This window comes from Rhinopithecus bieti, unplaced genomic scaffold, assembly GCF_001698545.2.
Source record: "Rhinopithecus bieti isolate Rb0 unplaced genomic scaffold, ASM169854v2 scaffold_25901, whole genome shotgun sequence".
NCBI lineage: Eukaryota > Metazoa > Chordata > Mammalia > Primates > Cercopithecidae > Rhinopithecus > Rhinopithecus bieti.
The window spans coordinates 620,342-764,520 of NW_016811809.1; the positions used below are offsets into that span (position 1 = coordinate 620,342).

At 37.9% G+C, this 144,179-nt stretch overlaps 2 protein-coding genes across 2 annotated transcripts; one reads left to right on the plus strand and one right to left on the minus strand.

The window, feature by feature from the left end:
* Window positions 1–21,201: 21,201 nt before the first annotated feature.
* Window positions 21,202–103,918, plus strand: GOLIM4 (golgi integral membrane protein 4). Its single transcript, XM_017895106.1, is given in 17 exon segments — window positions 21,202–22,071; window positions 70,231–70,254; window positions 70,257–70,304; window positions 71,601–71,650; window positions 73,479–73,532; window positions 74,826–74,976; window positions 77,168–77,250; window positions 77,768–77,851; window positions 81,629–81,787; window positions 85,417–85,749; window positions 88,161–88,438; window positions 88,899–88,978; window positions 90,363–90,472; window positions 93,118–93,285; window positions 93,619–93,687; window positions 101,779–101,859; window positions 102,184–103,918. Coding segments are annotated over 17 exon segments (2,106 nt in total). The 5' UTR covers window positions 21,202–21,884; the 3' UTR covers window positions 102,331–103,918.
* Window positions 103,919–128,484: 24,566 nt separating this feature from the next.
* LOC108544145 (syncytin-1-like) lies at window positions 128,485–136,012 on the minus strand. The gene is made up of 2 exons (XM_017895107.1): window positions 135,822–136,012; window positions 128,485–130,458 (listed from the first exon to the last, which is right to left on the minus strand). The coding sequence occupies exon 2, from the start codon at window positions 130,456–130,458 to the stop codon at window positions 128,743–128,745; it is 1,716 nt and encodes a 571-aa protein (XP_017750596.1). The 5' UTR covers window positions 135,822–136,012; the 3' UTR covers window positions 128,485–128,742.
* Between the last annotated feature and the right edge of the window lie 8,167 nt (window positions 136,013–144,179).

Below are 144,179 nucleotides of genomic sequence, written 5' to 3' on the forward strand. Positions count from 1 at the left end.
TTTTTTCCCTAGCCTCAGTGTAATCCTAAGTGAACTAAAATCTTAAGTCACAACAGAAGATTAGAATAAGATGTACATAATATATGTTATTTACTGAACTCACATCAGATATAATTGCTTTATGGAGATTCTCAAATTTGAAACATGTTCAGCTTTTCAGGCTTGCATTACAAATTCAATATAAAATTCCTGTTTGGTGATTTTATTCAGTCAGTCTTTAAGGAGAGAAGATTAGCAGCAGCTGTTTTTTTGGTTTGTTTGTTTGTTTGTTTGTTTTTCTTTCTCAGATACCTGACAGTTACCCTTTCCACACAAAACTTTTCTTTAATTTTAACATTCTTTAAGTGGAAGTCTTTCTAAAGTGCATATAATAAGTTTCCATGACTCTATCAGGAGGGAAAACAAAATGTAATTTAATTCTTCACTCTTCTCAGGATTATTAAAGCAGGTCCTGGTTCTCTATATGAAGACATTTCTTTGTCACAGAGCAGCATGGCTGTTGATAAGTGAATTGGGGCCAGACAAGCAGCTGCTAGGTAGAAGAGATCTTTCTGATTCTCTGAGTCACTGGTCATCAAATACTTGGCATCAGGATGGACAAGTGGAGCCCCGATACGGCTATTCTCAGAAGTTTTGGGAAGGAGCCCTATTTAACTCCTCCAGAGCAAAGGCTTGGCGTGTGACCATGGCTGCACCCAGAATTACAGATGGGGCTGTCTCATGATTTTGTGGTAAGTTTGCTTCTTTACTTGGCTGCTGCTGCACAGTATGTCATTTACTAACCACAATGCAGTGAAAGAGGACTTCTCCTGGCTCCTTTCTAAGTGTGTGCATATAATGCAAAACCAAGTCTTCTGAGTGCCAAGTATGACTGGATAAAGGACAATGAAATAAGATAATCTATTTTCCAAAAATACCTGAATAATACAACCCAAAGAATGTGCTCTGCCTTCAAGCCTATGGAAATTCCAAGTAAATGTAATAAACCCCACCCTTGAGTTAAATGGGTAAAGTTACAAACATATTTTAAAGTACTAAAAAATGATCCAAACTTAGTCATAGCACTGATTGCTTTATGGTTTGGGGCAAAGGATTAATCTTTGAAGAATACAGATACTATAAATAATTAAAATCTTTACAAGGCAGATACTAATTTAAATTTCTTCATATTTGTGGGTATAATTCTCTAGAAATATATTTTGTTACAGACGTTGATACTGATATCAATATCAGTAAGACAATATTTATAAGAAAACATAAACAAAGGAGATTTGTTCATAGCATTTACAAATGTTACAATTCACACTATCAGATCTTCCTTTCCCAAGTTCTGGAATTACATACTAGTTTCAATTTTATTTTTTCAATATTATGTGCATTTTATAATATTTTTTACCATTTTCCTATCTTGGCTCCTTTTTCCCTAATGAATGAACCTCATATGCCTTATCTTAGTGTTGTTAACCTTATCCATTCTTTGGCCCTAACTTATGTTTCTAACTTAATATCTAATCCTCACTTTACAAAACCAAAATTCCCATATTATCAGACCTTTCATTATTTGTTGAGAAAGCTTTGTACTGTCCTTGCACCATTTCTAATGTCACCTTCTATATGGAGCCTCCGTGACCCCTCCAGGCAAAAGGGATTGGTCCTTTATCCAAATTTCCGTAACCCTTTGTACTTCCCATGTGGCACCCATCGTGTGTTGTGCTATGTTATTATCTGCACACATCCTATTGCATTAGATTGTAAGTAACTTGAGGGCAGAATATGGGCTATTTGCCCACATGGATGTTACCTAGCATAGTGCCTTCTACATACAAAATGCAAGATAATAGGATGATACTATATATGTATGAGTCAGATCCCTTTTAGTTGCAAAATAACAGAAATACAGTCCAAGCTAGCTTAGTCTCTAAAAGGGGAATTTACTGGATCATATAAATGCATAGTTTAGGGATGCAGTTGATCTCAAGTATAAAAAGATTGAGGAGCTCAAAGAATGTCCTTACAGTTCCCTCTCTCTTCATCTCTCTACTTTTCTATATCCATTTCACTTCATTTTCAAGGAGGTATTTTCACATGGTGGTCAAGAAAGGCAAAAGCAGCCTCGTCTCTCATATTCCAAGAAAGACAATCATTGGCTCTGCTTGGATTTCATATAGTCATACCAGATAAAGAATGAGAGCCTAGTTTCCCATGAAATACAAATACAAATGATAATAGCTTATAGTTTTTGTAGTAAAAAACTAAAATTACACTATATATTACAGATTATATTAACTTTTTAAGGACCTTCACAGATTAACGTAAGAGTTACCTTTACAATTTTTTAAATCTCAGTGAAAATATCAAATCAACGAACATGTATCGTATGGCTTTGTATTATGTTCAAGGGATACAACCGATAGAAAGATTTCAACCACTGAGGACTCACGGTCTAGTTGGTGGTTGACAAAATGTAAGGCATAACGAATGAATGAATATAAGAAATGATATTGTCCAAGTGTTAAATATTTCAGCACAGATTATAACCTTAATAATAACTCAAGAAAGAAAGAATGATTGTGGAATAATAATCATTGAAGATTTTGTGGAGACAGTGAAAGCTGTTTTGATTAAAGAAGGATGAATTGTTTTTGAATTGTTGGAAAATGGTGGGAAGAAAACATGATTGAAGGAAGGAAAGAGAATGAAGTCATCTAGAGGTAAGCACTCTATCTGCAAAGACTTGATTGTAGGCTCACTTATAATGGATAATTTATGTTGAGAATAGGGTTAGATGGTTGCAGTAGGTAAGCTTAAAGAAGGCTTTGAATCCTGGGTTGATAAGTTTAAATTTGATATCATTATTACAACTTTATTATATGCAGGTTTAAAAAAATGGAAATGGCAATTCAGCTGCAGGTCATGATGTCAAAGGAGGACAGAAGCTATAATATTTCTGCTGTGAAATAGGGGACACTACTTACATTTCTACAGGTTGTGCAGTGCACAACCCTACTGGGCAGCAATCACATTGCAGTCTAATGGTTTCTCCTAATATTGTGTAGTGCCCGACTTTTTAAACAATATATGGCCCATCCATATGACTTTCAAGAAAAAGAACACACCAATTTGACCAATGTGGAAGATAGGTAGATGCTATGTAGAAGTTGGAGAGAAGATTGAAGAGAAAAATGAAGACTAGATTATAGAATACCTTGAATGTTAGGCTGAGAAATAGGAATTTTATCTTTTGTTTAATGCAGGGCAGAGTTTGGGAAAGTCACTAGGAAATTCTAAATAGAATAGTGAAGTTACAATTAGTGTTTCAAGAAAACTAAATTTAGGCTACAGTATTCAAGATAGATTCTAGGGACAGAAATTGGCAAAGTAGAGAACTGTTAAAAGATTGTTAGAGTAGTGCAGAAAAAGGTGGGCCATAGGACAGAAAGCACAAGAGTGATTTGAAGGGTATTTTGAAGAAATAGAAGGAGAAAGAAAGGCAAAAAGAGTGAATGTCTTACAAAAGAAACACATAACCTAGGACCTATTATCACTATTTAGGTAGAGAGTAAAGGACAAAATTACATATTTTTTCAAATCATTCTCAGTGACTATACTGCTGGAAGTTATACAACTCTTTACATTTTACAGCATTTTCAAATATATTATCCCATTTGGAAATAGATAATTTTTGAAATCATGAAGTAAAGCAATTTCCTAAGCTTATATAAAAGGGTCACATATCTAAAAAATAGAAATTGTTATCACCTACAATAGAATATTGTAATGACAAACTTACCTATGTTTATCTGGACAAGAAAAAAAACATGAATGGGTAGTGATCCCAGCATGTCTAAAACCCATCTTTTTATAAGCCCCGGATTTGATTCCTTATAACACTCCAGGGAGCTGTTCCTTGTCATTCCTCTTCCCATCACTGATCTTCCCCTCAACACTTTCTAAAAGCTTTCTTTGACTCTATTTCCATCCTGTGTCATCTCTTTACTTCCCATCAATCTAAGCTGCTGACAGAGTAGTGTATGTTTCATGTCTCTATCTCCTTTACACTAAGTCACTTCTCAGCCCTTTCCACCTCTGCAATTGCTCTCCCTGAATATAGCATGAATCTTCTCTTTGCTATGTCTGTTGAACACTTTTGAATATTTACCATGTATAACCTCTCTGCAGTGAATGATACACTTTTCCTTTGTCTCATTTTTGAAACTCCTACCTTGACTTCCTGGTCTCATTCTGTCTTATTTTGCCTCTGTGCCATTAACTTTCTTGTCTTTTCATGTTAACAATTTTCCATAGCTCCATTCTTCACCATCTACTCTTCTTATTGTGCATACTTTTTCTGATAAATTTTATCCATTCCCTCTAAAGCTTATATACTAAGAGCTCTCAATTCTGTATCTTTAATCCAGATCTAAAGCCATAGATGTATAATTGGATACCCTGTACAGGCTTCATAAAACATGCCTAGCACCTGACTTCTTAGATGTGCCTCAAATCTGTTCTTCCTTCCACATTCTTTTTAGAATGTATGGAGCCACCATTCATACAAGGATCTAAAGTAGAAAACAGAAAGCTGTCTTTGATGCTTTCTTTCATTTTTATCCTCCATGTGATGGTCAATTTTATGTGTCAATTTGATTGAGCCACAGGGTGTCCAGATATTTGATTAAACATTTCTCTGGGTGTGTTTCTGCCTGACTCTCTTCAAACCGGAATATCAGTGTTCACATAAGATATCACTCTTCTGCCTTCAGACTTAGACTTAGACAGGAACTTGTACTATTAGCCCTCCTGATTCTCAAGCCTTTGAGCTCAGACTGGAACTATACCATCAGCTCTCTTGGGTATCTGACTTGCAGACTGCAGATCTTGGGCATTTCTGGCTCCACAGTCCCATGAGTCAATTCTTTCTAGTAAATGTATTTCTATAAGGAAAAACATATATCCTATTTCTTCTGTTTCTTCGGAAAACCCAGACTAACACAGATTTTGGTATCAAGAGTGATTGTAGAGGCACTGAATTTTAAGAATGAGTTTTCTGAATTGGCTCTGGGTTTTCTGGAGTTGGCTCTTGCTGTGGCCTGAATGTATCACCCCAAATGTTGAAACTTAATCCTCAGTGTAATAGTATCAAGAGGTAGGGACTTGAAAAAAGTGATTAAGTCATGAGGGCTCCACTCCCATCAATAGGATTAGTGCCCTCACGATACAAACTGAAAGGCACATGTTTTCTCCTACGTTATGTTAAGATGTAGCAAGAAGATGCCATCTTTAAAGGAGAGAGAAAGCCCTCACAAGAAACTGAATCTGTTAGTGCTTTGGTTTAGAACTTCCCAGTCTACAGAACTGTGAGCAATAAATTTCTGTTGTTTATAAATTACTCAGTCTAAGGTATTTTGTTATAGTAGCCTGAATGAACTAAAACAACTCTAATATTATTAGATTTAAATATTTTAATGACCATGTCCAGTAGTAAAGTAATCGATAATAGTTCACATGATCTGGCAACAGATACATGCAACATGCCTCCATTGGATACTCCTAGTCAACTACTCATAAGAAGCAAGGAGCTAGGTGACTGGGTCTATGATGCTTACAAACATTTTGGAAATCTAACAGATATAATAAGACTAACTGATTTTTTCCTAACGCAGCTGGACAAAGTGGTGAAAGAAAATGATGAGCTCAGGGATTCCAATGCTCAGCTCAGGTGCATTTATATGATCCGAAAAGCTTCTATGTGTGCCCTAAGGAGACTCTTATCTCAGTTTCAGGGCTGAGATTGCTGAAAATCAAATGCAGAATTTCATCCTGTGATTGGCTAAATTACAACACAAGTTGAACTCCCAGTCTTGAAGGGTGTCAACTGTTAAAATGAGGGCATTGATTAGGAAAAACAGGGGTTCTATCAGTTGGAATGTGCATATGTGGAAAGAAGATCCTAATGAAGCCGGGGACATTGAGACCCTAAATTCTGATGAATCTTCTCTTCAGAAGACTGTGGAAACAGCTTCTCTAGTAGAAGCGGCTTCCCCATCCTCAGCGGGTAGTGACTCCCACCCCTCGTGTTTTTGGTCTTTCCACCTGAATCTGAAGGGATCAATCCTGCATTGCCTGAAGAAACTGAAGTGGCCTCCGCTGCAGCAGCTACCATGAAAGATAATACTGACTCTCCTCAGGACCCCATCAACACCTCACTTTGTTTCTAGACTAGATTCAAGTCCTAGTAAGTCCCTAATAGGAAAATACCAGTTGTATCTCATGAGGAAGCATGCTACACTCCAAAAGAACTATTTTATATTTACACAACAAAAATCTGGGGAACATGTGTAGGAATGAATATTGAGGAAGTGGGATAATGATAATAGAAACATAAAGTTGGATCAGTATGAATTTATTTTGGTCTCACTAAGCAGAGATTCTCCATTTAATATTGCAGCCCATGGAGTGAGGAAAGGCTCTACCACCAGTGTGGCCCGTTGGTGGTTTAAAACATGGACCAAAACGGGGCCCATCTTGAGTGAAATAGAAATGCCAGACCTGCCTTAGTTTAATGTATTAGAAGGAATTCAAATGCTTAGGGAGATTGAAACGGTAGAGTGAATTTGCCATTTAATACCTACTCACCCACCTGGAAGGGTCCAGAAGACAAACCTTTCACCACTACTCTGAGAAATGATTTCATAAAAGGAGCCCTGACATCCTGGAATAGCTCTGTAATCATTCTTCTCTGTAGGCTGAACACTATAGTGGGGACTGTGGTCACTAAATTGAAAAATCTAAATGCAACGGGAATAATTGAATCCCAGGGTGGCAGGAGCAAAGTGACAGCTCTCAACCACCAAAGGCAAAGTGGATATAGTTACTGTAATGAACAGCAGAGTCAAAGCAGCAATCAGAATAGTCTGACTTGCACAGACTATGACATTGGATAGTTAATCATGATGTTCCTAAAAATAAAATAGGAAACATACTAAATTATTATTTGATCTGTATAAGCCAAAAAGTTTTAGGTTAGGTGGACAAGAATCTAACCTAACTAATAAAAGGAAAACTGCCAAAAATTTATACCGTTAATCTTCTCCCAGCCTTCACCAAAGGGATCTATGTCTTTTATTAGGGTAACTATTCATTGAGGAGAAGGAAATAATCAGACCTTTGGGGACTACTGGACACTGGCTCTGAACTGACACTAATTCTAGAAGACTCAAACATCACTGTGGTCCACCAGTCACATTACAGGCCAATAGATGTCAGGTAATCAATAAACTTTTAGCTCAGGTTCATCTGAGTCTTCTCCTCTGTCAACTGATCATAGGGAACTCTCTAGGATGTCACAGATACAGAGTAGGAGAGAGCAGGTAATGTGTCAGTTTGATTACACTGGCCTGCTTTCATTATGGAATGGGCAGCATTTTGTTCTTAGTGGAATAAAAACTTATTCTGGGTACATGTTTCTTCTTGCTTGCATGCAATGCTTCTGCCAAAACAGCAATTCATGAACTTAAAGAAAGCCTTATCCATCATAATGGTCTTCCACACAGCATTTCTTATAATCAAGAAACTCAGTTCACAGGAAATGAACTGTGGTAATGACCCATGTTCATGAAATTCACTGGTCTTATCATGTTTCCCACCACTCTGAAGCAGTTTGTTTGATAGAATAGTGGAATGGCCTTTTGAATAATTAGTAATAGTGCTAGTTAGGTGGCAATAACTTGCAGGGATGCAGCGAGATTTTCCAGAACGTTGTATATGATCTGAATCAGCTTCTCCCATAGCCAGGATTCCAAAGTCTGGGAATCAAGTCGTGGACAGGAAGTGGCATCACTCACCACTATCACTATTGGACTATTGGCAAAATTTTTGCTTCCTGTTCCCACCCTTATGCTCTGCTGGCCTACAGGTCTTGGTTCCAAAGGGAGAAAATTTTCCACCAGGACACAAAACAATGATTCCATTGAACTGGAAGTTAGGACTGCTATCTGGCCAGTTTAAACTCCTCATGCATCTGAACCAACAGTATAAGAAGGGAGTTTTTAGGCTGGCTGGGGTGATTGATCGTGACTACCAAAGGGAATTAGACTACTTCACAATTGAATTAAAAGTAAGAGAATGTCTGGAATACTGTAGATCCCTTGGGGTGTCTCTTAGAATTACTATGACTTGTGATTAAGGTTAATGGAAAACTACAATAACCCAGTCCAGGAAAGACTTCTAATGAATCAGACCTTTCAGAAATGAAGGTTTGGACCACTCTACCAGGTAAAGGACCATGATCAGCCTTGATGTTTGCTGAAAGCAAATAAAAAATACAGAATAGATAATGGAAATAGTCATAAATATAAGCAATGACCGCATGACCAGTTACAGAAATGAGGACTGAAATTGTCCTTATGAGTGTTTCTACTTCTTTTGTTATGAATATGTTTGTGTGTATGAATATGCATATATACATAAACATGACATATATACACACACAAAAATATATACTAAACATCTTTATTTTCTTCTGTCTCTTATTCTTTTATCATGTAACATAGGTTGAATTGACTTTATGTCATAGTATTTAAGTATTTTTAATTTTATATTAATGTATTTAAGTTATGCAATACCAGGAGAAGAATAAACATCACTCAAGGACTTTACCCCCTCTTCTGAGGAAGAGGTTAGTGCGCTTTTGGTTGTTTACATGATAGTTGTATCATGTAAATGGAATTATAACCTTGTTATTATCTATATTTGGAGACTAACTATGTTTAAGGAGATCCCTGTGGGTGCCACATTGACAAGGTGTGAACTTGTGATGATTTATTTTTTGTGTCAACTTGGCTAGGTCACAGGCTTCCCAGATATTTGGTTAAACATATTTCTGGGTGTGTCAGGGAAGGTGCTTCCAGATGAGATTAACATTAGAATTGGCAAATTGGCAAACATTAGAATTGGCAAAAGCAGACTGCCCTCCCCAACGTTTGTGGGCCTCATCCAAGTTGTAGAAGAACTGAATAGAAATAAAGACCCAGTGAGAAAGAATTCTTTCTCACTGCCTGACTTCTTCAAACAGACATCAATCTTCAGACAGACATGGGTCTTCTCTAGCATTTGGACTTGGACTCAGACTGGATTTTACACCGTCATCTATCCTAGTTTTCAGTCCTGTAGGTTTGAACTGGAAGTAAAATATCACCTCTATTGTGTCTCCGAACTTCCAACTGCAGATCTTGGATTTCTCATCTTCCATAATTGCATGAGCCAATTCCTTACATTTTTTTCTGTTTCTCTGGAAAACACAGACTAATACATTCCACATAATGAATCATCAATTCAATTCTACCTGGAGTTTTTCTGGAATCTATACACACAGTTCATCTCAATTCTCACTGCCAACATCCTTATTAGTCATTGACAGTATAAATTTAATGACGTTCTAATACCCTCCCCGCTCCCCGGTTTTGCCACTCTCAGATCTGGTGTTCACACCACTCTCAAGGGAAAGATTCTAAATTAAAGACATTGTGTCCCTCCCTGTTTAATATTTGTCAATAACTTCCCAATGCTTTAAAGAAAAAATATAAACTTTTTAGGATAACTTCCATAAACTATATGTTCTTTATTATCTGGCTTACTTTACTTGCCATAATTGTTTTGAGATACATTCATGTTATTTTGTGTATGAATATGTTCATCCCTTTTTATTGCTAAGTAATATTCCACTGTGTAGCTATACCAAACTTTGTTTATTGATTCACCCGATGAAGGACTTTTGGGTTATTTTAAGTTTTTGGCTATTACAAATAAAGTTGCTATAAATATTTGCATACAGTCTTTTCACAGGCATAAATCTTTGCTTTTTGTGTAAATACCTAGAAGAGAAATGGCTATGGCACATGGTAGATATACTTCTTAAGAAACTTGGCTGAGTGCAGTGGCTTATGCCTATAATCCTAGCACTTTGGGAAGCCGAGGCGGGTGGATCATTTGAGGATGGCAGTTCAAGACCAGCCTGGCCAACATGGCAAAACCCTGCCTCTACTAAAAATACAAAAATTAGTCAGGCATGGTGGCACACGCCTGTAATCCCAGCTGCTTGGGAGGCTGAAGCAGGAGAATTGCTTGAGACTGAGAGACGGAAGTTGCAGTGAGCCAAGATTGTGTCACTGCACTCTAGCCTGGGCAACAGAGCGAGACTGTCTCAAACAAAGGAAAGAACAGAAACTGCTATTTTCCAAATTTGTTGCCATCGTGTTACATACCCACCAACAGTGTATGAGAATTCCAGTTGCTCCACATCTTCACTAGCACTTGGTATGGTTTGAATATATTGGGACTCATTTAATGGCCTATAATATGGTCCATCTTGGTAAAGGATCCATGTGCATTTTAAAAGAATGTGCATTCTGCTGTTGAGAAGAATGTTCTACAAATCTGAATTAGGTCATGTTAAGTGATAGTGTTGTCCAGTCTTTTATATCCTTACTGATTTTCTGGCTATGTGTTTTACTACATAGAGAGAAGAACGTTATAAACTTCAACAATAACTGTGGATTCAACTATAAGCTTCAACTCTTAGTTCTATTGGTTTTTCCATCATTTATTCAGGAGTCCTGCTATAGATTTATATACTTTTAGTATTATTATGTCCTTTTGATAAATTGATCCATTTATTGTTATGAAATGACCTTCTTTATTCCTGATAATATTATTTTCTCTACAATCTATCTTGATAATAATATAGCCACTCCATGTTTCTTTGAATTTGTGTTATCATGTGCCATTTGTTTCCTTTTCTTTGGGAAACTTTAAAATCTTAAAATTTTAAAGTAATGTTAAACTTCCAGAAAATTGCAGAAATAGTAGAGTTTCTGCATACCCTTCCTCCAGCTTCCCCTAATGCAAAATGCCTCCTTGTTCTCCCAGGTTATATCCTCTATTAGAGAGATTGCCATGCTCCACCTGGATTCCCCCATCTAAATGCTGCATCCTCCTCTCCAGGAAGTAGGTAGAAAACAAATATAAGCTCTGCTGCTTTTGTTTCCTGTCTCTCTAGGATTACTTTTGCTTTTTATCTAATGTTTGAAATCATTGTTTCATATGTTTGGTACAGTTTTTTAGTTGTTCCAAGCTGTAGTGTAAATCTGGTCCCCCTATATAGTATTTTGAACCTACTTTTTTCTCAGCATTCAACATATTATTTAGTATTCATTGAAAGCATTGGTTTGGTGGATAATGTAAGCACTCCATGCATATTCACTTGAACACTTTTACCATTTTCCTGCACACAGGCTTTCAGTGTGCTTTCACTCTCAACAGCCAGTAACAGCCTTTTTTGGAGGACTACCCTCAGTCTGTTTCCACATAAGCGGCAGGGAAGTTTCTGGGAATTTACTCCGTTTGCCCTATCCCTTAATCAATGACTTCAAGGAACAAGAATATAGATACTGCAGCTTCCTTGCTCCTAATGGGACCAACTCTGAGGTATGATGTATACTTTCTCTATAGCTCTAGCTCTTCTGAGAGATTGAGCAAATGTTACTTTCTAAGGGATTTTGCTTGTTTGCCATCCCTCCCACCACCTTACTGTTTTTTAAAATAGGAATTCCTCTTAATAATCCTCTTTCACATTAATCCTTTCTTTTGTCCATTTCTGAGGATCCCACACTAGAATAACCAGTTGAAATTGCCAGTTAATATTCTACTCTTTATAACATAACTTTTCTTCACTAGTTCAACCTTTAGGTTGTTTCTACTTATTTTTCCTACAATAACAAGATTTGTAATGATAATCTTTGCATGAAAAATGTTTCTCTGAGATCCAGATTACCTTCTATGTATAGATTCCTAGAAGGGAAATTACTAAATAAGAGACTGAATGAATATTTTATGGTTCTTGATCGTATTGCCAATTTGCTTTCCAGAAAATGTGTATCAATCTATAGTTCTCTTTTCTGCATTTCTTTTAAAATTTTTTACCATATTGAGTTAATTTTAATATAAACTTTTAAACATTTTGCTAATTTTATTAGTGATAAAAGATTAGTAGTGTTTCCATTTCTTTAATTGCTAATGAGACTGAAAACTTTCTTACATAGTTTTCAGTTGTTTCTACTTTATGAATTATCTGTTTATGAACTTTGTAATTCTTTAATTATCTTAGTGTTTTCAACAATGTACATAAATTTATTTAATTTAAAGTTGTAATTTATGCAATCTATTTAATGTGTATAAATATTTCCCTATGTGTTCACTTTTAAATTTTTTAGTATTGCTTGAAATTCGACAGTTTAATTTTCAAGTAGTCTAATCTGTTTTCTGTTGCCATTTTTTCTAATGCTTCTCTACTTAGAAAGTTGCACTACATTTTAAATCAGATAAATATTATCCTATATTATCCTCTAGATCTTTTTTTCTTATCTCACTTTCTAACATTTATCTTACGAATTCCTCTGCTATTTATTTTGACATATGGCAGGAGTGGAAAAGATTCCATCTTGTGTGCCAAGTTGATTCACTTACTCAGTAAAAATTTATTCAGTGTTTACTATGTACCGGGCACAGTGCTAGACATGATTAGTAAAATAAATGTTGAGATGCCTATTTTTTAAAGTGTTTTAAAGAGATTTATTAGATGTTGTTTGTGAAGCTTTTTAAATTTCTCAAACAAAAAGAAATACAAATACAGCACATCATGCTAGTCACATCTGAGATCAACTAGAAAGTGCACTTAATTGATTACTGAAGATGGAGGAGAAAGAGGATGGGAGAAATGTGTGCAACGGCAGTTCTAGAGCTGGGAATCTTGCCCTCCTTTGATATGGTGTGATATCAACTCACTCCTCTTAGAAAACAGATCTTATGATCATAGATATGCTCAACAATGTTAAAGACTGCAAATGAGTAAAAAGCATCATTATCCTGAAGAGAATAAATTGATTATCATGGGTTATTAAAAATACCTTTTTTACTCTCTTCATCTAATTACCTAAAAGTAGTAAGATATAATAAGTTTTCTATAAATATTTTAACATTTTGTAGTTGTATTGTTTATACCACTTTACATTCTATATCCATTTAACATTATGAAATATTTGCATATGTCATAAACTACTTAGTAAGCATCATATCTAACAATTAGCATAAAAAGAATTTTAATGGACCAATTACTCTTTTCAAAGAAGGAATAGTTTCTCTTCTTAAATATTATGTGTAGGTGTTGTCTTGCAGATTCTCTATTGGGGATATTATTATAAACTCATGCCCATTTTTTGAATGTACCCCATTTTAATCAAAGTAAATTAATACAAACACAGAAGACCTTAGGCCCTCAAACAAATTTCTTGCTCACTTATCTAGGTAATCTGTTCAAATTCCTTCTTTTTAGTAACTCTTCAGATCATCTGTTCAATAATTTATTGAGCCTTTAATATGGAAAATGAACTACTGTATGATAGGATATTGCCATAAGAAATAATGGTCCATACATTCTAATGACTGAGGCAGACCCTTCTTTGCTCCTAGAATCTATTCTTAAATGTAGCACTTCACATCTTTAACCTATCCCTCCCCACCAGTTCCTTTCCAAACACTGTTAAGTATATGCTATCCAAACAAGCCAAAAACCAAAAATCAAATGAAGCCAAGACTCAAAACCAAAAAGCAAACTTTATTTTAACCTGGTTTCCTCTACTGAAGCTACACCCAATTTTATCTCCCTTCTCAGCCAAACATATTAACACCAAAGTTCACCCTTACCACACCTCTTTTCATATTTACTTTTACCCATTATCTGCCATATTCTTGCAATTTTCTACCTCATCCCTACTCTGTTATGGCCTATTTGGCTTGATTTTACTCACCCTCTCAGTAGTCCTATCAGTAACATTCCCCTCTCTTGAAGAACTCTCTTCTGGATTCCATTGGTTTCCTGGTCACTTTTCTCACATAACCGTTCTTCACCAACAATTCCTCCTTTTACCTTTCTAGTGATTTGAATGTATAGTAGAAGCAATTAATGTTACTTATGCAACTCACTGGATTAGAAGAGGCTCTCCTCTTCTCTGTCAATCAGATCATCAGAAGCCTCCCTGTCCTTCCCCTCCAGATTTCAGGGCTGAAGGCTCCTGGCACATAAGCTAATCTCGAATAGGTATGTACATGTCAACTGAGCTGTGTGCCTAGCAGAGCCAAGTGGTTTATTCTAAGACTGTTCATGCAATTGTTCTTGCTGTTTTAATTATGCAGTTTAATCAAATATTATGCAAACTAAGAAATATCAGGCTAAAATATGAGTTATTTCCATGAAAATTAAGCTGAATGATTTGGAAAAGTTCCATGATGACTGATAGCTTAAAGAAAAATTGTAGTCAAATTAGGTGAACATCAAGACCAAGAAAAAAAAATTCTTTACATTTAGATGTATTTTACATTGAGATTACTTTACCATCCACCACTTAATGAAGCTGAAACTGGAAACTGTGAGTGGTGTTCTATGGCTAAAAGACAAACCTAAGCTCTAACTAACAACAGGTCCACACATAAAGCGGAAGCCCTGGTCCCACATTAAAAGAGAATTCAGTGAAAGTACATTAATATGTTTCTTATGTTATTCTTTATTTTTTTTTTCATATTTATTTATTTTGAGACAGGGTCTCGCTCTGTCACCCAGGCTGAAGGACAGTGGCACCATCATGGCTTACTGCAGCCTGGACCTCCCTGGTTCAAGTGATCCTCCTGTCTCATTGTTCTGAGTAGCTGGGGTTACAGGCATGAACCACAATGCCTGGCTAAGTTTTGTAGTTTTTTGTAGATACAGGGTTTTGTGATGTTGCTTAGGCTGGTCTCCAACTCCTGAGCTCAAGCAATCTGCCCGCTTTGGCCTCGCAAAGTGCTGGGATTACAGGCATGAGCCACTGCATATGGTCCATTTATATGTTTTAAGGTGTCTTCGTATCACTTTTATATTTTTTGGCTTTAACTGACTTCACTGATTAACCAACCACTTGTCTTAATTGCCTCAAGAGGCCATCTTCTCTAGGAATATCTTGACTGCATCCTTAGGCCTATTCTTTTCCTGTTCTGCACTTTCCCTGAGCAATTAAATTTCCAACCAGAGCTTCAATATAGTCTTTAAACAAATAAATACAAAATCTGCAAGCTCTTTGAAATGAGGATCCCTCATTTATTCATCACTACATCACCCATCTTGCACTCTGTCCTTGCACTGTGCCTTGCACACAGTAACTATTTTAAAATATGTTGAGATTTAAAGTGTATTTAAAAATTAGTTATCAATTATAACCCAAGAATTAGAAGTCAGTCTTGAATGAATGTGTTACAAGAAACTTTCTGTTTTGCAATCATAATTTATCCCTTCTCAGCAACTAAAGAAGCTCACTTGACAAGTATAATTGGAAAATTATCATTTTAAACTGGGTAGCTGAAGCTTAATTTTAAAAAGTAAATGGTAGTTTTTCTGAAAGGTTTGAAACTTTCTGAAGGTAAGCAAATGGTCCAATTCATTTTAGGTGGACAATGACAAGCACCACTACGGCACTGAGTTTTACGTAAAGTGTGAAGTTTTGCTTCTCAAGTGTTGTGGGTTAATTTGTTAAGCAATTTTCTCTGAATTTTGCAGGAGAACTATGGTTATCCTTTCCATTTTACAAATGCAAGAATTAATGGTCCTAACAGTTACTTACTCTTGACCTTCCAGATCGTTTGTAACTTCAGTGGGATTTGTGCCTTGACGCTACACATCTTGTGTCATCTAAATTCTTCTAAGGTTGGTTAGAATTGGGCAGGAGAATCAGGGACAAACTAGCAGAAAGTCAAGCCACAATTGTCACTCATCTGCTCTGGAGGCAGTCTAGAATTATGCCATTGGAGTTCAGTCTTTTCATTTAATAGTTTCTCTCAAAATTGTTGGGTAGAATACTAAGTTAGTAATTCAGTTTTAATATCTTCCTATTAGTTAACATATCAGGTTTTCTTTCCTCTGATTAAGCAGCTAGCTGAAGGAAAGGAAGAGTCATTTTAGATTAGGCTACTTTGTCTTGAAGAAGGCAAGCCCAAGTGTGTGTATGTGAGTGGGTGAGGAATGGGAGGTTGGGAGAGAAGGGCATAGTCATAGTCTAAGATTCTGGAAAACCAAGGGGGATAACTAAAATATTGAATGCCAGGAGTTCAAGAGTTGAACTAGAGAGCAGAATGAAAAAGAACAAGAGTGATTCAAGACTAATGTTTCTATTTCACAATTTTAATTTGGGCAGAATTCAATGCTGTGATAACTCAATTCTTCTTATATTTCGTTTCAAAATTTGTTCCACTTTATTTCTACCTAAAACTATTGGTAGTCATTTTGTTTTGACTCAAAATATTCCTGAAAAGTATAGTTTAAATAATGTTATGAAGCAGATTATTATTTCCTTTAGGAATAATTCTAAAATTAAATGCTGAATGTCTGACCCAGGACTTGGCATTGGATACTTTATAAATATGACCAGCCACCCTCATCGCAATTAAAAAATTACTATATGGTATATCATATTAAAATTGTAATGCCAATTTTATAAAATGGTCATGAGTAAACCAAGTATAGCTTTCATAAAAATAAATCCAATAAACTATAATATTTTGGGAGAGGGGACATTAAAAATGTCATGTTTTCCTGGCCACTGATCTTTTCTGTGGTCTCTCTGCTTATCTGAAGTCTTTGACTATTAAAGGCAGTGAGTTGGTGAGAAGCTGGATGAGCACTTGGAAGATTTAGGAAGTTCACTTCTGAGGCTCACATATGCTCCTTTTCTATTCTTTCTAACATCCTATGAAATTAAACTGAAAAAAAAAAATAATGTGGTAGTTAGCTTATTGTATGCTAGCTGTAACAAACATTAAGCAACACATTCATAATGATTTCATGTACTGCCTTAGAATTTGGAAAAATTTAGGGTTGGCTAGATATCCTGCTTTAGAATGTTGTTAGAGGTTTGAAATGATAGTTCCTCTTCCTTTAGACTAGCTACACATCCTGTGGCAAATAGGGACTTCTACATCACGTCCATTATTAGTAGTCTGTGTTCAAAAGGTATTTATTTATTTTTATTTTATTTTACTTATTTATTTTTTTGAGACAGAGTCTCGCTCTGTGGCGAGGCTGGAGTGCAGTGGCGCAATCTGGACTCACTGCAACCTCCGCCTCCCGGGTTCAAGTGATTCTCCTGCCTCAGCCTCCTGAGCAGCTTGGGACTACAGGCACACGCCACCACACCCAGCTAATTTTTGTATTTTTAGTAGAGATGGGGTTTCACCATGTTGGCCAGGATGGTCTCAATCTCTTGACCTTGTGATCTGCCCACCTCAGCCTCCCAAAGTGCTGGGATTACAGGCGTGAGCCACCGCACCGGGCCTCCCAAGGTATTTCTTAGTGATATTGATGGTAAGGTTTCTTTCACTGAAAAGCTAATCATCTACTTTCTCCTCTGCCCTCCTCTTCGGACATAGTTGAAAATTACAAAGGTGGCAACTTAGCGACAGACGAAAGCGAGGCACAAAGATACATTGAGTGGGGTTCAGTTACTCAGTTATGCATTTAGCCACAGACCTACTTTTTTTTTTTTTTTTTTTTTTTNCGTGATCCGCCCACCTCAGCCTCCCAAAGTGCTGGGATTACAGGCCTGACCCACCGCACCTGGCCAGACCTATTTTTTAGTTTGTTAATCTTCTAACAATTGCCACTAGGGCATTATCAAAATCCTATGAAAAAGGAGTCTCAAAACATTTCTCACAAAATGTTCAAAAAGACATAATACCTTGAATGTAGCTTTCTTTACCTCTCAAAACAGGTCAGGTAAAGGTGGCAAGCAGCAAGGCAAATGTATTCATTAGGGGACAGCAAACTGATGAACTGGTAAAAAGGTGAAGACATAATAGAGTGAAGATTGTTTTACAGGATAAATAACTTCTGTAACTGTCAGATGAAAAGGTTAAAATTAGTTTATTAATACTGAAAAGCTATTTTAAATTTTGTTTAATATTCATCACCTTTTCTTAGGTGATGATTTCTCCTACAAATTACAAAATATTGAGTTTCATTTGTAGTAAAGAAATTTAAATAAAAGATTTAGGCAATATAAATTATTTACTCTAGGATCCTAAATATTATTAATTTAAAATGTTACCTTTAGAAATTATACATCAGCTGTCTCTCTCAACTTTATATTTTTTCCTTTTCTTATTTTGAAAATGAACAAATTTGATTAAAATGACAAATTCACTTAAGTTAGAGAGAATTAATGTTCTCAAATGTTATCTTTGCCCTTCTCAAATGTAAGACTTGGAGTATCTCTCAGTTAATTTCTTCCTGCCTTAGAAATAAAATACTAAATCAGCAAAATTCTTCAGGGTTTATAATTTAAAATTAAATATATTGTTAAATATATGGAAGATAGAAATATAATTATATATACTTTTTTAAAATAACAAAGAAGCAAAAATAGAATAAACAACACACCTTCCAAGACCAGTATAAACAGCTCATATGTTACAATTGCTACCCAAAGGCAATGTTATGTAAATTCAATTTATAGGCCTTGGATAGCTTCCTCATGTTGGCTGTTCAAAAGTTCTATACTGATATTTTCAGGAAACTAGCAATATACTTTACCTTGGAAATGTAATATTATAAAAATACCACCATTAGTGATTTTATGTACTTCTACATACCCTTCTTGAATTTGAAATAATGGATAAGTTCAGGTAATAATTTTTGCTCTTTCAAATTTTATGACTAAAATATTGAGTTGTGTTTTATGGCCTGCATTTATTATATTCTGTAGAGTCAGCCAGGAGCTGACTCTACAGGCAAAGAATAGGCAAAGAATATCATTGGCAAAGAATATCGTTGGAGTCTGGAATCAGATGCAAAGGAATCAGAAGTTTAAGATGAATCATACATTCAGGAAACATAAGAATTTTCCAAAGATTCTAAAATACATATTGTGTAATATATGAGCAATAATTTTCCAACAACTTCTTTTTCTTTTGTGGCTAGGATAATTTTCTTTTCAAATATGGGGCAAGATTGTTGCCATAAACTTTATTTATTTATATATTTATTTATTTTGAGACAGAGTCTCACCTCTGTCGCCCCGGCTGGAGTGCAGTGGTGTGATCTTGGCTCACTGCAACCTGTACCTCCCAGGCTCAAGGGATATTCCCAACTCAGTTTCTCAAGTAGCTGGGACTATAGGTGCACTTCACCACACCCAGCTAAATTTTTATGTATTTTTGTTTTTTGTAGAGGCGGGGTTTTGCTGTGTTGCCCAGGCTGGTCTCGAACTCTCAAACTTAAGCCATCTGTTCTCCTTAACCTCCCAAAAGTGCTGGAATTATGAGTGAGCCACCATGCCCGGTCTAAATTTGGATAGTGTTTTTGGAGGAAGAGTTTGTTTAACAAAGTACTCTGACAACAGTAAAGAATGTTTAGTTATGAGGAATTTTAAAGGGATTCCAGTAATTATCCAATCTTAATTTCTGAGAGTCAAACTAGAAAAGAGGAATTTAAAGTCATAGATTTAATAACAAGGAAGATTATGTAGTAGTTACACAACAAAACTCCCAAACTCCTTTAGATTGTTTTCTTTTACAATCAGATTGTCATGTTAATGGAGATACAGTTTCTTACTGTAACTTGTTTAAATAGAATGAGAACATTGTTTCTATTGAAGAAAAAGACAGAGAGCAGGATTTGGATCTGGATTCTAATCTTGCTGAGTAACTAACTTTATGCAAGACCTAAAAGGTCCTAGAGCTATCATAGTCACTTTGATAAACTTTGGCTTGTTTACCAACATGAAAGTCTGACACCCTGGCGGTGATCAGTGAGTCAGTGTATCTGTACACGAAAGTATTTTGAATAATATAATGCAAGTTATTATTTATTAAGGAAAAGCACATGCAAGACACACTTTATTTTTACAGTGGTATAAATGCCACAGACTAGCATCGTTATAAATTGAGTTTATTTTATGGCTTTAGCAACCTATAATTTCAGAGTCCACCTAAAAAAACCTTTGCACCAGGAACTGTCTTTCTGTTGAATTTAGCTAAAGAGATTTACCCCCATTTTGAGCACTCACGCCCATTAGCAATGGTAACGACTGAAGTCCAGTTAGAATATAAAAATTATGCAGTGTATCATAAATTACACCACACTATTGAGACAGATAAAATTTACTTTTCTTAGAATTCAGACCAACAGCAGAAACAAACATTATCATTTCTGCATAACCTTAATTTTTCTCCTCAGGTACACAGAAAAAATAAATGCAGTATACATTTCTTCGAAGGTTTGTGGTTATTACCTTTCCTGTGCTGTACTAGTTTTTACATAGGGAACCTTTGTTGCCCTTTAAAATGTAATTTAGAAATGTAACTGATGTGTTTTGCCACCAATAAAACAAATATACATGACAAAATGAATGGATACTCATTTCAGTCTGTACGATTTGTTTTTAAATTATTCTATTTGCAGCTAGAGGAGAAATGTGAGATCATTTCTTTCCTCTCTGCCAATGGCAAGCTGATTTCCCCAGACCACGTGGACAATTGAACATTAAGTCTAGCGTGCTTCAAGTCTCCCGACTCCTGCCGGGCCATCTGTGGGCACACACACATCTAGGCTAGTACACTGGACGGGGTAAGGCAGTCGACACAGCATTTCTGGTTTGACTACCGGGATTGTGCTATATAGCTATCCCATGTGTCTGCCGCATGTTTATTGGACAGGGAAAGAAACTGTACTCAGCAGAGTGCACACAGTTACTGCCATCCATTCTTTCGTTCATACATACATTTTACTACGCTCTCCACGTGCGTTCCGAGAACTGGATCACAAACACACATACTCAAATACACACACACACACGTGTTCACCCAGCCTCACCCAGACTCAGGCCCGGACAAGTCCCCCGCCCACCCAAAGCTCCCCGCCCTTCCGCCTGCCTCTTCCCACCCTCTCCTACTCCACGTGGGCGCACCCCGGCGCCAGGCGGCAGCGCTGCCCAAAGAGCCCTTCTCCTGCCCCAGCCCTGGGAGGGAAGGCGCGGCCCTGGGGTCGGACGGACAAAGCGGGCGTCCAATCGAGCCCGGCACTGCCTTCCCGAAGGGAGGGAGCGGCAGCTCGGACGGGCCCAATGAGCAAGGAGCCCGAGTGGGACTTCCTCCCGGAATCCCGTTGGCCAGAATAGCGGGGCCGTGGGTGACACGTAAGTTGGGCGGGAGGTGGCGGCGAGGCAGAGGCTCCAGCCGACCCGTCAGTGACACGGCTCTGCCGTCCCCAAAACCAGCCGAGGCAGCTGGCCCCCACCCTTCCACCCATTGGGCAGGCCGCGCCGGGGCGCGGCCCGGAGTCCTGGTCCCTTTGTTGGGCGCGCACCCCCTCCCTTAGGTGGCAACAAAGTCGTGCAGTGGAAGCCGCAGCGAGGGGGCGGGGAGCGGCCAGGGCGGGACTCCAAGAGCTGCCCGGGGCAGCGGGGCCAAAAGTGGGAAGGAGGAAAAAAGGCAGGAGGCATTTGGGGACAGGCGCGAAGGCAGCCGGCTGTGAAGTATGCGGAGGGCCCCCTCCCGGCCCAGGGCATTCGCGGAGAACGAGCGTCGCAGAAGTTTGGCTGCAGCTGCCGGGGCAGCGTTGATGGCTGCGCGCCCCGCGACGCGCGGGGACTGAGCGGGCGCCACTTCCCCTCCGCGCCGGCTTTTGTGTCTGGCATCTCCTCCTCATGCTGCGTCTGGCCACCTCCTGCGGCGGCCGCTGCTGAGACGCTCGCTCAGACCAAGGGGAGGAGACGGCGGGGGCGGCCGCGGCGTTGGGTCCAGGCGGGACTATGGGAAACGGGATGTGCTCCCGAAAGCAGAAGCGGATTTTCCAGACGCTGCTGCTGCTGACCGTGGTGTTCGGCTTTCTCTACGGCGCGATGCTCTACTACGAGCTGCAGACGCAGCTGCGGAAAGCCGAGGCGGTGGCGCTCAAGTACCAGCAGCACCAGGAGTCCCTCTCCGCCCAGTTACAAGGTACGGCTAACCGGACGCGCGCACTCGGTGGCCAACTTTGCCCCGCGCCTCCACCCGGGCAGGAAAAGTGGCTTTGGGGAGCTCCTGGCACTGTGGTTGCCACCTCTGACCTTCACGGACGTCAGAGATGAGCTTTTCAGGACTGCCGGCCGCAGAGTGTCAGGGGAGATGACATTCTCACCCTCCCGCTTCTTCCTCCCAGCGGTTAGGTTTGAACTTGGTAGCACCAGCCCATCGTCCCGCTGGGCGTTTGGTGGGCGGGTGCAGGGAGTCCTTTACCCCAGGGCTTGTCAAAGGCCCAGCGAAACTAGGAGCCCTCCGCCGCTTCTGCCAGCCCTGCTCTAAGGAGCATTGTTCCGTCGATTCTAGGTATTTGCTTTCTTGTTGACTTTGTCAGTTGCTTAAAACATGGAGAGTTTGGCAGAGATTTCTCAAACTGTTTTGTTTTTCAAGGGAAAATTAAGCCATGATCCAGCAGCTTAATTAAAGTCATGGCCCAGTCGAATGGAACCTAGATCTGGACCCGCTAGTTTCTTATTTCTTATTCTTTTAATTTAATAGGATGTTTTTAGAGATGCTGGATGTGTGGGAAAAGTCCACACTACATACCATTCACCATCCTGCAGTAGTTTCTTTCGAAAAAGGTTTGCTTGTCTTCCTCAGTAACTTTTACTTTATCACAGAGCTGCATGTATGTATTTTACAGTTAGCTCGGGAAGCCAGAGGAGAAACACAGGTTTTCACTTTGCCATGCACAGCAAACCCAACTTGAGCAAGACCTGTAGAAGAACTTAAAGTTTGTATCCTTCTATTTTAGAATCTGATTTAATGTAATTTTCACAAACATAATTTACTTTTAATGTCAATTCGGAAACATTACCTCAAAGTCAGCACCATGTCGTCTTGTTAAGGACGTATCCTATATGTATTTTTTTTTTTTTTTGCAAGCTTTTACTTGTGGTTAGTTTTCAATACTTATGCAACTTTCTCCCCAACCAAAAAATAATAATAAATAGCTGTAAGTAGTGAAATGTTGGCAGCCTTTGCTGATGATGCAAATATAGCTTATTTAATATTGCTAGGTAGATAGATGCAAGCTAGAGGGATGTTTCTGTGTATGTGTGTGCAGATATAAAACAGATGCTTCTTCCTTGCTTCAGTTATTCTGAGTGTTTTCTAGTAAAAAATTTAAGATGAGAGAAAATGATACGCATCTGATTGCTTGGACTTACTTGCTCTTCCCAGCTTAGAAGAAGAAAAGTATTTTTAGCTTACTGATGCTGCATAGCCACAGGCAATGAAAATACATGGCTGGGCTTGGTTCAAAAGTAAAACCCGTTTTGATACACTCTTAGGTTCAAAAAATTTTCTTTAAACTCATTGAAATTTACCTATGAGTTATTGTTGGTAAGAGAATATGGATATTTGTTTACTTATTTATTTAGAAGATATCAGTAGCTTCCCTGTGAAGTTCCGTGATGTTAGACCAAGGAAAAATTTACTGTCTAATAGTACAACAGTACTGGATTTTCATAAACATGGCTGGAAGGGGCATGTATGGTGGATTATATGAGGTTGTGTGTGCCTTGGTCTCTTATGAGTCCCAAGAGGGCAAAGGCTGTCATTTTCACCATTACCTCCTCAGCACCACACTGTGCCTGACACTCATTAGGGTAATCAATGCATGTTTATTCAAACAACAAACAAAAATTATTCGGAACTGTGGTGAGTAAGTTCATCCCAGGCACTTTTGTCTTTCTGAGACTTTGCTTCTGTGTCTTTGCTTTTTTAAAGCCAAATAAAACAACAAGAAAATATTTGGTTCAAGTAGCTCCTTTGCCTCAATGGCCTATGATGGACATTGTTGACTGAGGCCCTGATTTCTGAATAATGGCCTTTATTTGCAGTATTTCATTTTGAAATTTTAGAAATTTCTGTTCTAATTTGCCCTTTCTTTTTTTGGTGGTGGTGGTGGTGGTAGTGGGGAAAAGAGGTGGTAAATGGTAATACAGGATGATTAAAACGTACACCTTTTGTTTTGCAGCAGATGGAAATGTTCTACCTAATTTGAATAAGTGGCTTCAAAGTCCATTTCTTAATTTATTCTTTTGTCATTTCCTCTTTAATTATGGTGCGACAAAACTTGCAGTATGATTATGCATTAAGAATTTTTTTGCAAGCAGGCTACAGTTTTTTTGTTTGTTTGTTTTTGTTTTTTGTGGATTCACTTTTGACTTCTGTAGGATTTATTTTGGATTTCCCATGTGTAGGCCATTCAATGAACATTTTCTGATGGTATGCAACTTTTGCTTCCCTTTTCCAAGACAAATGACATTTTACTCAACAGCACCGTGTGCCACCTGCATAGATGGGCTTTTAGGACATCAGGCTCTCCAGTCTTAATACTTGTTTAGTTAGGTGGGATTGCATGACCTGCCTTGGATTCAGATCAGAATTAATTACTTTACAAAGAGTGGTCTTTTTAGAAATGACTCTTGGAAAAAATTTCAGTAGTTTGGTCCTGTAACCTGATGATGTGCATTTGTTAAGTGAGCATATTTAGGTCACCTTCAATTTAAGAATAGATTATACTTCATAGATTCCTTTGAAAGTGGGTTACTTGTAACCCCAAGTTACAAGTTTTATTATAGAAGAGCCCCATAACCAGAAGATGGCGGGGATGGCATGCAGAAAGGTCAAAGACTAGGCAAACCCCTTCCACTATAAAATATCTATGTCTGCCTGTTCGTCTCTCCCTCTTAGCAATCAGTCATCTATTTATCTCCCATACGGGTACCTTAATTATACTAAGGAGGGGGGCAGAGGTCACATACTGGTGGCAAAGGTAATAACAATCTTTGGACAGCACAGTGTTTATATAACCTTTAATTTTTTTAAACTACTTTCAAGTGAGCCATGCTCCATTGTCTGTATCTATAGGCAGTGTTTCTCAGTCTAGACTGCCCATTAGTGTCACCTGGTGGCTCCCAGACCAATTAAATAACAGTCTGTGGGGGGTGGAACCCAGGCTTCAATAGTCTTTAAAGCTCCCCTGGTGATTCCTGTGTGCAGCCAAGGTTGAGAGCCACACCTCTATAATCTTAAAACTGAGCCACTCCGTGCATTTACTTTACTTGTTTGACCCCAGAGACACTTGAATTTTTTATCTGAGCATGTGATTAAAAGCAGATTGGTTTCTAGACTGTAATTCAAATTCTACTTCTAAAACCTTTTGTGTGAACCTCCACGTTTTCTTATTTATAAAATGGAGATTAGAATAACCTACTTTACAGAGGTATTGTGAGGATTAATGAAGGTGATAGACTGTAGAGCTCTTAGAACATACTTGGCATATAGTAGGTACTGCTCATTAAAAGTTAACTGCTATCAGAATCCCTCTTTGAGGTAAGCTGTTTTATCCCTTTTCTCTTGCCAGGTTTGTCAAGAGTAAAATTTTGAAATTGGCAGAATTTGTTTATGTAGCTAACCACCTTCTTTTATTGTACCTTAAATGAACATCAAGGAATATGCAAACATCCAGTGTACCTTACTCAGAAGAAAGGACCTTCCTTGACAGTTTAAACTTGGACTGCGGTTACTGATTAACTTCGTTCTGGATCTTATCAGATTAGGAGAGGGTGTGACTGCTAAGGTAATAATTATGTGCTGTAAGATCTGAGAGAGAGATATAACTATTTAAATTTTACAAAAGGCTTTTAGCATAGAGGCAAAGAGCCCGACATTCCTAAAACACAGTATTGCAATGCTTTTGGACTTACAGGGATAAGGAGAAACCATCAAGAAAAGTTTTGTAAGGTTTATATGTTCCTATTCCAGATGAATATGTTACAACTATTTAAAATTTAAAAAAAGGTCACAAATGTGGACCCGTAGAAGTGCAGTTACAAGTGTGGATTTCTTACATGCATATATTGAGTTGTGGTGAAGTCTGGGCTTTCAGTGCACCCAAAGAATGAACATGTTTACCCCACAGGAAAATTTCCAACTCTCACCCCCCTACTAGCCTCCCACCTTTTGTAGTCTCCAGTTCCACTCTCTATGTCCATGTGTGCCCATTGTATAGCTCCTACTTGTAAATGAAAACATGCTGTCTTCGACTTTTCTTTTCTGAGTTATTTCCCTTAGGATAATGGTCTCCAGGTCCATCCATGTTGCTGCAAAAGACATGACTTCATTCCTTGTTACGGCTGAGTAGTATTCCATGGTGTATATATACCACATTTTCTTTACCAGTTCTCTGTTGATGGACGCTTAGGTTGATGCCATATCTTTGCTATTGTGAATAGTGCTGCAATAAACATACAGGTGCAGGTATCTTTTTTGTATAATTATTTATATCCCTTTGGGTATATACCTAGTATTGGGATTGCTGGACTGAATGGTGGCTCTATTTTAGTTCTTTGAGAAATCCTGATACTGTTTTCCAGAAAGGTTGTACGAATTTACATTCCCACCAACAGTGTATAAGCATTCCTGTTTCTTTGCATCTTTACCAACATTTGTTGTTTTTTGACTTTTAATAAAAGCCATTCTGACTAGTATAAGATGGTATCTCATTGTAATTTGCATTTCTCTCATACTTAGTGATGAGCATTTTTTTCTGTTTGTTGTCTTCTTGTCTAGCTTCCTATTAAAATGTCTTTTCATGTCCTCTGCCCACTTTTAATTTTTTTTTTCTTGTCAAGCTGCTTGAGTTCCTTGTAGATTCTCGATATTAGCCCTTTGTCAGATGGATACTTTGCAGATATTTTTTCCTATTTTGTAGGCTGTCTGTTTACTCTGTTGTTTCTTTTGGTGTGCAAACATTTGTTTTATTTAAGTTAGTGTTTTTTGTTTTTTGCTCCTCTAACACTTAGGATGGCCCACTGGCCTAAGCATGAATACATCTTGTCATTGGTTACTTCTTTGCTTTCAACCTTCCCTAAATCTACCTTTAAAAGGAAATGTTAGCCAGGCACCCTGGCTCTTGCCTGTAATCCCAGCACTTTGGGAGGCTAAGGCGGGCGGATCACTTGAGGTCAGGAGTTTGAGGCCAGCCTGACCAACATGGCTAAACCTCATCTCTACTAAAATACAAAATTAGCCAGGTGTGGTGGCACCTGCTTATAATCCCAGCTACTCAGGAGGCTGAGGCATGAGAATTGCTTGAACCTGGGAGACAGAAGTTGCAGTGAGCCCAGTCACGCCACTGCACTCCAGCTTGAGCAATAGAGCGAGACTCTCTCTAAAAAAAAANTATACTTCATAGATTCCTTTGAAAGTGGGTTACTTGTAACCCCAAGTTACAAGTTTTATTGTAGAAGAGCCCCATAACCAGAAGATGGCGGGGATGGCATGCAGAAAGGTCAAAGACTAGGCAAACCCCTTCCACTATAAAAATATCTATGTCTGCCTGTTCGTCTCTCCCTCTTAGCAATCAGTCATCTATTTATCTCCCATACGGGTACCTTAATTATACTAAGGAGGGGGGCAGAGGTCACATACTGGTGGCAAAGGTAATAACAATCTTTGGACAGCACAGTGTTTATATAACCTTTAATTTTTTTAAACTACTTTCAAGTGAGCCATGCTCCATTGTCTGTATCTATAGGCAGTGTTTCTCAGTCTAGACTGCCCATTAGTGTCACCTGGTGGCTCCCAGACCAATTAAATAACAGTCTGTGGGGGGTGGAACCCAGGCTTCAATAGTCTTTAAAGCTCCCCTGGTGATTCCTGTGTGCAGCCAAGGTTGAGAGCCACACCTCTATAATCTTAAAACTGAGCCACTCCGTGCATTTACTTTACTTGTTTGACCCCAGAGACACTTGAATTTTTTATCTGAGCATGTGATTAAAAGCAGATTGGTTTCTAGACTGTAATTCAAATTCTACTTCTAAAACCTTTTGTGTGAACCTCCACGTTTTTCTTATTTATAAAATGGAGATTAGAATAACCTACTTTACAGAGGTATTGTGAGGATTAATGAAGGTGATAGACTGTAGAGCTCTTAGAACATACTTGGCATATAGTAGGTACTGCTCATTAAAAGTTAACTGCTATCAGAATCCCTCTTTGAGGTAAGCTGTTTTATCCCTTTTTCTCTTGCCAGGTTTGTCAAGAGTAAAAATTTTGAAATTGGCAGAATTTGTTTATGTAGCTAACCACCTTCTTTTATTGTACCTTAAATGAACATCAAGGAATATGCAAACATCCAGTGTACCTTACTCAGAAGAAAGGACCTTCCTTGACAGTTTAAACTTGGACTGCGGTTACTGATTAACTTCGTTCTGGATCTTATCAGATTAGGAGAGGGTGTGACTGCTAAGGTAATAATTATGTGCTGTAAGATCTGAGAGAGAGATATAACTATTTAAATTTTACAAAAGGCTTTTAGCATAGAGGCAAAGAGCCCGACATTCCTAAAACACAGTATTGCAATGCTTTTGGACTTACAGGGATAAGGAGAAACCATCAAGAAAAAGTTTTTGTAAGGTTTATATGTTCCTATTCCAGATGAATATGTTACAACTATTTAAAATTTAAAAAAAGGTCACAAATGTGGACCCGTAGAAGTGCAGTTACAAGTGTGGATTTCTTACATGCATATATTGAGTTGTGGTGAAGTCTGGGCTTTCAGTGCACCCAAAGAATGAACATGTTTACCCCACAGGAAAATTTCCAACTCTCACCCCCCTACTAGCCTCCCACCTTTTGTAGTCTCCAGTTCCACTCTCTATGTCCATGTGTGCCCATTGTATAGCTCCTACTTGTAAATGAAAACATGCTGTCTTCGACTTTTCTTTTTCTGAGTTATTTCCCTTAGGATAATGGTCTCCAGGTCCATCCATGTTGCTGCAAAAGACATGACTTCATTCCTTGTTACGGCTGAGTAGTATTCCATGGTGTATATATACCACATTTTCTTTACCAGTTCTCTGTTGATGGACGCTTAGGTTGATGCCATATCTTTGCTATTGTGAATAGTGCTGCAATAAACATACAGGTGCAGGTATCTTTTTTGTATAATTATTTATATCCCTTTGGGTATATACCTAGTATTGGGATTGCTGGACTGAATGGTGGCTCTATTTTTAGTTCTTTGAGAAATCCTGATACTGTTTTCCAGAAAGGTTGTACGAATTTACATTCCCACCAACAGTGTATAAGCATTCCTGTTTCTTTGCATCTTTACCAACATTTGTTGTTTTTTGACTTTTTAATAAAAGCCATTCTGACTAGTATAAGATGGTATCTCATTGTAATTTGCATTTCTCTCATACTTAGTGATGAGCATTTTTTTCTGTTTGTTGTCTTCTTGTCTAGCTTCCTATTAAAAATGTCTTTTCATGTCCTCTGCCCACTTTTTAATTTTTTTTTTCTTGTCAAGCTGCTTGAGTTCCTTGTAGATTCTCGATATTAGCCCTTTGTCAGATGGATACTTTGCAGATATTTTTTCCTATTTTGTAGGCTGTCTGTTTACTCTGTTGTTTCTTTTGGTGTGCAAACATTTGTTTTATTTAAGTTAGTGTTTTTTGTTTTTTGCTCCTCTAACACTTAGGATGGCCCACTGGCCTAAGCATGAATACATCTTGTCATTGGTTACTTCTTTGCTTTCAACCTTCCCTAAATCTACCTTTAAAAAGGAAATGTTAGCCAGGCACCCTGGCTCTTGCCTGTAATCCCAGCACTTTGGGAGGCTAAGGCGGGCGGATCACTTGAGGTCAGGAGTTTGAGGCCAGCCTGACCAACATGGCTAAACCTCATCTCTACTAAAAATACAAAAATTAGCCAGGTGTGGTGGCACCTGCTTATAATCCCAGCTACTCAGGAGGCTGAGGCATGAGAATTGCTTGAACCTGGGAGACAGAAGTTGCAGTGAGCCCAGTCACGCCACTGCACTCCAGCTTGAGCAATAGAGCGAGACTCTCTCTCAAAAAAAAAAAAAAAAAAAAAGAGAGAGAGAGAAACATATCCTTCAGCACAGAACCAGGCTTTTTTTATTCCTTCATCTCCAGCGTCTGGTGCCTGGCGTATAGTAGATGCTCAATAAATAGTTTATACCTATGTAGTACTTATTCTTGGCCTATTAATGTGCGCATATATGGTGGTATTGTGGGCAGTGAGATGTAATGGATACAGGCTGAGGCGTCAGAGCACTTGAATTTGATTTCCTGCTGTCTTATTTTACTAGTTGTGTGGTCATGGGCAAGTTATTTTACCTTTCGGTGACTCAGTCTCTTCATACGTAATAATCAGGATAATAGTGCTTACAAAAGGTTATCATGAGGATCAATAGTGTTAGCTGATGTGCAATGCTTAGAAGGGTGTAGCTTGCATTTTGGATGTTTGAGGAAGCATATATACAATAGAGTGGTTCATTGACCTCAGCAATTTAGACCACAAGTGTGGGCAATATGTGGTAGGTGTACTAATTTTCAAGTGCAACGTTAGAACTTATGAACTAGACATTGTCTATTAAATGGACATCTTCACTGAAGTGCAACTTAGAGTTAAATGAAGAGACTATCATTTTTGCTTGATTCTGTAGAATATGGAACAAAAATACTCTAAAGTTCAGTAGTTTTTATTTGTATGTAAATTCATTCCCTGAATAAAAAAGATAAAAGCTTCCAAATACCTTTTGAAACTTTGATTCAGTGAAGCATTCTTTTGAATATATATGATTTGCACAGAATCTATAATCGATTTCACACATTGTGCCCACCTTAGTCATCCCTGTAATATGTAACATGCCAACTCTAATGAGAGTACTGGTGTCCAGGTAAATAATTGGTTGCTGTGTAAGAGAATTGCTTGTTATCTCGGAGGCTTTAGTTTAAGTTCCAAGTAGATTGGAAGCCTTGCCTTGATTTATTTTTATTCTTTCTTATCTTAGGAAGGACAGTTTCCAAAAGGACTGGAGTACAAGACCACATTACGGTGGCTGAAAGAATAAGTGAATTGGAGTTGGGGAAATGAATACTGACTAAAAATGGCGTGAATCAAAAAGCAAAGGATTGGAGAGAAACCAGAAGAAGGCAGGGAGAGAAAAGGGGACACATATCACCTGGTGACTTTTCAAAGTACTGAGGAAGAGTTTTGTTCATACCTTTATGCCCTAAAAGAAAAGCAGCAGGAAATCGTGATGGGAGAGCTGGTTGGGGCATTAGATGTGGTTTCAGTGCAAGTCAGGCGTTTACCAGCAGGGTGACCTTGAGCGGGCAAGTAACCTCTCTGAACTTCAGCCTCTTTGTATTTGAATTTGGGATAACAATGTCTAACTTGCAAACTTGTATGGATTAGAAATAGTGCACCTAAAGTGACTAGTGTGAGTCCTGGAGAATATTACTACTACCATTTATTAGGTGACCAGAACTACTGTTGCTGAATTAACGTTGGGCTTCTTTTTATTTTGCCCAGCCTTTACTACATCCAGTAGGTAAGAGTGTTATTAGTTCTGGCCTAAAAGTGGCTCTTTTCACTGTGTACCCTACTTGGCTTTAACTTTTTGATTTAAGATATTCTCACTCTGTCTTTTGCACCCTTTTGAGCCGTTTTTGGGGCCAAAAAACCCTGAAAATGCTTTACATGATAGCAACTAAGAGTTGTTGTTTTTCATTTTGACAGCCAGGGGTTCTTCTTTTATCATTAAGGACAAAATGGTTTTGCTACTTTTGCCAGTAGATGGTTTATGGGTTTTATAGCTTTGTTTTGAAGTGAAAGTTATATATCATATAGCTTTATTATAAAAGAAAATGATAAACTACATTTTCTTTTAGCCACTGTCCTTTGGAGTGAATTAATTTTGGTAGAATTTTGAAAATTTACTTGAAGAAATTAAGTTATTTTTAATCCATAGTATTTATTGAGTACCTAGGGTTCTCAATATTCAATGCTAAGCTTATTACATGCATTATGTCATTTAACTGTGACACTAGCACTTTAATCTGAATGAGCAATCTGAGGCTTAGAGAGGCTAATTAACTTCCCAGTGTCAAGATCTAGCCTAATGAAACTAAGCTTAGAACTCTAATGTAACTTTTTCCATAGTGCATCATTGCCCTCAAAATTATTTTAGTGTCTCTCATGACAGTATTAATGGTTTTAAGAAAGTAGGTTAGGTGGGTCATATGGGGATTCCTGATAAAATTTAGAATCAAAAATAACAGGTGTACTATTTGATGCAGCATTTCCAGGGTACAAGAAATTTGCTGCTGGTATGAAAGATTATTTTTGTTGATACTGGAGTTGATTTTATGTGGCATGTAGATGTTGCCTGAAATAACAGTGAATCACATAATGAAAAACTTATTTCCTTTCAATGCTTTCTTAACAAGTAATAGAGAAATTCTCAGTTTGATGCTAAAATCTCTCTCCTAGAGAGTTACTTCTCTGTTTTTCCAAAGAGAATAGACATTAGGCAGCCAAAGACTTAGCTAGAATTTAATAATTGTTAAAATCTATTAACAATCATTAATGCTATGTAAATCAGATTTTTCATTTATAAAGTAGTGGTGTAAAAGTTTCCTGTTTAAAGTTTATTTTAAGGAAAAATAAACTTATTTAAATGAATATTTGGTAAAATCAAAAAAACTGTACAGGTTTTGCATGAGTGTGGTAAGAACTTGCCTGAGGGGTGCCTGCATGTCTGAAGTTTAGGAATGCATTGACTGATCAAATTGGATACAGACACTGAATTTTATAGTTAGTTAACTGAATTCTGAGGTGGATAAGTCACTTACCAGGTGGCTTAAGCTAAACTGAGAGCCCACATATTCTGACTCCCAGTACAGGATATCCCTTCACTGCCCTGTGCTGTCACTGTAGACTAGGACCCTCTTCTCTGTGAGAATAAATGGGCATTGCTATTTTTAAACAATGCTGTGTATTTCTGAATGGTATATTTGTGTTCTTTGTTTTTACTGGCCCATGAGTGCATATGCAGAAGACATGTCAGTCATTGTCCTTCACCGATAAGCTTTACTATATAGGCTCATAGCCTGGAGGGACATGGGCATGAAATAAATTGCTCTCTATAGCCATATGACATTTTAAAAAGTACTACTTTAACTATTTTTCATATATAAAATGTCACAATATGATAGTGAATAGAAAATTAAGATGTGCTGTCTTCTGAAGGATAGGCATTATAGAACATTGAAATGATATTTTTGCTTTTCTTTGAGAGTGCATGAAGTTAAAAAAATTATCATTTTAGGAGAGTCAAACATTTCATTTTCCAGTTCACATCTCATTTAAAATGGCTTCTTTAATTGGAATCTTTGTTACAAACAGAAAACAAAATCTGCAAATCAAGATATTTAGGACAGCTTTGACGTTGCTTATGTGTTCTCTTGATAATAGCTATGATGCTCTAAAATAAATATTATAACATAGATTAAAATTTGGCAGTTGATAATTAATTTGGTTTAGAGAAGTTTATCAAGTTTTATGTTAGTGAGATTTATTATTTAATAAAATAATATTAATATTATAAATCTATGATCCTTGCCCTTCTGCATCAATAGCTCAATCTTTTAACAGAAAATGTTTTAAAGTATTTTATATTTTATTTAGAGGTTTGGATGGTATAAAACACGTTAAATTGTATTGATGTCAAACATCACTTTTATTAAAATATGAAAAATAATTTTTTTTAGTGTATAGATGGTCATCAGCTGAAAATCTAGATGCCATCCAAATTTGATCCAGGTGTGGGTGCGGCCCCTTAGGTATCCATACAATCTTTAACTATAATTCTTCACGTATGCTTCCTCTTTATCTGTAGATCCTTGAAACCAGAGTCAAATTACCTGCCCTCAACACAGCCAACATATAGTGGTCGGACAGGCATAGAATACCTAGATATTCCTGTTAAAAAAAGGCAGAAATGTGAGAAAAATAGGAGTCACCTGTCCATAGGAATTTTGAAATCTGTTGAGGCAAGTGCTCCTGTAGTAGGTCTCAAAGCCTGGGAATAGTTCTCCATTGTTCTTGACTGTACCGTTTGGTTCTTGGTTCCACTCTGAGTCATCTTTCCTTTTTCGTGAGAGGTAGCATATGTTTGCAGCTGAGTGGTTTTTCCAGCCTGCTTCCTACCAGTAGAATTTTAAGGACCCATGGCCTTTTTAAATTTAGTAGTGCTTCTAACCCTTTTGGTCCAAATAGGCAGTGGTCCTGCTGATATAATCTTCTCAAAAAGTTTGTGGGTCTCCTGTGAAACTTCTTTGAATTTTCTCCATTAGACAAAAGCCGCATTCATATATCTCCTGGAGATAAGTCTTCTCTACTTTAGGCTTGTGTCAAGATCAGGGAGAGACAATGCATGCCCTTAAATTTCCCAAAAGCTTATTATGAGGATCTGAGGAACCCTTAGGAGGTCCTGTGATCTGATTAAATAGTACTCTGAGATACCACTTTTGATCTTTCCAAGATTTTAACAAACCAATTTTATAGGACATCCTCAGCTTTTGTCTTTAGACCATGTTTTTCTGGTCGTGTCCTGGAATTGATCTTTTCTTAATAGCTCTTTCTTAATTTCAGCATTATTTGCTGTCTAGAGAAGCTAAGAATTTTTGTAACTAATCAAGTCCTGCCTTCTTTTTGTTTAGCGGTCCTTCCCCCAATGTATCTATTTCTTCTCATAGTTTCCTATGAAGACAGTAAGAAGAAACCAGGTGACGTCTTCAGCACTTTGCTGGTAAATGGCCTTAACTGGATAACTCAGTTCATCTGGCACATTTTATTTTTTTAATTCCCATATAACTGTAAGTGACTGCTGGTCACGTAGCTACATCTAAGTGTGGGTATTGCTACACCTTAGCCACTATGTAATTTTTAGTTTCCACAAACATTTTCTCACTTTCATTTAAGCCCTTCCATCAACCTTCTTGAATTCCAGAATTCTGTGTATGGTGTGTTCGAGGCACATTCTCACTAATACTTTTCTTAAGGTCCACTGCACAGTTCCAAAGTCACTCGCGGCTTTAGATTTTTATGACAGAACCCCACTTCAAAATCTGTGTTAGTTATCATGTTGCATAGCAAATTATCTCAAAACTTAACTGTCTTAGAACAATGAACATTATCTCATAACTTCTGTGGGAAAGGAATAGGCTTAACTGGGCAACTCTGCCATGGTCACTCACAAGGTTGCTGTCAAGCTGCTGATCAGTGTTTAGTCATTTTAAAACTTGATTGGGATTGAAGGATCTGTTTCAAAATTCACTCAGGTGGTTGTTGATAGGCCTTAGAAAATCCATTTCCAATCACACTCATCTGGGGCCTACCACAGGAATGTGTCACAATATCATAACTGGTTACCCCCAGGGCAAGTGTATTAGTGTCTTCTCACATTGCTAGAAAGAACTACCTGAGACTGGGGAGTTTATAAAGAAAAGAGGCTTGATTGGCTCACAATTCCACAGGCTGTATAGGAAGCATGGCTGGGAGGCTTCAGGAAACCTACAATCATGGCGGAGGGCAAAGGGGAAGCAAGCATGTCTTACTCTGGTGGAGCAGGAGAGAGAGGGTGAAGGGGGAGGTGCCATACACCTTTAGACCATCAGTTCTTGTGAGAACTCACTATCAGGAGAACAGCAAGGGGGAAATCCACCCCGATGATCCAATCACCTCCCACCAGGCCCCTCCCCCAACGCTGGAAATTACAACTCAGAGCCAAACCATATCAGCAAGAGATCCAAGAGATTGAGAAACAGTGTAAGCACTGAAGATAAAAGTGAAGGTGTTTTAATAACCTAATCTTGGAAGTAGTATCCCATCACTTCTACCATATTATCTTCATTAGATTTGAATCTCTACATTCAGCACATGCCGAATCAGCACAAGGGAAGGCCTTAGTGAGGTTGTGAATTACAGACAGTGGAGATCATTGGGATGCCTTAGTAGTGGCCTACCATAATATTCAGTATAGTTATCTGAATATTATTATTGTCATCGTTGGGAACATCATTATTCTCAAAGTTGTTATAAGCTAACATTCATTGAGCACTTGCTGGGTACCAACCACTGTTCTAAATCACTTTCTTGGATTATCTGACAATACTTTTGTAAAAATGTTTTACTACATTCTAAAATGTGACTTACCATTAAATTGGAAATATATTAGCAAGAAGTGGCATTTAAAATTATAGCTTCACAGGGAAATTACCTGGTGTTTAAACCGTCTGACCTGGGAACATTAAAAATCCACGTGACTCTCTGAAGTATAAACCCAGTTGGTAGCTCATTAAGGAAAATACCCAGGTGGAAGACATCATGTCTTTGGGGAGTTTCAAAACCCATTGATAATATGCAGACCGTTTCTTTGGCAAGTAGATAGGAATGCACTGCAGCGTGTTCCTTTTGACTTTATAGACTGCAGTCCTTGGTGAAGTTTTCTTTTATTTGACAGGAGATTTTTTTTTTTTTGACACTTTTACTGGTCTTAGCAAGATATTTTTGATTTAAAGGAAGCATTAATTGTAACTGGTAATTTCAGTTTGTTCATTCACTCCTACTTTGAAAGTCATTTAAAAAATTGCAATGTATGAGTATTCTTTTGTACTATTAATAAAGTCAAAAGTAGAACATAAGAACATGTTGTGAAAGGTCATTAAATGTGTTCTGAAGTTATAATTCCACGTTCATAGTATGTCTTCATTCACCTAAACATAGTTTAGTTATTACAAATACGTGAGAAAAATATTCTTACTTGACTTCCATTGTACTTTCCAAAACATATTTCTATGAGAGATTGGATTGGGAAGTGGGTAGATTATATTTTGTCAAAATATGTTTGAGGCTGTATTTCATTCAAGAATTAAAGATTGTTCTGCTCTTGTCAGTGAGAAGTTGTTGTTGAATTTCTGTAGAACCAGTGTTTCTCTTCCTACCCCATTGCTCTGTGTATGGGTGCCAGGTTTCTGCCATGATATTCACTGGCATTCTAAGTTGCTACGAATTCCTGCTCTTGGTGGTATTCATATTGACACCGTCACCCTCTCCCTAACATGTATTCTCTTCTCTATTCTCTTTGCCAAAACAAAATGAGGAAAATTCCCTGCGTGTACTGTAATGTATTGATAATGTGCCGTGTCGTTCTTAGAGAGACATATTGTTCTTTCTCTCATATCTTTTGCTCTGAGTTCGAGTAGGGTCCATGTGAACTGAGCCTAGAGTATACTCCCTTGTGTTGAAACTGTCCAGGGAAGCAGAAGCTACTAGTTACCTATAATGGTAGTATTTGAGAGTACATTTGTGGCCTTTTGTAAAGAGACTCTAAGACATCTTCTCTGAGAGTCTCACAGTAACAATATTTTGAGTAGGGGCTGAACTTGAAAGAAAGTCAGCTTTGTCTTTACTGTTGGCTTCCAGTTCTTCTCAGAACTGTCTCCTATCCAGCACCAGCTCATTGCCTAAGAACACACTGAATATTTTTCCTGTGATCCTGTCTTCCCTAAGGGTGGCATTTTCAATGTGGGATCCTTGGAGGGATGGTTCGTGAACATCCTGAAACTATATGTCAATTCTGTATATGTGTCTTTTTCCAAGACGGAAGCCATAGTGTTAAATCAGTTCCTCAAAGCATCAGTGACCTGAAAAAGATTAAGAACCACTGCTTTAGGGCAAATTCCTCCTGAGGTCTTTTCAAGTCCATCTTGGAGTTTGACCTCCCTTAGTCCCACTCCATGAACCCCCTGTAGACATGACTGTAAGTGGCAGAGTTTGTAATGGAGTAGTCAGTGTGTTTGCTGCTGTTCCCCTTAAGCCCTGACCGTTAACCCCCTCACCCTCCCATCCCCAAATTAAAGAGTAATTCTGATTGGAGACTTAAATGGCTTTTAATAAATTGCATTCCTAGAATCCATTAGTAATTTCTTAGTAAATAATAAAAAGGTCTAGCAATTACATGAGAAATGTGTACTTTCTAATTGCCTTGTATTCATGGTATTATTTGATCCTGTAAACAACCCTATGTTACAGAGTAAAGCAATATACTGTATTACTGCCATTTTAAATTTAAGGAAACAGAAGTCACACAGCAAGACAGTGACATATGCGGGATTAATGCTCAATTTACTTGGATCCTAATTCCAGGCTCTTACTCACACAATCCTCAGTTTCCAAGGCTTCCTCACCCTGGAGCTAAACATAGGTTTAACTGGAGTTACAAAACTGAGTTTCTGTGAGTTTCTGACTTTGCCACCTCTGAGGGTACTCTACTTTTTTTTAGATTCTGCCAAACAGCTAAGAATATTCCGGTCCATCTGCTACCCGTTACACCCTTCCCAACCCTGCCTACTATGTCCATGGAAGATGCTGATGGCTGCTCAAACTACTAATTTCTGCTTCACCTCTGCAGTTTTCCACTGTCAGTCTCACATGCCCTGGAGGATCCAGGCAGGCTCCCTAAGGATTGGGTCCCAGGGTAACAAGGGTGATAGTCACTGGGGAGAGTTCAGCTTCACTACCCTTTCTTCCTGTTAATATCTCTGGCACATTGTCCTTGATCCAGAATTAGGGGATTGGACTGTCCCTTCCCTTAGTATGATTTCTTTTCAGTCTTCTGCATTCTGGAATGTAAATAGGACTTCATCTCATGCTGGAATCCTGCTAACATTCACCACTGGCTGCTACCTGGTAGCATCTTTAGCTTGTCATGACTTCACAGTGGGGTGGTTTGATGCTCACCAATCAACTGAGTCTCCAGCTGTGTGTTTTAGATTCCAGGTGTCAAAGTCAAATCATTCCTATAAATAAATCAGAGATTGGTTAAAGCAGGAAAGAAAGTTCTTAGAGCCCAGGTTGCAAATACCAGCATATGGGTATGTTTTGGTTTGGCCCACACAGTGCTTTAAAAAATTTCACAGTAGTTTATATGGAAAAAGAAAAATATTTTATATAAACATCTAGATTTCCAACACTGTGGGAAAAGTCCTATTGCAGCACTGGAGCTGCATTTCTGTGTCAGGTGAATGACTTGCTAACTATTTGGAATGGGGCATGTGGGCTTCAGTTGGCCAAAATTCACACTGCCATTGCTTTGGTCATTTATATTACTGCTGTGGCCTGTATAAGCACCTAAGTTTGAAAATCTTTATCTTGACTAACATTTTTAGTTTATCAATGAAGAAAGTAAGCCTCGAGGAGATGGAATGACTTGACAACTCTGCTATCCAATACGGTGGCCACTAGGGTCATGGGTAGAAATGTGACTCCTAGTGTGACTGAAGAGGTGAATCTTAAATTGTAGTTAATTTTCATTAATTTAAATACCAATTTTAAAACTATGGAATATGAAATGTTTTTCTGTTAAACACAACTTTCATTTTAATTGTGTTGTGTCTTACAAGATAGGACTGATATATTACAGTATACATTTACTTTCTACTTTTCAAAATGGGGCTACCAGGTATTTAAGAGTTACAGACATTTCAGAGTGTATTTCTGTTGGACAGCAGTGACCTGACAGAAGTCTCCCAGCTTGTTAATGGCAGGTCTGGAATTTGTCAGCAGATCTCCGCAGTTCTAATCATATTTTTTTCTCCATTATTAAAATGTTACCCAACTGTTCTTCTAATTCTTGAAACTTTTTGTTATTATATACTTCTATAGGAATTTGTTTTCCTCATTTTACATAGTACATGATAGAAAAGAGATTTTATGTAAAGGAAAATTTAGCATCATGTATTAGCAACAATGATACAAAGATAATTTTAGAGATTAATTTTAAACTTAATATTCATGACAAAGACTTTTTTACTTTAAGTGACTGACACTTTTCTCTGAACTACTTATTTAAGAAAACAATTTCAGCAGGTTCAAAATGACGTTGTGTTTGATTTTGGAACAGGTGTATATTAAAATATAGTGTAAAATCAATGATATATTTTATTGTAGCTTTAAAACTAGACAGAAATTGCTATTACATTTAATATATTGAGTTCTTATATTTTATACCTAAGAAAGCTTTCCCTTTTAAAATTTTGTATTTTAATTATCTAAATAAGATAAAAAGATTAAAACCCTTAACAAAGTATTGGGCATGTGTATAGCCCAACCAAATATAACAATTTAGATAAAATTATTTTGACAATTTACTTATTCAACTTTGAATTGTAACTTATCTACATAAAAGTGCACATATTGTAAGCAAACAGCTTGATGAGACTTCACAAACGCAACTGTATAACCAGCAATCAGATCAAAACACATGGCAAGACCAGCACTCCAGAAGCTCTCTTGCACTCATCTTATTCAAAAATTGTCTTCCAACCTCAAAGAATAAGCACTATGGATTAGTTTCACCTGTTTTTGTACTTCATGTAAATAAAATCAAACAATATATACTCTTGTGTCTGGCTTCTTTTGCTTAACATTGTGAGATCCATCCAAACTGTTAAGTGTAGTTGTAGATTGCTCATTTCTATTATTATATTGTTACCTTTGTGTAAGCCTATCAAAACTTACCCAATTTACTGCTGATGGACATTTGGATATTGGTTGCTGCCACTATGAATGCTCTAGTTCTTTTAACTTTTTTTTTTTACGGTACTAGCAGCTTTTTGATATACTTGATGACTATTTTAAGATAATGCAACATAACGACTATTTTGAGCGCATTTACAAAATTTAATATTGCTCCTTTCCTAGTGTTATTTAATATCCTCATACAACCCAACTATAAGTCCTGATCTGTTAGTGCAAATTTTTAAATATGACCAAAAGTAGAAACAACTAAAACTTAAATGTTCAAAACACAAGCATTTGTAACATTGTTAAGCCTGAGAATAAGCTGCCCAGAGGCCTGCTTAGACATATAAGCTGGCTTGTCTGTTCTTTGTTAACCATTATTTATGCTTAATGGGCACGTGCTTTTTCTCTTTCTATATTCTAAAGGGGTCATTTTAAAATGATTATTTATTTATAAAATACAATAACAACAGACCCACCAATTGCCTTTTGTTAGATCCGTTTCCTGAAACAAGTTCACAAAACCCTGGTTTAGAAATACTACCTCTCACTGGAAAAATTCAGAATATAACTGAGCAGTTGAGAGGAATATTATAGAGTTAACACAGATATCTAGTGAGTTGTTAGACTAGCTGTAGAAGTGCTTCTAAGTTAAAATTTTATGATTTTTAAATTCTGATGTGCTAGCTGAAGTGAATAGTGATGAAAACAAGAATTACTTGTAGTGACTCATATTCAGCAATTTATTAAATACATTGTTTTCTCAGTAGTTTTGCTTTATTACATATAAATGGCAAAAGGGCAATGGTGATCTTTGATGTATAAAATCTAATTTTACTTTTATTACTTGTGATAATTTAACTTTCATTAGGCTGAAGTTTACTACCATACAAATTATGATAGAAAAAACTAACAAAATATTTGTGTAAACAAAATATGTTCTATTTAATTTTTTATTAAAATAACAGTGTTCTAAATTACTTAATAACATAAAAAGGAAAGATCTATTCATTATATGCAAATAATTAACAGGGGATTCCTATCTAGTAATTGAGACAGACCCTAAAAATATTGGTATTCAAAAGTGATAAGTTGTACCTTGTGACATTTTTAAAATTCAAGATTCATACTGGTTTCCCCTCCCAATACTAGTTATACTTGTGAAGTTTGGAGGTAAACTGCTAATAAATAAATAAATAAATAAATATATCTAGAGTATATCAAACATTTTAGGGAGGTGTGTTACTTTCAATTCATTTGAAAGACTGTACATTGTAGAAAAATTTAAGGATACCAAGTTTTAAGTTGGGTTTAAGTATAGCTTGTTCTGTATATTATAGTTTATTTTTGGAAATTAGGCTTTAGCAATAGAATGAATTTCTTTCTGTGACAACTTAAATCTTTATTAAAAAAATTCTCATTCTGTTTTCTGAAATACAGTATAACCAAAGAAAATTATTATTAGTTGAAGAGAGGTAAATTTAAAAGGTTTAGTTTGATGCAACTCATGTTCCATGAGTAGCCATATAAAGGTATGGAGTCAATATATTAGTTTTTGTTGTATGACAATTTCAGAATCTTAGTGGCCTGTAACAAACTTGCAATAATGAATATAATCATGTTCACAGGCCTACAGTTTGGCTGTGGTTTGGTGATGGTGGGCAGGGCTTGGCTGGGTCTGATTTGCCTGGGCCTGGATACCAGGTCTTTGGTCAGTTTCAGGTCAGCTCCACATGCTTCCATTTTACAACCTGGGCTGAAAGGATTGCATTACCTGAAGATGCTCTTCAGATGGCAGGTCATAGGAACACAAAAGGGCAACTGTTAACACTTGGGACTGGGCACACCATTATTTCTGTCCACATTCCATTGGCCAAACATTAATGGGATGGTGAAGAATTCTCTGCCCCTCCAAGTGGTAAGCACTGCAGAATGCTTGGCAGAATGTGGATGTATCATTACAGTAGTGAGGGATGAAGAATTTGGCATGATGAGTTAAGAAAACTTCCTTATTTGAAGAATCATTTTATAGGGATTATAGACTTTTAAAATATTAACATCAACATAATTTTAGTCACATTTGTGTACTTTTAGGCAGAGGCTATGAGTTAATAATGGATAAGCACTTAGCATAAATTCTAAACAAAAGGCAATAAGTAAATATGTCCTTTAATTCAGCAAACTTCCTGAAGCACCTAGTGTCCATAGCTTTCTGGGATAATATAAATTTGGTTATTCAAGTGCTGCCATCAAGTAATATAATGTAAATAATCTGTTAAAAGCTTTCATACTGAATTTTTATGACTGTTCTTTTAGTGACATAGAATAAGTAGAACATTTTTACTTAAGTATTTTGACATTTAATGTGTTGATTTTCGCAGCAGATGATATGATTAACCATAGGATTGATTGATTGACTGATTAATTGAGATGGAGTCTCACTCTGTTACCCAGGCTGGAGTGCAGTGGCGCAATCTCAGCTCACTGCAACTTCTGCCTCCTGGGTTCAAGCGATTCTTCTGCCTCAGCCTCCTGAGTAGCTGGGACTACAGGTGCATGCCGCCACATCCGGCTAATTTTTGTATTTTTAGTAGAGACAGGGTTTCACTGTGTTGGCCAGGATGGTCTCAATTTCTTGAACTCGTGATCCTCCCGCCTCTGCCTCCCAAAGTGCTGGGATTACAGGTGTGAGCCACGACACCCGGCCAGGATTTTTTAGATACTAATTTATGTGGATTAAAACAAAACATAAAAACCAGAACAAGTTAGAGCTTGACCCCACAGATAGGTTTGAGCATTTTAAATTTTATGTAAACTTCTGGTGAGCATATGTAATGCTTTGCTTTTAAAAATTAGCATATTCACTTAGATTCTTTTATATAAAAATTAAGTGAAAATATGTCAGTAATATTTAAAGATTTAGCACCTATTATGGCAACTATAAATGTTCATACCCAAGGCTTTGGGAAAAGGTTGTGGAAAATTTATAAAGGCAGATGTCCTCTCTCTCTTTTTAAGAAGGTATCTGATTGTAAGCGTTTCTTTCAAACATTGCTTTCAAGTTGCACATTCGTTAATTTCTTCCATTTAATGTGAGGTTTGTGTGTGTATATATATGTATGTGTATATGATTATATATGTATGTTTGTGTATATGTGAGAGTAAATGACTAGTCACTTATTATATTGACCTTCTTTAGAAGATCACTGAATAGCAATTTGTTTATATTTTGTCTTTTAAAACTTGATTCTCCATGTCCCCTTAAGAATGTCAGAAGCTGACAACTGGTCTTTAGGTCCATAAACATAGACTTGATTTCTCAGTGGCTACTTACTGTGAGTCATCTTGACATGCTTTTTGTGCATATGATAGAAGCAGCAATCAGAAAAGCAGGTGTGTTTTGACATGATCTTTTTGTGAACAGTGCTTGCTCAGAAAATTTCCAGAGTAGGAACATGTAGATTCCTGTTAAGGCCTAATAAATGAAGCTCTAAAGGCTCTATAAAACTAGTGAATAGTCCACCAATTACCAGTGTATTTGTTTTCTAACTTAAAGAAATACTTCTTGTCATTAACTTTGTCCCTTTAGAAATACATTTATGTGGAAAGAAAATTAGCTTTATTTTTGTTTTTTCTCATCTCTGTTTTATTCCTTTTTTTTTTTTTAAACTTCACTAGTTGATTGTTTAAGCACTTACTTTAATAGTCTGGTTGGCACCAATCAGAACAAAAGGAACATTTCTACTGACTACTTAATTCTTTCATAAAAGGAAAAGCCCTCCTTTCTAGGCTCCACAGCATTTTAATGACAAGAGGTAATAAGTTTTAACTACAACACCTACAAATTATGTCTTGAATTTTGATTTATGTCTCAATAGATCACATCTAATTTCCCCTCTGTGTTGGACTATTCCAGTGGTAACTGGGTCACTCAAAAACCAGAACCTATTGGCATGATGTGGGCCACATGGATAAGTTTTCTTTTTTTTTTTTTTTTTTGAGACGGAGTCTCACTCTGTCGCCCAGGCTGGAGTGCAGTGGCCAGATCTCAGCTCACTGCAAGCTCCGCCTCCTGGGTTTACGCCATTCTCCTGCCTCAGCCTCCCGAGTAGCTGGGACTACAGGCGCCCGCCACCACGCCCGGCTAGTTTTTTGTATTTTTTAGTAGAGACAGGATTTCACTGTGTTAGCCAGGATGGTCTCGATCTCCTGACCTTGTGATCCGCCCGTCTCGGCCTCCCAAAGTGCTGGGATTACAGGCTTGAGCCACGGCGCCCGGCCGTCACATGGATAAGTTTTTCATATAATCGTGTTCACTCTTTTCCAAATACATATCTAGGATCATCCCAAGTTGTAATATTTCTAACATCTTTGTCTGCATTACTAGAGATGACAGCTGTCATCTCTTGGCTGAACTAATGTAGTAGGCTATCACTTGGTTTTCCTGCTTTCACCCCAGCCTTCCACATAGTAGCCCAGTAGGTTACAAAGATGATTCTTTGTAACATATAAATTAAGTAATGTTACTTCCCATCTCTCTTTGAAGGAAATTTTAACTCTTCTCTTACTACTTTGTTATACTTCAGTAACGAGATTTCAGTGATGTGGGCTTTTTAGCTGTTCTCAAGCTCATGCCTTTCTCATGATCTTTATAACTGCCCTTCTTTTCGTCTGGAATGTTCTTCCCTGATGTCTGTTCATCACTGGTTCCTCTTTATTCAGGCCTCTGCTCAGATTTCAGCTATTTAGAAATGCTCTTTCCTGAAAAGTTGACTAGTTATTTGTTGTATAACAAATAGCTCCAAAAACCTAGCGCCTTTAATCAACAGACATAAACACTTCATACTCCACATAGTTTCCTGAGAGTCATGAATCCAGAAGCAGCTTATCTGGATGGTTCTAGTCCTGGGTTTCTCAGGAAGTTATAATCATGCTGCAGTCTCCAGGGAGGATCCACTTTCAAGCTCATTCACGTGGCTGTTCCTCACTATTGGCCAGATACCTGTTTCTTCCCATGTGCGTCCCTCCTTGGGTTGCGTACATGTCCTCATAACATGGCAGCTGGTTTCCCACAGAATGAGGAATCCTGACAGGAGGAGCCCAACATGGAAGCCACAGACTTTTTTATAACCTCATCTTGGTAGTGACATAACACAACTTGGGACATATGCTGTTGGTCAACCAGCCCCACTATGGTAGAGTGTAGGAGGGGAGTACACAGGGTGTGAGTACCAGGTGCTAGACGTCATTTGGTTGGAACAATCTGGAAGGTTAGCTTCTGTGGCAGCCCTGCCATCCCTGGAGATCTCACAGCTGCTTTTAAGAAGCCTATGCCTTCTCTATTTTCACCTTTGAACAATCTATACAAGTTATACTTCTTCCTTTGTATATAAGAAAATTATTAAGCAGAAAAATGGTAATAGTCCATCGACCCAAGTACTGTCTATCCCATTATCCTACATCATTTTCTTATTTGCACTTATTAGCTGAAATCTCATTTTGTATTTCCTTGTTTGTTGTATATCTTATTTATCTTCCACCATGAGATTGTAAGGACCTTTAATACAAAAACTGGTACTTCATGTCTATGGCCACTATTCTAATCTTTGAACTGAAAACAGTGCCTGAAATGCAGTAGGTAATCAATTATTTGATAAATGGATAAAATAGTTGGCCTTTTCAAGTCCCAGAAGTTTTATTTTAGACATTTTATATGGATGTGTTTCCACATGCATTCCTATATTCTGAGTTTACTAAACATAAATGTTATTAGTTTAACTTATATTTACTGGTTTACCTTATATAGAAGGCACTATGCTAGATACTCTGAAGTTACAAACACAAAGAAGACATGGTCCCTACCCTCAAGAAGTCCTGTTGGTAAGGAATGGCAGACTATGATATGCATGATATGAGAACAGGTAAAATTGCAAGGCTGGGGAAGTGTGACACTTTTTAACAATCACCTCACTGAAATGACTAAAAATACATGAAACTGTGTTTCATTATATGTGATCATATATAGAGCAGTTTGCTTATACATTAAGTACCTCTAGATCAGTGTGTCTTTAGAATAAGTTCTCGGAGTAGTGATTGTTTTTTATAGTATTATTTGCTGCTGTTAGCTTGTACTGTATTAACTCTGCCTTCCTCTCCTTAAAGTTGCTTCATCTAATTTTTCTGTGAACTTGAAAGCCAAATAAGCAACCTGGATAAAATTACATATAATAAGAATATATAAGACACCCCCTCCAAAAAGTTTTCTTTTCGATTAACTTAGGGAGGTTTTATTTCTAGTTTAGCTATTTATGGTCCATTTTTACATCTGTCTGATATTCCCCTATGCTTTTAACAACTTTTCTTAACAGAGTATTATTTTACTTAAGTTTTCTATTGAACTTTTTGCCTCTGTTCAATATATTGTAGTTGGCTTTGGAGTCAGAATACCTCATAGCTCTGCCAAGTTTTAATTTTATGTCCTCAAGCAAGTTGTTGAATCTTTCAGAACTTTTTTTGTTTGTTTGTTTGTTTTTTTAAATCACATCTTCCTTACAAAGTTGGTATACAAAGTCAATGAATATGTTAAAGGCTAGAATGTTACTTGGCAGTCTGTTTCTTTCCCCATTCTCCACCAGGTTGAATTTGCTTCCCACCCCATCACTGAGTGACCAGTGACAAATGCCTTGGTGAGCAGCATCCATAATGGATACCAGTTTCACAGAAATGTCAGTGATATATCTCCTGCAATGTAGGGCTGGCCCAAGACCACTCCTGCAGGCACTTTTGTTTCCTAAGATCATCAGTGCAATTTGGGGCATGATCCAAGTTGAGTTTCACCACAGAGTGGTACCAGAATTTGGCCGTATGGGAAATCCAGAGTCCAAGACTGGCCATAAAATTAAACATTTTCTCTAGGTATCCTTCAGAGATTTGATGCCCAGAAGCAGGTTTAAGTGCTATGTTGTATTTCACTCCCTGCCTGGAGTTTATAACGGGAACTCCGTCACAGGCATTTCAGCCTTTGAAAAGAGTAAGATGATGGGAGTTTCATAGGGGGATGTATCAGTTACTGTAGACACTTAAAGTTAACAAAACATTCAGAGTAAGGAATTTTTTAATTAAAGTAAGTTCTGCAGCATCCATTAATTACCTACATTTTTCCACTCCCTCACATATTTTCTCAAGTTACCCACCCTTGTGACTCATTCAGTAGCAAAATCAGTGAAATCGGCATTCTCTTTTAGTCATCAAGCAAAAATGGGGTCATCTCCCTGGCCTACTAGATTGTCTGGTCTGCCCCACACAATCTTTTTTCAGTTTGGCCCTCTTTCTGTTGCCATGTTGCCTTGCTTTTCCTGGAGGTAGGGGGGTGCTGGCGAAAGTGGGGGACAGTTTCCACCTACCATCGAGAACTTGCCATGACAGCCAGCTTCTTCACTCCAGGTGGCTCTCTTCTTAATGTTGTATTTATTGTATTCATTTATCATCCCTGCCTTGAGAGCAGTGCTAAGATTCTGCCCTTGTCTTCTTTTAAATTCAGCTGAAATTCGTTGAGTATCTGTTATGTGCCATGCCCTGAATTAGGCCCTTATATTTAACATTATGGATTAAAAAAAATGAGGCTAAGAAAGGTTGTGTGTCCAAAATGACAAAGGTAGTAAAAGATAGAAGGAATTTGAATGCAAATCTGTTGGCTCAAAATTCAGTTTTCTCTCTGCTTTAGCATGACTCCCCTTTCCTCCACGCATACCAAGAGGTTAAAAATCACTGATGATGGGATGTGAGCTGGAAGCCTTTATTAAGTCGTGCTTGAGCCTGTGCCACTGATATCCTCCCTCCTAGGCTCAGGTGACTGCTGCAATCAGTGTGCCCCAGGTACTATTCTCTGGGTCCATTTTGACTCTGAATTTCCAGCCCCTGGCTTGTAGAATGGAAAAAAAAGCTATCACCTTTGAATTAAGAAGGACTAGTCTTAGAATAGATTTAGCAATTTAGAATAGAAAACCCCCACTAACAAAGAAGAGTGAACTTACTATTAAATGTGTAGAAGTTGAGGAACTCACCTCTGATTTGTTTTTTAAGATATGGATTTGATCTTTAATCAGAAAGGCGTTACATTGAATAAATAACCTTTCCTTTTCAGGCTAAAAAGCAACAACCATCTTCTAGAAAGTGCACGAAATTTAATATTTCTTTCTTTTTAGTTTGAACTTCTTTAATAACCTTAATGAAAATTAAGGCAGTTTTCATGGATTGAAACCATTGGCAATTATTGATTAATTGTATTATTGGAAGAGAATAGTAAAAACAATTCATTTGGGTTTTATAATGTATAATTTTACTTTACCTTTGAGTCTCTGTTTCACCAGATGAAGATTACTTTAGAGACTTTAAAGATGCCGCAATGTGAACACCCAGCTCAGGAAGCTGAAGAAGCTATGTATTTTCCCAATTTGGAATGGTGTAGACCTGAGTTCAAGTCTATAAGATTTGGGTATTTTTCTTTTTCTTTTTTTTGAGACGGAGTCTCGCTATGTTGCCCAGGCTGGAGTGCAGTGGTGCAACAATCTCGGCTCACTGCAAGCTCCACCTCCTGGGTTCAAGCGATTCTCCTGCCCCAGCCTGCTGAGTACCTGGGACTACAGGTGCATGCCACCATGCCAGTCTGATTGTTTGTATTTTTAGTAGAGACAGGGTTTCACCGTGTTAGCTAGTGTGGTCTTGATCTCCTGACCTTGTGATCCACCCACCTAGGCCTCCCAAAGTGCTGGGATTACAGGCAGGAGCCACCGCGCCCGGCCTGGATTTTATAGTTAAATACCTGGATGACCTTTGGTAAGTTACTACCTAGCTACTTGGCCTTTGTCATTGCCTGGTAAAATAAGGATTGTGTTTTCTGGAGTTATGTATGTAATGATATGCTGCAACTTCTAGGAAAACAAGTTAAAGTATTTACCTTACTAATGGTGAATTAGTAACACCATCTTTCTATATACACAGACTCCATAGTTGAAAATTAACTATATTAATGATTTTTATGTAACACTAAGGAAATAAAATAGAAGTGACATAAATCACTAATGATCCCCTTTTAAGATTTCCTTTAAGGAAAGTTTAGCATATTACAAGATATTTTTTAACAGGCACTTTTATTTCTCTTATGCAGTATATTTTGAATGCTCTTTGAAAGGCTGCTGTTTCCATAGTTAATTCATTTTATTCAAAGACAGAACATCAAAGCAGCAAAACTCAATTAAGTGGAATAGTCAGGAAATGAAAAATTCTGGTGAATTTAGGTGGCAATGTTAAATAGAAAACTTATTACCTTCTCTACCCATATGGCTTCTGGTCTCTGTATTTAAATCATTCCACTGAATTTGAGTTTTTATTGAAAGCTCTGCTAATGTTTGTCCTAGAAAAATGAAGGAAAATCAATTAAAGAAAATTCTTGTTTCAAATTATATTACTGAAAAGCATTTCAAACTATATCAATTGCTTGACTTCATTGGTAAAAATGTTCATCATTGGAAACATCAATTCTCTTCCAGTACTGGTAATATAGATCAGATAGGAAGGTTCAGCTAAATGTGTTGTCCCTTGGACCTAGCAGTGTTCTGTATATTTTTATCTTTCGCTTTCTTCCAAAAATTGAGTGTGAAATAAAACTCCACTTATTTGAAATGAGCATCATTTAGTGAAAAGAAAATCAGCATATTAATTGATATGATATAAACTTAAACAAATGGTTTGTGTAGCAATTTTAAAAAGTGCAGGCCGGGCATCGTGGCTCATGCCTGTAATCCCAGCAGTTTGAGAGGCCGAGGTGGGTGGATCACCTGACATCAGGATTTCAAGACCAGCCTGGCCAACATGGTGAAACCCCATCTCTACTAATAATAGAAAAAGTTAGTCGGATGTGGTGGCATTCTCCTGTTAATCCCAGCTACTCAGGAGGCTGAGGCAGGAGAATCACTTGAACCTGGGAGGTGGAGGTTGTGGTGAGCCGAGATCGCACCATTGAGCTTCAGCCTGGGCAACAAGAGTGAAACTCCATCTCAAAAAAAAAAAAAAAAAAAAAAAAAAAAAAAGTTAAAATGCAGAAAAGTTTTAGGAGGTAAAATAAGGCATTCATAATTTTGGTAAACAAAGAAATCTCTATAAAATTTTAGTGTTCTTTATTTACAGAATCGAATCAATGGCAAATGGACTATGCCAACTGTTTTCTTAAATCTAAGTTGTTGCTGTTTTTTGCTTTTTACTGTTACTTATTTCCATTTTGTTAAATTTAGAGAAATAAGAAACAAATAGATGAACAGATATGAAACCTCCCTTTTAGTATTAAAAAAAAACCCTATCCTTAAGTTAAACATTGCGATATCTTAGTGGATATGCAGAAAAAAGAGAAACAGATTGTTTTTAAACATATTTTATCCTGCATAAGTTGACATATAAATAGTAAGTTGCTTACCTGTTTTTTTTAAATTCAGAAAAAAATGTTTTAAAAAATGTGACTATTCAGAAGCACGTTTTAAGAGGATTTTAAAAAATTTTATTTTCTTACACAAAGTGTTGAATGAGCAGTGTTCTGTCACAATGATTTTTGTGTTGGTTTGCTTCAGTATTTTTAATCACAGTAAGGGAATGCAAAGCCTAACAGAAAAATGCATCCATGAATTTTCAATATTTGTTTTATCTTCACATTAGATTACTTTACTAATCTATGTTTGTTGAAATCTTGTAAAGTTATTTTGAAATTCTGTAGTGCAGTAGATATCACATATATATTATTTATCAATATATAGTGATATTGTTCCATTAATCTAAATTTAGAATGAGGAAGTAAGCTCCTAGCATTTTTAAATTTTTCAGTTCTGAAGTAAAAATGTGTAAAATTATATTTGTATATTCTAGTGAAACACCAGCCCAGAAAATATTAATAACACTCTGGTTATATTTTGCTTCTGTTCAGATTCATTAAAAAAAAAAAAAAAAAAAAAAAAAAACTCTTGAAGAAAAGATGATGGAAATACTTTTGCCCCACACAATAAATATCTTGTATTATTTTGCATATCAGTAATATAGGTGTTTATTCTTTGTGCCTTATGGAAGTTTTAATGAATCCTGGCCTTGTTTTTTTTTTAAATGGGCTATGTTGTATTCTTCTGATGTGTTTAATGGGTATGATTTGCTAAGTTCTTCAGTACTTTGGCAACTAACATTCATTCATTCAATTCATTCATTTGTATTCTCTTATAATTACTTTTATTAACTCTAACATTTTAGTATGTTTCAGTTTAGAGAAATGTTGATTTTTTAAATAAACAATGAAAAACAAAAATACACAGAATAAAATCCTTCCATTCATCTCATGTATTTTTTTTTTTAGAAAAATATAGTTTTTTTTTGCTGTGTTTTTTTTTAAATTAAAGGCAACTACTTTTAGATCAGAAGAGTTTTGTTGTTTTTTGCTCTTTTTGTATTGTGTGAGTGTGTGTATGTGTGTGTGTGTGTGTGTGTGTGTGTGTGTGTGTGTGTTTGGTGGCCTCTGAGGAAAAGCTAATAACCTATTTTTTGTTTTCCTGCATATACTGCTAATTATGTATGCATTTAGACAACTGCTTAATGTGTATTCCTAAGTGTATTGCTTTGAGTCAAGGGCTAGAATTCTTCATTCATAAATTTGTGGTATTGAAGAGATGGACTAATTGTAAGTATGGTAGTTTTTATTCCATCATTGAATAACTAATAAAGTAGTCACAAAATTATGCTCATTAAGAGTGGCATTTAATAGTGGGCACTTTAAATTTTTAAACAAAAAAGTTTATCCAGTGTATTTTCAAGATTCTAAAGCAAAAGTGAAAGAACTAAGCATGAATACTGACTGAAAATTGTCTTAATTATCTTAGTTACTTATATTTATGCAGCTTTATGGAGGGTGGCAGGTTATGTTGTATAAAGGATTTGAAAGTAAATTTCAAGATAATAGTGTGTTTCTCATAGTGTCTTAAGTGACACTCACAAAAGCTACCATGTTAAGTGATTTATTTTTCTTATGAAATGACTCTTCAGAAATTCAGAACATTGAAAGAAGACCATACTAAATCACCAAAAAAGTGTAATGTTTTATAAGTTAATGCATTTTAAGCACTGTACATGTAAGATAAACTACGACTACAAAAAGGTCACTAGATCTTCTAATGAATAGATACTAGTAATTTATAATCAGCACCTCACTTGTTCACCCACAAAGTACATGTGAATTGGATGTATAAGTTATTTGTGTATAAACTGTAAAGGACTATAAAAGTATAGTTTGTTATGATTGATACTAAAGTAGGTATTAAAGAACACTTTTTTCCTGAATATATGAACATTCATCTACAAGTATATTTTACCTCATAGTGATAGGTTTTTCTGCAAGGTGATAAAAGATAGAACCAAGATCTTTAGTGGGATAACTATTCTCCCTGAGAAATTCTGATTTACGTTTTGTCAATGAAAAAATAACAGCAAATAAAGGTAAAATGTCTACTATACTAATGGGTCTTACTTGAAAAGGATAGTTATAGTTTTATTCTCTATTGCTTGAAAATGAATACATAATATAATAATAAGCAGCTACTCATGTTCACAGTACTATGAATACTGAAATATTGGTGGAATCTGGAAGTAGTGAGGTTATTCTGTGCCTGAACTTCCTGTTTTCACCTACTTCCCAATTACTTGCAGCTGTCAAAATAATTTTAATCATTTTCAGATACTTTGCAGAAAAAAAAAAATCTTAAGCCCTTCGGCCCTAATCAAGGGCCATAAGGCTTCAGCTAAAAAGATGTTACCCCTTCTCTTCTTGTCTTCTTTTGTATCCCTGCTGAGTCCTTCTGTCTAGTCAGGTCAGTGTTCTTTCTGAACATCACTATTATGTTCTAAGATCTTAAACATTTATTCAGGTCATTCACAATTCCGATTCTGTATCCTTGTCTTCTAAACCAGATCAGAGAATCAGAGGATGTTAGAGCAGAAAGAGGCTTTAGAAATCAGTTGATAAGCTCTTTTATTTTACTAATGATGAAATATTAAGTGTGAAATACTTTTCAGATTAAAAATTAAACCAAATCTCAGAACCTCTAGCCTCTGAGCGGTTTTTCATGGCATGTTGTTTACAGAAACATGCAAGCAGACATGCAGAGCTCTGCTTAGTCCATGGAGGGACCTAAAGGTTGGATTCTCCCACCTCTGTGCCCAGGTTGTCCACCAAATATGCTTGTTTATTTCCCGGTATGTGGAAGAGTTATTATGGGAAAAGTGAATGTAAAGTCATATACAAGACAAGGAAAACCAAGCAAGCATCTCATTAGGCCCATTTGCAATTAGAGTGGCAGTTGTATGCATTTACTGTCTTATTATTTATTCAGTGTCAGGAAAGGATAATGTGTTCGCATTTTACACAGTCATACATACAGAAAAAGAGAGCCTCACTGTAGGACACCTTAAGCATGGGGCAGGGTCTTAGTTTATGTATAGTATTTTTCAAGTTATTGAAAATCATAGGTGACAGATAAATAAAAAATAGTCTTCTTCTGCCAAAAGACTTTTCCTGAAAAATCGGAGCCTTTCTTAGCATTGTGCTAAACTGAATCTTTCCTCTTTTACTTAAACTTAAGTCACTGAGAGTATTCAAAACCAATTTAAAATGAATTATGTATAGCTGTTGCCACTACTCTTCTCCGTTACTATAAACATGAATATTTAAAATCATAGAATTTTAACATCGGGAGGACGTTGGTGACTTAACTCTACAACAGCTTCATTTTATTACTGAGGAAAAAGATGGTGAAGTTTCTTAGTTGTGAACACTGAATTGGTTAGTATCAGGCAGCCAGGAGGTCAGGATTCTTGGGACTGTGTTATTTTCCCCAAACTACTTGAAAATCCTCATTAAATTATCTCTTGGCACCATCTGTTTCTCTTTGTCTTTTTTTCTCTCCTTTTTTTTTTTTTCCTTCTGGGCTAAACCATGTCAGTCCTATGTAAGTTATATTCAATAGCTTTAATCTAAATTCTATGAAATGGGGTTGAAAACGAAAACCTGGAAGTCTAATTAGAATACCTACATGTCTCATCAAAGATTTCTTTTTCTTTCTTTTCTTTAGCATCCAGTCATGCACCTTTCCACAGATCTGGACTGTTTATTGATTTTACTGTGCTTTAAAAATTTCCCATGAAGCCAGGCATGGCTTTTGCCTGTAGTCCTAGTGATTGAGGAGGGCGAGCTGGGACATCCAGGGACATCCACACTGCCTGGGGAAGCCTCCCGGGACCATGATGAAGGCAGATGCCAATCTCACCTTTACCATCTAGAGTGATATTATTTACATGATACAGGGCAGTATAATGGAAGTATCTCAAGGCCTGCTCGCCAGAATAAGCTTTCACAAAATCCTCCAAATCCTCTTTATGTCACATCATCCTCAGAAGTCTCCTGCTCGCCCCCTAAAACCCACACTTTCATAAATACTGTGCCCCCTTTTTTTTCCCTTCAACTTTTAGGTTCGGGGGTACATGTGCAGGATGTGTAGGTTTGTTACCTAGATAAACGTGTGCCATGGTGGTTTGCTGTACAGATCAACTCACCACCTGGGCATTAAGTCCATCATCCATTAGCTATGCTTCCTGATGCTCTCTCACCCCCTCCCCCACTCCCCTGCACTTTCTTAAAGGATAAAGAAAGGATAAGTCTTATATTTGACCTTTGAGGGTCTTACCCAGTGATCTCAGCCTTCTACTCTTGAAGGCTTTTACATGCTATGCAGTGATAGTGATTACAATGTTCCCTCTTCTCCCAAATCAGGCAGTGGCCAATATCTTAGTGGGGAAGATACCCTATTCAGAGTCACATGTATTCTTCATAGCGAATCACCAGGAAAATATTCATTTTCTGTAGCCAGTATGAAGAAAGGAAGTATATGGGCAAATCTCTGTACCTTTCTTTCAATTTTACTGTAAACCTAAAAGTACTATTTAAAAAAAAATCTTAAAAAAGTATACTTTCACTTTCATCCCAAAGGAGAGCTTGAAGTATCTGAAAGTGAAGAGAAAATGTAGGCTATCACTAAGAATGCTAATCAAACTGGGGAAACAGAGTTTAGATGTCTAGTGTTGACCTTATCCCCAGTGTTGACTTTGTCTTCATGGTCTTTTAGGAGTAAATCTTTTTAAGTTTCCTCAGTGGCAAATGTTAGAAGTTAAGTAGTTTGGTGGTGGTGGGAAATAAAATTCTAGGAAGAGTTAGAGGTGGCAGTGGTAGGTGGGTGGGGGTTTATTTCAGAGGAGAACTTGGGTTAGGCCTTAGACATGCAGGTGGTGGTGAAAGCAGGCCTTCCAGCTGTGACCTCTAGCTACCAGCAACCTGTTTCTTAGATGAAATGGTTCTGTTTCGATCTTGATAACTCTGTCAAACATTAGATATGTCTAAAATGGAAGGCACAGTGGACTCACTCCCTCCGCCTTGGATCTGGATCCACGTTTCACACAGTAGCTAAGCCAGAAATATCGGCACCATCCTTAGAGCTACTTCCATAGTACACTTTGAATCAATCACTCAGGCATTTTTATTCTGTTTCCTAAATATAGTTTGCTTCAGTGCATTCCTCACCCTCTGTCAATGATTACCACGTGTGCTTGAGTATGAGGTGAGGTTCCCCTTTTCCTGCAAAATTACTCCTCAGAGAAGAGGGAGTCTTGAGGTGGAGTCAGTGCAAAGCCTCTGCTATTACTGAGTGCTTTCTGCAAGGCTTTATTTTAAATAAAGCATTTGTGAGGAAGACACATTAGCCCCACATGACCCTGTTTAATGTGGTTAGGTATTATGGAGGACATCTGACAAAATCTTTTTTAAAAAGGGTATGGCAGCTTTGAAAATAGTGTGGGAATTTATTCTTAGGAATGTGTTCTCACAGTTGTAAATACAAAGTATTTTTATAAACAAACCTTTCCACTAAGAAAAAAAAAAAAAAGCCCTGATACACTCAGATTAGGGATATAGAAAGCATGAACGTGTTCCTACATTACAAATGGAAATGGCAACCATCCTGATTTTTACCAAATCCTATCTCAGGCTTAGGACAAGATTTCCAGCGATGGCACCAGACAGAGATTCCACTAATGCTTTACCTCTGGTGAAGATGGATATGCTTCAGAAAACTGTCAGAGGCTAAAAACCTAACTTGAGTTGACACAGACACAGATGTCAGCCATGCATGTGCAGAGTTTGGACCAAAGTGTTTTTGGGAGATGTGGATATAGAAAAAAGTGACATATCTAAATTTCTTGTATATTTCACTATTTATTTTATTTATATCACTAAAAATAACAAATGCATGACATGACATAAACAGGTGGCTCTTTCATACAGTCTGTAACTTTTGGTAAATGTTATTGAATTATACATTCACAGAAGTACAAGAATCATGAGTAAACAGCTCAATGAATTTTCACAAAGCAAACAGTGTAGCCAGCTCTCAGACCAAGAATCAGAACACCACCAGCATGAGAATCAGAACATCACTGGCACTCAAAAATGCTCCCTCTTACTCTCTTGCCTGACCGCTGCCCCCACATGTATAGTGTAAATAGTATCTTGTCTTCTGTCATCAGAGATTAGTTTCGCTTGTGCTTGTTTTTGAACTCTTTATAAATGTAATCATTCACTAAGTACCACTTTGCTGTCTGGCTCCTTTCCTCAATATTATGTTTGTGAAATTCATCTATGAATTATTTAGTTTGTTTACATTGATGAATGATATTTTACATTTTGAACAACCAAACTTATCCATTCTAGTATGATAAATATTTGTGGTGGTTTCAGTTTGGGGCTGTTATGAGTAATGCTGCAATTAAAACTCTCCTGTATGACTTTTGGTGAATAAATGTCAAGTACTGGGTTGGGTACATACCTAGGAGTGGGATTTATAGGTCTTAAGATATGCCTTCATCAGCTTTAGTTAATACTATCAAACAGTTTTCTAAAATGGCTGTACCTTTTTCACATCCATTAGCAAAGTAGAAGAGTTCCTTCCTCCACATTCTTGCCAACTATTGGTATTTTGTGTCTTTTTCTATATTAGTTGTTTTGATGGGAGAATAGTATATTGCACTATGATTATAATTTGCATTTCCCTGATAACTAATTTAGTTGAGCACTTTTTCATATATTTCATGGCCAGTAGGATATATATAAGTGGCTGTTACTATACTTTGCCCCATTTTGTTTGGTTTTTTTTTTTTTTTTGCTTCTCTAAAATCTTTTATATTTGGCAAAAAAAAAAAAAAAAAAAAAAAAAATCCAACTCTTTAATATGCTTGCTTTATTGGCAAAACTGAAGATCATCTTATATTCAAACAATATGTAAGTTTAACCTCCATCATACTGTTTTTTTAGGTTGCTGTGATGACCTGCTAATGAGTCCATTAACCTCTACTCTCTCTGAGATGCTATCTTCTACACATACAAAGTTAATTTTACAATCATGCAGATGTGATTAAGTTCTTTTTAGCCCTGTCTCATTCATTCTTCCCTGCTGTGATTATCCACCTTTCCATCAATCCTATGCTAAACATAGCATTGACAAAACTGCCCTATAAAAGCTCATGGGGAGTGGGTGAGGCACTCTTACTAAACTTTCAGATTGCCAGTAAATTCGGATTCAGTAGATTTGACTTGGGTCCTGGGAATCTGTGCTAGTAACAAGCACTCCACATTCTTATTGTAGGAAAGTTTGAAGAATACCATGGATGATTTTTGATTTTGTTTCAGTGTTCCCTCACATTCCCTCTCCACTGTCTGGATTGTTTTCTATCCTTCTTCCATTGTCATCTGTCAACAGCCATCCACATGTAACCTGTGGAAGTCTAACTTGACTCTTCCAGGCTGAGCACATCACTCTATAATCAGATCTTACTTCTGATCTTCCTCACAAAACTATTACGTCATTGGCCTTCCCCATCTCAGCTGATAACATGCAGTAGTTTGATCTTCAGTATAAATGTGGAATCTGAATATTATATAACCTCCACAGCATGTACACTGGTCCTCTTCTTCCATTACCCTCATGCCTCAATTACTGCAGAACTAGTTTCCCTGCTTGCATCTTGTACCCATGCAGTCTGACTAGAGGGATCAATATTTCAAAACCTAAGTCAACATCATTTCTACTCAGATCTCTGCACTGGAGCTGGCATAGTGGTATGCATCTGTACTCCCAGCTACTTGGGAGGCTGAGGCAGGAGGATTGCTGAAACCTCAGAATTCAAGTCCAGCCTAGGCAACATAGTGAGACCCCACCTCTAAAAAAAAAAAAAAACCTCTCTCATGGTTCCCAATTTCTCTGAGAGTAAAACCCCAAGTTCTCAGTGGGCCCTATGAGACCCACTGCACTCTGCCCCCTCCCCTTACCTTATGCTTTGACCTTCCAGGCTCACCCTACCTCAGTCACTCTAGCCTGCCTGCTTCTCTTAGGACATCCCAGTGTGCTTGCACTGTACAGCTTTCCTATGGGCTACTCCCTCTATCTTGGAACAGTCTCCCCCTAGATATCTGTAGTACTGACTGACCCCTTCAGTCTTTCAAGTCTTGACTCACATGTCCACACTGAAATATCCTTCTCAGGGAGGCCTACCCTCATCACTCTATTTTAAAATGAAGCCTGGCCCGTTCTCCCTACACCTCCAGTCTCTTTCGATCTCTTTTACTCTACTTTTTTTGTTTTGTGGCAATAATTACCTGCTAGTATATTATTTGTTCTATTTATTATTTATCATCTAGATCTCTCTGTCAGAATAAAATCCTCCAAAGGCAAATTATTTTTTGCTGTTTTACTTACAGAATGTCCCCAAATATCTGAACAGTGTTTGGCATATAGTAGGGGCCCAATTAATATTTGTTTGATTTATTGAATGAAATATTTGGGATGCAGTAGTAACCTTAAATAAGACTAAGAAATATTAAATAGCATCTTTTTATAAGCCTTAATTTTATGAAATCTTTTCCAAGATATGTCACATATTTTAATTTTGAAGTAGAAATTGGAAGTTTGAATGAAGGTGAGTTAACTTGTGTGTACTGCTACATTGATTTGAAGGAGAAGACAGTGGTAGTTAGGCTCATTCCAAACTAGTTGAGGGTATTCTCTGCAATATGATGTAAAACGTTTAGGGGTTGATACTTAAGTACTGGATTTTAGGTTGTTTCCTTTTTGCTAGCATTACTTGCAATGTCCATAAAGGCAAGTTCCTATTAAAAAATCAGACAACTTATGGAAATTAGACATCTTTTAGGTTTGTTTCAGGCACATCGATTTTGAAAACTATTCATAGTTCCATTTTAAAAGCAGTGTGCTTTTGCATATTTTATCCATCTTAAGGGCATTCTTACACATGTTTGCATCAAATTTGGGAGCAAGAAACAACCTCCTCTTCTCTCGCTTTCCCTCCATGTCTTTTTCTCTTGTGCATAATTTTCTGAAATACTATGATGCTGTCCAGCTGCAATCTGACTGCTGGAAAAGAGGAATAGTACTGTTCAGGTTCTATTTATAGACGTCTAATTTTAGAATAACTTTTATTTCTATTACTGTGAGTACTTATGTTTCTAGTATATATGTATATACACTTATACATGTCTCTCAGAATATAATATTTGCTTTGTAGAGTGCAGTCTTTTTATGGAAGAGGAGGATATTATTCCTCTCAGCTTTCAAAGAGATTCTGTTTAAAAATCTGCTGGCTCAGCAGTTCATTATGTCATCCTAGCCTGACTAACCTTTGGTGATCTCTAATTGTCTTACGTTTTACCTGTCTTAGCCTCTTCTCACAAACTGTATTTATTCATTATAAGCTTTTGTATAAGAGTAACTCCTATACTTTGGTGTTTCCCAAGGTGCCTAGACCACTGCTGGGTTATATAACATAATAGCTCAGGGCAGCTAAGAGAAGAATCCTTTCATGAGAAGTGAATAGACTTCATCTGATAATGAGAATGATTATTAGTAGCTTGGCACTTGAAAGAATGCCAAAAAGAATAGCATGAAGAAATGTATCTTAAGTCAGCTCATACAATACCTATTTGAAAAAGCCAAATCTCAATTAGTGGCATGAGGAAAAGCCTGGATATAGTTCTAGCCACAAAAGAAAAGGCAGTTAAGCACCAATTCAAGTCATGGTTAAAATTTCCATATAAACTACTTTACTAACTGTATACATTAGCAAACTCAAAAGTAGACACTTTTGTGAACTGTTACAGGAACTTTATTGTACAGTTAAAAAAATACTGCAATAGCCAGGCAGTAGAAAAATAATTAATCTGATTGTTCTTTTTTCTGTCAGCATTCTGAAAGTGTCTGTATTTCAGTACTATTATTTAATGATAATAGTGTGAACCTACACATCAACAGATAAATTTAATCTCTATTCTGGTATCTGTCTGTTTCCTGGGACATGTGGTGCTAATGAGCCTACATATTTGGGAATTTAGTTTAAAAAGTGCTAGGGCATAAAAGATGACAGGCAAAGGAGGAAAAGAATGAAATATCTTCCAAATGCATTCAATCATTGAACAAGTGCTGTCAAATATCACTAGATATTAGGAACTAAGGGATTGAGACTGAAGTGGTAGTGAGGGGCTGGGATATAGATGAAAAGGAAAAAGGTGGCTAGTCCCAGTCTTCAAGGTACTTAGTTGTTCATCACTCACTCACTCACTCATTAATTTATTCATGCAGTATCTATTGAATACCTTGATATGGTTTGGCTCTGTGTCCCCACCCAAATCTCATCTAGAATTGTAATCTCCATGTGTCGAGGGAGGGCCCTGGTGGGAGGTGATTGGATCATGGGGGTGGTTTCCCCATGCTGTTCTCATAATAGTGAGGGAGTTCTTACAAGATTCGATGGCTTAAAAGTGGCACTTGCCCCTTGTAAGAGGTGCCTTGCTTCCTCTTCATCTTCCACCATGATTGTAAATTTCCTGAGGCCTCCCTAGCCATGTGGAGCTGTGAGTCAATTAAACCTCTTTTGTTCATAAGTTACCCAGTCTCAGGTCGAATCTGTATAGCAGTATGAGAATGGACTAATACATGCCTACAATTCAGTGTACCAGGGTGTATTATTTCATTTTCATGCTGCTGATAAAGACATACCCAAGACTGGGCAATTTACAAAAGAAAAAGGTTTATTGGACTTACAGTTCCTCATGGCTGGGGAGGCCTCACAATCGTGGTAGAAGGTGAAAGGCACATCTCACATGGCAGCAGACAAGAAAACTTGTGCAGGGAAACTCCCCTTTTTAAAACCATCAGCTCTTGTTAGACTTACTCACTGTCATGAGAACAGCACAGGAAAGACCTGCCACATGATTCAGTTACCTCCCACCAGGTCCCTCTCACAACATACGGGAATTCAAGATGAGATTTGGGTGGGGGACACAGCCAAACCATATCATTCCACCCCTGACCTCTTCTACATCTCATGCCCTCACATTTCAAAACGAATTATGTCTTCCCAATAGTCTCCCAAAGTCTTATCTCATTTCAGCATTGATTCAAAAGTCCACAGTCCAAAGTCTTATCTGAGACAAGGCAAGTCCTTTCTGTTTATGAAGTTGTAAAATCAAAAGCAAGTTAATTACTTCCTAGATACAATGAGGGTACAAGCATTGAGTAAATACAGTCATTCCAAATAGGAGAAATTGGCCAAAACAAAAGGGTTGTGGGTCCCACCCAAGTCCAAAATCCAGCAGGACAGTCAAACCTTAAAGCTCCAAAACTATCTCCTTTGATTCCGTGTCTCACATCCAGGTCATGCTGAGGCAAGAGGTGGGTTCACATGGTCTTGGGCAGCTCTGCCCCTTTGGCTTTGCAGGGTACAGCCTCCCTTCTGGCTGCTTTCATGGGCTCATGTTAAGTGTCTGTGGCTTTTCCAGGTGCATGGTACAAGCTGTTGGTGGATCTGCCGTTCTAGGGTCTGGAGGACAGTGGTCCTCTTCTCATAGCTCCACTAGGCAGTGCCCCAGTAGGGACTCTGTGCGGGAGCGCCAACCCCACATTTCCCTTCCACACTGCCCTAGCAGAGGTTCTCCGTGAGAACCCTGCCCCTGTAGCAAACCTCTGCCTGGGCATCTGGGCATTTCCATACATCTTCTGAAATCTAGGTGGAGGTTCCCAAACCTCAGTTCTTGACTTCTGTGCACCCACAGGCTCAGCACCCTGTGGAAGCTGCCAAGGCTTGGGACTTGCACTCTCTGAAGCCACAGCCCAAGCTCTATGTTGGTGCCTTTCAGCCATGACTGGAGCAGCTGGGACACAGGGCTCCAAGTCCCTACGATGCACACAGCACGGGGACCCTGGGCCTGGCCCATGAAACCACTTTTTCCTCCTAGGCCCCTGGGCCTGTGATAGGAGGGGCTGCTGTGAATACCTCTGACATGCCCTGGAGACATTTTCCCAACTGTCTTGGGGACTAACATTCGGCTCCTAGTTATTTTTGCCAGTTTCTGCAGCCAGCTTGGATTTCTCCTCAGAAAATGGAATTTTCTTTTCTGTCGCATCGTCAGGCTGCAAATTTTGTGAACTTTTATGCTCTGCTTCCTTTTTAATACTGAATGTCTTTAACAGCAGCCAAGGTCACCTCTTGAATGCTTTGCTACTTAGAAATTTCTTCCACCAGATACCCTAAATCATCTTTCTCACGTTCAAAGTTCCATAAACCTCTAGGTCAGAAGCAAAATGCTGTCAATTTCTTTGCTAAAACATAACAAAAGCCACCTTTGCTCCAGTTCCCAACAAGTTTCTCATCTCTATTTGAGACCAGCTCAGACTGGATTTCACTGTCCATATCATTATGAGCATTTTACTCAAAGCCATTAACAAGTCTCTAGGGAGTTCCAAACTGTCCCACATCTTTCTGTCTTCTTCTGAACCTCCAAACTGTTCCAACCTCTGCTTGTTACCCAGTTCCAAAGTCATTTCTACATTTTTGGGTATCTTTTCAGCAGCACCCCACTCTACTGGTACCAGTTTACTGTGTTAGTTTGTTTTCACGCTGCTGAAAAAAACATACTCCAGACTGGGCAATTTAAAAAAGAAAGCAGTTTATTGGACTTACAGTTTCACATGGCTGGGGAGGCCTTACGATCATGGCAGAAGGTGAAAGGTACGTCTCACATGGCAGCAGACAAAGGAAGAGCACTTGAGCAGGGAAACTCCCCTTTTTAAAACCATCAGATCCCTTGAAACTTATACACTCTCACAAGAACAGTACAGGAAAGACCTGCCCCATGATTCAATTATCTCCCACCGGGTCCCTCCCACAACATGTGAGAATTCAAGCTGAGATTTGGGTGGGGACACAGCCAAAGCATATCACAGTGATACAATAATGAAATAAAGTAATTCAGAAATTCTCACCCCTAATCGAGGTTCTGTTCTTTTGTGATAGACAGGGAATTAATAAGTAAAAATCAAGTAGTCCTTGATGATCAGCACTAAAGAGAAGAATAAGGTAGGAAAGGAGACTGGAACTATTGAGGGCAGGAAGCTAGTTGCAATTTTAGACAGGATGTTCTCGGTGTGAACGCATCTTTCTAGTGAGGATCTGAAGGAAGTAAGGGAGTTAGTTGTTCAGATACCTGGAGAAAGAGCAGTGAGGCTCAAGGAAAGGCAGTAGGAGGGGCTGAGGGGAAAGTGTGCCTGACATGTTCAGGCCTAACAGAGAGTCTGCTGGGGATGGACAGGTTGAACGATGGGGTAAGGCCCTGTGAGGGCCTTGTGGGGTTTCATTCCCAATGTGGTGAGAAGCCACTGGGAGGTTTTGCCCCCCAGGCCTGGATCTTGAATGTGTAGGAAAGGGCTAATTAAAAATTAAATTCAGCCATAAATGATGAAGCTGACTCAAAAGATTCAATTTTATTGAAAGAATGAAACTGGAATTGAGTGAGAAGTAAAATCTGGGCTTCATGGTTTGGGAGTCATCTGTGAGAAGTTGTAGTTAAATTTTGAAGATGGATGCAGAATTCTGAGGAGACATTTTTGAAGGAAACGAGAGGAGGAACCAAAGTCTGTGCCCTAGCGATGCTCTTCCCTGCTCCTGGGCACTGGAGGGAGAGTCCTGTTTGAGCCTTAAAATGGTAATAGTGGTCCACCTCCTTTTCTTTTATTGATTTCTTTTATGGGGTTGTTTTCTAGGAGATCTCCAGTATTCTTTCGTAGACTTCTTGTAAGGTAAAATTATGGAAGAAGGAAGGAAAAGTAACTGGAAGAATGTATGATGTTGACTTTGTGTTGACCCACCAACTCATTCTTTTATGGAGGAAGGGGGTGGACACGTGGCTGGCTTCCACCCCACCTCTGTGATTTAGAATTACAAGGAAAAACTCTTATACAAAGACTCTAATTTCTATGACGTTAGCCCTAAAGAAACCCTCAAGAGTATTGAAGTCTGAGACCTATATTAATTTCAATTTATTCTTCTTTTTGTATCATCTTTCTTACTATTATGCTTAAACATTCTTCAGTCACAGTTATCAAAAGCATACTTTGTTCATTTTAATTTTTGTTTTATATATAAGAAGATAGAGGTACTTGCAAATCTAAATGTTTTCACAAGTTGAATTGTGTGACTTTCATACCAAGCCTCTGTTGTTTGTTGTTTGTTTTTCAAAAATAAAACATTATGTTATAGCCAGGACCAAAACCAAAATTTCACAGGCTATTTCTTCTGCCAAAGAAACATTGCCCTCTCTTAGTTTAAGATGTCAAAACACTTAGCAATGTTTTCTGCCTAATTTTGGAATGTTGCTTTCTGATTCTGAATTGGAACAGTTTGCCCTGAAATTGCATAGATATGCATTTTGCCCATAAGTGAATGTATACAGCTGATTTCTCGTGTGACTTTCAGATGGAAGTCAGAGTTAAAATGGAAAATTGCTGTAGGAAGCTGGCACGTTTTTAAACTCCTGAGTGGTTTTGGGGGGAATAAAACCTCTTTCCATTCCGGGCTGCATGGAAAATATTAAACTCCTTTTAAGTAAGCAGGAGACGAGATGAGTATTATGGATTTTCATCTTTTTCCTGAGTTCTTGTGATTCAAATCCTATTCCTGTTGCAGTGTTATTCTGCATTAAAGATCTTGACTGCTGAGATTGAACCATTATTTTCTTACTTATTTTACCTTAAACTTGTTTGGTGCTATGAGAATATTCAATATATAGCTTTTTGTTGCAGAGATTTTAGCAGCATTAGTTCATCTTAACTGATGCCCTTGACTTCAGAGTATAAAAATAGAAGAATAGAGATAGGTGACAAGGATTGATTATCTATCCTCATTCTAAGTGAAACAGTAAACCTAGCTAGATAAATCACAGCTCAAAAGCCTGGAGAATGCATGGTAAAAGAAATAAAGGTAGTGCATATGTGTGTGTATGTGCTTAATAGTGAAGTTTTCTAAAAGAGGTACAAGCACAAAAATTCCGTCTGGTCTGTTCTACTGTCTTTCAGTTTTATTTTAAACACTTAAGGGTTTAAATAACCCATGGAATTATTATTTGCTTTTTCTTTTATTTAAAGAAATTTTTTAAGTAAAAGAAAACTGAGACCAATGTCATTGCCTTTTTAAGTCAGATATATGTGTGTGTATATACATCTGTGTGTGAGTGTGTATGTGTGTATATATGCATATATGTGCATATATACATATATACACACACATTACTTTGTTATTAGACTTTAATTGTAGGATTGGAAGGGCTCAGGGGAGATCACCTGATTTTTTTTCTCTGGCACTTTTAAGCTATTTAAGCATTTTAGTAGTGTTTACTCTGTGCCAGGCAGTGTTCTAAGCACTTGATATATATGAACTCATTTAACTCTGACATTCAACCAAAGAGATAAATCTATTATTATCCCCACACACCGTACAAGGAAATTGAAGTTCACAGAAGTTCAGCAGCTCACTCCGTGAGAAATGAAACTGGGATTTTAACCCAGGCATCAAGGCTGTGCCTTCAGCCCTTATATTAGCACCTGCCCCTCTCCCTCTCCTCGTCTTCTTTCTAGACTTTTCAGTTCAAAGGATCAGTTTTCACTCTGACTTCCCTTTACCTGATGTGGTTTCTTCAGCCTATAGTTTAAGGCTTTTTCAGTTTGTTTTCCTTTATTCTTTTCTTGAACCTGGTGAAGAACAACCCTTCTCCACATCTCCATCCGTCACTGCTGCTCCATTCTTTCACCCTCCTCCTCCTTGGTTATATTCTCCAGCCTTCAAACCATTTCTGAATTCTTAAGTTATATTACATCAGGATTAGAAGCTGCTGTTACAATGATGGCTTGTCCAGTTCTGAGTAAGATAGTATTAATAGCACAATTACCTCATTGTTTCTACATATATATATATATATATACACACACACACACATACACACACTCGATTCCTGTTTGCCACATCTTTTTTCTCCTGTATTTGCAAAAATACATTCTTCTTGCATTAAGAGTTGCTATTAGTGATGCCATGCTGTGCAGTCGTGTTTATTTCTCAGCTTTTCTAAGACCTTTGAATTTTAACAATAATTCACAAACACGCTTGCCATTCTATGGACATTTTATAGGATTTATTGAGGTTATTTATGGAAGTTTATAACTGTGTCCTAGGATCTCCTGGCTCTTGAGACACACTGCTGTTAATATGTTGAATGTGTAAATTTCCATTTAGTGTGGAACTGTCAAAGACAGTTGTATGATTCAGTTTGATAGATGGTTACTTTGGGCCAGCTGTCGGGGCATTATCTTTCCGACTGAATCCCAGGTAAGAGAATAAAGAATGGAATACCATCCTGCACCCAGCACTCTTCACCCACATCCCCCACACTCCCTCTCTACTTGGTTTCATCTAGCAGAGGCTCCATTCTCTCACTGAAGATGAAATCATGCTGATGAGTTCTATCCTTCCTAAGCCAAAGATAATTATTACCTGATTACCTGGTACCACACAATATTAAGTTTGTAAAAGTGAGTTTACCTTGATTGCTGCTGCATTTTATTGAGTAAACAATTCCACCAGATTGTAATTTGCAAATTCAACTTTTTTCCCCTATGTCTTTAACCTTCTACAATAATGTTTAACATTTAGTCTGAGGTGACTGGGGTGGGTAATGAACAGTCTGCCTTGTCTGTTTTTCTTGACTATGCTGCTGGGTTTTATTATTATTATAGGTGTTGCTAGGTTAGAATTATTTCCGCCTATACTGGGGACTTGCTGCTTTAGGATCTTGGATAGTTCACCTGTTCCTTTCTTTGAAAACTTTGCGTGATTGCTGAAATTCAGTCTATAATATGTCCATTAGTGCAATATTTTAACTGGCATATTTATGCCCTTATAACTTTCTATCCAGACTGTGAGAACTTTGGCCAGTGGATTGGCGGTAAAGGGAGTGTTTTTCCTTCCAGCTGGGGAGCTTACATGTTCCTAAGCATCCTATTCTTGCCTCTGTTTTATCATGATAGTATTGTAATTTAGCTCTTTCCCTATATGTCTCCCCCACCTCAAGGAAATTCTCAAAGACTGTGAGTGCACAGTCCAGGGCTTGGCTTCGTGATGTTCTATAGGGCTAATCTTATGCTCTCCCTTTTTTATTCCAAACTTAATTTAAGATGGGGCTATTAGTTGTAATCCAAGGAACCTCTTAGTTTTGAAAGGATTTTAATGATTGTCCAAGGGGCTTATATTCCATACGAGTATATGTTTGAAAAAATACTGCTACTTAACAGTGGACTTGCAACCAAACTTTTTGGAACACAACTACTTTTAGCCCAGTTTTACACTTCTGTCCAGGTACATAGTAGAGATGCCATAAATACAGAGTTATATTGAATTCCTTTATAATAATAATGCAGGAGGAAAGGATTATCTGGTAGAGGAAGGGGATGAGGCAAGGATTATTGCAATGACAGCCTATGGATGAGGGGAAAGTTGAGATTGGGGTAGGCATGTCATCAGAGGACCACACCATACCAATTTCAGTGGTCACAGGCATTCTAGGAGTTAGAGACGGAGATGTTAGCAGAGGTGTGAAGAGAGGTAGGGCCTATGATGATAATAGATGGAGTCCTGAGAATGGAAGTTTTATATGGGATGACAAGGAAAGACACAGTATGGGGAGAAGGTGTAGAACTCAGGAGATAATGGCCAGCCTGGAAGGAGGACAGTGGTAGTTGGTTGTTGGCCACCATAGCAATGGAGAAAGGGCAAGAAGAGAGGCAATCCCTTAAGCAGCAAGGGGTTGTTGCAGGGATGGGGAAAGGGAGTTTTCTGGGACCCTGATGACTTTGGCAGCAGCCGGTAGTGTTGGGGCTGTTCTGTGAATTGTATATGGTCAACCAGTGATTGATGCTTAAATTGTATGTAGTCATGGGGAACCTGTAACTGGCCAAAGAATGGAGTAACACATTTGGTTTAGCCTGCCAAGAATGAGATCATATTTGACCATAATGCTGAACAAACAGGATTCAAAGGGTAGATCAGAATTTTAATTTACTCCGTTCTCCTTTCCTTCGGTGCCTATTCAAACCATTCTGTGGAGCTGAGTTTTCTGTTCCTGGATGAAGTCTTAGACAAACTTGTTTGCTTCACTAACTTCTCTCAGATTAAAAGCAAAAAATAGTTCAAAACTTGTATTCGTAAACACACAGTCTTGGTTCATTAATTGTTATGCCTGGTCTAGTCCAGGACAGTTCATTCAAAGGTAAGGCTTCTCCCTTCGGTCCAGCTCCTGCTTGCTGTAGGTGTGGAGCCTGCAGTGGGAAGGAGAGTTGTGGTAGGCCCCTTCTCCCCAGTTCTCTCCTGAACACATCTACTCTTCATCCCTACTCACCAGGCGACTCTGGATTCTTCAGAGTAGACTGGGTGGGGAGGAAGGATAAAGGGCAGAAAGGTCTTACAGAACTGAACGTCGGTTTGCCGCTGGGTTCTTCTGGCTGTGGCTGATGGTGAACCTGACTGGTTCTTTTGTGGACCCTTTTATAAATTCTTTGGAGAGTCCCTCCCTTCTCTATTTCTGTGCTTCTCTAGTCTGTTTTCCTTGACGTGGGAGGAGGAAGGCGAAACACCTCCTCTTTCATCCCAGGGGTATGCTGCTGAGGTCTCCTTAGGGATCTAGACAGCCTTAATTCAGATGCAGATCATGTTGACTTTGTAGTCCTTAGGGAATATTTAGGAGAAAATACCCTTCTAGGGTCTGAGAGAGAAGCCAGAGGTGAAAGTATAGATGTAGGGGTAACTGCTGTGCAGATGATGGTTGAAAGTCATGAGATTGAACAGGGTTGCCCAGGAAGACAGGAAAAAAAAATCTCAAAAAGACACTTGCATTTAAGAGGCCTAGAAGGAAAGGGAGCAGGCAAAGGAGGAGGAAGCATCATTCAGAATATTGGCTTTAGAAAAGGGCAGGCTGGATGGGAATCAGCCCAGAATTATGCCTGTTAGTATGTCTGTTCTTTACCTGGAAAGGGGAACTTAAAATACAGATGTTTTTATTTAAATTGTGTAAAGACTCTACACCATTTTCTTCCTGTTGTAGAAATTGATGTTAATTTTACTTTTAAATTTCTAATTCTTTGAAGACAAAAACTTTAACTCTTTTTTTTCCAGTTGTTTATGAACACAGATCAAGATTAGAAAATCCTTGCAAAAGGAAAGACTTGAACATAAAAAAGCAAAAGAAGGTAAGTAAATAAATACTTTGTGTTCTGTTTTCCAGTACTTTTCTTTGACGTATCATATACTTGGTTTACTATTTTTTTTTTTTTTTCGTTTTGGCTAAGATATTTCTCAAATCAACCCAAAGTCAGATAGGTGGACAGAGAAAAACATGTCAAGTAATATGTTATGCATTGTGCAGTAATCCTTATACAGGATTGTATTTAGAATATTCTATTCAGTTTATGCTACCATGTGATAGCTCATATATTGGTTATACTTATTATTTCAGGAATAACATATAATTTTTCATCTGAGTATTAAACGGGTATATTACTTACACCTGGAACTTCTGTCCACAGATATCCAGGGGGCGGGGGGCGGGGGGAATTAACAGCATGCACTGTCCAGAATATGACAAATTTTATACACATACGCATATGTGTATACCGTAATGAATTGATCCCATTGTCCATTATATTTTAAGTTATACACCTGTTTTACCTTGTGAAAATTTTATTGACACATCACTTGATTCAGTTTGAAAGTTAACATTTAGGTCAGCCACTAGGCAATGTTGTCAGTTTTTAATCAGAATTTTTCCGTAAAACACAGGCCTTATACAGCTGATGATTTGAAGTTTTCTGCATTCTGATATTTATTTATTCATGTTTTATGATACATCTTGAAATTTAAGTTAAGTATTCTGTCTGCCTACCTTGGTGGGAAGGAAGAGGATAGCAGAGGAGGGACAGTATTGGTTAGGACCTTTTACTTGGATTGAGCCTGTGTGAAGAATAGAAATTCAACATCATTAAAATGCTTTGATAAAGTTTGGATTCTCCTTGTCTTCAAATGCAAAGTGATTTTATAGAGCCATCTAGTGGATAATAAAGTTTTCAAAGCATTAAAGATGGCTTGGCTGGCTTGATGTCTGTTTTCAGGAACTGAATGATTTTAGTGTGCCATCTAGTGGATAGCGATAAATCACCTCTGTCTTCAGATGTGCTCCATTTTTTTCCCTCCTAAATTTCAAGGAGAGTTAATCACAGAGATATTTTAAAAGCACTTTTAATCAATTGGCTATAATTTGGATTTTGTGGATGCAAGATTTACAGCTGTAAGGTAAAGAGGAAGATGTATGTTTTTTGCAATTCTTTCTAAACCAATGAGAGCCAAAATAAAGTATGTAAATCACCAAGTAGATTGTTTTAAACTTAAAACACTTTTGTAAGCCTGAGTAAAATTTGCCTTTATTTCTTTAGATGTTTAGAATCTGTATAGTGAATTATCACTGTTTTTTCCCATCTTGTATTTTCCAGATTTTCTTGTTTATAAGTTAGAAGCACAGGAAACATTAAATAAAGGAAGGGTAAGTTTTGGGTTTTTTTTGTTTGTTTGTTTTCCTTAATTTGTTTTCATTAAACTTGAAAGAGAGAGAAATATAGTTGCAAACTCTTTTACTTTGTTGATCCCTGGGGTTATCGGACTGACATACTTTTTATTTATTTGTATTTTTTGGCTGCCAAAACATTCTAAGAGGAAGACTTTAAACATTGTTTTAAAACTTACCTTTACTTATTACATTATTGATAATAGGGATAAACTGGGAATAACCTTAATGTTCAACTATAAAAAGAAGATTATTTCATTTATTTGTTTGCAGTCTCTCTTTTTTATAGAATATAAGATTTATTTCGGTTTGCCTTCACATGTGTAGCATCCAACACAGGACCTGGCCTAGAGTTTGCATTTAAGAACATTTGCGGAATGGGTGAAGGGATGAATGATATTGGCATTTAAAATATTTTAAAGTCCAAATTAACTGGGTAAAAGCTAGTCTTTTTCTTACTCTGAGAAAAGTATATAAGCATTAATTGAAAAACGTTGATATTTTGGGGTATTAAAACTAAGAAGAAGCCAAGCGAGTTGGCTCACTTCTGTAATCCCGAAACTTTGGGAGGCTGAGGCAGGAGGATTGCCTGAGACCAGGAGTTTGAGACCAGCCTGTGCAAAATAGCAAGACTTCAAAGTACAAAATATTAGTTGGACGTGATGGTACACGTGCCTCTATTCCCAGCTACTTGAGAGCTGAGGCAGAAGATCACTTGAGCTTAGGAGTTTAAAGCTTCAATGAGCTACGATCGCACCACTGTACTCCAGCCTGGGCAACAGGCCAGACCCTATCTCAAAATAAAAAAACTGAGAAGAGTCACTTCCTTTGGTAGCCCAGGAGGCCATCAGCTTTCAACTCTTACTTGCTTTTAAAAGCACTAACCAAAACTGTGTGCACTTGTAATTTCCTTACAAATTAAAGCAGTAAAGTGAGGTAGCAAAAATGCAGTTCATTTTAGAAGTTATAAAAATATGAAAAAAATGCATGAGTGTATACTTGTGCTGTCAGGGTAAAGTGAGGGATATGGTACCTAAACATAAAACACATAGCATAGGGAGGGAATACAATCAGGTGTCTTTTGCATACTGACTGGTTATGGCTACCCGGGACTATTGGGTCCATATGTGAAGATGCCTCTCAGGAACACAAAGATATGCTCCTGGAACCTGGAGCTCAGGACATGTAGTTAAGCCAGAGACTTAGGCTCAAGTTTCAATCCTGGGTCTGCTACTTAATGAAAATGTTTGCTCTTGGCGGGTTCCTAATCTTTACTCAGTTTCTCACTCTGCAAAATAGAGCCTCACTGGGGTAAAATCATGTATGTAGAATTTCTTACCCGCTGAAGTTCAGGGAAAGACAGTGCCTTTTCTCTTCCCCCTTTAAGGCATGCTTAGCTTGTGAGGCCCGTTCCTCATTGGTTTATTTCTTCTTCCCTCTTACCTCAAGCACCCAGCACATATAGTAGCCCTGCGCGGTGACTCTGTGTCTCAGGACAAGTTCGTGTGTCTGGGCTCCAGTTCTTCTGAATATGAAAGTGGAAGGAAATCATCTCTAAGGGCTCTGTCAAGCTACCGTTTTATGATTTCGTATCCTGCTTTTTTATTCTGAATCTAGCAAACTAAGGGAAATGTTAAAACTTCATTTCTCTGTTAAATCGATGGCTCCAGTGACATCTTGGTTCAAGTGTAGAATTCATTTTACTGTAGGCAAGTGAAATAAATGAAGTTACATTTTAAAGTGCTTTAAGCTGTGTTTAACAAGAGAGCCATATTTATCTTTGTGCTTTCTTTTTTTTGATTTACAGCAAGATTCCAATAGCAGATACAGTGCACTGAATGTCCAACATCAGATGTTGAAAGTGAGTAATCTAAAGTTGTTATTTATGAATAAAAGGATTAACTAATACTTGAACTGACTATTGGCCTTTAAAGTGATTAAAGATAAAGTTTACAGAAATTGATTTGTATCATAATGTGGCATATTAAAATCATATTTGGCTAAAAATTATATATAGTTGTAATGGCTCATCATATTTATCACTCGATTACATAGAACATTTTAAAATTATTACACATTTTCTTATAAATCAGGCTCTCGGTTACCTCATTTTTAATTTTCTTCTTCTCTCTATCCATTAGGGTTTTATGTTCATTTACTTTCTCACAGTGGTTTTCCTTAGACATTTTCTTTTATCTTACACAGACTGGAGGCTGTAGAACTATTAAAATGCTTCCTTCTTGTTACTAATATTTAATAAATGTCCTTTTACTTACCACGGGAACACAATTTATTATTTAAAGATTCTCCTTCCTTGGTCCTTGAGTAAAACTCATTATTGTGTGTCAGGAAGAGAACCATTGTTTCTGTCAAGCTGGAAGAGACAGGCAGCGTGCAGTTATGCCCTTCGCAGCATGCAGATCATGCCAGCATCTCCACCCCACCATGCCTCCCCCTCGCTTTCTGTTTGCTATTGTCTTACCCTCTAATATCGGTAGGGCATGCACTTTTTATTGAAACCGGAATCTTCTTATTATCAAGAGAGCAGTAAATGAATTAAAGCAAAGCATGCTTTCACATTAAGCACTTGGAGACTGTAGCGTTTATCTAGATCATGATTACATTGTAGGATTATAATCAGAAATAAGGTAAATAAAAGTCAATTCTCTAAACAGTTGATTACTATTTCCAAAGGGAAAAGTCTCATTTACTCTCTCTCTTTTAAACTGAGTTACCAGAAAGGCTGAAATACCAAAGAAGAAAAATTAAAGGCATTGCTGGGAAAACATCAGATCAGAAGAGGAAATCCATAATACCCAGGGAGGGATAATTTTGCCATTAGCCTTACCTTGTTTCCACAGTAATTTGTGTCCCTGGGAATTTTCCCACATTTTTCCCTTTTCCATCTCTCATGCTAACTTCTTAAAAATTAAGAGGAAAATTATTTTGGCTGTGATCCCAACTGTTCATTTGAAATCCAGGGTAAATGGAGGGAAGCTGCACAAATTAAAGCAACTTGAGAAAAACAAAGCCTATTTCTTCATTTGTTCATGCTTTCTTGCTTTCATTTGTTTTTGTTTACTGTGCTGTCAAGAAATAGACTCTCATATACTTCAGAGAATGTATATTTCTACTCAAGTTTTCATCTTTGTAGAGCCAACACGAGGAGCTAAAGAAACAGCACAGTGACTTGGAAGAGGAACATCGCAAACAAGGGGAAGACTTCAGTAGAACATTTAATGACCATAAGCAAAAATACTTGCAGCTGCAGCAAGAAAAAGAGCAAGAACTTTCTAAGCTAAAAGGTATTTGGAAATCTAATTAGCTAGTTTATCTCTAAATAAGTACTGATATTAATGTTCCAGTGCAACTGTAGACTGTTGTTTTGAGTGGTGATTGATTTACATTTATCATGTGGTCCTTTACCAGCCACTTTTTCTTTGTAACATTTCACATGTGTCTTCATCTATTTGGCTGTGTTTAGGGAAACAGAATAGAATATGTAGTGTATTCTGTTATATCGTAGATTATTCTGTTGTATCTCAGTGGGGCACGTGGCCCTGTTGAGTAAGACAATTTTTCTCTTAACTGGGTTGCGAGACATATAGCATCTCTGATCCTTACCCACTAAATGCTATAATGTTTCTCAGTTACTGCCACAATCAAAACTTGCTCCATGTATTTCTAAAAATCTCCAAGGGAGCAGAGACTTGCTGTTGATTGCCAATATTAACTGAAAAAAGCTCAAGTTCTACAGTCAGACTGCACAGGTGAATCTTGGCTTCTTTACTAGCTGTGTGACCATGGGTTAGGTTGTGTGACAACTGTGGGCTTCATTGTCTTATCTGTAAAACTGGGATAATCATAAAAATATCAACCTTGTGGAATTGGTGTAAGAAATAATTTACATAAAGCATCTAGAATCGTTGCTCATAAATTTGCTACCCATCAACATCTGTGTCAGGTGTTTTCATAGTAATATGGAACAAAATATGTCACTTTTCTGAGTGCATGTGAGTCCTGGAGAAAGAAACCAGTGCATTCTACAATGAAATATTTAGGTGAACTCCAGATTAATCACAAGACACACATCGTCTTCCCCACTTTCTACTGGGCATGGTGGCTCACGCCTGTAATCCTAGCACTTTGGGAGGCCTAGGCGGGCAGGTCACTTGAGGTCAGGAGTTCAAGACCAGCCTGGCCAACATGACAAAACTCTGTCTCTACTAAAAATACAAAAATTAGCCGGGCATGGTGGCACATGCCTGTAATCTCAGCTATTTGGGAGGCCAAGGCAGGAGAATCGCTTGAACCCGGGAGATGGAAGTTCTTTCAGTGAGCCAAGATTGCACTAAAATTAAATGCATTGCTGGGGCATTGCACTGCACTCTGACCTGGGCAACAGAGAGAGACTGTAAAAGGAGACTGGTAAAAAAAAAAAAAAAAAAAAAAAGCGGGCGCGTGGCTCAGCCTGTAATCCCAGCACTTTGGGGAGGCCGAGACGGGCGGATCATGAGGTCAGGAGATCGAGACCATCCTGGCTAACACGGTGAAACCCCGTCTCTACTAAAAATAACAAAACTAGCCGGCCGATGTGCGGCGCCTGTAGCCCAGCGACTCGGGAGGCTGAGGAGGAGAATGGCGTAAACCCGGGAGGCGGAGCTTGCAGTGAGCTGAGATCCGGCCACTGCACTCCAGTCAGGGCGACAGAGCGAAAACTCCACCCAAAAAAAAAAAGGGGTGGGGGAGAGGGTGTGCTAAATGAGTTTAAAGTGAGGTAATTGGTTTTCAGAGGCATATGGTGCATGCAAAAACAGTGGTCAAGTCCAAATAACGTTTGTAGTCTAGTTCATTGTAGTGACCCAGTTTCCTGGTTTTGGTAATGTACTATATTTATATAAGACGTCATCATGATGGGAAGTTGGGTGTTGGGTCCTTAGGACCACTCTATACGTTTTTTGCAACGTTTCTCTATAAGCATTTCAAAAGAAGTAAGTTACAACAAAATGACATGCAGGAGTTAGTCTTGAGGCAGTACTACAAAGGGTTAAGGGTCTATGCTTTCTGATTATTTTTATGTATCTTTAAAATTTTAAATTACTTTAAAAAATTTGACTGAAATGCTGAAGGTTTGTTTTTAATTTGTGAAGAGACTCAAATCTGAATACACCTACCCATTACATTTTATTCCTAAGGGCTTGCTTATTAACTAAACATCTCATATTTAATTCCTACGTAACGAAAATTTCCTTATCTTTTGTCTATAATGCCAGAGTTACTTAAAAGCATTTAAAGTACTGAACCAGAATGGATTGAGATGTCCAGCTAAAAACATGCTACATCCCAATACAATTTTTGTTGATTTTAAATATTATGTTGTCTGAGTTCAAAGTAAATTCTAAAATAAGTTATAAGTGGCTGTAGATATGAAAATAATAGAAACAGAATCCTGGAAGTTTCAAGACTTTATGTGTGATCCTTCTTTTTCTAAAATAGAAACTGTATACAATTTGAGAGAAGAGAATAGACAACTAAGGAAAGCACACCAAGACATACATACACAGCTTCAAGATGTCAAGGTAAAAGCCAAACGTTTCAGTAGTGTTTGTCTGCTGTACTTGGTAGAATGACTTTAAAAGTCATTCCCTAATTGGCCTGCTTTACAAATCCAAGTTGTTATTGTGGGCTTTGCATTAACTAGAGTGTACCTAATATTTTTACCACTTCAGCATTGTAAGCTAAAAGATGTTCTGAAAATCTAAATGTTCTCATTAATACTGAAATTATTCTCATGCTAAATAGTTACATTTTAATAAGCTTTTTATTTATAAAAGTTTACTAATAATGAGAGGTTTGTTTCTTTGGTTTTGATTTCATTATAAATAAATGATTATGGTATTTGGGTAGCACATTTTAGATTTTGGAATACTACATAAAGTGTAGTGTTCTCTCTACAATGATTTTTAAACTTAACACATGCTGCTACAACAACAAATAAATAAGCAAATAACGTTTGGGTAGCCATATCATGATCAGCCAAAGAAGAATTTGTCATAGAATGTTAAAGCTCAACATGTAAAATTCTTTTTTGTGTAGCAACAGCATAAGAATTTACTCTCCGAGCATGAACAACTTGTAGTGACTTTGGAAGACCACAAGAGTGCACTAGCTGCTGCACAGGTTAGAAGGGTAGCAGCCTCTGTGGGTTCTTTTTACAAGTCTGCTTAACATTTCTCAATTCCTTTATGCATGCAGTCTCTTACAAGCCAATCTTCAGTGAGTTCCTTAGGACAGAGCTATCCTAATCCTGAGAACCATGCATGCTTTCAAAATTCAGTTGATAAAACATTAAATAAACTTTTGATTATTTTTTGCACTGGTTGTGCAGTACATTTACGATCATTTCTTTTCACTCCAGTCCCTACGTGCAGTAGTCTAATACTTGTTTAAATCACAGAAATGATCTCACATATATGGTCTTTTGCAACTATCTGATCTGTGTTGACTCTTGGTGTAGTATCTGTAGGATTTTATGCTGCTAGCTACCGAAATAAACTGTTGTCAGACTTTTTCTTCTGTGTCTGCCTTGCTCCCAGCATTCCAGCCTGCACACCCTCCTTTTGGAACGAGGCTTATGTGTTGTCGGTCAAATTACAGAAAAGAAGAAGAGTCAACAGAGAAGGAAAAACAAGAGTCATAAGCTCCATTTGTTCAAACCTAGAACAGCCCCTGGCACAAGGCAGGCCCTCAGTATATATTTACTGAATGAACAGGGGAGCAAATACAAGTGTTGGAGAGCTTATTAAAGCCATTTCATGCTAAGTGTTATGTGGCTTTCTAGTAGAAGCAAGGAAACAGGAATGGCTAGTTTAGTTGCTGCTGTAAACTAGATCTTCACTTTTATTCCTACTGGAGGAATTATGATAAAAGAGCAAAGGTAAACTATCTGTGCTCGTCAGGAAACCCATGTTGGTTTTCTTTTCTTTATAAAATTATTAAAAGGTACAATTTTCTGTCCCTGACCCATCTCAGAGGCTGTAGCATCTGTGTTTGTGAGATTCCTTTTCTAGACAGTCATTGATTAGGTATCTCCTCCTAACCTGTAGTTGTGTAGTGATTTTTTTACATGTGTATAAATGAAATTGACATCAGGGATCATTTCATTTCATATCTTTTTTATAAAAAATTTTGTCAAGTGTTATTTTATATGAGGCTGTTCTTCTTACTATAAATGTGACAAACTGATTTGAGTGCTCTGTGTGCTGTAATGGCCATAAATGTTAGACTGAGCAACAATTTGAAAATCCATAGAAAGATAAGTAAAATCATTTATTTGATGACCAAAACCAAATTCTGGAGTAGCACCCTGATAATAGAAAAAAAAAATTTGGCCGGGCACGGTGGCCCATGCCTGTAATCCCAGCACTTTGGGAGGCTGAGGCGGGCGGGTCACCTGAGGTCAGGAATTTGAGACCAGCCTGGCCAACATGGTGAAACCCCATCTCTACTAAAAATACAAAAATTAGCCAGGCGTGGTGGTGTGTGCCTGTAATCCCAGCTACCCAGGAGGCTGAGACAGTAGAGTCACTGGAACCCAGCGGGGCGGAGGGTGCAGTGAGCCGAGATTGCGCCGCTGCACTCCAGCCTGGGTGACAGAGCAAGACTCCATCTCAAAAAAAAAAAAAAAATTTCTTTTAACTTAACCTATGGTTATAATTTTCTATTTATTGAAATATCTTTTTTGGGGAGAATGCTAAAGGTTTGTCCTGCCTTAAAAAAAGGTGTCAGAACTAGGTGCAATCCTTAATTAGAGCCATATGTGTTAGTCACTTTGGGCTGCTATAACAAAACACCCTAGACTGGGTGGCTTATAAACTATGGAAATGTATTTCTCACAGTTCTGGAGGCTGGAAGTCCTAGATCAGGGTGCCAGCATGGTCAGATTCTGCTGAGGGCCCTCTTCTTCCAGGTTGCAGACTTGAATTCTCCTTGTATCTTCACATGGCAGAAAGTAGACCAAGAAAAAACTCCTGGATCCCTTTACAAGGGCTCTAATCCCATTCTGGAGGGCTTCACCCTTATGACCTCATTACCTCCCAAAGGCCCTGCCTCCTGATCCATCACATTGGAGCTTTGGATTTTAACATATGAATTTTGAGAGGACACAAACATTCAGTCTGTAATACCGTATTAAGACTTTCCCCAAATCTCCTTCAAAAAGCAAGTGCTGTTTCAGGTACCTGCATTTCTCATGTAAATCATCTTAGGAGATTCTGCCTTGACAACCTGATTTTTAAATGTAGTTGAGCATTTTATTTAATCCTCACAACCTTGTGAGTTATATAATATTGTACCTTTTTATAACTAAATAAACTGAGATGAAAAGGGAAGTAAAGTAGCGGCCCAAAATCAAGCGGACCAGAACCGAGGCTGAAGTATCCTGATTTTGAAATCACGCTCGACTCTTAAGTGATATTTTTTGAGACTTCCTGCATCACAGGTACCTGGGCCTTGCCCTAGACCTGTTGAATTATAATTTCAAGAGTAGGGGACCAGGAGCCTACATTTTTAATATGGTCCCTAATTGTGCAACACACAATTACTGCCTTCAAAGATTATGTATCTAGGAGAAAGATGGAGTAGAATTAAGTTTTGTGTATTGCTCCATATTTATCTTAAAATATTAAAAGCATTGCTATGTGGATGTCATTTATTTTTTTACCACCAAAGTTGGTTTGCAAATATTTAGATTTCTCAAATAAAAGCCGTTGCTAGTCATATGGTGCACTTTTCTACAAAATTATTAAAAAGCAGTGCCCTGGGAATTATTTAGCAAGCAGACTTCATTACCCTAGTGTACATTAGAAAGAAGCAAAAAAAGCACCTCTCTCAGGGTGGAAGAGCAGTGTGCCATGGTGCATAGCTATGGCAGCAGGAATGCTGGTGGGGTCTGGCCCCACTCACCTGCTGTGCCCCGCACACTGAGGAGGTGGCCCTGTCTGGGAAGCTTGTTGAGAAAAAGACTTCTGTGTTCTCTGCATGTGTTTATATGTCTGTTTACACACATGATATTTGTTTTCAGGATAACAGTATTGGTGTATAAATGAGCAAAGTATACACAATGTCTCTTGATTTTGTTAATTAATTTATTTTTTCAAATTTTCTAGCTCATTGTATTAAAAATATTACACAAATATCCACACATCCCACCCCATATACACACAGATGCAGCTGTATGAGCAGATTCTAGTCCTATACCTGTGTTAGTACCTTTGTCACTTTAGAAGAAAAGATGGTTCAGAATGGAGGATAAAAATCCAGTCTATCACAGCTGTGCCACTGTTTTCCAGAAACCACTGAGCACAGTGTAGGAAACATTCTGGCAAATAAGGGATTCTATCTGAGCACGAATTAACTGAGGGGGAAAATGGTGGCCTGAGTAATTTATACGTGTGTATGTCTGTGTGTATGTGCGTGGTTGTATTTAAAATTTATTTTAAACCTATGACTCCTTTCTACTGAAAGATTTTACTCAGATCATATTGGTAAAAGTATCTGCACTTGTATTTTATTATTGTGTGAGTTTTAATGGATTTTTTAATATGATAAAACATCACATAGTGGTCTTACTTTTAATAGTGATATTTATATTAGTAAGTTATTTACAAAAGTTCTGACTTCAGTGTAGTATGAGAAACTAACATCTGTCTTAGACATTTTTTCTGTTTCCTTCAGCTCTGTTTCTAATTTGCATGTGCTCAAAAATGATTAACATGCCCAAGTAAGAATAGTTAATGCATGGAAACAATCTGCCTGTTTTTCTAACTTGTAAATGTTGTATTTACAACATTTTTGTCTAGTTTTACAGTGTACCCAAATGCCCATCTATGAATGGGCATTCATAGAGTCCCTCCTCAAATTGTGCAATTTGTATCCAATTGTGCAATTTATATGCAGACTCAAGTTGCAGAATATAAACAACTGAAAGATACTCTGAATAGGATTCCAAGCCTTCGAAAACCTGATCCAGCAGAACAGCAAAATGTGACCCAGGTGGCACATTCTCCACAAGGTTACAACACAGCAAGGGAGAAGCCAACCCGAGAGGTACAGGAGGTAAGAGGCATGAACTGGTAATCTATGGTTAGGTCACTTTCTCTGTCAAGCTGCCAAGAGGGGACCTGCTCTTAATACTGCCAGCTTTTCTCAGAGACCAGTAGTTCTTAAATTTTGGTGTATACCAGAATCGTCGGTAGGGCTTGATAAAACACAGATTACTGGGCCCCAGGCCCAGAGTTTCTGATTTAGTTAATTTGGAGTGAGGCCTAAAGATTTGCATTTCTAACTGATTCAGCTGGTCTGAGGAGCACACTTTGAGAACTGCTGCTAGTGTTTTCTTTTCTTTTTTTTTTTTACCCCGAGACGGAGTCTTGCTGCATTGCCCAGGCTGGAGTGCAGTGGCGCAATCTTGGCTTACTGCAACTTGTGCCTCCCAGGTTCAAGCAGTTCTCCCTGCCTCAGCCTCCTGAGTAGCTGGGATTACAGGTGCCCGCCACAATACCTGGCTAATTTTTGCATTTTTAATAGAGATGGGGTTTTGCCATGTTGGCCAGGCTGGTCTTGAACTCCTGACCTCAGGTAATCCACCTGCCTCGGCCTCCCAAAGTGCTGGGATTATAGGTGTGAGCCACCGCGCCCGGCCGCTGCTAGTATTTTCTGAGAAAGACTTTAATGTCTTTGTCTTTATTCATGTAGGTTTATTTGTCTTCAAGGAGCTGTAGTTTCTGAGTTTTTCAAGGTTGGGGATTTTGGGGGGGTTAAGGTGAGAAGGTTAAATGATCATGAGGATTTTATAGTCAACCCGCTCAAATACTAAAGTTAGTAATGTATTTGAACTTGGAGCAGTGCTAGGTCTACACAGAGCATGTCAAAATTTGAATTAAATGACCTGTTTGACACTCCCCTGGTATGAGTGCTAGTCAAGTAATACATTTATTTTATATTCTTGTTCTTTATAAAAATTAAGCCTTACTTAAGAATATCTCATAAGTGAGACATCAGAAGTAGTTACCATTATCATTAATTTCTACGAAATTTTTTTTTCAATCATCTGTAATAAAAAATAGACAATATGGTTATCTTTCTGACAAAGTGGTTGTTTTAAACTTTTTAAGTTCAGGAGTGCGTGAGCAGGTTTGTTATGTAGGTAAACTGTCATGGGAGTTTGTTGTAAAGATTATTTTATCACCCAGCTATTTAGCCTGGTACCCATTAGTTATATTCCTGCTCCTCTCCCTCCACCCTCTGATAGACCATAGAGTGTGTTGTTCCCCTGTATGTGCCTATGTGTCTCATCATTTAGCTCCCACTTATAAGTGAGAACATTTAGTATTTGGCTTTCTGTTCCTGTGTTGGTTTGCTACAGATAATGGCCCCCAGCTCCATCCATGTCCCTGCAAATGACATGGTCGTGTTCTTTTTTTATGACTGCATAGTATTCCATGGTGTATATGTATCACATTTTTCTTTATTGAAGTCTATAATTGATGGGCATTTAGGTTAATTCCATGTCTTTGCTACTGTGAATAGTGTTGCAATGGACATACACATGCATGTGTCTTTATAATAGAGTGATTTCTATTCCTCTGGGCATATACCCAGTAATGGGATTGCTGAGTCAAATGGTATTTATATCTTTAGGTCTTGTAGCAGTCTCCACACTGTCTTTCATGATGGTTGAACTGATTTACACTCCCACCAAGAGTGTATTAGCACTCCTTTTTCTTCATAACCTTACCAGAATCTGTTATTTTTGACTTTTTAATAATAGCTCTTCTGACTGGTGTGAGATAATATCTCATTGTGGTTTTGATTTGCATTTCTCTAATGATCAGTGATGTTGAACTTTTTTTTTTCATATGATTGTTGGCCACATATATGTTTGTGTTAGTCCATTTTCGTGCTGCTGATAAAGACATACCTGAGACTGGGTAATTTAAAAAAGAAAGAAGTTTAATTGGACTTACAGTTGCATATGACTGGGGAAGCCTCACAATCATGGTGGAAGGCAAGGAGGAGCAAGTCCTGTCTTACATGGATGGCAGCAGGCAGAGAGAGCGAGCTTGTGCAGGGTAACTCCTCTTTTTAAAATGGTCAGATCTCGTGAGACTTATTCACTATTGCGAAAGCAGCACGGGAAAGATGTGACCCCATTGACTGAGTTACCTCCAACCGGGTTCCTCCCACAACATGTGGGAATTCAAGATGAGATTTGGGTGGGGACACAGCCAAACCATATCAGTGTCCTTTTGAAAAGTGTCTGTTCATGTCCTTTGCTCACAAAGTGGTTTCTAACATTAAAGAGAAGACTGAGAAAACTTTCCACCAAGTTATGGGAATAATTAAGTTGATGTTCAGGGTATTCCTTCAACAGACAGGTTCAATATCCTCATGGACTCTTGTTCTTTCTCAGACTCTTATGTTAATGACTAAAGAAAGCGTGACCAGGTCACTGGTCTGGTAGTTGGTTCTATTCTCTGCTCTTGTCAGACTACCAGTTTACTGGATTAATCTTCCAGTGACTCAGAGCTTCAGTTTTTCCAACTCTGAGGTGGAGATAGAAGTTATCTACAGTAACCTTCCTTGCTAGGATACTGTGAAGATAACTGACAAGTGTCTGAAAGTACTTAGAGCTCTTTAGAGAAATATTTTTCTGTAAAGCTGGGGCAGTATTAAGTCAAACTTGCCAGATGTGTGAGGATGTCGCTAGAATGTGCAACTCCAGTTGTCCTCAAATGTCTGAGAAAGGACTTTTCTCCCCAGTTTATTAATACAGTCCAATGTCTCACATTTGATAATTATATCTCTGTTAATTTAAGAATAGGGTTTCACATTTGTTTCAATTTTGGGAGAGCAATCTGACCAAAGAAGGTTTTTTTTTTTTTTTTTTTCCTGATACTGAAGGTTAAAGAGAGAAAAAAAAGAGTGACATTTGTTTCTGTTGATACTATATTCTCTTTCTTCCTCACTTTCTAGGTAGTGCAAATCATATAGAGATCGCTGAAACTTATAGGGAGAACTGATTTGAGTCAACTAATTTTAGAGGAGGGATATTCTGAAAGGACATTTCTTTTTTTTTTTTCTCCTCAGGGTTTTCAATATTAGCAATAAAAATGTTTACAAAAGACTCCTGCTGCTTTGCAGAGAAGAATTACTACTTTAATACATTAAAAATATTTTACTGTGTCTTGTTTAACAGGCACTATGTTGAACTAAACATGGATATTCATTAGTAATGGCATTCTTTTTTAAATTAGTAAACCAAACTAATAAAAACTAAACCCAACTCCTCAATTTTATCTTACCCTTCTCTTTTCAAATAATTATTGAAAACAAAATTTACATTGAAGAAAATTATGTAAACATTTCATCACTTGAAGCTTTTTATTCTAAGGGAAAATAGGAATTAGTTTACTTCTGAGATACTGGTTACTTGGAGGTTTTATTTTCCAGGTTATTTACTGTATTCTTCACAGATGAAGCTTTGCTTATATTATCTATTTTATAAGTGAGATTACACAGTAAGAAAATTAAGTGACTCCATTGCAGCCATAAAGGCAGGACTGTATATATTTCTAGACACCTTCTTCTGTTGTAGCCGCATGCCCCATAGACATGGAAATAAAGAAATTACATCATTACTTTTGAAATGGAAGAGTGTCATTCCAGTGATGTGCTTGGCCTAGGTGTCTCGAAATAGTGATGTGTGGCAGAACCATGAAGCAATTGCTGGAAGAGCAGAAGACACAAAACTCTATGCTACCACCCATAAGGAGGCAGAATTTCAGGCTCCTCCAGAACCAGTCCAACAAGAAGTGGAACGCAGAGAGCCTGAGGAGCATCAGGTAGAAGAGGAGCACAGAAAGGCCCTGGAGGAGGAAGAAATGGAACAGGTCGGGCAGGCAGAACATCTTGAGGAGGAACACGATCCATCACCAGAGGAGCAGGATCGGGAGTGGAAAGAGCAGCATGAGCAGCGAGAAGCAGCCAACCTCCTGGAAGGGCACGCGCGTGCTGAGGTATGAGGTCACCCGCTTCTGGTATGGTATACTGGGATGGAAAACCTGGAATAAAAATGTGAGTGATTCTACTAAACATTATGTGCTCATATTTAAGTTTTCTCTTATAATGTTAATAGCAGAGCTATTTGCATGCCTCAGAAAGATGATTGGTGATCAGAGAGCACAACTGTTGTACATGTGCATTCTTCTTTTTGTCAGTTGTATACATTCAGAGATTCATTCTCACATCACCTTAATAGAGTAGAACAGGTGAGCACCCAATGGAGCATCTTCCCAGTTTGTACCCAAATTTTGTCTTGAGCATCTTGAGGTAGAGAAAAGTCTCATTTTCTATGATCAGGCGTCCTCCTCTCTCTGTTCATTTATTGTCAGTATGTTGCCTTTTGCATTCACCTTCAAGGTGGTTATTTAATTATCAAAAATCTGATTTTACTACTTGGAGATATTCTACTGGGTGAGCATATCTAAACAGCCTCTGCTCAGGATCCCTTACTGGGCATGCCACTTACACGTAAGACTTTTCCCTTTCTTAAAAAAAAAAAAATGGCCAGGATTATTATAAATGATGCTTTAAAAGAAAACTCTACCCTTTCTTCTTTTAAACCAACACTTAATGCAGCTAGATGCCTTTCTTTTACTGTCTCTAAACTGAGTCTCAATAGTAGGTTACCTGGCCTTTACATGGATGCTGATCACCTTCTATCACTCAAGTTTTATTTGGCCTCAGATTTTCTGAGACTTCAAGCTGCTTGAGGCTTTAGGCTAAGCAGGTGTGAAGACCTCTGTAGTTGCCCTCTTGGGTAGTTGCAAACTTAACCTCAGAAAGCTTCTTCCAGTCTTGTGTTCTTCCCCAATAGGGGAAGTAAATTTGCTTTCCAGCCCTCTACCTTCTTTGCTTTGGTGAGAATTGTGTGTGCTTTTGTTAGTTGGAGTATGGCAGGGAGGATGGGGAGTAGCTCAATGGAATACAGACTTTTTTATTGATGCATAATATATGTATATATTTTCAGAGTATGTACAATATTTTGAAACATTCATATAATGTATAATGATCAAATCTAGATAATTGGGATATCCATCACATCAAACATTTATCTCTTTTTTATTTTGGGAACATTCAAATTCTTCTCTTGTAGCTATTTTGAAATATAAGATAGATTATTGTTAACCGTAGTCACCCTACTGAACTACCAAACATTAGGTCTTATTCCTTCTCTCTAACTATGTTTGTACCATTCATCAGTCTCTCTTCATCCCCTTTCCCATCTCTGGTAACCATCAATCCACTCTCTGTCTTACCAAGATCCTTTCTTTAAGCTCCCACATGGATGAGAACATGCAATATGTGTCTTTTCTGTGCTTGGATTTTTTCACTTAACATAATGACCTCCAGTTCCATCCATGTCACTGCATATGACAGGATTTCATTCTTTTTTATGACTGTGTGTATGTACCACATTTTCTTTATCCATTCATCCGTTGATGTATGCTTAGGTTGATTTCATGTTTTAGCCATTGTGAGTAATGCTGCAATAAACCTGAGAGTGCAGGTATCTCAATATAGCAATTTCCTTTCTTTTGGATATGTACCCAGTAATAGGATTGCTGGATCATATGGTGGTTCTATTTTTAGCTTTTTGAGGAACCTCCATACTGCTTTTCATATTGGCTATACTAATTTACATTCTCACCGACAGTGTACGAGGGTTCCCCTTTCTCCACATCCTCACTAGCATTCATTGTTGCCTTTTTGATAAAAGCCATTATAACTGGGGTGAGATAATATCTCAGGGAAGCAGAGTTTTAAGAATTACTCTATCCGATTTCCCTTTAATCAGAAGGCACCATCTTCTCAGCCATTCTTAGTTTCTTTGGAAAAAAAGTTGAATATCTGCTTTTCCACTATAATCTGGAATGTGGCTTTTTTTGGGGGGGGCTATGCCTTGCCTGGGATTGGTATATATATTACTAGAGTTAATTAGCATCCCTCAGTCTTAAACTGTTCATGGAAAAAGCCGTAGGCATAGCATCAGGTCACAGATTGCCCAGTTAACGTGAAGTTACCAAAGTTACCAATTACTTGTTTGTATCAGAGCCTTGTGAACATAAATTTTACAGTTTGAAACTGATATCTTCTGTTGTGCCTTCTGTTCCATTTGAGAAGGAAGCGCATTGAAAATCTGCCTTAATACCAGCAGTTGGAAACATCTGCTGCTAAAGAAGCCAAGGGTGATTCAGAGAAAGCTGGGAAATAGGAGTTTTTGGACTTTATGTATAATCACAGTTCACCTGACAAATAGGTGTTAATAAACCAGCCCTGCCTCCCGAGTTTGTCAGGAGAAACAAATGAAGAGAAAACCCAGAGGAAGTAACCCCTCTTGCTCTGCACCAACTCATTTTCATCCCAGGTGTACCCTTCAGCCAAGACAATGATCAAATTCCGATCACCCTATGAGGAGCAGTTGGAACAGCAGAGACTGGCAGTGCAGCAGGCGGAGGAGGCCCAGTGGCTGCAGAAACACCAGGAAGCTTTGCACCAGCAAAGGCTGCAGGGGCACTTATTACAGCAGCAGGAACAGCAGCAGCAGCAGCAACAGCAGCAGCAGCAGCAGCTGGCGAGAGAGATGGCCCTGCAGAGGCAGGTCGAGCTTGAGGAGGGCCGGCCGCAGCACCAAGAGCAGCTCCGGTAGCCTTCCTCTTTCTCTGAGCGAGGACAGCCCCTGCTCCAGTTTGCATACGCAGATTCAAAACAGTTTTGTGCATTTGTGATTCATGAAGTTAAGGGGCTCACATTACTCAAATAGCCAAGGCAGGACAGCTACTTGAAAATTAAATACCAAATATTTAATTTTAAAAATAATATTTTTTTCTGCTTAAAAGTTAGGTCTCCAAATAGCCTTATAGGCTTTGTGCCAACTTTATTTTATTTTATCATTAAAAGATATTTTATCTTTTAAGATACCTTTTGAAAGTGTATCTGGAATTTTATTTGACCTAATTGCATACATAAGAGGTTTTAAAATTTTTTATGGCTTCTTAAAATGATGAGAAATTTTGCTTTTACTGTCTTTAAAGATAAATGACCTGTGTCAAATTATGCCTCTGAATTTGTCTCACTGGATTTATCATGTTTGTGTCTCTCGTAGGCAGCAAGCTCGTTATGATGCTATGGATAATGATATCGTTCAGGGAGCAGAGGACCAGGGAATCCAAGAAGAGGAAGGAGGTGGTGAGACTTCTTAGATGATGAATGTTTTAATAAATTACTTGATAACATTGTGTATTACCAGTGAGCCAATATTATATAACATCAGTGAGCTATGTGCATACCTGAGTAAGTGCAAAGGAGATTTGTGAATCATGTGTCTTTTTCTTAATCCTCTTAAGCAGTGCACATTGGTAGTGAAAAATGCTCAAGATAATCTGTTTCCTCTCTGTCATTTTGCCTGTAGTTTAAGCTTTTTATATACTAAATATAATATTTCTGACAAATTATTATAGGATTATTATGCTTTGGGAAACATCTACATTTTCTCCTTACCTTGGAAGTCCTTACATCATTGCCTTAAAATGTTTTAAAATTCAGTCAATAGTAGCTTTCATTTATGGTAAGCACTTAATATGTAACTTATCAAATACTGCTTACTGTTATAGTAGAACCAGAATGTAACTAACTGTCTCTTTGGCGCCACTAACGCTTAGATGTGTATCCTTTTCTAAAAAGTCAAAAAGAAAGTGATTACATACAACCTCCCTTAATAGCCTGTTGTGATATTTTACAGCTCTTACACAGTCAAGAAATTGTTTCCCTTGTGTCCCCTACGTGGCACTTTAAGCTTTTTTGTTCTAATATCAGTAAGACTAGAGAATGGTTTGTCCTCTTCTCTAAGTAGTAAACCCCTTTGTGCACTTGAAGCCTGATGGTAAGTTACCCTGTATCATTATTTTCTCTAGGCTTAGTACACTGCATATACTTAAACTTTCCTCTTCTATCTTACTTGTTTTAAGAAGTTTTCTTTTTTTTCTTCTCTTTTTGTGCTCATACAATTCTCTTTATCTAAATATTTTTTCAAAAAGCAGCAAGTAAATGTCTGAATATGAATGTGTGCTGTTCTTTGCTGTGGCAGTCGTCGTCATTACTGTATCAGAAAATATGTGATGGGCTATATTTGTTTCTGAGCTCCACAGATGGGGTTGTTCTTCCTTGCATTTCCTGAAACTATCAATTTCTTCTTTTGGAGCCCAGCTATTTCCTCGGATACTATCAAAATTAGTTGATTTCTTCAGCAGTGTCCAATCAACTGGGCTTTTTTTATTGAGAAAGTTTTGATTGTTGTTGTTTTCTTGCATATGAGGGAAAAATTACAGCCCCTATGAAAAGTATTTATTTAAGAAGAAAAGTGTCTGACCCATATCATCTCTTTAGATGCACAGTCTGTGAAAAGAACATAACTTTATTTGGAAAAGCCAAGACATAGGCCTTATGTTGAGTTAACAGAGGTGGAGGTAATATGGTCTGTAGGAAAGTCCACTGGTGGCTTTTCTTTGAGTTGAAAGGGAAATCCTGTTTGATTCATTTGGGGCTGATTTTAGTTTCTTTGATTTGCTAGCCTATGAAAGAGACAACCAGCACCAAGATGAAGCAGAAGGAGACCCGGGTAATAGACGTGAGCCTCGTGAACAAGGACCCCGAGAAGTCGACCCAGAATCTGAGGCAGATGTAAGTATCCTCTCTTCTGCCCCTGACACGTGGAAACTCATAAGGTGGGAAAGAGAGTTGAAAATTTGCCTGATGCCAGCCTTCAGCCCCAGATATTTCTGTTATATCCTCAGCACAGAAGAAAAGTGTCTTGCATAATTACGTATGGGCAGTGTTTTTAACTGTAAACCATGGTGGACGTGTATGTGATGAGCTGGTTTAAAGATTGCTCTAGGGGAAAAAAAAACAGAATTTTTTTTTTTTTCTGGTGACTTTTAGATTAATTGAACTAAAATCTAGAAAAGCAAAATTGAGAGACATTGAAATGCATAGTAACTCTGAAAGATAGGGGGAATAAAAGGCAAGTGTGGAAGTTGGAGATGGGAGCAGAGAAAGGAAACTAACCCTTCCTGAGCATGTCGAGCAGTCTGCTGGGGTGTTAGGTATGTTGTGTGGCTCTGTGTAACCTCTCAGCAGTCTAGTGACCGTTTTAATAAATATATGGATGAGGATGTGTGGTTTGAGACATGAAGAGTTGTTCGGGTACCACAATGGCACAGAAAATTTATAATATAAGTAGGTAGACATCTAATAACCTGCATTGTTATTTGTGTTTACCAAAAAAGACTGAGACCTCCAGTTCAGCCAGGTGGGCTAGATCCTTGGCCCTGCCTACAAGCGAAGCAAGCAAATGTTTAGTGAGCCTGTTCCTGTGTGTATGTGTAGATGACTTTTACAACTTATTTTAGCTGCCCTGTCATCTTTTGCTGATAGATATAAACCACCATGTTTATAACAGTCAGTCTTTGCTATCACGTGGCCCTGTTTATATCGATCCAGTGGATTAAGAGAACCCATGTCCTTAATAATCATCGAGAAAGTCTTCCTGCTAGCTCCTTGAAGGCCTCTTGATGGAAACAGCTTTTCCACTTAACTTGCACCGAGATGTGGCAGAACACCTTTCCCTGGCATTCTTTGCATCAAGATTTCTGAAAATATGCTCAAGGGAACCTAGTCTTGAAATATTTTCAGGAAACAGCAAATACTTGAGAGCAGAAACATATGAGAGAGCAAGAGACTGTCTATGAAAGAGCAAGAAAGCAAGTGTACAAAAGGCCTGCAAATGTGCATGGGGTGGGAGGAAGGGTATTTCAGTCACTTGTTTGGGAACTGCTGTAGGCTTTGATTACTTGACTATATGATCCTTTACTTTCCTATCATCTGTTTATTTGTTCTGGGGAACACGCTGGGAAATATTGGCCTTTGTACCATTCTTACTTTTAATTAGACATGGTTAATCCCACTTGTTCCTCTCTTTTTCTATTTTATTTGAACATGTAACACTGTGCCTGCTAATTCATACCTGTTACTTGGTCAGAGTTGAGCTAGTCAATTTTATGAACTTTTGCAAAAGATATTTGGTACTTTCTTCTGAAATGAATGTTACATTTTCCTGTATTTCCAAAGAACTTTTGATAGTGCACTAAAGAAAATCCATATGACAAGAGATTGTGGAGTAATTAGAGTTTAGTGTGAAGGTGGTAATTTGTTAGTCTCTACATTCCCAAGAATAGTGTCATTTGCACTGGAATAACATGGCCAGGGATGTGCAGATAGTAGATCAGCTGAGACTGCAATGAACTCTCAAACATGTTCAAGACTCTGAAGTGAATTGAAGTAGAATCTTGTCTGGAGAAGACTGATAGAGACCAAATCCTACTCTGTGGCTTTACTGTCTCTTAGAAGCATTTACAGCTTTAGTGAGTGTCCTGTTGATGACCTGGGAGTGTTTGGGGCACCTCATGACAAGCATCACCGTTCTTGCCCATCTCAGGCTCTAAAATCTAAATCTTTATGAGGATGTATATTATTTGGAAGGTGCTTTGGGAGCTTAAGTGGAAAATTGAAATAATTCTAGAGTTGATAATATGAAGGGCCTTTGTTGAGCACAATAACTTGGGAGATGAGTTAGGGAGGACATTTTTCATAATATATTGCCCTATTGGGCAGTTGGGTAGCTCAGACCTTTTTAACTCCCATCTCTTGCCGGTTTGACAGCTATTTCATGGGAGTGATTGTTAATAAAGAAATTGGATCCATACTAGAAAATGACCATTTCCTTTTGAGTTAGCCTTTTTCTTGTCTTGTCTCCTTTTCACATCTTTTTTATAGATCCTTTCTGGTATGGGCCTTTTTTCCCATCAACCACTTTTCACCTGCTGACATGTTAAACATTGCTTGCACAGGGAAGTTAGTATAAAAATCAACATAGCAGTGAAAAGAGTTAATTGCCCATCTAAATCCCCCCACCTAAATTAGTATTTTTTTTCTCACTTGGTCCTCTGACTTTTATTAATTATTTTCTTGTTTATTCAGTTCTGTTCACATTACTTGTGTCAGTAGAGTTTTGAGGACTATTTCGAAATCACTTGCAGGGAAGAAGTGCTCTTTGTACCTCATTCTGATTCATCAAGCCTCTGACAAGTAAAGCAGGAGTTTTCTCTTTTGACAATGCGATGCTTGATTCTTGTGAGTCTTGGCAAGGATAGATCTGAACAATTCAGGGAAGGACGATTTCATTTTCTGCCAGTGTGTAGCCTTTCAAATGAAATTAAACTTGATCCTCAGTTTTGAAGTGATAGTTGCTTTTTATTAAAATTTTATAGAGGGCAGCTGTAGAGGATATAAACCCAGCAGATGACCCTAATAATCAAGGTGAGGATGAATTTGAAGAAGCTGAGCAAGTGAGAGAAGAAAATTTGCCAGATGAAAATGAAGAGCAAAAACAAAGTAATCAAAAGCAAGAGAATACAGAAATGGAGGAACATTTGGTGGTAAGCAGATGCCACGAGGAAAGGCTGGATTTAACTGGGGTATTTTAACAAACATCTGGTTTATGTAAAAGGTTAGTCATAATCTACATTGACGGAAGGTTTGCCACTTTGGTGGTTTTTAGGCCACTTTATCACATGATATGCCTGTACTCTGAGAGAGAGGGTAACAGACATCCTGGGCTTTGTATTGGAAATGATTACTCATCATTTCCTGGCCCCAGAGGCTTTGAAAGTGCCCTTTTTGTGGTGGCATGCTTGTTCTTTGTCCCAGAGTACTGTGTAAAAGGCACCTCTGATGTACAGTAACATGAACCTCCCCTTTTGTTTCAACAGATGGCAGGAAATCCAGACCAGCAGGAGGATAATGTTGATGAACAGTACCAGGAGGAGGCAGAAGAGGAGGTAGTAAGAATTGAATCCCAGAGACTGGTCAGATGGGTCTGTCACATACACTAACTTTAAACAAACCTCAGCACTATTGACTTTGACATGCCTTCCATAGAAATGTTCAGAAAGATTTAAGCAGGATAAGAAAGGGTTGTTTAAAGCAAAAATGGATCATGGATCATGACACTGGAGATGTTTGGTTAGAAGATAACAAAAGCAGGGTAATAGAATTCATCTCTTTGGTTCTCACCTGAAATTTTGAATTAAGAAGGTATTTGACTTTTCAGGAATGGTGGACTTAGATTTGTGTGATCTTTTGTAAGAATATTTTCTCCTGTCTCCCTCTGCACATTCAGGGATTCCAAACTGGCCCCTGGAACTTTCTCTTCAGGCATCTCCCCAGTGCCTACCTCACAGGAATACCCCATAGTGTCTATCGGAATCCACTTAACACCATCCAAACATTTTTGTAAATTTTACAGTCTCTCCTTCTGGCCTATTCCCTATAAGAATTCAGTATCTTAATTAAATTTAACAATAAAGAGGGAGGAAAAAGGTATAAAGAGCTCAGCTGAATAAAATGCAAATATAGAGTTTCTTAATATTTTATTTTAGTTTGCTTTTCATTGTAAACTTCGGGCATCTTGTTAATTAGATATAAGTAGCATTTATTGTGGTGCTACTTATGGTGTAATTGATTTATTGTGGTGCTGCATGTGGTGTAATTGGTGAATGCTGTTTGTTGTAGCCATTTTATCACAGCATTCTGCTGTATAAACAACTGCAATATATTAGAGTCTGATACAAATTAGGCCAAGACCCTGTATTTAGTCTCATTATGGACCAGTAAGTAGTTCCCAAATTAAAACCCTGGTTCAGAGCTGCTTCTCAGCCAGGTGTCTTGCAAATGTGTGGTTTTTATCCCTAAGGGGAACTCCATGGGAGGATGGACGTATGGCAGGCTAAACAGACACACCCCACCACTGGAGATCCTGTGCAGACGTCATGAGCTGTGCTCTCACACACAGTTCCCTCGAATAGGTCTGCTTTCTTATTCTTACTGATTTTCTAAGCTTTTCAGAGCTGATGAGAAAATTTGTGCTTATACCAGGAAAACAGAAAAGGATGTTGCCCTTTAGGGTCACTGGCAACATCTCTAATAACATGCACTTTTCTGGCTTGATCTTTTTGTTCTTTGGTTTATCATCCTAATCAAGACCCTTGGCTGTCTCGTCAGAAAGAGAGGAGCAGAGAAAATAGTGACCTTGAATATTAAGACATTTGGCAAGGAAAAGACACTCATCCAGGCTTCTCATATAACAGGATGTCTAGAGTAATACCACTTTGTTTTATTACGTCCAATACTAGGAATCTTTGAGGGATTAAAAGAGAAAAGGTTCACCTTGGCTTCTTTTTAAAAATTCAGAAGATTAAACATAAAATTTTAATCAGTGTTTACTGATTCCTTCTCAATTTTATGATCAGTTAAGATAGAGGAGAGAAATCCTGAGATCCAAGAGGAATCAAGAGTAGAAAGAGAAGAAAGACAGAGGCAAGAGGGAAGGAGAAATGGTGCTAAGACAGAGGAGGTTGCTCTGGCTGAGTGCTGCCTAACCTCAGCAACTGCTCCTCATCCTGCCAATCATCCCCTTCAGATCTACTGGCCTGACAGGACTCTTTCTCTTGCACCTGGCCCCAGGTCCTAATTCTGTTTCCCTGGTTCCCTGCCAAAAATTCTTTAAGCAGTGTTCAGGCCTCCAGCATGTGCTCCAGGTTGCCACCCTGTCACTGAGAACTGTTGCTCCATGTGCTCCTAGGGGAAGTCCCACATGCCTTTTTTTCTTCCCAGTGTAACTTTCCTCTCTGCCCCCCGAGTGTCCCTTGTTCATGCTGTGTTGTATTTTTGTGGTTATGAGATGATTAATGTTTGCATCTTCTCACCTCTGTCCATGGTTCCCAGGTCTTCCCTTGAGAGAGGAGAAGAGTGGTTCCCAAACACCATTTAGGCACTGGTGATAGAGACAAAGTTCTTGTCAGACTATGGCAAAATGAGAACAATAAAGTGCAACATAGAATATGGAAACACATATTGCATTGTTTATAAGTGCATATGTGTATGAAACCTCATTGGTGGGGCACTCTGAAAACCATGAAATGTTATGGAACTGTGCATTTTTGGGTTTTTTTTTTTTTTTTTTATCTCCATTAAGCCTTAGAGTCTTGCAGCTGCCCGAGCTAACCACTAGAATGCAAGGCCTGTGGCTGCCATCGCTTCCCTTCCCCTCCAGCGTACAAACTTGTTTCTGTCAGCATTTCCTCCTGGGGAAGAATTGCATCTTGCCTGGGCCACACCTGTTCAGAGGTATAGCCCATCAAACTTATAGACTTGGCCTCTAAGAGTAGAGGACCCAAAAGAAGTATGATTTTAGGAAATTTATACTACCCTGCCTTCTTTTATCTTAGTGCAGTAGTATTATCTTTCTAAGACATAAAAATTATTATTACTTACAAGCATTTCTTGTTTTTTGTTTGGGATTGTTTGAGTGGAAGGCATGATCCCTTCCTGACATTGCTTACATTCCAAATGTTTTATCACCTTGTAAGCAGACAAGACAATTTATGGCATTGTCAAAAAGTGCTATGTACACTTTTAAATTATTTACATGTTCAAAAATATATAGATTAAATGACAAAAGTCAGAATACTTTAATTTCCCTCAATGTAACTGAAAATAGATTAATCTAAACATACAGAAGAGAACAAGTACAAGGCATTTGTTCACCTTCACTGGCCGAATATGTGCATACACCTACATGAGACTGCCAGCCTGTAAATCACCATGTCAAGAAGCTTTTCTTTTTTTGTTATTTTTTGTTTTTTGAGATAGAGTCTCACTGTCTCCCAGGCTAGAGTGCAATGACGTGATCTTGGCTCACTGCAACCTCTGCCTTCTGGGTTCAAGTAATTCTCCTGCCTCAGCCTCCCGAGTAGCTGGGATTACAGACATCTGCCCCCACACCGGCTAATTTTTGTATTTTTATTAGAGACGGGATTTTGCCATGCTGGCCAGGCTGGTCTTGAACTCCTGACCTCAGGTGATCCTCCCACCTCTGCCTCCCAAAATGCTGGGATTACAGGCGTGAGCCACCATGCCCGGCCAAGAAGCTCTTCAATTGGAAAAAACTCTCTTGTTAAAGCAGGGTGTTTGTCACTATAGCTAATGTTGCTGAAGGCCTTTTGTTCATCACATTCTGTTTATTTCTTTGGATCCTACTGTTCTTACCTACTTGAGGCTCAGCTTTCTGCCCTTGCACACCCATAATATCTTCAATGTGTGAAAGAAAGGTGTTAATAGACACCAGGAGAGGGTATCTAGCCAAAGCCCATTTCAGACACTTTTCAGTGGACCTGTTTTATTTTGGATTTGGCTGTTTATTAAACTTTGTGTCATCAGATAAGGCTCATTTCTAAAATGCCTAAAACATAGTGGATAAAAATGAGTAACAAGAAGCATTGTTTGGGAAATCTGACAAAGCACTGTGACAGCTTTAGCAGGATGCTAAGAGGGCCAGCTGTGGGAGACATAATCTGTATGTCTACACTATAAAAGAATAACATTTGGCTTCTGCTTATTATTCTAGGCATATTTTAAAGATCAGTTAGAACCTCCATATCATTTTGTTCCTTTTCATTACCGAGAAGCCTTACTTAAAGGCATTACTGCCTTTAAGATGAGTTTGCATTGCGTTTGCCCCAAATATCAGTAATATATTACTAGAATAATAATATGTGTCTAACTAAGAGTCTGTTCTCTATATGTCTAGAAGATTACAGCATTTTCATTTGTGGGTTCCCTAAAGAGTGGTTGAAATCAGTGGTCTCTAAATAAGATTATATAACAGATTATATATATAATCTAAATAAGATTATATAACCAGTTGTTATTAAATAACAACTGGTAAACAAGCTAAAATTTCCATAGCCTATCTCCAGAGACTACTAAGATAACCTAGCATCCGTTGTTACTCAAGGAAATAGTTATTTGTCTTTGCTGTGAATAAGGATCACCTTGAGTTTGTGGCATATACAAATTTTGGACCAGGCCCTTTCCCTTGAGATTTTGATCTTATCTGTTATGGAACCTAGGAAGCAGAGTTTTTCATAAGTGCCCCTTCACCCACCCACCACCAGCTGTTTCTGATGGCTCGGGATCATACTGTTTGGAGAAATAGTCCTCGGGCAGACAGTTGTGGATGGCATTTGGGAAGTCTGAAACTCCTATCTGTGTATATATGCCCATTTGCTAAAGACTTTCTAACCAAAGTCTTAAAAGGGTGCATGACTCCCCAACCACACATACATACAGGAAATTAAGGATCATTGATTTTTCACCCAATGCTTTCATTTTACATGTAAGAAACTTGGGCTTCAGAGGGGTTAGTTAAAAATTTGAAGGTTGCATAGCTTTTATTTATTGCTGGAAACATGATTAGAGCTCACCTAGGTCTGATTTTATAGGCTACCATAATTAAGTGTACCATGCACCGTAACTATATAGTTGATATGGGGAAGTTCTTTATAGAAATTAGTGAATATAGACAGAATGATGGAAATAGAAAGTGACCATTTTTTTGTAATCCCTAAATGAAGCAAATGATCTAAGCAACAGTCATCAGTGAGTGATGTCACTAGATGAACAGAAGTCAGGGAACTTCACCATGAAGGGATCAGGCTGTTACCACCTGAGCTCACTGGCCAACCTTAGCATTACTAAAAGTAGGACAAATAAATGTGTATGTCTTCTGATGTGATTAAAAAAATAGGAAATGTACACCATCACCTCGGAAATACCCTTGTTTTTAAAATCGAACCTGAGTTCTTTCAAACTTTTATGCTAACATCCATTTATAGGAAATGTCAGGACTAGAGAAATGAGTTAAGTGATATAAAGAAGCAGATAAATTCAGAATGTGGGTCATTTTACAGGACTGCAAATCCATAGCAGTAGGGAAAAAAGAGGGGAGTGAATCCCGTTATTGTGCTGTTCCTTTAAATCATGATTAGAACAAACCAAATGTAAACAGACATTAAGACAATCATAAAAATGTAAGTATGGATGAGACATCAGATGCTACTATGGAATTATTTTATCAGGTGTGGTAATCACGTTATGATTATGTAAGTTGTTTATTGTTTTTAGATATATACTGTGATATGTGAAGGTGAAATTACATGACATCTAGAATTTTTAAGAATAAATCACTGTAAAAAATAGAAAAGTGATAGATGATGCAGGTGTAGCAATATTGAGATAGCTTTTGAACATTGGTGGTGGCTGTAAGGGGTTTATTGAATGATTTTCTTTGTTTGCATGTGCCTGAAGATTTTCATAACCAAAACGATTGACCTTATGATTTATACAGTTAGAAATGCTGCAAAGGCAAGGCTTTAGTCGAGGTCTTTCTCACTCCATAGTATATGTTAGGAGTTGGCAAACTACAGGATGCAGCCTAGTTCGTAAGTAAAGTTTTATTGGAACACAAACATGTCTGTTTGTTTACATATTGTCTATAGTTTTTTGTTTTCTTTCTTTTTTTTTTTTTTTTTTGTGCTAAATAGAGTGGTCAAGTTGTATTGTTGTGAGAGAGATCTTATGGCCCAGAAAGCCTAAATATTTACTATCTGGCCCTTCACACAAAAAGTTTGCTGATCCCTGATTTAGATATTCTTCCTACCACACGGCATAGACTCAAGGCTGTTTTTTCCCCCACTCTCAACTGCAACGTTTTAATGTTTATAAATAATACATTTTCATTATTAAGGTTGTAGAAGACATGTCTTTGTTAATCAAAATTAACAGGGACACTTCAGCAATTTAATGACGTTTCAATTAGACCTTAAGACAGCCTGAAGTAAGTCCTTCATTGTTTTTATCCCAATGTCTTGTGGAATGTTACTATGAGGTTCTATGACTGTGGGCACAGGCGATGTTATGGACCACTGATAGAAACGCAGGGTGAGACAAGATAGGTGTCTTTAGCTCATTCCACCAGGAAATAGGAATACAATAGATACTCAGTGCCTTTGTCCTCAAAATGTATTTCTTTGGTACCAGGTTAGTTTAGGGGGTGTGAGTTAAACTGGCACTGGACTAGTTAGAAGAGATTCACAAATGTTTGGCTCTGCCCAGGGTATCTTTAAAGAGTCACCTTTGTAGGCTCTCGACAGGCCAAGTTTTGTCCAGAGCTCTTCTGCTGCAGTGCATTCTTGTCTCACCTGAGCTGCACACCTTCAGGCAGCACATAATTTGTTTCTCTTGAATTATAGCATTGTATACTTTTCTTCCTTTGTTCATTTCTTAGATTTTTCAACAGTCTCCTCCACTCCCCCCACCAAAATACGTGATTTTTGTGTTATTCAATGATCTTATGCTCTGATCCTAGAAGAGATCGGACTTTCTTTGGTATTAGGAGACTGCATTATACTTAACTGATGTTCAGCAGTTTTTTTTGAAATGTGTTCAAGTGACTTAAACATTTTGGCATATGTATAGTTTTCAAAATAGTTAACAAGTTAGAAAATGCCCTACCCTGTTTTTCTGTGAGATATGATCATGAAATAGAGACTATTTAGCACAAATATTTGGATACTTGCTTTAATTTACATTTTGAGATAAATATTGGGATCATGTACACAGTGATAATAGTGCAATAAAGGAAAACTACTTAAAACAGAAAGGTTGTATTAGAACACTAAAGAGAGAGGAATTTTTGAGGCAGGTCAATAGATGATTTCATAAAGAAATTGAAATGATTGTATTTTATTTTCTAGATATTTTAACCAGAGAAATATATTTCTTTTTTTTTTTTTTTTTTTTTTTTTTTTTTTGGACGGAGTCTGGCTCTGTCGGCCCAGGCGCGAGCTCGGTGGCCGGATCTCAGCTCTCAGCCTCACTGCAAGCTCGGCCTCCCAGGCTTCAATGCCCCATTCTCCTGCCTCAGGGCCTCCCAAGTAGCTGGAGACTACAGGCGCCCGCCTCGCTCGCCCGGCTGTTTTTTGTATTCTTTTAGTAGAGAACGCGGGTTTCACCGTATTAGCCAGGGTGGTCTCGATCTCCTGACCTTGTGCATCGCCCCGTCTCGCGCCTCCCAAAGTGCTAGGAATTACAGGGGCTTGAGCCACCGCGCTCCGCGCTCGATGAAATATATTCTCAAGGTATAGAATAGATACCATAAAATTTCTGTACATTGTATGTAGGCAGTGGCTGTCTACTTTTTGTGCCTTATCCAGAGGATTTATAGAGGCTTGCGGGGATTGGACCAAGCTTTGACATAAATAATGACTTGAATAAGACAGGCAGTCCTGCCTCCATAGCACTTACATTGTGCTCACAGGCGTCTCAGACTTTCTACATTCTCCCATATGAGAAATGGGAATTTTAATTTATTTATTTTATTTTTGGGTAAGACAGGCGTCTTGCCCTTGTCAATTCCGAGGCTGTGCGCAGTGGCACAAACATACTTACTGCAACTTTGACCTCCAGAGCCTCAGTGATTCTTTGGCCTCAGCCCCCCCCGCTAGCCTGAGAACTACAGGCGTGCACCACTAATGGGGCCCCCAGCTAATTTGATATATAATATAGTTATTATTTTATTATATTTTTTTTTTTTTTTGTAGGACAGGCGTCTCACTTTGTTTTCAGGACTCAAATTCCTGGGCTCAAGTGCATCTCTTGCCTCAGTCCCACAAGTTGGCTGGGATTCAGGTGTGAGCCACCACGCTGGCCAGGAATTTTTTGCTTTTAAAAGGCTAAATTTCTTCAGGTGTTTTATATTTGGAATTTTAACCATTATTCAAATAAATCAAAAATTCAAAGCACCAAAAGTCCTGCCATTCAGGATCAATCACATTGATTTTTGTAATAGGTGTATTCATACATTTCTTCACACCTAGTAGGATAAATCCTTTGCACATATTTTTTCAATTGTATATTTAGTTTAGTTTTTGGCTTCTGCTATTGTTGAATGAACTTTTTGGCAAATCAATAATATATTATAAGTGCTTAAAAGACTAAAGTGTTTAAATGATACCTGTGGTTTGTTTTAGGTTCAGGAAGATTTGACTGAAGAGAAAAAAAGGGAACTGGAGCATAATGCTGAAGAGACCTATGGTGAAAATGATGAAAATGTATGTCTCGGATACATATTTCTATTGAGCACTTGAGTGTTTGTGGGTGTGCATGTGTATAGGAGAGAAACATGTATTTGGGATAGGTACCAGTGGGTAATGGTGCCTCTGAGTTACCACTGAATTTAACAGGCCCACCTGAAATTAGGAAGAGTTATGACAACATGAAAAGTAGGAGAGACAGCAGCCCTGTTGCTTACATATCATTTTTTCTTCCTTGTTTTTTTCCTCCAAAATGAGTAACTTTTCATCCTGTTTTAGAGAGAATTATTTATCACTAACTCTATAAATCTCTTAGTTTTTCTTTTTTCTTTTAATTTTAAGGCTGATGATAAAAATGATGGAGAAGAGCAAGAGGTTCGAGATGACAACCGCCCCAAGGGCCGAGAGGAACACTACGAGGAGGAAGAAGAGGAGGAAGAAGACGGGGCTGCAGTTGCTGAGAAATCACATCGAAGAGCTGAAATGTAGCTGTGCCCAGTTTCTAGACAATGCTCAGCCAACCGATTCTTTTCAAGCTGCTCAAACATAAATCTGCCTACTGAACTCTAGGATATTTAATTACAAAAATTAAAAACTTAGACTTTTTTAAAACTTTTGTATTAGAAATACGCATACATTTATATGAATATATTTTGATAATGTAGGTCTAGAGCTTCTTTTATATTCAAGCTAAACATGAAAAGAAGAAAAACAATAAAGTAAACCTGAGCCCCCATGTCCCAATTTTTTTAATAGATTATGTGATGTTGGAAAGGTCATTGATTTTGTATATGTTTCAGCGTGTTACCTTTCTGGCTTCCAGTTTCCAGGTGTTCTTTGCCTTTGATAAAATACAGGATTTAGGAACAGAGAGTACTGCAAAATGCCATGCAAACTTTAAAGAGAATGGCCCGTTTACTAATTGCTGCCCTTCTGATGTCTTTATGTATAGTTCTGATAGAATTTTCACCAGTCTATGTATCTCTGGAGTGAGATCTATGTACAAAGTGACATACAATTGGAAAGCCATTTTTGTCGTAAAGACATTGTTTTTCAGACTTTTCCGATCAGTTAGAAAATGTTTGTCATTGCTTTAAAATCATAGCTGTTCTGCTTAAGAGGAATTGAATTTAAAAATGAGAGAGTATTAAAACTCATGTGGCAGTATCCTGGTCTTAATCAGATATTGCAGTGTTCAAACGAGGTATGGACACATCAGCATATTCACCTTTTTGAAGGACTAGTGGCTTGTTTTAAAACTAGTGAGTGTTTGTGTGTGGTGTTTTCTATGTGAGCACCATTCTCAATTTTTTTTTTTTTCTGAAGCCTTTGATATTTTTGTTTCAGTGTCTGGTTCCCTACAAGTAAAATATATTTCCTCTTTAAGCTCTGTGCCTCAATATGCAATCACTTTGATAATAAATATGAATATGAAGACATACCAAGCTGCAAATAGGATTATTTTTGAAAACTATATGGTGAAACATATGGTGATATGATAGACTCTTATGATTTTTCTGTTTGCTGGGATTGGGTCTGCTTTTGCCGATGTATAAGGCATTTTAATGATTGTGAATATAATAGATTCCTTAAAATAAGAAAATTAAAAATCAGAAACTTCCCTTGGAGTAGAGACATTTCAGTTGCAAGTATAAAGATTTTTAAATATATAGCACTAAGTTATATAATTCATATGTGTGTGGTTTTGTATTAATACTCAAAATTAATAAAAACAAATTTCATTTTCTACCATTATTGTATGAATGTAATTTTATTTTTTAATAGCCACACTCATAGATGGTTTTGATTGTTCCAGTTGAGTGATTGTGTATGTATGCATAGGAATGTTTTGTTCAGATGTACTTTGTATTTCCAATAATCAGAAATCTTATCTTTATGTATAAAAACCCATTATGTAATGTAAAATGTATAATATTGTACATAATATTCAGAATACAATTATTTTGGTAAATTAGCTTGTATTTTTAATGTCCCAGTTGCAGTATTTAATTATTTGAACCATAATGAAAGTTGGTAATCATCAATAAAGCTTTAAAAAGGTGGCAAATCTTTTAAACTATGTGGTTTCTTACTAGTTTATGACCTTCTAGCATTCTTCAGTTCTTTTTCATAAAAATAAAAATTTTAAGAGATGCCAATATAAATTAATGAATGATAAAGTGCCTTTTCCCACCTGCTTCTGTTTTCTGTGTCTTTCTCTACTTTGCTTGGCATGTGATTTTCCCCCTTTTTCTAAAGAAAGAGCTGAAGATGTTTATTTTATTTGAGCTAATTCTGAGGGAAGAAAAAAGAAAGAGGGGCAGAAAGCATGAGAGTGTCATGTGCATGCACACACACAAAATAAACAAAAAACTATTAAATCCCCCTAGGAAAGCAACAGTCACAAACCCTTCTACTCTCTGTATGGCACCAAGTTATAGGACCATTCTAACGAATGTCTAGAGGAGAACTAATCAGCCTGACCTGATCTACATTAATGAAGTGNGCCTTTTCCCACCTGCTTCTGTTTTCTGTGTCTTTCTCTACTTTGCTTGGCATGTGATTTTCCCCTTTTCTAAAGAAAGAGCTGAAGATGTTTATTTTATTTGAGCTAATTCTGAGGGAAGAAAAAAGAAAGAGGGGCAGAAAGCATGAGAGTGTCATGTGCATGCACACACACAAAATAAACAAAAAACTATTAAATCCCCTAGGAAAGCAACAGTCACAAACCCTTCTACTCTCTGTATGGCACCAAGTTATAGGACCATTCTAACGAATGTCTAGAGGAGAACTAATCAGCCTGACCTGATCTACATTAATGAAGTGACAAGAAATAAAACATCACCTGTATTTATCCTGCCAATTAGTCTGTGATTTTGGTACAACCAGTAAATCAAAGGATTTGGTACTAGGAATATAGTCGGGGTTGGGGTGGGGTTGTTGGGGAAGGCATGTTTATTAGCAATGGGTATAACTGGGCACAACAAAACTAGTACACATGCAATGACTGGTTATTTGCAAGATTGATTTGGAAGAGATCTAGGAGTAAGAGCATAATCTTAGCCACATGTACCAGTGACTGACTTTTACAAAGGAAAACTATTGATGTGTATTGAATACCTTCGTAGTCTAAGAAGTATGTGAATAGGATCCACTTTAATCCCCACAGTATTCTGTAAGTTTAATGGAATCCCCTTCTCACAACTGAAGAACCTTGTCTTCCAGAGCACTTAACATTTAACTTCTTTTAATGCTTAGTTTTGTTTTTAGTTCTATTATGTTGTGGTACGTCTATACTATAGCATCTTACACAGCCATTAAAAAGAGTGAGTTAATTCTATTTTTGAATCACCTTCTGTGGCTTCTGTTTTACTGTCTTTTCCTAGTTTTTTTCCTGGCATACTGACTACATTCTCCATCTTGTTTTTACAGGTTCCTCTTCTTATGCCTGCTCTTTCAATATTAGTGCTCCTCAGGTTTTATACTAGAGGTATTTTTTCTGTTTAATCCTCTTCCCATCCGTTGTTATACAAATGTCTTGAATCTGTTTCCTTGGCCTAGCTTTCTGTGTCCCATCCTATGTAAAATTTGTAAGTTTCAAAACTGAATTTGCCTTGTTAAAACCTGCTTCCCTTTCTAGGCTTTCTGTCTCAACTCATGATGTTTCCCTAAACAAAAACATGAAGTTTGTCCTTGATTCTGTCTCCTCTCCTTTTGACTGCTATCAAAATATCCTCAGATTTGCCCACCTCCATACTCACTATTTTGGTTCAGACCCCTGTTATCTTTTACATGGACTGATGTAACTGTTCCCTAACTCATTTCTTCATTTACTCTCTATTGCCAATCCCTAAAATCTGTACCAATGTGATTTTTCTAAGGATATCATACCTACCCCGTTATAAAATTTAACAAATTGCTATTGCTCATAGGAAAAAATCCAAGCTAATTAATATAACCTACATAATTCTTTATGATCTGGCCCCGTCTTATCCCTTCTAATACTGAATCATAATAAATGGGATTCATTTTTGTCAAGCACATTCCTCTCCTAATGTCTTGGTGTCTGACCTTAACCCATGTGTGGATGGAAATTTGACTTGCAGAGCTGGTAATACTCTCCCGTCTCCTTGGACAAAGTGCTTGATAGAGGACAGGCACTTGACCTAAAATACATCAATTCGATTCCTTCCCTGGAATTTTTTGTTGGAAGGCCATCCCTCCATGGCGTTTCTATGCAGCTTGTGACAGCTTTTATCCTAGACTGTGTTTTCAGTGATACATGCACAGCAAAAAGCCTTGGAAGCTAGAAACAGTATCTCCTTCTGGGTCAGAGGGCAGATTTGTTTCTTGACTTGAGTAATAAAGATGATGTCTTCCTTTAGGAAAAAGTTCAGACAGGTTTGACAACAGCTTCTTTGTAAAATGAGGGTTTTCTAAGATCAGGGATCCTCAGCTATGACAGAAGCCCACTGTGTGTGCAGCATCCACTTGGGCTGCTCCACATTGACCTCATGACACCTGGAGACACAGGGGAATTGATGTGAACATGAAGCTCACGACTGCTGCTGGATCATGAAAAATGGAGTCCTTTGTCTCTGACCCAGCAGTGTAGTTCCTTCTGCCAACATCCATGAAACTGTAGCAGGCAAACTCGTTAGTTGTAAGGTAGATGAAATCTCATAGTAGTTTTACTACTGTGTAATGAATTCAGGGCTTCTCATGTTCATTTACTTTGTTGTGTGAAAAAAATAGTTTATAAAAGTAGAGAACAAATTTAACCTATAAAGAGATGCAAAAGTCAGAGGCAGAGTTGAAGAGAGAGTTGTGGCATTTTTTCCAGTCCTTATATCTTGCCATCCTTGATGCCAACCAAGTCTCTCTACAGGTTAGTTAATGATCTAATAAAATCTACTTTTTCACTTGACCTAGTTGCATTTCTGTCACTTGCCACCTGAAGATTTTTGACTAATTACCTCAATTACATTGAATTCCTGTAAATCATCATGTTATCTTATATCACGGTATATTTGCCACCTATCCTCCCCAGAAACACTGTTCAACCCTTATTGGCTCTCCTCTCCTTTGCCTGGCTGGTTGCTTTGGGTCTCATCTTAGACACCAATTCCTCTGGGAAGAGTCTACCTCCCACTCATCTGACTCCTAAGTATGGGATGCATACCCTTCTGTTCTATAGCACCCATGTTATCCATATCATATCACATTGCATGGACGCAGTCTATACATTTGTCTATACTCTCTTTGACATGTATGTTCTGAGAGTAGAGACCATATTTCTCTTGTCATTATTGCACCCCAAGCACTGGCATATAGTAAATTTTCAATAAATATTTTTTAAATTGATAGAGTCCTCATCTGTAAAAAGACTATATGACACATATTAATAAGTGACAGAGCTAGGAATTCTTCCCAACTCAATCTGATTCCACTGTTAATTTCAAATATATCAAGGATTGTTTAGATCATTGTCCATGGTCACATTCTGAGTTTCGTATGTTAAATTCTGCAATAACAAGTACTAAGAGGGTCGAAAAATTAATGAAGTCTCAGCCACAGGCTCTGGAGGAAGAACCAAGAAACTGGAATTACTTGATCTAAGAAAGCAATAGTCAGAGGAAGAAATAACATTGTATGTCTGTCTGCATTGAAGCATCAACTGTAGCATAAAGAATTTCTTGAGAAATAGGTGAATGAATCCTTGAAATCTAGAGAGGTTTTCAGATTGGAATATATTTAATAATTAATTATGATCGCTAAGAGGCCTGCCTAAGCTGAGGAATAGGTGCTATATTCTGTGACACATTCCTTGGGTCTCGTGACTGTGATAGGAGGGCCAGTTGTTATGGTGGAATAGGGTATGTGCTCATCCACTGGTTGGCCTTTCGTCTCCACACTATCACTTCTGCCCCTCATTTGTAGCAGGTCCTGTAACCGCAGGAGTGGACCAAAACCTGAGCTGGATCAATCTTTGTACCCCATCTTCTAGGCCACAGTGATTGATGGAGGAAAGCAAGCATGTTCCAAAGTAGCCCTTCAATTTCTCAGTCTGAGATTTCTATACTGAAGCTGAATAAGAGAAATGCTGTCTAGATGCTTTGGAGATGGAGTGAAACACATACACAAGGAGATTGCAGGAGTCATAGTCCTCGTCACATGGAGAAAACCAAGTTTCAGTAAAAAAAGAATGATGCCAATACATAAAAAGGAGTAGCAATGGAGGGGAGGAGGAGACGGGAGAAGGCAGGAAAAGGAGTCAGAGAAAGGCGCAAAGAATGTAAATGGTGTTCAAATTCCCATGTTCCGCCTTCCTTTGATTTTATTTGCCAACAAATCTCCCTCCCATTTATGTCTTAACTAGTTAGAGGACCTTAAACTGGTCAAACTAAAGAAAACTGACTGACTTCAGCATTATATATTTTATGAATCAGAACAATATTAATGTGACAAAGGAACTATTTGATTAACATCTAGTCCTTTGGCCCCCAAGGTAGTAAGTTTTAATAAATAATGACATGTTTTTTTTTTTTTTAAACCAATCTTTTTTCTTCTTGGATCTGTCTTTGAGGCACAGAGGATCTGTGATAAAAGCTTAAGGATTATCGTAATGAAGTTATGAGTACTCTTGTATCCCCATTGTTTTGTCTACATCAAAAGTGGCAAACTTTTCTGTAAAAGGCAAACAGTGAATATCTTAGTTTTTTCAGGCCATAAAGCTTTTTTTGAAATTACTTGGTTCTACCTTTGTACTGTGAAAGCAGTCAGAAACAATACATAAAGGAATGAGCATGGCTGTGTTCCAGTAAAACTTTATTTACATAAACAGAAAGCAGGTCAGATTTGGTCTTCAGGCTGTAAACACCTGGTCTATATGGTCCAAATATTTGTTGTAAAAACAATTATTTCTATAGACAATAGAAGATTTTGAGATCAGCTATTAAGGCTTTCTGGTTCTTTGTTATTATTCCTTCTATTTTAAATTGGCAAGCACGCAACATCATTTTTGTTGCTACATTTGTACACTATTTTAAGTAATTGGAAACGAAATCCTTTTGTCCTTTACCATCTTGGCTGACCTTGTTCACCCCATTCCCTGTATGTTACTAATGGAGCTTGAAATTAAGTGTCATTTCTGTTTATCTGTTATTAACACATACATAGCATGTCCCATAAAGTACATATCTTTTAAAGAACTGGTTCATTGGCACATGGGCTTGTACCAGATGAGATGACATCTTTTGATCTGGTGTGTCCTTTCTTCTTTCACAGTTTAAAGTATGGATACAAATTATAATAGCCATATATTAATACATTAAATTCAAATTTGTGTTCTTAGCTCTGAGTGTTTTGGGTTCTGTGGGTATCTAATTCCTGTTAAGTTTATATACCCTAGTAGAATTAGACTCTATTTCATAAAGAGAGTCAAAATACATTTTGTATTCCATGAAACCTGGTCAATTATCTTCTGTAATGGTTTTAAAATTTGTTCACAAAATCTTTGGTAGTCTTCCCTTCAAGACACAGAGCCTAGTTCCCTTTCCCTTGAGTGTAGGCTAGACTTAGTTTCTGGTTTCAAACAAATAAAATTGAAGGAAAGTGACCATGTATGACGCAGAGATTCAGTCATGAAAGCCAATTTAGTTTCCTCCATGTTCTCTCTCTTGGATCACTGACTCTGAAGGAAGCCAGCTACCATGTCATAAGGCTATTCAAACAGCCTTGTACTGTGACCTTCATTCATGTGGCAAGGAATTGAGGCCTATGGCCAACAGCCTGTGAGGAGCTGAGGCTTCCTGCCAACAGCCATGAGTAAGCGTGGAGCAGATCCTTCAACCCCAGTCAAGCCTTCAGATGACTGCAACAGGACTGCAATCACTTTAGAAACCCTGAGCCAGAACCACCCAGATAAGTTATCCTAGACTTCTGGCTCACACAAACTATGTGAAAATGAATGTTTATTCTTTTAGGTTTGGGACTAATTGGTTACACAACAATAGATAACTAATACATCTTCTAGGCAGAGTTTATGACTCAAAAGGGAGAGGTCATGGGTAAAGACAATCTGCAGCTGCATGGTGTTACTGGGCAGCTAGCCAGCTGCTCTGCTGGAAGACAGGTTTCGATGTGTTGGTGAGGGAAGATGGAATTCAGCTTAATGAGCTGAATAAATTTAAGCCAATTTATATGTTCAAAATTATTAGATAATATTTTGGCAGATATTAGTAACCTTTCAACCTTGGCTACAAACCTGGAGAGTTTTAAAATAGTGATGCCTGGATCCCATTCCCAGAGACACCGAATTAATTGCTCTGTGTTGAAGTCTGAGCGTCAGGATTTTTAAATTTCCCTAGGTGATTTTAATGCGCAGCCAAGATTGAGAACTACTGCTTTGTAGGTTAGGAGTTGGAAAGAACAAACTTCTCGCCTCAACATTTCTATACCAGATGGCAAATTACAATGAAAGCAAGTCTCAGACCAAATCTGCAAAGCAAATATTTACAGGCAAGTCAAAACAGACATCTAAACTTTTCTGAAGGCCCAATTAAATTATAGTTCCCAATCCTTTCAGGCATTCTAAACAGGCATCAGCCATGAAGGATTAGCTCAGGACAAATCCTATAATTTTTCAGGAACAGAATTCTGTTAAACCTCTAGTTATATCCTGTGCCCAAGCCTTCCCTAAAGAGGCATATGTTCTTCTGCAATGGCTGTTGGAGTTATCACATCCTCATACCTCTTGTTCAGAGGGTAGGGGTGCCTGTACCATACTTCCTACAACTCATTCACATATTTTGAACACTATTTTCCCAGTGAAAAGAGTCTTTAATATCCATAGTGTTGGCCAGCAAAACACTTAATGCTGAATTGCGATAAAGATAGTGGAAGCATTTACGGTAGCAGCCTTCAGAATGTGGACTTCGATGACAGCACCAGTTTCCCAACCCTGGCTGTGTATTACATTTTTTAAAAAGACCTCCAGACCCCACCCCAGTCTAATTAAATCAGAAGCTCTGAGAGCAGAGCTTGACATTAATATTTTTTAAAAGCTTCTTAACAAATTATGATTGATAAGGATAATAGTCAAGAGAAGATTGGGACTCTGAAGGGCTAGAACACACAGGAATTTTTGGGGTAGTAAAACTGTGTTTGGGTTGTGGGGGTGGTTGTATGAATCTATACATGTATTAAAACTCATTGAACTGTACAACAAAATAAATAAAATGCGCTGTACAACAAAAGAAACATACTGTACAACAAAATAAAATATTCAACTGTACAACAAATAAAATATTGATTTTATTGTATGATAATTTAAAAATAAAATAATGTAACTGCTAAAATATTTTTGAAAGCCCTCTGATGATCTTAATATAGAGCCAGGATTGAGTCACCGTATTAGATTATTTTAAGAGCTAGTCAACCATTGCTGGGGTATGTATTCATAATTAGGCACCACCAGTATTAACCTCCTAAGTTGACTATCCTCTAACCACTAACCACACATGTGCCCATACCCTTGTTTGTAGGCACGCCACATTGTCTATGGTGAAGTAGTTTTTTAATAATTACAAATATTATATAAAAGTGAGATACAGCTGTCTTTCACAGATTCGCACTGAGGAATTTTAGAGTATGGCAAGGGAAATTGCATGAGTCAGTAGTTGTATTAATCTCTGCTTTTGGAGAAAAAACCACTAGTATAGTTGCTCTCCCTCAAAACAATGTTTCTCAAACCTATTAACTCTGGCTTTTATAAAATAACCAAGAATCCCAATAGGAGAGCTGTTTGGCAGTTTAATTAGTTTCATTTCTAACTGAGACCACAGGAAGAAACCAATGTATCATGAAACACTGTGTATGAATATATGTGTATATATTGTACAAATAAAAGTTTCAAAAAACATAGGCAGGCCTTTCCTATTTTATTATATTTCAATGGAGTATTGATCATGATATCATGATGCCCTGATGGTGAGCCAGTTACAGTTGACTGGACAGTAGAACCAGGTTCCACTCTGGAACAATAGACCCAGGCATTTATGCTTCTCCCTGCTGTGACATAAGGAGACAGATAGGAATTTGACCCATGGCTATGCCATTCACTCGCTTCCGGAAGTTAGACAAGCTTCTTGATATTTCTGTGTCTCCACTTTCTCACTTGCAAATAAGAATAATTGCAGCCATGTTCAGGTTGTTGTTGGAATCACTGGATCATCTGACTCCATCAACTCTAAGTTCCTCTTCTTCTTTTCTTCCTTTACATTTAAGTTAAGACCCAATGAGAAAGAGAATGGAAATGGAAGCTCTGTACTATTTCTTACGTTGGAGGCCAGAGACTAAATCGATTTATCATCTTTTCTTGTTTAATGATGTCATATGGTAGCTAGGACATATCAGAGCTTTCAATATATGAAATATTTAGTGATCTCAGCCACAGTAAACATTCTTTAATCTTCAGTGATTTGGACACTCTGGCTGGAGACAGAATAATATATTAAGCAGTTGTTCTGGCCAAAGAAGGTTGAGTAATAATTCAAACTGACCTGATCATCCACAGCCTTACTTTAAGCAGGAAAGTTTCACTTTTATGGATTTAATTAGCAAAAAAATTAACAATACATTAGGAAAATAAGATGACTATGCTAGCTAAGAAAACAGTTATGCAGTCTATGGAGAGTTGGTTAGGCCATACCATAGCTAGGGTTGGAAGCATCTTTGTCTGGAAAGTCCTGGGAACCACCTCCTCATCCTCTCTAAGCCTTACCAGTGCAATATTTCACAGGCTTGTTATAAAAATCGGTGAGCCATGGCAGGTGTTCCCCAGTTGTTCTCCCTCCCCACTTTTTATTTCCTGTTTACTTTTCTTGTTTTATTTAAACAAACGTTTGCTAACCGGCCTACCAATATTTGAAATTTTCTTAACTGAACACTAAGACTCGAAGACTTGAAGTCTTCAATCAGGGATGAACGTGTTGATATAGTATGCTGTCTGGATGAGGCAGGTTATTCATCTCCACAGAAACTCAGGTAACTAAAATGCCTATCATTGAACCATTGTAACTTGGAGCTGGGGTGCCTCTGGGTAAAGGGCCAGAGGATCCTGGCTGCCAAGAAGTGGGAGAATGAAGACAGAGGACTAAAGACTCATGTGCCTAAAGCTGCTAACCCTGTTTGTCCTTAGCTATGAGTAAAGTAATAAAAATATTTTGCATTACAGTTTAAAAATTATGGTTCTTTGCAAACTCTCTTACTTTCATCCCAACAGATGGTTGACCCTGATTTTTCAAATGCTTTCGAAACTTTATTCTGCATCCCTACTTTGGAGTGGGTGTTAACAGCACCTGGGAGTTTTTGCTCTCCTCCCTCTTCATAGCATCTTGGCTTCCATTTCCTCAGAGCTGTTAGAAGGCACATGGGCACAGTAGAGGTTAATAGAATGGAGACTGTGATTCCCATCCTTCTCCTCCACTTTTTCCTCTTTTAGCCCCACACCTGGAATTATTCCTGGTTTTTGAGGACAGAACAGTTGAATTAATAAATACCTGTTTGTATGCACATAGAACAGAGGAATATATGCACTTTAATCCTTTCGGTGTTTCCCTGTGGCCTGTGCTCAGGTCTTGAATTGATGTGTGTTACCTATGGATAGATAAGCTTGGCTTTGCTCCCTTCCTCCTCACTCTACCATTCATTCTCCTTGCACTTTCAGGCTGGTGACATCAAGATGCTGTGAGCCAAGGTTCAGTGTGGAGGATCAACTAGCCACCAGTCAATGTCTCATGGTTTCCTGATCTTATTTATTTTTAAAATATTTGATGTCATAAGGATAACAAGACAAACTCTACATTATGCTAGGGATTGACTTCTTGGAGGAATCTTAATGCTATAATTCAGGTTTCTTGATAGCTTAGAAAAGCAAACATTCTATGGCTTGATATTACTACTGATTTTATATGATATCTATGATAGAATTTTCTCATTTAGCATAGAGTGTTCAATAGCCATTAAAGAATGTCATAGACATTACTAATGGAAACTGAATGGTATAGTACAAATTTGATGTGTAGCTGAGACTCTGATATGAACGTATGGTCAGTTTTAATAAAGTAACTGAGCTGAGTAGCCTCATCCATATATGGAACTGATGAATTAAGAGGGACTACAACATTTACTTGTACATGTTTCCCAGCCCGACATTTGAAAAGGAATCCTGAGATTTTACACTGCCTTTTTTGTTTTATTTTATTTTATTTTTATTTTATTTATTATTTTTGAGATAGAGTCTCGCTCTGTCACCCAGGCTGGAGTACAATGGCACGATCTCCGCTCACTACAACCTCAGCCTGCCGGGTTCACGCCATTCTCCTGCCTCAGTCTCCTGAGTAGCTGGGACTACAGGCGCCCACCACCAAACCCGGCTAATTTTTTTTTTTGTATTTTTAGTAGAGGCGGGTTTTCACCGTGTTGGCCAGGATGGTCTCCTGATCTCCTGATCCGCCCGCCTCGGCCTCCCAAAGTTCTGGGATTATAGGCGTGAGCCACCATGCCCGGCTATACTGCCTCTTTAAGCACATTTTTTTGGGGGTTAGAAACTATGATCGTATCTTTACCTTACATATGAAAAATTAATAAACTGTCATTTGTATTTTGATGACTAGAATAAAGAACTCATCAGCACCTTCAATTCACATTCTCCTCTCATTTCTTTTTCTCTGTTACTTCCCTAAGGATACAGTTCTGGTGTATCTTTAAATCTGTAAGTGATACCAAAGAGCCAGAAGCTTTTCCAGTGATTCAAACACACTTAAGTCCCAAAATGCAAAATTTGGAAAAAAAATTCCAAAGATAAATATTACTTTTGTACCAACTGAAAATCCCATATTTCTTCCTGTCACTTGGAAATACGCTTAGCCTCTTAAGTGGTATTTCTTAGAAAACCAAGAAATTGCTATAATTAAAACATTACTTATAGCTCTAGATTCCAATTAACATTGTCATTATTTAAAGTATCTTTGAGTTATATTTTCAGAATTTAATGCAGTTGCCGAGTGGCATCAAAAGCAAAACCTAAGTATGAATAATATTTCTTGTCCTTGTTTCAGAGTAAACATTCTCAGGGTGACAAAAAAGGAAGGGTTGCTGTGAGCAAATAAAACAAATTATTGGTTATACAAAACAAATTTTGTATAATTGCAAAAACGGCTTAATATAATTAGAATTGACTTTAGTAATGTTTTTGTCAACTTAAAAAATAGTTGACCAATTTATTATTCACAGTTAATTAATGACTAGTTTAGACATAGCTTTTGAAATTATTTCCAAAGGTATGGTATTATCTTCATGAATAACCAAGAAGGCAAGGAAGATTATCTGTTTTGAAAAGACAATGGGAGTAGGTTTGAATTGCCCTTTACCAAGGTCTCCATGAAATTAATTGTACAATATGAGAATCTTAAAATATTACCTATGAGGTAGAAATAAAATAAAGCATAATAGATGTTAATGGAGAAAATATAACTCTAGTTTCATATCACTATATAGCAATAATCATTAACTGGTGGAGATTAAGCTTATTTAAAAGCTTAAGGAAGATATTTAAACACTGCTTTGAAAAGTGATTGTTTTAGACAAATTTAAAAATATATACTTAAAAATAAAGAATAATATTTATAGAATATGTTTTCTTGCTGATGTCTAGGCAATTGAAGTATCAGCAGATTTCTATCTAACAATGAGCAAATATTAGAATTTTACATTAGTGTCTACATTAGTTTTCCAGGGCTGCCATAACAACTCACCACAAACTTGGTAGCTTAAAACAATAAGAATTTATACTCTTACAGTTCTGGGGACTAGAAGGCTGAAATCTATGTGTGAGCAAGATTGATTCCTTTTGGAGGACTGAAAGGAGAATGTGTCCCATGCCTCTCTCCTGGCACTAGTAGTTGCTGACAACACTTAATGTTCCTTGACTTGCATCTGAATCACTTCAATCTCTGTCTCTATTATCACATGGTGTGATGTTCTCTCTGTATGCCTCTGTGTCTCTGTGTTGGCACAGAGCCTCTTTTTCTTTTTTTTTTTTTTCAGACGAAGTCTCTCCATTAGTCACCCAGGCTGGAGTGCAGTGGCGTGATCTTAGCTCACTGCAACTTCTACCTCCTGGGTTCGAGCAATTCTCTACCTCAGCCTCTCGAGTAGCTGGGATTACAGGCACCTGCCACCATGCCCGACAAATTTTTGTATTTTTAATGGGGCCGGGGGTTTCACCATGTTGCCAGGCTGATCGTGAACTCCTGACCTTGTGATCCACCCGCCTCAGCCTCCCAAAGTGCTGGGATTACAGGCGTGAGCCACCGCACCCAGCTGAGCCTTCTAATTAGCACAGCAGTCATGGGGTTTAGGGTCCAGTTGAATCCAGTATGATGTCATCTTAACTAATTACATCTGCAGATACCCTATTTCCAAATAAGATCGTAGTTTGAGTGTCTGGGTGAACACAAATTTTGGGGGACACTATTCAACACAGCACAAAGTTTTATCTTTTGCAAAGAAAAATTGACTGTTTAAAAAACTGCCCAAAATACATTTTTGGTGTTCATACTGTGAACTGGCAGTTAAGCAATTACATTTGGGAAGTATGTTGTTTAATTTTTGTTAAATTTTATCAAACTAAAGAAGTGGGGAATAATAATAATTGCTATTTTAGAAAATGTTTGCATAATCTTCATATACCTGAGCAGAAAGAATCAACAAATATTTATTGAACATTTGCTAAGCCCAAGACACTTCATAGAATATTGGTCTTTTGTTTATCTAAAACAAGATTACTATTGATAGAAATATTTATCATATCCATTTTTGATTACTTGCCATACCCAAAGAAGGGCATGAGATATTGAAAATAGAAACACAAACAAGAAATAGTACTTTTCCTCAAAAGCTTTAAAATAAAAATATACTACATTTTTGTAAAATATAAAGAGAAAGAGGCAGTTGGTGAGGAAAAGACAAACTGCTACTTATTAGCCAGATAACCATGGGCAGGTTAGTAAATTTCTCTGCATCTTGGTTTCCTTATCTGTAAGTGGAGTCAGTAATATTTGTACTTATCGCAGAACATTGCTAGGAGGATTAAATGAGTATATGCATGAAGTGTGTTTAGAATTGTACCTAGATGCATAAACCTTTGTGTGATAGCTGTTTCTACGAGGGAAATTAATGCATATAGATATTTAATAATGGTGGGGGACAATATTAAAAATCTTTTAAAATTTAAGTAATCTCCAGAAAATGGTTTCCAATAAACACTGGGTAACTTTATAATCGGGTAGTCATAAACAAGTTGAGATAGCAATTCCTTTTTTTAATTGGCAGAAATCATTTGTCTATTTCAGTGTAACAATTGGTTTTTACTTGGAGAGTGTAATGATTTATTCTGGTGTCGAGTTTGCTGTTAAATGTAAATCAGGTGGAAAAACTTAAGATATTTGAAGAATATGAATGCTATTCTTGTGTTTTTGACCTAAGTGGGTTTGAACGGTTCCCCCGTGAGGTCCTGTGACAATGGTTATGAAAATCTCTCTCTTGCACCCCGTAAGAAAAGATATATAGAAGAGATGGAATAATCACCTTGAACACACCTTGGTCTCACATTCATTCCTGTCTCCAAAGAGGAGTCCTCTGCTGCTGTTGACTTCTCAGTTCAACCACACTTCCTTGAATATCTACCGCCACAGCAAAACCATACCACGGGAAGCAGTTGAATTACTCTGATTCTGATGTTTTGTTTCCCCAAGCCAACCAAGGTTAGTGTGGCAATTGAATGGAGGCTGGATAATCACAAAGCTTCTGTGAGTACAACTTCACCACTGGCTATTGGGCGGTACTTTTTTTTTTTTTTTTTTTGGCACGGATGAATGATATTTTAAGGGGGCTAATAGGTTGTAGGTAGTGGGAGGAAAAAATACATTTGGGTAATTAAGTTGGGGACATGAAGAAACCTGCAGCTGTATTCTACCCAGTGTATTTGTTATGGTTCAGCTCAGTTGGGAAACCTGTAATATGCCTGGTTCTACCACTCACTGTTCCATAGTTACAATTTAACAATGTCCTCAACCTGAAAAAGTAGAGTGCACACTGCATTCTTTTTCCCACATGCCTCAATGTGTCTTCATTTTCTTCTACCCCATCTGCTTCCTGTAAGTTACTTTTACAGTTGCTACCCAAAAAGGGAAAAGAATAAATTTTTGTAAATTTAAACTAATGTCAGATATTAAGTATTAAGTAGGAAATCTGTAAAATAGTGTTTCCCTGGGAAGTTGATAAGTACTATGGGAGAAACGGCTTCCACAGAAAAGTAAGGCTGGGAAATGTTAAGTTATATTATGCTAAACTAAAATTGGTAGGGTAACCACATGATTTATTGCCCACACTAGAATAATTGAGAGAAAGCAAAAGGGAGGGCTATTGATATTATGCCAGGGGAAGCATTAATCAGATTGTCCCAGGCAACTATGGAAGTATGGTCACCCAATTCATTGTGTGTCGTGTTAGAATCTTTAAAATGATGATAAACATTTGCTTGGGAATGAAATAGTATATAGCATCTCCCCAAAATATATGTGAAATATGTCGAAGGTCTGTGTTTAACAGTGTTTGTGAAATGTTGGTTTGGACTTAGAAATCATGGATTTCATACACTCTCCCTCATTTCAAATTTTAAAGGAAACCACATAAAAATCAAAAGAAGGCATTATCATTTCCATATAAATTCAAATGTCTATGGATGATGTTAAATTCTTTAATGAGGACCTTAATTGTGTAATATACATCCTTGGGATTAAAGGTTTTTAAGGATGGCTGATATCTCGTTAACTTTTTAATAATGTTATAATACCCCAGGAGAAAATTAGGTCTGCCCCTAAATATCATTAGAACAGTCTGCCTGTTTTGCCTACATCTTCATCATGGGGACTTTTGATTTTAAGAGTCTTTAATGGTTGTTTCAGGAAAATACTTTATTGTAAGTCTTATTCATTTATGGACATAAGATCATTTAAGTACAGATTCCCCGGTTGCTGGGGAATGTTTCCTACTTCGTAAAATGAAAATGAGAGTTTACTGGTTCACTTCACCCCCAAGGAAAAATGGTTTCCAGCACATTTGAGATATAGAGAGTTCACTTTCTCTGGAAAGACAGGAACCAAAATTGACCCCCGTTTTCAAGCTTCAATCCTCCAATGGTTAATAGGATATTATTATTAGCATTCTTTAATCCGTTTTCAAGAGACCCCAAACTCACTGATTAAAATCTAGCAAGGGAAAGAAAAGAGATGAGAATCGTGAAATAAAGTGTGAAGACGGCAGGACACCATAAGTTAACAGTCATTAATAGACTTGTGTTATTTGCTGATCTAAAGCACTGGTGTAAATCAGGGTAGGTTAAAAAAGGTTGAGGTGGTGAGAGATAGGAGGGTGAGAAAAGGTACAGGTTGCTCGGGTGGAGTAAAGGAAAGCTCAATTTACCTTAGAATAACAGCTGGAACATTGTAGGAGCTCAACAAACCAGTCACTATTCAATGAGTAGTTGTTAAATGAATCAATGGCTCACAGTAATCAGATCTGAAATGCTGTTTCAATATAGAGATAAAACGAGAATTTAGAACACTTTTTTTCTATTTTTTTTTAAATCGTAAAACGAAAAGAGGAGAAAAGTGTAGATACTCTTCCTTTTCCCTTGAGCAAATCATTGAGATTCAGATTCTAATTTTAGTTTATAATATTTACTCTACCCTCCTCACTTGACTGTTTGAGGATATAGTTAATATGGATGTCTTATGTAATCATACAGGATTATTATCCTTTGTGGGAATATCAATAATTTCCTTTAGAAAGCTTTTCCTTACCGAACAAGTGAGCATGTATCTACATACGGAAGAGAAGATGTAATGTGGAGATACCTGGCTGCTGCATACGTATATACTACTAATGAAACAGCATGGATCAGTGATTCTGAATGTCTTAATGTGCTTTAGATTCACCTGGGCAGCTTTTACAGCACACCTGTGTCTGTGCCTTGCTCCAAGAAATTCTGATTTAATTAGTCTGGATGAGGCTCAGGAATTGGTATGTTTTTAAAGCTCCCCAGATGATTCTATATGTTGGTGGAATTGAGAACTACTATTATAGACCAAAGTTGGGGATGGGGAGAAAGGAAAGAGGAGAAAGGAAAGTGGGAGGGAGATAGAGCCTACAATTTTTCCTGTATCTCTTTAGTAAATATTTCATGAATATTCTTTATGTGCCAGACACTGTGCTAGGCACCAGGCATATATTAATGATTAATGTCAATAAAATTCCTACTTTCCTTGACCTTACATTCTAGTTGAAAAAGGCAATAAACAAATACATATTTTATTGATTTTTTCCAGCTTTATTAAGATTTAATTGACAAATGAACATTTTATATAAACAGTGTACAATGTGATGTTTTGATATGTGTATATACTGTACAATAATTGAATTAAGCTAATTAACAGATATTCACCTCACATACTTATCATTTTTTGTGGTGAGAACATTTAAGGTCTACTGTCTTAGCGGTTTTCAAGTGTACATTATTATTAACTCTAGTCACCATGCTATACAATAGATCTCCAGAACTTACTCCTCTTGTCTGACTGAAACTTTGTAACTTTGATCAACATATCCACATCACCCCCTTTCTCCCAGCACAGCCCCTGGGCACTCGCCATTTCACTCTCTGCTAAAGTTCAACTTTTTTGATTCCATATATAAGTGAAATCATGCAGTGTTTGTCTTTCTGTGCCCGGCTTATTTCACTGAGCGTAATGTCCTCCAAGTTCATTCATGTCGTTCAAATGGTAGGATTTCCTTATTGTTTAATAGCTGAGTAGTATTCCATTGTATATATAGAGCACATTTTCTTTATCCATTCATACATTGATGGACATTTAGGTTGACTCCATATTTTGGCTATTGTAAATAATGCTGCAGTTAACATGGGAGTGTTCATATGTGCAGATATCTCTTTGACATGCTGACTTCACTTCCTTTGAATATATATCTAGAAGTAGAAATGCTAGATCATATGATAGTTCTATTTTTAGTTTTATAGAAACCTCTATGCTGTTTTCTATATGGCTGTACTAATTTACATTTTCACTAACAATGTACAAGAGTTTCTTTATCTCTACATCCTCGACAACAGTTACCTTTTATCTTTTTGACAACAGCCATTCTAACAGATGTAAGGTGATATCTCATTGTGGTTTTAATTGGCATTTCCCTGATGTTTAGTGATGTTGAGTATTTTTTATATTCCCATTGGCCATATGAATGTCTTCTTTTACATTTAATTGATTTGAAGACATATATTTCATAATTTAATGTCTGTAAAGTATACATTTTACATTGAATGTGATAAAGTATTGCAACATTTAGTTATTAGGCAATTTTTTCTTAGTGGTAAATAGAATAATGGTACACATTATATCTATGAGATCTTAGATTCAATGAAATATAATTTCAGATAGAATCAAGGAAATTAACCTCTCCATAGTAAGGCTTCAAATCACATAATTCATAAGTTACAAATCTCAATTAACAAAGCAATCATTAAAAATTACTACCCTGAATAAACACTGTGTCCCTTCATCAGTGTTTTACTTCCCTGGACCAACACTGTAACTTTTCTACAGATCCTACATATCTAATTGAACAAATACCATGCATCTTTAAAGTGTATGTTACCAGTTTTTGGACACAATTCTCCATGAGTCTGTTATACTTCTCCACATTTTGAGAACTGACTGCCCTTTGTATCAACTGTCTATTCAAGGATGTTTGTGTAACCAACAGTCTTGGAAGACTGAGGTAGTATTCTCCCCCAGAGCAAAGGGCAGGCATGCTTATTGCCCATTGTAAAAGACTCAGGTCCATCAGGAAATATTCCCATGTAACAAATCTGCACATGTACCCTCTGTATCTAAAATAAAAGTTGAAATTTTTTAAAATACTCATGTTTGCTGAACTCTGCTGCATGTTTAGGTACTATCTAACGCTTTTCACATTGCCCTTTGGGAACTGGGGCTTTGGGAACTAGCTACAAAGTAGCAACATAATGCCTCCATTATAGTGGATATGGCTGAAGGGTCGGGTAATAAATAAACTCTTGGCCCAGGTCCTGCCTTGTAGTGATCTGGAGAACCACAAGTGGTCATTTTCCCATTCCTAAATGAATAATTATAATAGACATACAAAGTAGTTGGCAAATCCTCCACAGTGATTCCTTGGTCTGTGGAATAAGAGTTAAAACTGCTCCCCTACCCATCCCAAAAACAGTAAATTATTACAATTTTATGTCCCATCGGGACTAGCAGGGATTAGAGATGCCCTTAAATAACTAAAGAATGCAGAATTGGTGATTCCCATCATATTCTCTTTAAACCAGACAAATCCCAAAGGATGAGCGTGGACTGGGCTAAATGTGTTATCTTTGCCAAAGCAGAATTACTGATCTGAGGTGTGTAGTATGCTGCCAGTGACCTGGCGATACATTGTTTTCCAGCCCTATCTGGAAGACAATCGAAATTGTTTGCATTCACTTGGGATGGAGAAGAGCATATATTTTTTCATCTTACTCCAAAGCTATCTTACCTTTCACTTCTGTCATAATATAGTTAAAGGAACATGCGCTATTGAGATGAAGAGCAGAACATTACATTGGTCCATTCAATCAATGATACTTCAATTGGACCAGCTGAGCAACAACTGACAAGGACATTAAAGGCTTTGTTGAGGTGCTGCATTCCAGAAAGGGAAGAAATAAACCCTATGATGATTCAGAGACTTGTCCTCATCAGCATAGGCTATAATACTCCAGTAGTCTGAAGCATGTTGGGCTATCCTCTCAGAAAGAGAGAACAAGTTATGGCATGTTGTACCTCACACCATTTAGAAGAAATTACAAGGACCGATAGGCTACTTCAGGTTATCAAAGCAGTATATTCCCGGGCAGGAAAAATGATTCTAACTGATTTACCAGGTGATAAAAAAGGCTGCGAGCATGGATTGAGAAATGGCATAAGGAAGGTTTCTATAGCAGACCCATCCATAGTACAAGGAACTTGGCTGCTTGAGCTACATCACCCAGAAGCCTCTTTAGTATCAGACGTATCATCTGTGGGCAAAGATGCATGAGTTTCTAGAAATCTTAGGAAAAATTTATCTTTAAAAAAATGAGTACTAGGAGAAAGAGAGGTATGCAAACAAAAAAAGAAGAGGAAGAGTTTCTAATACTTAGATGTTTCTCACAGTATTATTTTTATTACAAAAAATGTTAAAACAGCTTAAATGCCAAGGAAAAGAATGGTTAAGCAAATTACTTTATATTCAGACTCTGGAATACTATATAGAAGGAACAATGATGTTCAGGAAAAAATGCTCAGGTGTGTGTGTGTAACACTCTATGGATACAGTAGGAAAGTAAATCATTATCATCATATTCATGATAGCAGGAAATACATTAAACATTTATTAATTTAGTAAATAATGTATTGAGAACACAGTGTCTAGACATTGTCAATACAATGTCCATGAGAGCAGAGCTTTTTCATACTCTTTTCTGTATTCCCAAAACCTTAAATAGTGCCTGACATATTTTTAGGATCTCAATAAATATTTATTAAGTTATTTCATTGAGTCTTTATGACAGCATATGAGATAGTTTTTAAATGTCCTGAATTTTCTTTAAAATGCTTTATCATAGACAATGAGATATAAATGTGTGTATATTAGTTTTTATATATAATCCAAAGACATTTAGTCAACAATTCAAGTATTCTAATCAGAAATTCTCATTCAGGGGTGATTAGTTCATATTGAAAGGCATTGATTAGGAATCTAGATTTCAGAGATGTCCTATACCAGTGTTTCAGGCATCACTGTATGATTTCTCATTATTGAGTTCATTAATTATCACAGGGATATTTAGTGGAGATTTCTTACTGTTGAAATGAGTGCTATCCTAAATATGTTGACTAGGAATTATTTTATACATACCGACAAACTTGCTTGAATGGTATATTTGAACCTAGAAAGCCCAATAACCAAATGTCTTTGGATCAGTTCTTTAGGTTTCATTATCTGTTCCAACTATGATAGCTGATCCTCACCTTGGAATATCATTAACTTCGTAGTCTCTAAGTAACACTTCCAAGAAAACTTCTGTGGGATTATGTAAAGATAAAGAACTGGCATCCCTGATTGCCACGGAATGCTTGTGTGTTTGGCAGAAATCAGTCTGAGCCTTGCTTTCATTGCTATGGGTCCCCTGACAGAGAAGTAGCAGCGGAGGAGTCCTAATTATTGCAGGTCACCACTATTCACCAAAAAAACCTGGTAATTGTGAAGACCAGTATTTGCTTAGGTCCAACAGGGATTTATAAATGCCTTTGTTATCCCCATTTTATAGATGAGAAATCTAAGGCTTAGAGAAATAAGTAATTTATGAATGTGATAAAGACAGAGACAGAACTGGAATGGAAATCTGAGTATTATTCTAATATCCCTTTCCATGCACTTAAAGCAGGTTTAAAAGAAAAGAAGATATCAAAATGTATTATTTTAACCATGGGAGACAAAATAAACCGCCTAAGCAAACATTGTGCATTAAGAAAACATAAAATAGAAATTACTTACCCTCTGTGGGATTATGAGCAACTGTTTTCTTCCTACTTTGCTGTATTATTCAAAATTTCTCCATCTAGCATGTATACATTTATAAAGAAAAAAACTCCAAAATGTTATTTGATTTCTTTTTTAAACATTTCTGGCTGAAGCAAACTGTTCTCTGAATGTTCCTCAAAATAGGATATGTAGAGATAAATATACCTTCATAGGCCAAACAAAATTCATCATGTGTCATATCCCTCAAGTACATTTATGCTGTTGATTCAGGCGTTTTGACATACAAAGAATCTCAGCCAATGCATTATTTTCCTATTATGCATATTTTAAAATTTTCTATAATCTATTTTGTAACAACAGAATATTGGTTTTATTGACTGAAATACAGTGTTACCATTATTTCAAAGTCACATCAGAAGAAACGTTGAAAAGGAATAGAAATATATCAAACTTTTATGTTCTACTTTAACTTGCCCTTTGCATAGTTTATGTGAATATAATAATAAAATGCATTGCAAGCCTTGCTAAGTATATCCCGGATGAAAGAGGAGGTTATATTTATGTTTCCTTGTTAGTAATGGGAGAGCTCTAGTATGCTTTACTTGTATACTGTCTGAGTTTTTTAAGCTGATGAATTGGAATACGATAAATACCTGTATGGCTGACACTATGGATGAACATTTTTAGTATAGTGATACTCTTTTTCCAAAATTGTTTTCATTAGAGCAATTGTTCATTGAGTTTTGTATTAAGTCACTTTTCAAAGTGTAAGATATTTTAGAATGTTGGTTTTTGGTGGTGCTAAGAAAAAAGTAAGCCAATTTAATAGAAGGATTTTGTTTGTAAAGTAAGAGGTGGCAGGATCACAAACTCTTTGCCTCTCTGATTCTTCTATCTACACTTACATATGTGTATAATTTTTATGTTTAAGTAATATTTTGATCATTTTATTTATTTCAATAAGTATAATGCCTAAATTTTGAGACATATTCTGATCTTGGTAACAAAAAAGCAAAACTAACAATGTTATCATGCCAATTGCTAGAATTGCATTGTACTATTCAGGCAATGTCATCTGGATTATTTGTATTTCTTCAATACAAAAGTAAAACAATACCTTGCTATGTTGTTGACCTAACATATTAACAAATGTATGAAGACTTGTGTGTGTGTGGTGGGGTGTAGGGGGCACTGGACCAGCTCATTTAAAGCTGACAGAGAAATTGATAAAATTTCTTTGAGCACTGTCAAGCAAAGAGACTATCCTCAGTGGCGTTCCTAGTGACTGACGAAGAGGGGAGGTCTGGCTAAGATGGAGCACTGACCTCCACCAGAGGTTAGATTCCAGAGATTTTTTTAAGCCACCTGTTCTAGAACATAGAGATTCAAGACAGGGTGTAAGTTTATGGTGTAAGTTTTTATATTATATTGAAAGACAGGGTGTAAGTTTATGGTGTAAGTTTTTATATTATATTGAAAGTTGGCCAATTTTTGCTTAAATAATTATAGAAAAAAGTCACTTGGGCTGGGCGCGGTGGCTCACGCCTGTAATCCCAGTACTTTGGGAGGCTGAGGCAGGCAGATCAGGAGGTCAGGAGATGGAGACCATCCTGGCTAACACGATGAAACCCTGTCTCTACTAAAAATACAAAAATTAGCCGGGCGTGGTGGCGGGAGCCTGTAGTCCCAGCTACTCCGGAGGCTGAGGAAGAAGAATGGTGTGAACTCGGGAGGCAGAGCTTGCAGTGAGCGGAGATTGCGCCACTGCCCTCCAGCCTGGGCCACAGAGTGAGACCCCGTCTCAAAAAAAAAAAGAAAGAAAGTAAAAGAAAAGAAAAGAAAAGAAAAGAAAAGAAAAAAAAGTCACGATCTTTTTTTAATTTTAATTTTAATTTTGTGGGTATGTGGTAAGTGTAACTATTTATGAGGCACATGAGATATTTTGATACAGTCATGCAGTGCATAATGATCACGTCATGTAAAATGTGGGTATCCATCCCCTTAAGCATTTATCTTTTGTGCTGCAAACAATCCAATTATACTCTTAGTGATTTCAAAATGTACAATTAAATTATTGGCTATAGTCACCCTGTCGTGCTATCAAACACTAAGTCTTATTCATTCTTTCAATTATATTTTGTACCCATTGACCATTCCCACCCCACCCCCAATCCCCCGCTACCCTTCCTAGCCTCTGGTAACCACCCTTTCACTATCTATCTTCAAGAGTTCAATTGTTTTGATTTTTAGAGACCACTAATAAGTGAAAACATGTAATATTTGTCTTTCTGTGCCCAGCTATTTCACTTAGCATAAGGGCCTCCAGTTCCATCCAAGTTATTGCAAATGACGAGATCTCATTCTTTTTATGGCTGAATAGTACTCCATTGTGTATAAGTGCCAGTTTTTTTTGTTTGTTTGTTTTAATCCACTCGTGTTGATGAACACCTTAGTCTGTTTCCAAATCTTCACTATTGAGAATAGTGCTGCAACAAATGTGGGAGTGCAGATCTCTTCAATATACTGATTTCCTTTCTTTTGGGAATATACCCAGCAGTGGGATTGCTGGATCATATGGTAGCTCTATTTTTAGGTTTTTGAGGAGGCTTCAAACGGTTCTCCATAGTGGTTGTACTAATTTACATTGCTACCAAGAGTGTACAGGGTTCCCTTTTCTCCACATCCTCACCAGCATTATTGCCTGTCTTTTGGATAAAAGCCATTTTAACTGGGGTGAGATGATATCTCATTGTAGTTTTGATTTGTATTTATCTGATGATCAGTGATGTCGAGCACCTTTTCATTTGCTTATTTCCTATTTGTATGTCTTCTGAGAATGTTTGTTCAGACCTTTTGCCCATTTTAAAATCAGATTATTAGATTTTTTTCCTATACAGTTGTTTGAGCTCCTTACATATTCTAGTTATTATTCCTCTGTCAGATGGTAGTTGACAAATATTTTTTTCCCATCTGTGGATTGTCTCTTCACTTTGTTGATTATTTCCTTTAATTAGAAGCTTTTTAACCTGCTGCGATCCCATTTGTCCATTTTTGCTTGGGTTGCCTGGGCTTGTGGGATATTACTCAAGAAATCTTTTTCCCAGATCAATGTCCTGGAGAATTTCCCCAATGTTTTCTTGTAGTAGTTTCATAGCATGAGTCTTAGATTTAAGTCATTCATTTTAATATAATTTTTGTATATGGTGAGAGATAGAGGTCTAGTTTTATTGTTCTGTATATAAATATCCAATGTTCCCAGCACCATTTACTGAAGAGATTGTCTTTTCCCCAGTGTATATTCTTGGCACTTTTCTTGAAAATGAGTTCACTGTAATATGTAGATTTGCTTCTGGGTTATCTATTTTGTTGTACTGGTCTATGTGTTTGTCTTTATACCAGGACCATGCTGTTTTGGTTACTATAGCTCTGTAGTACAATTTGAAGTCAGGTAATGTGAATTCTTCAGTTTTGTTCTTTTGACCTAAGATAGCTTTTAGGATTCTTTTTTTCTATTCCTGTGAAAATGCCATTGGTATTTTGACAGAGATTGCATTGAGTCTGTTGTCCCGACCTGCAGGACAGTCGAACGGGCCCTGGAAGGGGAGTGGGAATGGAGGAGACAAGAAAACACAAGAAATGGAGACAAGACAAATAGCCTGATCAAGTCTCGTTTATTGAGTGTAGGGTCATGCCTTATATAGGCTGGCAGGGGAAGAGGTTGGGCCAGGGCGGTGACGGGGGGCCGGGTCTTCTCAAATTACAATCGTGCATGCGCCCTGGGTTTGTACTTTTTCCCGGCGCGGGATTGCGTCTGCGGGAAGGGCTTTGGGCACGCGCAGGAAGGGCTTTGGGCGCGCGCGGGAAGGGTTTGTAAATAAAGAACCCGGGAATGTGCCCTCTTGTCTCCGCTTTGCGGAGATCAAGCAACAGAGGTCGGCTAATTCCGGGCCTCATGGCTCCGGACAGGTCCCCCTTTTTTATATATAATTATGGCTAGAAGATTGTCCCTCGGGAACTGCGCCTGTCTTAGGTTGGAGTAATGCATCTCATCACTGGTACCCGTCATGGGATTAGGCAGTAGCTTATGACGGCCCTCCTGTCTTAGGTTAGTGAGAGATGATACTCTCTTACCCGTCATTGGCTGTCCAGTTCAGCGCATAGGGAAGGTGGTCATAATGGGTGTGAGTATGAACCACCGCGATCTTCTTGTTCTAGGCGATGATAATGGACCTGTATAGGCTTCGCTTGGATAGCCTCGACTTGTTGCTTAATGAATGTCATGAGCTTATTGAAAACCAAAGGTCCTACAGAGAGTAAGAGCAATAGGCAAAGCAGGGGGCCCAGGAATGGCATAAGATAGGGAAGGAGTCCATGGAACCCAGTCCAAAACGGGTTATCGGTTATTTCTTTTCGTCGTTTTTCTAGGTCTTCTTGTAGACGCCTGATTTTGTCCCTGACGATCCCGGATTTGTTGGCATAGAAACAGCACTTCTCCTGTAAAGCCAAGCAGATGCCTCCCTGTTCTGCAGTTAGTAAATCTAGGCCTCTTCTATTTTGGAGCACTACTTCTGCCAGAGAATCTACCTGATCTTGTAAATCTTGTATAGTACTCGAAATGGCCTGCATATCTGAGATCAGTTGGCGAGACAATTTGGTGTATTGAGTAACAGAAACCCCTAGGCCTGTAGCCCCAGTTGCTACGGCAGTAGTTATGCCTAATCCTGCAAGTAAGGGGATAAATTGTATTGCCCTTTTGTTTCTTCCTAAAAAGTGATCTATAGCTGGGATAGGTACAGGTTCATCTCCAGGGATAATGTCTATGTCAGGTAAAAGTGTGGCTAAGACACAGCGTCCTGTCCAGTTAGTAGGTAAATAGGTATAAGCCCTATTATTGCCACATATAAAAACCGAGCTGTTTGGGGCACACAGCGATTGGAAAATATTTACTATGGTGGAACAATTATTGAATTGATTGAATCCTACATCGAGGTCGTAAGTGTTATTAAGGGGAGGGGAGTAGATGCAAGAGGAACTAGGAAATTCTAAAGGCTGTACTTTAAGGGGAGGAATTATGGTGCAAGGGGTATTGGATGTATAATTTAAGTTATTACTGGGTATGGCAAGAGGAACGGGATCTCCTGATTGCAGACACAGCCAGCAGTCATCAGCCAGACTAGAGTTGGAATTGTTAAGCAGGTTATGAGTAGCCGTGAGGAGGGCAAAGGTCTGGGCATCAATTTTCTCTTTCCCTCGGGCTTTGGGCAAGGCCAAGGGGTGGTAGTGAATTTCCGGGTACAGGGACCTTTGCAACTCTTCAAGTTTTTTGTATACCCTAATTTCTCGGACCTTGTCTTGTGGTCCTCCTCCGTCAGAGGTATGAAGAGGGGGGTGAATATTCCAGCAGACAGGCTGTCCTACAGTTCCAGTACAGCCAGCTGATATAAGGTTATTGGTACTTCCTACAACTGTAGGGACACTATTGGCCCCTATAGTAGGGGTTCTAGATCTTGTTAGGATAGCAGTATAGTATGTTTTACCGCCAGAGGTACATTCTAAATAAGTAGTGTAGCAGGAACTATGCATAGCAGTCTCAAATGTGTCACAAGGGCAGGTTGTGGTATCCCCTCCACTAAATATTCTTGGGGTTGACACACACCTCCACTTAAGAGAGTCACTAGACAGGTATGCTGTGTAAGCGGAGCAGGACACAGCTGAGATGTACGTATTTGGAAGGGAGGTCACATATCCCCCCAAACAATCACAGGGCTTACCGTATCGTTGTCGTATATATTTACGGGCCTCATGGGGATTACCAAAGCCGGCATATACCTGGAGTGCTTGGCAAATCAGCACCATGGTCCAGAGGGGCTTGTAGTTGAAGTTCATCTCTGCAATAGAGGAAAAGAGTACTCTCAGGGAGAAAATTACTCCCTGGATTGGTTATTGTTAGGTACCTGTCTTACCAGTCGCTCTGGTAGCCATCTGGCTGCATCATGAGTTTGAGAAAAAACACAAACTGAGCCTCTTCCCCAGATTAACACTGGGTCTGGACCATGCCATGTGTTGTCTAAGGGGTCTTTCCATTTAACCGTGGCAAATTGTTTTTTGGACTCGGAATGCCAAAATCGATCGGCTGCTGATCTGTTCAGGTTGTCCAAATTTAAAAAATTTAAAATAAAAAGTGTGTGATTAAGGATATTTCTAGGGGTGCCCTTAGTAGGGTACCATTCTCCCTTTTTTATTTTGTCAATGGTGGTTTTTAAGGATAGGTGTGCTCTTTCAACTATTCCTTGTCCTTGAGGGTTATAGGGAATTCCAGTAATGTGTTTTATTTGTAATTTAAGACAAAAGTCTTGAAAGGCTTTGGATGTATAACCAGGACCATTGTCTGTTTTTAGTTGTTTAGGCTTTCCAACTATGGAAAAACAGTGTAGTAAATGAGCTATGACATGTTTGGTAGCTTCGCCTGTTTGTAGGGTGGCCAGTATAAATCCACTAAATGTATCTATACATACATGGATGTATTTTAAGTTACCGAATTCTGAATAATGAGTGACATCCATTTGCCAAATCATGTTGGGAACTAGTCCTCTTGGGTTAATTCCTAAGTGAGGGACTGGCAGGTATGTTATACAGGTCTGACATTGTTTAACTATTTGTCTTGCTTGTTCTCTAGTTATTTTAAACATCAGTCTCAAAGTTTGAGCATTAAGATGGTGTAAGGCATGAATAGCCTGTGCTTGGGCTAGGTTTGTATTTGTAGCTATGGCTACCGTCTTGGTTGCCATATCAGCCAGTTGATTGCCCTGGGATAGAGGTCCTGGTAATCCTGAATGAGCTCTAATATGTCCAAGAAAGAAAGGTGTTGATCTGTCATGTATTAATTGTTGGCATTGTAAAAATAACTTGGCTGTGTCTGAGACATGTTTGATTTGTGCTACGGTCTCAAGTAAAGGTATTGAGTGAGCTAAATATGCACTGTCAGTATAAATATTAAGGGCCTGATTAGGGAAGGCTGACAGTACTGCGATTAGGGCCTGCAATTCTACTAGCTGAGCTGAAGTATGGCTGGTTTTGAATTTAACAGTGGTGTCTGCAAAGGTGTATGCAGCAGTTCCTGTGGATGACCCATCAGTGAATACTAATAAGGCATTGTCTAAAGGTGTTTTACTGGTAACATGAGGGAAGACAAAAGCATGCAGCTTACAAAATTGAATAAGCCTGTTTGGTGGATAATGGTTATCTAAGTTGCCAGCATAAGAGGCGCAAGCAATCGGCCACGTTTCAGTATTTTGCATCAACCAATGGATTTGTGGCTTAGAATAAGGTTGTATGATCATAGAGGGTTCAATTCCAAAATATTTTTTGCTATTGTCTCTCCCTAGAATAATTAAATCTGCTATGGCATCATAATAGGGGAGTAATACCTTTTTGGGAGATGAAGGCAAGTGGACCCACATAATAGGGTTATTTTGCCAGAATAAACCAGTAGGTGTTAGTGTTGTGTTAAATATTAAAAGGGTTAATGGCTGTGAATAGTCTATGTTAGTAACAAATTGCTCAGCAATGGCCGCCTCTACTTTATTAAGTGATAAAAGAGCTTCTTTTGATAACGACCTAAGGGACTTAGGGCTGGGGTCACCTCTCAGGGTGTCGAATAAGGGTTTTAAGTCTCCTGTGGTGAGTTTTAAGTAGGGCCGAAGCCAATTTATGTCTCCAAGGAGCTTTTGGAAATCATTGAGGGTTTGTAACTTATCTTTACGGATAACGGCCTTTTGATTTGTAATTTTAGGTCCATTTATTTGAAAACCTAAATATGTATAAGGGTCTTGTAGTTGTATTTTTTCTGGAGCTATTTGTAAACCCGCCGTGGTTAGTTCTTGCTTGAGTTGAGCAAAACACTGTAAAACTTGTTCTCCCATTTTTCCTGCTATAAGAATGTCATCCATATAGTGTATAATATACATTTGTTTCCATGTCTCTCTAACTGAGTGTATGGCCGTAGCCACATATTTTTGACACAAGGTGGGACTGTTGGCCATACCTTGAGGTAACACTTTCCATTGGTATCGTTTCATTGGTTCTTTGAAATTTACAGATGGTAAGCTAAAGGCGAATCGTTTTTGGTCAGTAGGATGAAGGGGAATTGTAAAAAAGCAATCTTTAAGGTCTATGATAATTTTAAAATATCCTTGAGGGATTGCTACCGGAGAGGGTAGCCCTGGCTGTAAGGCGCCCATAAGGACCATAGTAGCATTTACTGCTCTTAGATCTTGTAAGAGTCTCCAATTTCCAGATTTCTTTTTTATGACGAATATGGGGGTGTTCCAAGGAGAGTTGCTTTCTGTAATGTGTCCTGCCTCTAATTGTTCCTGCACTAACTGTTGGGCAGCGGCAAGCTTCTCATTGGTTAGTGGCCATTGATCAACCCAAACGGGTTCATCTGATTTCCAAGTGATTGGATCAGCAAATTTTTGGGGTGCAGGCATGTCAATGGCCACGGTTAAAAATTTCCAAGCCCCATTTTATCCAATTTTCCTATGGCTGGGATTGGCTGTAAAATGCCATCTTCTCTTTTTCCTAACCCTTTTCCAGGGTGGTAGCCCTGAGCCAACATTTGTGCAGTGACTATATCATTTGGGCTACCCATCATGACCCTCATTTGGGAGAGAAGATCTCTACCCCAAAGGTTAACAGGCAAATCAGGGATAACAAATGGCTTAATGAGACCGGAATTACTTTCTTGATCTCTCCAGGTGAGATATTTGGAACTTTGTCTAGGGTTATTACTTTGCCCGATTCCTCGTAAATTTGTTAAGGTCTCTGAAGTGGGCCAACTGGAGGGCCAATCTTGTTGTTTAATAATTGTTACATCGGCCCCTGTGTCTATCAGTCCTGTAAATAACTTTCCGTCTAGCCACAAGGTGAGAGAGGGTTTTTGATTAGTAATGGGCTGTACCCAGTAGATGTCTGAGGATCCGAATCCTCCCTTTCCCCTTAGGGGCGATTGGACTTTATTAGCTGTTTTTAGCAATGGTAACAGGAGTAACTGCGCTATTCTATCCCCTTGAGGAATGATAATGATGTTGTCAATAGCCTTGGCCATGATTTTGATTTCTCCTATATAATCACTATCCACTATTCCTGGAAAGACCTGTAGGCCTTTCATGGTGACGCTGCTTCTTCCCAGGATTAATCCAAACATGTTTGAGGGTAGGGGCCCATATATACCCGTACTTAGGGCCTGAGGTCCCATTTCAGGGGTTAATACTGTGTGGGAGGTGGAACAGAGGTCCAATCCTGCGCTTCCTGGGGTTGCTCTACTAAGCTGTGAAACGGATTGTTGTTGGTTGGTACAAAACTGACCGCCCCATAAGCTTGTTTCGGGGCCTGGGGCCGGCCCCTCAATCCGTTTCCCTGTTGAGGTGTTAGGGGATTTCCTTGATTGTCAATTTTAGATTTACATTCATTGGACCAATGTTTTCCTCTTTTACACCTAGGGCAGAGGCCTGGAGCTTTTGCCTCTAAGGTCTTAGCTAGCTCTCCCTTACAATCCCTAGCGAAGTGTCCCAATTTTCCACACTTGAAGCACCCCTTGCTATTCTTATTTTTACTAGCGAGGAAGTCTTTTACGGTTTGTCCACTAAAGGCAGCAGCCATAGCCAAACCCTGTTGATATGAGGGCCCTATGTCTGAACAGAGGCGGATGTAACCTGTTAAGTCTGTTTTCTTTCTATAAGGTCTGATTGCTGCCTGACAAGCCGGGTTAGCGTTTTCGTAAGCTAGCTGTTTTACATAATCCACCCCTGCCTCGGCATTTCCAAATATTCTGCTGGCTGTGGTTAAAAGTCTATGTACAAAGTCTGCAAAAGGCTCATCAGGTCCTTGTTTGACCCCCGTGAGCGAGGCTCCTGGATCCCCCTTAACAGGAAGTTTTCTCCAGGCTTTGGTAGCCGCTGCTTGGATTTGAGAAAACAGTCCAGGATCATACTGCATCTGAGCATCGGTTTCTGTGTAATTACCCGAGCCAGTTAGCATATCAAAATCCCAACCATTTCCGGCTTGTTGGTTTCTCTTGGCCGTATCTCTACAATTTTCATAAAATTCTGACTTCCAAATCAGATGGTCGCCTCCGGAAAGAACTGCTCTAACTAAGGTATTCCAATCTATGGGAGTGAGCCAATTTTCGGCCACAGATTCGACTATGGCCAGGGTGTACGGGGCAGTAGCTCCGTATTGCGAGACAGCAGTTTTTAGTTCTTTTATTACAGTAAATTCAAACCCATTGTGGTGTCTCCAGGCTCGACCCTGCGTATCTGTAGTTTCCGTTACTGGAAAAACATCTCGAGGAGAGGAATCCTCCCTATCCCTACTACCAAGCGACCTTCCTTTTGGGACATGCTGTCCGGGTCTCTGAGGGTGAGAGGGTTTCTCTATTCCTTTAGGGTATTGAACGCTCTCACTTCCTGTCCTTAATTTCTGCAATCTAGTGATTAAAGACTGATGTAGTTCTTCGAGCTTTATTTGCTCTTCAAGCTGTGCAATTTTTTCTCTAAGCTCCTCTTTTGGGTCTATTACTGCCATAACTGCGGGGGCAGAAGCCTTATTATAGGGAGGGGGATAAGTAAGAGTTTGTGGCCAGTCAGAATTATAATATTTTGCTGCCCCTTCCTCTAAATTATCCCAGTTTACTTCTGAACAGTTAAGGTTATTTTTACTTTTGCTTTCATTAGTTGTAGGTAAAACTGGGTATTTTTTGAACTTTTCCTTATTTGATGTTTCTATATTTGTCATTGAGGGGACCCCAGCCTCTTCCTCGTCACTTTGTAGCGATATAAGGTCTATTTCTTTATTAGGTATGGGTTTTTCGAGGTCGGTTTGGGAGCTGCCTCTTAATATTTCCTCAGTCTGAGTAACCACTGCCATTACCTCAGGATCTTTTTCTTTTTCCTTTTTATCTATTATATCTCTGATTAGATTCCAATAAGAAAAAGCTGTCACCGGAACCTTTTCTGGTCCAAAAGTACTATAGTAATCTTGAAAACAGTCTCCCACTCTACGCCACCTCTTTACGTCAATGGTCCCCTCTTGTGGAAACCAAGGGCAGGTTTCTTTTACAAAATCAAAAAACTTAAACAAATCATTACTTTTAACCTTTACTCCTCGTGTTTTTAAAGCCTCTTTTAATTGCCCTACATAAATTTGATGCTGGCTTAATTCTTGTCCCATAATCAGACACTATTACTCACCTCTGGTTCCAACGCGGCAGGCTCCCGCGACGTCCGGAGGAATTTCTTTCCACTTTCACTTTCGGCCGACTTTAGTGCCTTCTTCCTCACTTTTTCCCCCGTGTCCAGGTCCCTGTTCGGGCGCCAGGTGTCCCGACCTGCAGGACAGTCGAACGGGCCCTGGAAGGGGGAGTGGGAATGGAGGAGACAAGAAAACACAAGAAATGGAGACAAGACAAACAGCCTGATCAAGTCTCGTTTATTGAGTGTAGGGTCATGCCTTATATAGGCTGGCAGGGGAAGAGGTTGGGCCAGGGCGGTGACGGGGGCCGGGTTTTCTCAAATTACAATCGTGCATGCGCCGTGGGTTTGTACTTTTCCCGGGCGCGGGATCGCGCCTGCGCCCTGGGCTGCATATCTTCCTGGGCGGGAAAATGTTTGCGCGCGTGGGGGAAAGGTTGGCGCGCGCCGGAACAGTTTTGGCGCGCGTGGGAGAAACTTAGGCGCGCGCGGGAAAAGCTTTGGGCGCGTGCGGGAAGGGCTTTGGGCGCGCGCGGGAAGGGTTTGTAAATAAAGAACCCGAGAATGTGCCCTCTTGTCTCCGCTTTGCGGAGATCAAGCAACAGAGGTCAGCTAATTCCGGGCCTCATGGCTCCGGACAGTCTGTAGTGTGCTTTGGGTAGTGTGGACATTTTAACAATATTGATTCTTTCAATCCTTGACTCTGAAATATCTTTACATTTTCAGTGTCCTCCTCAATTCCTTTCATCAGTGTTTTACAGTTTTCATTACAGACATCTTCCACTTCTTTGGTTAAGTTAATTCCTAGGTATTTCATTTTATGTGTGGCTATTGTAAATAGGATTTTTCTGATTTCATTTTCAGATTGTTCACTGTTGGCATATATAAATTCTATGACTTTTTGTATGCTGATTTTGTATCCTGTAACTAATGAATTTAACAGTTCTAATAGGTTTTGTGGAGTCCTTAGGTTTTTCCAAATACAATATTATATCATCTGCAAACAAGGATAATTTGCTTCTTTCTTCTTAATTTGAATTCCCTTTATTTCTTTCTCTTGTCTGATTGCTCTAACTAGGACTTTCAGTACTATGTTGAATGACAGTAGTGAAAGTGGGCATCCTTGTCATGTTCCAGATATTAGAGGTAAGGCTTTCAGTTTTTCCCCATTTGGTATGATACTAGCTGTGGGTCTGTAGTACACAGCTTTTTAAATGTTGAGGTATGTTCCTTCAATATTCAATTTTTTGAGTTTCTTTCTTTATCATGAAGGGATGTTGAATTTTATCAAATGTTATTTCAGCATCAGTTAAAACGATTTTTGTTCTTCATTCTACTGATATGATGTATTGCGTTGATTGATTTGCTTACGTTGAACCATCCTTGCATCCCAGGGATAAATCCCACTTGGTGAATGATCATTTTATTATGTTGTTGAATTTGGTTTGCTATTATTTTTTGAGGATGTTTGTGTCAATATTCATTAGAGATATTGGCTTGTAGTTGTGTTTTTGTTTTGTTTTGTTTTGTTTTGTTTTGTTTTGTTTTGTGTTTTATGTGTCTTGGTCTCATTTTGTATTAGGGAAATACTGGCTTCATAGAATGAGTTTGGAACTCTATTTTTTGAAATAGTTTAAGTGGGATTGGTATTGTTTCCACTTTAAATATTTGGTAGAATTCAGCAGTGAAGGCATTGGGTCCCAGGCTTTTATTTACTGGGAGATTTTTTATTAGGGCTTCTATCTCACTACTTGTTATTGGTCTGTTCAGGTTTTGAATTTAAACTTTGGTAGATTGTACATGTCTAGGAATTTGTCCATCCTATCTAGATTTTCCAATTTATTGTTATATAGTTGCTCATGGTGGCCAATAATGATCCTTTGAGTTTATGTGCTGTCAGTTATAATGTCCCTTTTCATCTATAAATTTATTTCTTTGGGCCTTCTCTCTTTTTTTCTTAGTCTGGCTAAAGGTTTGTCAATTTTGTTTAGTTTTTTAAAAAGCAAATTTTTATTTCATTGACTGTATTATCTTCTTCATTTCAATTTCATTTATTTCTGCTCTAATCTTTATTGTTCATTTTCTTCTACTGATTTTGGATTTGGTTTGCTGTTGCTTTTCTAATTTTTTAAGAGGCATCATTAGGTTGTTTACTTAAAATCTTTCTTCTTTTTTGTTGTAGGCACTTATAGCTATAAACTCTCCTCTTAGTACTGCTTTTGCTGTATCCCATAAGTTTTGGTATGTTGTGTTTCTTCTATCATTTGATTTAAGAAATTTTTCAATCTCCTTCTCAATTTCTTTATTTACCCACTTGTCATTCAGGAGCATATTGTTTAACTTCCATGTATTTGTATAATTTCCATAATTCTTCTTGTTATTGATTTCTAGTTTTAGTCCATTGTGGTTAGAAAAGATGCTTGGTGTTATTTCATTTTTTTCAAATGTTTTAAGATTTGTTTTGTAACCTAACATATAATCTATCCTTGAGAATGATCCATATGCTGAGGAAGAGAATGCATATTCTGCAGCCATTGGATGAAATGTTCTGCTAATATCCATTAGGTTCATTTGGCCTATAGTGCAGATTAAGTCCAATGTTTCTTTGATTTTTTCTGTCTGAAAGATCTGTCCAATGCTGGAAGTAGGGTGTTGAAGTCTCCAGTTATTATTGTATCAAGGTTTATCTATCTCTTTAGCTCTAATAAATATTATTATATTTCTGGGTGATCCAGTGTTGGGTGTGTATATATTAACAGTGGTCACATCCTCTTGCTGAATTGACACCATTATCATTATATAGTGACCTTCTTTGTCTCTTCCTATAGTTTTTGTCTTGAAATCTATTTTGTTTGATATAAGTATAGCTACTCCTGCCCTTTTTTGGTTTTCTTTGGTGTGGAATATCTTTTTTCATTCCTTTATTTTCAGTCTATGTGTGTTTTTGTAGGTGAAGTGAATTTCTTCTGGGCAACAGATCATTGAGTCTTATTATTGTATACATTCTGCCACTCTACATCCTTTGGTTGGAGAGTTTAGTTCATTTACATTCAATATGATTGATAAATAGGGACTTATTCCAGCATTTTGTTATTTTGTTTTCTAGTTGTTTTGTGATCATCTCTTCCTTCTTCTTTCCTTCCTGTCTCCCTTCTAGTGAAGGTTATTTTCTCTGTTGATACGATTTTATTTCTTGCTTTTTATTTTGTGTGGTGTGTATCTATTGTTTATTTTTTGGCTTCAAGGTCTGCTAAAACTACTCCCTGGCTAGGACCTATGTTTAGTCAAGGCCATGGGGCTCTACAATCAGCAGATGGCAAAGCCAGTCAGGCCCCTGTTTCTTTTTTTCCTGGGTGGGAAGTTCCTCCAGGTCCCAGGTGAGTCCAGAGAGTTCACCCAAGAGCCAATGACTGGGGTCAAAATCCTTACAAGTCTGCCTGATATTCTATTGTACTGCAGCTGAGCTGGCACTCAAATTACAAGATGCTGTCCTCCCCACTCTTTCTTCTCCTTTCCAAAGGCAGAGGAGCCTCACCTCATGGCACCACCACTACAATACCATAGGGAGTACTGATGACTACTGGTGATGTTCCCTTAAGGCTTAAGGGTTCTTCAGTAAGCTTGTGGTGAATTTTGCCTGGCCTAGCACTCACCCTTCAGGACACTGGGCTCCTATCTGGCCCAGGGCAGGTCCAGAAAGCCTGTCTAAGAGCCAAATCATCTAATTTGGGACCCCAGGTGCCTGCTTGATACTCTACTCCACTGTGGACCAGATGATACCCGCAGTCAACAAGTCTCAGAGGCTCACCCAAGGCCCTCAACATAATATCTGGTTATCGCTGCTGGCTATTCAGGACCCAAGGACTCTTCAGTTAGCAGGTGAATGCTGCCAGGACTGGGCTATTTCCTTAAAGGCAGGAGGTTCCCTTCTGGCCCAGGGTATGTCTAGAAATGTCATCTGGGAGCCAGGGCATGGAAAGGGGACCCCACAACTCGGACCAATGTCCTATCCTGCTGCAACTGAACTGGTATCCAAGATGCAAAACGAACTGTTCCCTGTTCTGCTGTCTCCTCTCCTCAAGTGGAGGGAAGTGGTCCCTTTTGGAGCCATGAGCAGTGTAGCCTGGGGTTGACGGAGGGGAGAGGCCAGCACTCCTTTAGTTGCCCTGGCTGGTACCTTAGTAGGTCATGTGTTCCCTGCCCACTGGCTATGGGCCACGTTCAGCACTAGGACTCACCTAGGAGTTGTAGTCCTTGTGGCATAGACTGCCTTTCAAGTTTATTTATGGTCCCAGTGTACTTCAGTCTGCAGTAACAAGGCTTGTGAGAACCCAGGTTTGGACCTCTAGGATCACTGATTTCCCTCTGGCTAGGGCTAGTTTAAATATTCCTTCCATGGGCAGGCATCAGCTGAGTTTGGTCCAATTTTGTTTTCTGCTATAACAAGGCATCACTGAGTTCAGTGTCTCACCATTGCTGTGCTCTCCCCTTCTCCAGCATACAGGAATGCTCTCCAGATACCACTGTTGCTGGGGGGTGTGGCAGGGATTGTGTTGGTGATCTGAGACTGTTTTTTCTACCTCTTCAGTGCCTCTTTCAGCAATATGAAGTTAAAACCAGGTACTGTGAGTGCTCACCTGCATTTTGGTTATTACGAAGGTGTTTTCTTCTGTATAGATAGCTGTTAAATTAGTGTTCTTGTTGGCAGGGGGTGATCAGTGGAGCCATCTATTTGCCATCTTGCTCCTCCCCTCCTTGCTTTGATCTTTTAGATATAAATTTATCTCATTAGTTTTCACACCAATAATAACAATGTACTTTGTTTTCGGTTTTATTAAAGTTCGAAGAAATTTCAAATTACACATAATCTGCGTCTTGAGCTTTCTTTTAGTAAAATTAATAACAACATTTTTAAAATGTTTATGTTTCTTTAGTTTGCTTTCAAATTAGTTTTACGTGTGTGTATTGCATTATTTGTTTTAAACGAAGATAAATCTTCTGTTTCCCAAGCATTTCTTAAAGTGTATTGTGTCATAATTAGTAGTTGCATTTTTTCTGAATATGTTTTAAATCTTTGAGGGGAGAAAGTATTTACAAATTTTCTAACCTTTATAATGCTAATGATAGAGTCCTGTACATAGCTGAACTTTAATCTTATTAAATTGAATTGAATTTACACATTAAAAAGGAAGAAATCAGGAGTAAGAAGAAAGACAGAGAGAGAGGATGGAGAGAGACACAGAAAAGAAACTGAGGTATTTAACAGGGAAGGAAATGCCCTTTTAGAAAAGATCAGAGGACCTGGATCATTTTGCTTATTCAATAAATTTCCATGTCATAGGATTCACCTGTAAAAACAAGAAGAAGAAGAAGGAAAAGGAGAAGGAAGAAGGAAGAAGGAAGAAGGAAAAGGAAGCAAGGAGCAGGGAGCAGGGAGCAGGAAGAAGAAGAAGAAGAAGAAGAGGAAGAGGAAGAGGAAGAAGAAGAAGAAGAAGAAGAAGAAGAAGAAGAAGAAGAAGAAGAAGAAGAAGAAGAAGAAGAAGCAGAAGCAGCAGAAGCAGAAGGAGGAGGAGGAGGAGGAGGGGGAGGAGGAGGAGGAGAAGGAGGAGGAAGAGGAGGAGAAGACGATAGGCTTCTAGTGTAGGCAAAACTAACTTGGGACAATAAAAAATTTCTTGACCAAAAAAGTTGTTATATGAAAGCACAAAACAAGTAAAATTTCATTGTTCTCTGTCCTTTTGACATTCATTGTTCAAATGATTTAGCCAGATGCAAGTATTTAACCATACTTCAAATGTAGGGAGAAGAAAGAACAAAGGAGGATTTAGAGGAGAAGGCAATCAAAATGGAGCTTGAAGAATATTTTGGATTTGGGCCCTCAAAGTAAAAAGGAAAGGAGAAGGAATAACAGAAACAAAGGGCACAGAACCCTAAGGGTTTAAATTGGGAGCAGCTCATACACAGGAGAGCCACAACTTAAAACCAGTCCTGGATTCAAACTTGAGTCTATCAGACCAATGTGAATTCTTTTTGGAACTCCGAACTTGGTGCTTAAATGCTCAAAATTTAGCCATAAGACATTTTTTCCTGCATCCTGTAGAATCAGGACATGAAAGGTAAATAAGGATTTCTTTGTATATAATTTCTGAAGAGATAGAGTAGAAAAGTTGAGCAGAAGACACTTCCATAGTCTTAATGACTTTAGTGACCATTTGGTTCTCCCCTCTCCCATTACAATGTGCCCATTAGAATCCTGAGAGCTTAGAAAACATGAACAAAATGAACAGTTAGTTAGTGCCAGAGATGAACCCCGACCCTGGCTGTCTGCCATGTAGTCCAGGAATCTTTCTTTAGGGAGTGGCAGAGCCCAGATTGTGGAAGGCAGACAGGGCTAGATTTAAACCCTGTTTCCATCTCTCATTACTATGTGAACTAAGTTGTAGCCAGAGATAAATTTAATTGCCTCATGGGTTTGTTTGGATGACAAAATACTATAGTATAGTGGTTAAGAACATGATAAATGTCTTAAACATTCTGTCTTGATACCCTCATACCTAATTGGAAGATAATAAGTACCTATTCACAGCCTTGTTGTAAGGATTAAATTGAATAAGCCCTTAAAAAACTGTTAATACATGGAAGTGTTTAGGGCAGTGACTGACACACATTACTGCTTCCTAGACACTTGTTAGTAGAACCATCATTAAGAATGGAGCAGGATCTATGGGTTTGAATCCTCCTTCTATCACATCTTATCTATGTGTCCTTGGCAAACTTCTCTGTGCCTCAGTTTCTTCATCTATAAAATGCAATTTAAAAATACCAGCTTAATAGGGTTATTGTGACAAAGAAAGAAAGAACCTAGGACATGTTTGATATATACTGTGCACTCTTTAACTCAGCTAGCTGTTTTTCATTATATGAGAACCACCAAAAGAGTGGTTCGTTGTTTATTTATTTATTTATTTATTTATTTATTTAGAGACACAGAGTCTCACTCTGTTGCCCAGGCTGGAGTGCAATGACATGGTCTCGGTTCACTGCAACCTCCACCTCCCAAGTTTAAGTGATTCTCCTGCCTCAGCCTCCCGAGTAGCTGGGATTGCAGGTGCCTGCCACCGCGCCCTAATGTTTCCATTTTTAGTAGAGAGAGGGTTTCACCATGTTGGCCAGGCTGATCTCGAACTCTTGACCTCGTGATCCACCCGCCTTGGCCTCCCAAAGTGCTTGGATTACAGGCGTGAGCCACCGTACCTGGCCCGTGGTTGTTATTTTATATGCAAGTGATATAATTTTACAGAATCTACACAAAACTATCGAATGACATGTTTAGAATGTTTTAATGTAAACATTGAGATGAACAAAGGAAGAAAAGTCATGCAAAAATCTGAGTGAGGAATGATGAAAATTCCAACTATGACTATGTTTAGAGAGATGGCATTTTTTGAAAACATTATACAGATATATTTCAATTCTAGTCAACAGTTATTGCTTACTCTGGAGAAATAAGATTGCTTCTCTTTGACCTAAAGCCCTTCTCTCATTAAAGCTGAAGCAATCTTAGCTTTAGGAAGAATATAGAAAATCCAAAGAATAAATAAGCAATTGCTTTTAGAGTATAAAGTAATTCTTGAATATAATTATATAATTTTATATAAGATTTAAGGAAAAGGGTAGATTTTAAAATTAAATATATTTTTTAAGATTAAAAATGCATGTATAAGTATTTATAGGTTTTACATTCACATGGTTCAAAATTCAAGATGTATAAAAGAATATCTGGTGAAAATTCTCCTTTCCTCTTCTGAACCTTATTCACCTACTTTTCTGCACAGACAACCAATGTTATTGGTTTTGGTTTAACGCTCCAGACATAGCTCAGAAATCGTACAAATCAGTCCATAAAGAGCCACTTCACTGTTTTTTTTATGCCTTCATAATATTCTGTTGTATGAATTCACTACAATTTTTATTTAATCTCATATTGATGGACATTTGGTTTATCCAATCTTTCACTATTACAAACAGTCCCGCAATGAATAACCTCAAAAAAAGGCCATTTTGTGAGAGTATGATTTTATTTGTAGTATAAATTCCTAAAGTTGGGCTTGTTGTTTAAGGCCATGTGTATTTAAAATTTGTTAAATATTGCCAAATTACCCTCCATGGGGTGGCAGTAATATACATTCCCAACTGGAAGTATATCAGAATTCTTCAACCCAGACTTTTTAGAGTCTGTTAAAATTCTGGAAAGGGGAGGGGTGAGAACAGTGGAATTATCACTATCACACAAACAGAGTATCAGATCTGGTGCTCACTACTGGCCATTTTCTGCCGAGATGATAAGTCTCCAGAGAG

Coding starts and splice junctions, on each gene's coding strand:
- LOC108544145 (XM_017895107.1), bottom strand. CDS start 130,458: ATGAACTTCAACTACAAGCCCCTCTGGACCATGGTGCTGATTTGCCAA.